Raw genomic sequence first — 123,624 nt, forward strand, 5'->3', positions numbered from 1 at the left:
TTTTTTTTTTCACGTTTCACTACATTTAACTGGTTTCCATGTATCTTCCTGTGATGTGAAAATCAACTTGCATTTTTTTTTTTTTTAAGTTTTGTTGATACATTTTATGAATACAAACTGAGAGTGTGAGACAAACCGTGTCTGTGGGGTTTGGTTTTTAAAAACTCTTGAGGTGAATTTTGCCTGTGTGAATGCACCTAGCTTGACTCCAAAGGTCACAATGACCAAGTCTGAACTTTTTTGTTGAAGTCGCATTGTCCTTGTTGTAGTGACATTGTTATAAGTACAGACTGGACAGAAAAGTATGTGTTGTATTCACCACAGTGCAACCTTTGGCAAAACAAAGAGTGGCTTGGTGTTCAGTGTGGTAGATGACTTATCTCCTGCGCAAATTATAGTTATAGTTTATTTCCATAGTTTTATGGAAATAAATGAAAGCTGCTCCCTGCATGTAATTCCAGGAAGACAAAGTAGATCATAAATTACACCTTTGGAAATGAGGAGAAATGAGGAGTACAATATTTGGGATTTTAAAAAAATAGAAATAACTTTATTAATAGAATAAAAGTAAATGCTAATTACATGTGGATGTGTTAAATCACTGAAATAGTTTTCTGATGCTTTGTAAGCTCTAAGCAGCCACTTGAACATGCTCAGTCAGGGATAAAACTATTTTAATGAATAATGTATTAGTAAACTGAGGCATGTGATGCAGGAGTCCACCATAGTCCTAGGTAGTTACACTTTAGTGTTTCGACCTTAAAAGGTCTTTGAAAACCACACAGCCATGTGATAACTATTAATAAGGTTTCTGGATCATTATGTTCCAGCAGCAGGTTTCTCCAGCAGCCATTTATAACACTCCCCTTACTGATATTCCCTGTTTCCACAGTTTCCCTATTAGGCTGTTTCGGCCCTGTTTTGTGGGAGGGGCTGGGTTTCGTCGTTCACGCGCACAGTGACGTCAGAAAAGTTCTTAACATTATGTTGAGAGGAAGGAGAAGACGCATGAACACACCGGCCTGAAGGACGAGAATAAAGAGATTTAAGAGCGGCAGCAGTTGTTTAACGGAGGAACATTCCTGTAGTTTGATTGAAGTCTTTATTTATTTGTTTCTAGTTAGAGTATTTATTATATTTCTTGAAGAGATGAACGGAGTGACGAGAAGTCTGTGCACGTTTGAGGACATTAGAAGTCAAGAATATGGGGTAAGTTACTTGAAATTATTCACATCTTTTTCTGATTTCTTACTTTTGTCTACTTGAGAAAATAATTAGCGTCTACGTGTGTTTACTTCCTGTTCATATGCATTGTGGGATAAATAAAGGCATTATTTTCACACGGTTAATTTCTGGATTTGGTGGTTTAATATGTTTCAGTTGTATTCCTTTGAACAGGACTGCTGAGTTATGTGTACCTGCTTGTGTGATTGTTTGGAATCATCTTCTCTTAGTGGTGTATTTACTACTCAAATCTTTGGTCTTATATCAATGAAAGTAGCCTCTGAGGCAAAGTCCCACCACACAGATAATACCGACAGCAGCTGAGAAGTTGTCCAAACAACATCTGTGCCTGTCACAGGTGCTTCTGCCAGCATCATTTAAGGGCTTACTGTTGCAACTGTGACAGGCAGTGAATGCAGCTCACGATGCAAACCTGTTGAAGCTCCTCTTGTGTATTATGTGCACCACCTGTGCATGTAAATGTTTGTTAAACGGGATTAGACATCCGACTTCCTTGATATGCAGCTCATCCCCTGTTAGATACTGAATAATAAGAAGAGCTCCTTTCTCCGTCTGCAGCAGCTAAGGGTTTAATCATTTACTCTGCCTGAAAAAGCAAACTGTTAACCTGCTCTGAGGTTTTATGAGGTTGCAGAGCAACATGGCACTTTCCCCTTATCAGTGGCCTCCTGCTGAGTTCAACAGCACAGGTACATTAAGCTCATATCAGATTATAATGCTAAAGAAGGACAGTGAACAGCCTCATGTATGATTATTTATGTAAAGTACATCTTATATTAAGTAGATCGTATTCTAAATGATCAGGGGAGAATTTAAAAGAAGGCTTTACTTTTGTGTCAATAGTCTAGACTCAGATTGATATCAGTTACTGTTATGTAACTGTAGCTCCAAGTGCCACACAGGTCAAGGTTTAGAAAGGGCAGCTCCACACACAAACAGATTATTTGTGCTCAGGAAGGTGCCATTAAACAATATTTGACACTCCAAGTTTGTCTCTGTTTAACTTATCGTTAACATTTAACATTACATTTAAACATGGCACATTGCATCAGCTGCATACAGAGAGCCAATTCATCTTCATTCAATTGTCAAATAGTCACCCAGCTACAGGATTTACATAATGATGCTGTTAATCAAGATCAGAAAAAAAAACAGAAGAGATGTTTCTCCTTCACATGTAACATTTGGTTATGACTCTACAAAATATGACACCCTTTACTGTTAATCAGGGAAATGTTTACAGTGTAAGATACGGGAGGAGAGGGAATGTGACCGATGTAGCAGAGAAAGGCCTTCAGAGTTGTTTCATATTTTCTTGATAAGTGTAATTCCTGGAACTGAAATGATATGATCTGAACTGCAGGAACTTCAAGGCCTGACCATGAAACAGTTTTTTAAAAATCTGCTATTATTTGAATAGTCTTGAAACGTTTTGTCACAAGATCTCCTCCCATAAAACTCAGTGGATTGAGAGTATTTTGTGTGTGTTTCCATCAGGGCTCATTTTGAATAATGCTTCAATTATCCCTCAAGTCGTTTATTTTCCCTGGTTTCTGCGACTGAGCACATTCCCTCCGTCTGTCCTCATCCTCAGTCAGCGTCTCAGTCAGGAGTGTCTGACGTTACTCACTGGGAATGTGCCAAATAAGACCCATAGATGTAGGCTATGTGTTTAGAGTCACAACTGAAATATGAGACAGCACGCCTGATTTGCACGCAACACAGATAAGGAAAAACAAACCTATTTTTATGACAGACAGTGAAATGTTTTTAGTGTTCTCTATCACTGTTGGTTCTGTCCTGATGTTAGTTTTCATGTCATGAGTCAGATCCGTGTTTCCTGGTCTGATCTGTTTACCTGCAGTGTTAACCTGCTAATTTTCTCACATGATGGTAACGCACACCCAAATCCTTTACCCAAACATCACACCTCAGCTCGTTTCTTCTCGTTAAAGATTAATTGCATTAAACTTAACCTAAAGGGAAAGTCCCCCGCTGTGAGGAGCATATGTGAACGGCTCGTTCGGGAGAATCTCCGGAGAAGTCCTCCTGTAAATATCTAGATATTATCCGGAGTGCATATGTGAAAACGGCTTTATTGTTTAAGCTGTACAAAAACTGTAGTAAAAGAATGACTGACTGAAAGGTTAAGCCTGAGAGTCATAACCCAGGGATTACAATTTAGATACTAAGGATATAACCTCAAGACACATTACAGTATACGTCAAACTAGTACTGCGACAGTTACTAATCTGCTAATGTCCCAAATTACCCAGAATCCAAAGTGAATTCTTTCCTCAATAAAAGTATGGCCTGTATGTAATAAAACCAAGTCTTTTATGTATTAAAGGACGCTAGAAAATCCTAACACTGAGAGAGAGGGTGACATGTAAATAAACCCCAACCCTCTATTTAGTTGCTTGTACACATTCTGTGTCACTTTGTAGTCATTCTGCGTGTCTTTGTAGTCCTTGGTGTCTCTTTAACCAGTATAAAACTTTAAGAGGGAACCCATACAATCGAAATGAGACCTCCATAAATTTTTTTAATTTAACTACACGTGCAAGAATAAAAATCAAACCTCCATACGATTAAAGTCATTGATTAAAATAAAGACTTGAAAAAATAGAGGAAACCTGTGTCGCAGCATTTATCTGTCAAGGTGCTGCAGGGTCTGTATGGAGGTCGTGCAGATTTAACATGATGAGCCTGTGCAGACTTTATGCTGATGTAATATTCAGTCAAATAACAATTAAGTGTCCAAAACAAAACGCTGTTTCTTTGAAAGAACTGTACAATTGTTGTTTTTTGCCTCAGATTATGTCCATTTGGTTATATGGGTCTCCCTGTGTAGTTATTAGTCCTATTTTTGTTTGTAGTCATTTTGTTCTCTCTATTGTAGTTTGGACTGTTTGTTGGGGTTGTTTATCTTTTTAGTAGTTTTGAATCCTTTTCATCTGATTACTTGTTGAGCAGTGGCCAAAATGTCTCTGTAGAATTAAGAGCCATAACAGATAAGTATCAAAGTTGGTGTTGGATGTCTTTGTTTATTCTTCCGGATCTTAGTCTAAACTTTGGAGACAAGACTGTGTTTTATTTGAGCAAAGTTCAGCTACGGCTGTGTACTGTATGTCAATGCAACTTATTGACCATTGAAGCTGGTTATTTTAATGAAGAAAAGCTTATTAAAAAAAACAACAATCATCTTGACCATGTTTTTCCTTACATGAGTGCAGACTCAAAGTACTGAAACAGAGGTAGAGTACTGAGAGAATTCCTTTGGCTTTATCAGCCACCACCTGTTGCCTGAGAGGCTGAGGTTTTTAAAGCAGCTGGACACCAGTCAAAAGTGACATCTGTGCTGCAGGTAATGGAGAAAGCAGAGCATAAGAGGGTTAGAGTGATTTAATGAAACAGACGTGGCACGTGCACGTGGCGTGCAGGTAATACACCTGGAGGCATAAGCGCATGTTTTACTATTTAATCAATGCTGCTACCTGAGATTAAAAACATCCTAACTATTTCTTGGGAACATTTCTTGTGTCACAGAGCTCTAAGTAACATTTTACCCCCCCTCCTCCTCCCTAAAATCAACTTGTTTATCAACAACATTGCCAGCTTGCTGGTCACTTCCTGGCTAATTTAAGCCAAATGATGTACAGACCTCCTGATGCCAGAGCCCAAAACAAAAGCGTCTTCATTCCCTAAAAGCCTTTTAGCTTGGCAATATACCAGCGTGATCTTTTGTCAGAGCAGCCAGCAGTGTGACCGCTGTGTGTGTGTGTGTGTGAGCTTATAGTTTCAGGTTTCTGCTCTGTTAGAAAGGTAGTGTGTGCCTTTGGAAACTGTGTGTATCCATGTGTGTTTTGTCCAGCGTGTGAAAGGCTGCGTACATGTGCAGGTAGACGTCACCGTCCGTGATCACATCCAAATGGTCCCTTTGTCCGTGTTCTCGGGAAGTCTAGTATTACAGGTTATTGTGTGTGTGTGTGTGTGTGTGTGTGGATATAGAGAAAGCAGGTAGAGGGACATGTGTGTAAATAGTCAACTGGAGAGTGAGGATTAGCTGAGTCTTTGTTTGGTTGTCCTTAAAGGGCTGGAAAAGTTGTATAATGATGAATTCCTTCTTCACATACTCCCTCTGTTACCCTTTTTTCTCTCCTCCTCCTCCTCCTCCTCCTCACTTTTCCTCCCCCTATCCCTATTAGAGCTTTCAGTTGTAATATGAGTAGAAAGCATGTTAACCAAGAGGGGAATTTTTTGCTTTCATTTCCCTGAGTTTTAATTTGACATAGTTGGACCACCACCACAGCTTTTAAGATATTTCCTCTGACTTTACCATTGTTCTCGTTGCCCTCTGTCCCTCTGTCCCTCTCTAATAGTCCCTCTGCTGCTTTACTACCTGAACAGATACTAAGCTGACTATACAGACTTTCTGTTCTCTGTAGGAAATACCTTTTATAACCTCTCAGCTCTTTATCAGGACATTACACAGCACAAACCGGTTCATATCCCCTATCTGGCTAACATCAAAGCCGGATCGTTCTGCATATCAGCAACACAGGGAGATAACATTAATAGTCCCCTTTTTTTGTCACTTTGATTGCCACTCTGTAAACTGCAAACACATAGTGAAATTGGGATGCAAGTGTTTTCATTATCCATGAATCTGTTCATTAAAACAAGTTGTTCTTGAGCCAAACATTCTTTAAGGTTCTTAAGCTAATTTTTTCCCTTTCAACAGTCAACTTCAAGCCCACTGTCCACAAAGCTGTTTGTGTCCTGTACACGTGTGAGACCTGTTTTCTTCAAATCTCATCCTGCTTTATTTAAACAGTTAAATGTATCACTCATTGAGAATCTTGGATTCGGTACAGGTTGTTTAATGGTTAGTGCGCGCGCCCCATGTATGGAGGCTGTCGTCTCAAGCGGGCGGCCCGGGTTCACGTCCCACCTGTGGCCTCTTTCCTGCATGTAGTTCCCCACGCTCTCTCTCCCTGATTTCCGACTCTATCCACTGTCCTATCTCTCCATTAAAGGCACAAAAAGCCCAAAAATAAATCTTTAACAAAAAAAAAAAAAAAGTATTCTGAGAAAGAATAAACAAAGAAATCCAACGGCAAATGTGATACTTATCTGTTATGGCTCTTAATTCTACAGAAACATTTCGGCCACTGCTCAACAAGTAATCAGATGAAAGGAAACAGATTCAAAACAACAAAAAAAGATCAACAACAACACCACAAACAGTCCAAACTACAACAGAGAGAACAAAATGACTACAAACAAACCCAGCAGAACTACAAAGACACATTACTGACCAAAATAGGACTAATAACTATATAGAGATCCTTATTACTCTCTGCTGGTTTCTGACTCCCAAAGTAAATGCTATAGTAAGTTTAAAACAAACAAAACGATTTAAAGCCACTGCACATCGTACAGTCATGTTTTTAATCATTTTGGCTGATTAGACCAACACAGGTTGTAAAAAAAAAGTGGATCTACGGTGAGAATTTATTATGTAATAAATTCCAAACACTAACACGTATGATAAGAGGTCATCAAGTCCTTCTTCCCAAACGGTCTGTTTTCATGACCACCTAAAAATGACTCACCAGAGCTTTAAAGATGAAAAATTAAGACTCAAGAAAAAGCAAATCTGCACAAATTTATACTCAAATTTGGTGTATTTTTTGCATGACCAAAACTCCCTTTTCAATGATATTACGTGATTGTAGAGGCTCAAACTAGCTATTTTTTTTCCAAGCACTTGATGTCATATTTGTCCATAATTGAATTTATGTTTTTGCAATAACCGGTTGTTTTTTCTCAACAACCGGTGAACTTTATCTGCAATCAAAAATCATATGATGTGCACAAAAGCTTCATCAGAGCTACTTAATAGACCTTGACATGAAGTTGTTTGGTCAGCTGTCTCTACATTGCCTTTGATAGTCCTAACAGGACATACAAGGTAATATAGAGCAGCAGAGCCTTTTGTGCTGAAGGTTATGTATCAAGAAATAACAGGAGGAGGAAAATATGGAGGCCTAATAGGGATAAGCCCTCCACCACTTCGCTTACATACAGAGACACACACACAGTTAAGATTGCTTGCCAAATTCCACAGTGCAATCTGTTACTGTTTAACCTGTTATATCAATATTATAAATGAGCAATAAATTAAATAATGCGGGTGTGTTTGCATTCTTTGTAATTGCTTGCATGTGTTTGTGTTTATACTTTTTAACCGCAGTAGTGCATCGCAGACATTGTTTCGATGCATGTTGTGTCTCAGGGTTGACATGAGTTGAGACGCAGAGAGGACTCACTGGAAATTACACAGAAACAAGATGTTGTATAATGTCTCTGACCTCCTCCCTCACATCCGCATACTTGAACACACACAAACACACAGACTGGAAGGGGATCACTTATAAGGGGGTTTCCCTATGGCGGGCGGCACACACCCACACAGTCACTTCCCACTCCAGACGTTTCCTGTTAAAGTGACTTCTCCCCTTAGAATACAAGAAAAAACTGGGGAGTTTCTCTTTGTGTCTCGTTTTAAAGAGTTTTAGTCGAGTGTTGCGTCTGCGTGTGTCTTGTGTTTTTTTCTTCTGACATGCTCCTCACTTTCGAGTGCCAGATTGTCTATGGCTACTGTGAGCTTTTGTTTCCATGGTGATGTTCTGTCTTGTTTGACATTACATTATCTGTCCGTTTTCCCAGAAATCCAGGCACCTCTTCCCATTGGCTGTGAGCGCCTGGAGTGTTTCCACCTAAAGTCCCTCTGACGTCCACAGCACACAATTTAAATCAAACAATCTGTCTCTGAGCAGCTGTGAAAAACTTGAAACTTTCTCTCTGACGCTCGTACCCCACTGTCTTACTGGATACCCCTCCACACCTCCCTCTTCTCTCCCTCCTGCTCTGTTTCATTTAGTGAGCATGACTCAGTCTCTCCTCCTCTTTTTTTCCCCACTCCTCCTCAAAATAGTTCTCGATCTTCCACTCCATCACATAACGGTCTCTTTGTGGGATTCACTTCATCGTCTCATTTCTTGGTTGCCTTTTTTCCAGGACGGCTGCAGGCGACTGAGGCTCACACTTCACAACCAGGGCCCAGCAGAGAGGAGCACAGGCCAGCACAGGGACAAGGTAAGAAGAACTTCCTGCACCTGATAACTTGGGGAGTGATTTGGAGTGTAACACAAGTGCTGGTCCTAGGAATCAGAATCTTTAAAAAGAGAATCTGTGGAAAGTCGCTTGAAATAATATTCATGATTAAATATGTAGTTTGGAGTCTTGAGAGTGGATATTATGTAATCAGATTCAGGACGACTTTTCAGCTTTAATGGGTTGGATTTGTATAAGACATGAGGATGAAGAGCTTACTTGGAGGGGGGGAATTAAATAAAGAAAAAAAGGGCAGGTCCTCATCATCTGGCCATAAATAGATCTGAAAGTTTGGAAAGTAAATCTCCTTAATCTACCTGAGTTATTGGCTCATATCAAGTGGACTCACGCAACATGCAGTGCCACATTCCTACACACGGAACTGTACAGAAATAAAATTTGCTTGTAAACATGCCATAGCTGCCATCAGTTTTTCATTCGTACCCACGCAAAGCCACTCAGATTGTCTCAAGACAGCCATTGTTCAAGCAAAACCAGCGCCGAAGTTACAGGAAAAAAAGAGACCACCAGAGCTGCAGAGTTACATAACATCTCCCCGCCTTCTTATTTATGTGTGTGTCTCTCTCTCTTTCTCCTTTTGCTTTTCACCAAGTCTGACTACCACTTCCAAAGTAGCACCAGATGTTTACTGGTCAGTCTCCATGGTGATTACAGCCAAATGTTTCTGCCTGGTCATTATAGAGACTTGCAGTCAGTCACACGCTCACAGCAATAATTTGATCAGGAATAGACTTGAGAAGAAAAAAAGAGTATACTGCATATACAAGAGAGTTAAACTGCATCATTCATATCAGACGTTCCTGATGTTTTCCAGATGTTTCATAATAATAATTAGAGGAAGTGCTCCGGGTTGTCTTTCCAAAAGTTGTGCAATCTTCATCAGAAACGTGCTGCAACTCTTCCTCTAGTGCCAGCAAAACACAGTGACTTCACTCAATTGCGTATGCGGTTCGGAAATGTAACACACCCATCCACCCATATTCACACAAAATAAAACACTGACAGACTCCTCTTTCTCTTTTATCTCCAGCCTGTCGGACGAGCATTTGCACTGGTGCAGCCGGCCGTCGACAGGACCTCTCTGATCCCCGAACCCGTCAAATCTACAGAGGAGCAGGTGGAGGTAATCAAGGTGGGTGTGGCACTTCCACTGTAATTTGAGAAGGAACGAAATGGCGAATATTTGCTTTGTGATTAGGTATGTTTGTGTTTAACATCCGTGTCTCTGCCTTTGCCAGGTTTATTTAGAGGCACGCAATCAGGAGCAACAGAAGCACCAGCAGAGCCTGAAGATGCTGTCAGATGAAGTTTCACAGATCCAAGAGGTCAGCACTAAAAACACACAGCAGGCTCTGGATTATGTAACATTTTGCATGTTAGCATCATGTAAATTTGCCTGTGCCTCTTCCACACTTGTATCTTTCAACATTCTCTGATACATTTCATACAAAAAGTATCTCACGACATGTGTGCATTTCAAACAGGTGAGGTACTGCCTGAAGACGCTGAGGGAGCAGATGGCAGCCAAAAGCAAGGTAGGTCTATTTTCAGATGCTCTGCTAATATCACATCCTGTGTGCTCAATGGCATTTTCTCCATGTATCTACACCTGCATCTTTCACTGCTTCCTTTCTCACTTCCTCCTTTTCTCTTCCCAGCCGCACACAAACGGCTGGAAAGTTGGCATTCCCTTCAAGAAGAGCGGCTTTTCTACCTCCAAGGGTGGAGCTAAAGCTGATGGACAGGTGAGCAGACTCTCTTTTGAAAGTTGTATTAAACTGTCTGTAATCTGAAACTCTTAAAAAAGCTGACGTGCAGAAGTTAGACGCGTGTTTACATGCAGAGCGGTCACCACCCAAGGGCAGACAAAGAGTAAGAGAAGTTAAAGAGGGAAATGTGATAAAGCAGAAAAAGAATGGATTAAAATGAGTAAATATGCTTACAGCACCCCCCGGGTGTATGAAAATGTGTGTGAAAGCTGTTCCAGCACATGCTGTTCCTCTCCTCAAATGTGTTGTTGTATTCAGGCCCTTCTTATTGTTGCCAGCATTCCACAGATGGCTCTCCTTTATTCGCTGTATCGCTGAGCACCTTTAGCAACCTCTACTACTGTCTACATGTCACTCATGTTTGTGTATAAACAAAACGCGCCTGGCACCACTTTTTTTGTTGTTTTAATTGGTCAAATTATTTGTATTATTATTATTATAATTTGTATGGCTTGCTCATACGGAGGATTTGCAAACTGATCCAGTGACGCACACACTCACACGCCTGTTTCACAGCCAAAACCACTGAGCTCATTCGAAACTTAAACAAGACGACAAATTACATCAGCGTAAAACCATTTATCCATGTATTTAACCACCATTCACTATAGAATAGTTGTTTCTTAGTAAACCTGTGTACAATATAATTTAATAAATCTTGGAGTTTTATTGTTTTAAACAGTAAATCAAGGTGGGTGAAGCTTTTTGACACTGATTAACGGCTGTCAGGGTTTCGTTCCAAATTGACAAAAAACTGATTTCTACGAATTGATAACAATTCATTACAAATATATAATTGTTTTCACCCATTCATGCAAGGAGTATGGACACTTTGGCGACAGTTAAAGCCATGACTGTCATATTTTGACATCTGGACAAGCTGGAGAACGAGTGAACTCCCCTTTTTGTTCAGTTTAACATTCCCAATGGGATTCAGATCTGGACACTTAATCTGACTCTCCAGGATATTGCAGTATTCATTTGCTGATCCAACCCTTCATATTCTCTTTGTTAGGAAGCAGATGACGAAGCAGAGAGAGCCAAGCTAAGGGAAGTCAGTAAGCGCATGTATGCACAGCTCCAGGAGGCGGAGAAGAAGCACCACGAGGAGAAAGAGAGGCTTCAGGTAACATACAGAGACACTTGCTTTTTTCACTTTCTCTTTGCATCACAACAAGTGGTGTTACACTGCGTTAAAGCCACAAAGTAAATACATTTCACCCTGTTTCCTAAAGGTTGAAAGCAGCAGGCTGAAAGAGCACCTGAGCAGCCAGGAGCAGAAGTTAAAGACAACAGAAGAAGCATGCATAAGGAAAGACCTGCGCATAGATGAGCTGCAGAGACTGCTGGGAGGAATGGAGCAGGAGAGCTCCACCCTGCGAGAGGCCATCCGCAACCGTGAGGAGGAACTGCGCGAGCTGCACAAGATCAGAGAGGAAGGCCAGAAAGGAGACCTAAGGTTAGTTTATACACTTAAACATACAAACAAAAACACACAGCAATAAATCATCTGTCAACAATCTACTCAGGATTAGTGTGTTCTAACTCTCTGTGTGTATTTTTAGGGCTGAGCAGCTGGAGAGGGAGGTGGCCATTCTTAAAGAAAAGATCCACCATCTGGATGACATGTTGAAAAGCCAGCAGAGGAAAGTCAGACACATGATTGAGCAGGTGAGACGCACATGTGTGGGACTGAGTAAAGCAAACACCTCGTCTCAGCGTTCATATTTGCAGAGGAGTTAGCTCACTGCCTGACTGTGTTTGTTCTGTCTTTAGCTCCAGAACTCTCGCATGGTGATTCAGGAAAGGGACCGTGTGATCAAAGAGCTGGAGGAGAAAGTGGCTTTCTTGGAGGCTGAGGTGAGAGATGCTTTTTTTTTTTTTTTTGTTCTTTTTTTACTTCTCCTGTGAAATTATTATATATTTTTTTATGTTATCTGTGGAATGAAGAATGAAGGGTGAATTTAAAAGGGAGAAAGATACTCTGCAGTATGACCTATTCAGGGAGAGAAGAGACATGTACAGAAAAGAGATGCAACCCTTTTCTTCTGGTAGCCATATTAGCTTTTTTTAAATGGTTATCATGAGAACTGACTCCTGACCTCCTGTGTGTGCAGAACCGAGAGATGCATGACCAGATGGACTACTTCCTCGGAGGACAACGGTCAAATTCCTACCTATCATCAGAGCGCAACCCCCAGATCGTCTATAGGTAACTTATTATGCTCACCCTCTTCACATTTCTTGCATCTGCAAACTTAGCAAACTCTTGACAGAGTCATGTCCTGCAGGGTCTTTTCTTGCTCATGCATGAGTCACAATTATTGCATTTATTACAGTGGTTAGTGTTTTAAAATAAACAGAAGAGCAAATATAAATGAAATGATGTTGAGAATCTCAGCCTGCATTTAGTAATTTTGGTAAAACAAACACAGAAACACATATTAGCGTATGAAAGAAACCTAATTCTCTTCTTCTCCTCTCCTCAGCAAACCGCTCAAGCCGTCCTCCTCGTCCAACAAACCGCTCCCTTTCATCAAAGTCATCGAGATAAAGTCATGAAGTGAATGAGAAGAAGAAACACGAAGAAAATGTACAGAAGGGTTCAGAACCACCAAACATTTTTTTTAGTACAGACTGAAACCAAACAGCACCACATCTTATCACATGAATGTTTGGGACTTCAGAGCTGAAACTTCCTGGATTGCAAGAATCATCAACGCTTATACTAAACCACAAACACTCCTGAAGGAAACTGTACGGTGTTTGCATTTATGTCAGCTTTAGAGTAAATTCAGAGTGTACCGATTCAGCTGATGTATGAAGTTTTACATGTGATACTGGGTTCTGCATGACTTGCCCCCTATTTTGATCGCTTTTATAACCTTTGAGTTTACGACATTGACGTTGTATCGCGACTAAAATAAGGGGCATAGTGCAGACGCTTTGTTTTGCCAAAGTGGGTTAGGACATTGTCAGTCAGGAATGTAGCAAACAAAACTAACTAAGCTAAAGCTCCATGTAAAAAAAAAAAATCATTAATAAGTCGACCTACTTCCTGCATCTTTGTACTCATTAGTCATTCACCCATGACTCCATTCACTTTGTTGAGTGAATGGTAAATTGCTTTAAGCATGTAAATACTGACTGTAGCCTATAGAAAGTAGAAAACGTGCACTGAAAAGAGCTGTTTTTACATTCAAGCCCTTAACATTATGGCACCTTGTGAAACTGTGAGGAAGCAGAAAGAAGTGTCAGCAATAATGAAGAAATTTCAACTTATCTGCTTCAAGTGTCATTTTTGTTCTTAATATTTCTTGTAAAACATATCAGCTCAGTGCCGTTGTGTATAGAGTCATTTTGTTTTGTATATATTAATGTATGCTTGATGTTTTAACTACTCCCTAACAACTTTCTCCTTTGTATTTATTTATACAAACAAACTAGACAGATGTGTGACATTTTTTTTAAGTGTGTAATCTGTATTTGTGGCTCTCAGAATAAATGATTTAAAACGAAATGAAGGCCTTCTGTCTTCTTACAGGCTGAATTTACACGTTTTAAATTGGATTTTGAAGAGAACATCGCCCTCTGCTGGACACTGAAACCTAGAAATTACTCCATTACAATGACCACATAGAAGAAAACTGCGCAATATTTGGACTGGATTCATTTATTTTAAAAGCTACTTACAATTAATGGCACATACAATTAAAACACCAAGGCCCAATAATACCTCCAAATGAAATGAACAGTTCACACATTTCAACACCAGTCACAAAGAAAGTCTTCCCCCTCACATACAGATAAATTAATGCACAATTACAGTATGAGCACTGTTGAATCACATTGCACTGAGAGAACTGATAAAATCAGAAAAGCACCTAATCATCAAAATCATTTAATCAAGTACAGTATGGCTTCTGTAAAAAAACAAACATTTAAGGCTAAGAACGGGCTGTCATGTTGTAGAGAATGAACAGCAGAGGCACTAAGAGACGTAAACATAAGTGACATTAACAGTGCAGGGCAACCAATAAAAATACTTACTTTTTTTTTAAACATAATCTTTTTCAATACAGTTGGTTAATAGTAACAATTGTGCATAGGTGTGTAATAAATACTGATTGTCTTATCATTGCATAGCTCTATAGCTCTGGTTTGGTCAAATCAACCTTTCATATTATAGACTATTCTTCTAAAGCACTCACACATGCATTTATACAGAGTTCATTCGCAAAGGCTACACTTAGGTAAGAGGGTTATACCAGTAGTCTGATGTGCACTTTATTGTCTATCAGGCAGTTTGTGTTTGTATTTAAAGGCAGTGTTTATGTCGCCTCACTCTAAACTAAATGGCCAAAGTGACAGTTAATACAGTAGGCACTTTCATTCCTGGCAGCACTTCCTTGTCTTTGACCTGTCTTAAGGACGGGCTTCATAGATTTTTTATTTATTGATTTTTTTTAGAACGAGCTGTCCAGAGTGTTGTAGTTGTCTTTAAAGTTCTTCAGCTCCAGGAAGTGTCTGGGCCGCTTGCTGCGCTGCTGCACTGAGGATGTGAGGTAGGTGGTTTGTGTTGGGGAGGAGGAGCGTGTAAGCTCCGCGCTGCTGGTCAAGTCTTTGGCTGCAGACTGGTGGTGTCGGCTTGGAGAACTGCCGCTGTTGCTGTGAGACTTGACACTAAAAAAAACAACAAGAGGGAAACAGAATGTTCCTGGTACATAATTAACATTCCATCAAAGGATTAGGGATAAAAGGAAAATCTGTGAGGGAGCACTGTGAGGAGAGGTTGTGTTTATACTCACGCAGAGGCCAGTTCAGATAGAGCTTCCTGGTATTTTAAAAACTCTGCTTCACCAAAAGTCTAAAATAGAAATAACAATATAATAATAATAATAAGTTAAACATCAGTGCATACAGTATGTCAGCTTTTAAAGATACAGTGCACAGATGGATGGGCTGTATGATGAAGACTTTACTGATCATAAGGATACTATCAGTCATAACATTTTAATCATGAGCCTAGCAGTGTAGCATAGGTCCCCCTTGTTCCACCAAAACAGCTCTGACCCATCACAGAGGGACTTGACCAGACCTCTGAAGCTTTCCTATGGTATCTTGTGTCTATCAATATAAACCAGTTTCCATAATAACACATTACAGGCCACATACATATAGTCGATATTACATCTGCTAATAAAACACACTTAATGTCCTTAAATGATTTTATTAATACCTCTAAACTCAATGTTTTTGATATCTTACACAAAGATGTATCGTATTAAGTATGATAAGACACCTCCTCACTGGCTAACTAACACACACAGAGACACTGACCTCTGCCCCATGACGTGCTTTATTGTACCCGTCCAGCACTGTGTCGATGAGGTTTTCTCTGAACATGCAGTGTGAATTTCTCAGCTGTAGAAGCCAGGTTCGTAGTCTTTGACCCGTCACAGCGGTGGACGTCCCACCAAGCTCACGGAAAGGGAGATCTAATGACATGACAGTACATGTGACAATCATCCGTCAACGCTACCACCATGTTAACAAAAAAAAACAAAAACAAGTAAGGATCTGTAGTGGAAAAAAAAGTTCACCAGTGTCTCTGATGGCATCCAGTGCTCTCATCCTGTACAGATAGTCGTAGGAACCTGCAACACACACAGATTCTTATGTGCTCTCAAATTGTAAGTTCTCACCTGGATATTTTAGGACTGGTGTGTATAAGTTCCTTTGTGTTTCCTTTTTACCTGACTGTCCACAGTGCTTCAGCCGGTCATCATCTGGAGAAATAAGACGAGGCTCAAAGTGGATTTTCTGAACTTGGCTCAGTTTGGCTTCAATTTTTTGCCTCAACTCCTACAGGACACACACAAGACCACCATGTGTGATGAATCAGCAGGACACGAAACAGCATCACACTCCTCATTATGTTGGATGTGTATTACCTTAGGAGCGTTGTGGCCGAGGGGAACATGTGGTCCTCTGCGGGACTTCATGGCAAAACGCATAATTTGTCTTTTGACAAAGATGAACAGCAAAACAAACACCTAGAGGACAGCCAAGAGTTGAGAGCTTCTTTTAGGAGTAGTAACCAGGCAATGATGAACATAACTAAATAATAAAATAAGTATGTAGATTAAACTTACTACTAACAATAACAATAACAAAAGGGGGACCGGAGGGTGTGCTCCAATTATCGGGGTATCAAGCTTCTCAGCCTTCCGGGGGAAAGCTTACTCTAGAGTGCTGGAAAGGAGGCTCCGGCCGATTGTCGAAACCTCGGATACAGGAGGAACAATGTGGATTCCGTCCCGGCCGTGGGACAGTGGACCAGCGGACCAGCTCTTTACCCTCGCAGGGCTTCTTGGGGGAGCATGGGAATTTGCCCATCCAGTCTACATGTGTTTTGTGGATTTGGAGAAAGCTTTTGACTGGGTCCCTCAGGGGATCTTGTGGGGGGCACTGCGGGAATATGGAGCCCCGGGGCCGTTGGCACGAGCCATCCGGTCCCTGTATGACCAAAGTGGGATGGTGTGTCCGCATCCTCGGCACAAAGTCAGACACATTCCCAGTGCGTCACTGTTTGTGATTTTCATGGACAGGATCTCAAGGAGCAGCCGGGGGGGGAGGAGGGTTTCCAGTTTGGGGGGCCTCAAAATTTCATCTCTGCTTTTTGCAGATGTGGTTTTGTTGGCCTCCTCATGCTGGGACCTCCAGCAGGCATTGGGGCGGTTTGCAGCTGAGTGCGAAGCGGCTGGGATGAGGGTTAGCACCTCCAAGTCGGAGGCCGAGAACCATCTCTGCCGGAAAAAGGTGGATTGCCCTCGGCGTCAGCAGTAATGCAGGCCTTGTGCCGGACCGTTGTGACGAAGAGGGAGCTGAGCCTGAAGGCAAAGCTCTCGATTTACCGGTCGATCTTCGTTCCAACCCTCACCTATGGTCATGAGCTATGGGTAGTGACCGAAAGAATAAGATTGCAGATACAAGCGGCCGAAATGAGTTTCCCCCGGAGGGTGGCTGGGCTCAGCCTTAGAGAGAGGGTGAGGAGCTCAGACATTCGGGCGGAGCTCGGAGTAGAGCCGCTGCTCCTCGGCATCGAAAGGAACCAGTTGAGGTGGTTTGGGCATCTGTTAAGAATGCCTCCTGGACGCCTCCCTTTAGAGGTTTTCCAGGCACGGCCAACTGGGAGGAGACCCCGGGGCAGACCCAGAATGCGCTGGAGGGATTATATATCACGTCTAGCCTGGGAACTCCTCGGAATCCCCCAGGAGGAGCTGCAAAACGTTGCTGGGGAGAGGGAAGTCTGGGTTGACTTACTGCGCCTGCTACTACCGCGACCCGACCTCGGATAAGCGGAAAAGAAAATGGATGGATGGATGCACTAACAATAACCTATTCAAATGATTGCATTATTTAAAGTAAACATTTTGATGCATATTTCTGGGTGTAAAACAGGGCTCATTGTATTACATTTGTAATCAAGAAGGGGGATTTTTAAACGTGTTTTTACTCCTATCTCTGTAATCTTTTCCAAGAAGGTTTTTGTTGTTGTTGGGGTGCTGTTAGTCTTTTCTCCTACACAAGATCACAGACAAATAACGACCTGTTTGCAGAACATTTGGTAGAAGGATGAAGCGTGGATAAGGGATAAACGCTTGAACTTATTCCATTTGGAGCAGGTTAAATCCAATTAACAAACAGGCCAACATTTCTTCCTTGGTTATATAAAGTCTTTTGTAACAACTTTTTGGGGAACAAGGTGCGATGTTGTGATGGGATTCTAGACTAAGCATCTGGTACTTAAACATTTTCTAAACGTTTTTCCCCAACTTTTAGAAATATAAATTAAGATATCAAGGCATATAGTAGGGCTCGGAATCTTTGGGTGTCTCAAGATTCGATTCGATTTCGATTCTTGGGGTCACGATTTCGATTCAGAATCTATTTTCGATTCAAAACTATTCGGGATCCATGGATTCAAAGTCTATTTTTGAATTAGTGTCATCTGTGAGACTGGCTGAACTTCTTGCTGCTCCATTTTTGGAAGTTATGAATTGATTTAAAATCTCAGAAGATAAGAATTTTTACATAAAACAGGGTTCGTACAGCTTTTTAAGAGTAAAATTTCAAGATAAAATGTCAACTCTTTCAAGGAAGCTGAAGCTTTAAACATAATTTTTTTTAAATTTACAGAATACAATTTTTTTTATTTGTTAAATTACAACACTGGTCAATATAGAGTAAATCCAGCATTTTCCAGCACAGTGTTCAAATTTCAAGCACATTTCAAACCTTGAGAACACTATATTTAAAATCAAGCATTTTCCAGACTTTCAAGGCTCTGTACGAACCCTGATAAAAAAAAAAATCTGTGCAGTTCAAGTTTATTCTAGGAAATGTTATTGACATGAGATAACAAAACAATTGAAAAAAAAGCAGCTTCCCAAACCTCCAAAACATTCTTTAAAAAAAAAAAAAAAAAAAGTGTTATTTTAATAAACACACAGATGTGGCCTGCTGTCTGACTTCACTAAACTGTCTATCTAACATTGAAAGAAGGTAAATAATAATTGTTACTGTTCTATATAAAGAAAATGTGTTGTGTTTATATCTAAGACCACGCACAAATTGAACTATGGGTATTATTTGTTGGTTGATGTGTGATGTTCTGCTATGCTCCAGTCAGATTATTTAAATATTAGGCTATATCGAGAAATGTTTGTAAACCTATTGAGAGATGAGATGAGATTCAACTTTATTGTCATTACACATATACAAGTATAGAGTAACGAAATGAGGTTTGGCATCTCACCAGAAGTGCAAATAAGCAGAAAGTGCAAGAGTCTGTGCTATGTACAGTAATTACAAAATTTACAGATGTAGACTAAAAAAAGTGAATTATTAGGTATATATGGCTGGATTAATGGGATGCTATAAATATAAATAAATGCTATAAATATAAGTGTATTCTTAGGATTATAATATACAGATTAAGGTGCAGTGAGCATGCTATACTAGATATACTGCATATTCTGATCATAATGAACCTATGAAGGTTCATGATCATAATGCAGGCTTGTAATAAGCATAACACGCTTATGGGGGGTGGGTTGTATGACTGAGAAGATGATTTATTTTTCTGCACTTTGTGCTTCCGTGACTCTGAATTGAGACTTTTTCTCTAAAAAAAAAAATATTTTGGAAAAAAAAAAATTAATTCAGGTGTAAGCTATGAGTGTAACATACTGTGACGGTATCTCTGTTTATTCCAGAGTAGAGTGACGTGTTGATTGTTTTCAATTGTGACTGGACTTAGACATACCAATAACATCAAAACTGACTCACCAGACTCCCGAAGGCCATCACAAGCACCACGTTTATACTTGACAGAAGAGAATCGTTCCGCATTTTGAAACTGTGCGTTCATTAACCTCACTGACGTTAACGTAAACTACACGACACTTCAGAGTACGCCCGACAACTTTTAAAGCCACGCAGTTTCATTCAAGACTCCGTTTTTTAAAACACATTAACTTAAGTTAGACGACAGACAGACAGACTACAGAGAGCTGAAGAAAAGTTAAGGCGCTCTTGGATGTTACATTTCGCTGGCTTGTTGTCTTCCGCATTAGTCACATGACTGGGGCTGGGCTACGTCGGCTCTGACGTTATTTTGGCCTCTGCTGCCTTCTGCCGTTCAATGACGTCTTCACGACGCTACACCCAACAAACAAACATAACAAACAAATCAACAAATAATGAAGACAGGTTTCATTTGAATATGATAAAGACCTGTGAACACAATTAAACAGGTGAAACACATTCACTTGTTAGCCTACATATTGATTAAGAATAATATGAGGAGGGTCACTGACATCATCATTTTGGGGCTAAAAGTGAGACTGACACCCAGGGCCCCAGTGGAGGTAGGGGGCCCTGGTTTGTAGGCCTTTTTTATTTTAAGATGGAAAACAAATGTTAATATGAGTGTAAAATGTAAGGTGATTGTAAATAATAAATATGGCTATAGATTACAAATGCTTTTATAAATTCCAACCTAAACAGCCCCTTTAAAGGAGCAGATGACAAACTGCCCTATTTGAAAGTCAACTTTCAGACTTTGGTTAGATTCAAACCTGTGCCAGGACATCAGTCAAATCACCTGCTTGATTTTTTTCATTATCATGCCACTTTACAGGATTATGGTCAGAAGTGGGACACTGGTGCACCCCCCTGGAGAATGTTGTTTTCTGTGGGAGGGCTGTAACGTATGCAGCTGATATCTATGGTTGTTGATTCTATAATAAACTCTGACAGGGTCCAGTAGTTGTAAGTAGTAAAAAACTAAACTAAAACTGTGCTGTTCTGCATCCCACAAATTCCCCAAATCCAACAGCTGGTAACTTTTTCTTTCATAGCATAATGTGGTGGACATACATGAATTTCAACAAGTAAGCAATGCATTACTTCTTCTTCTTTTTCTTTTTCTACTTCTTCTTTTTTCTTCTCTTCTTCTTCTTCTCTTTCTTCTTCTTATTATTACAAACTTCCAGTAAAAGTGAATTTGCACTCCTTTTTTCTAGTTAGCTATACTTTTCTGAGTGAGTAACAGACATGTCTCGTCTATTGATTCTATTGAAACTTAATATATTGAACCTCTCTTTACCAAACTATGATGCTGTGTAAAATGTCTGATGTTCATAAAAATAATTAGAATAGACCACAGTGATATCCTTTCATTGGGCCCAGAATTCCTGGTAACACCCCTGGTTGACTATTTATATTAACTGGGACATACTGATTGATTAAATACCATGAATTTCCCTTTCTCACATAGTTCCTTAAGTCCTACAACCCAAAAAATGTATTAAAAAGAACCAGTGTGTCTGTGAGCACAACATGGATTTGCATCTATCCTGCGGAGACACTGAGTGCCATTATTCTGTCAGGAACAAGGGTGGGTGTCTGTTGAGTCATACTGCTGCTATTTACTCTTACAAACAGACTTATCACTGTCCTGAGAAGACAATGTAACCTACCCGACCTCTGCCATTTATTGGATCACAAGACATGGCCTAGCATCAGTATTTGTAACTAAGCATGTTTATACCCTTGACAGGCACAGAAATATGTTGAGACATCCTCTTATTTAGTGTTGCAGCACACCACAGTTTCCTCTGTCTCAGCGGAAGACAATAACAGGTGCATGCAAAAGAGCAACAGTGAGAGCATGAGCAGATTACCATCAAACAGTAAGTACAATCATTTTCTTTTTCTTTATATGTCTGATGCTAGTCTGCCTTATTCTTGTGTTTCAAAGGCAACTTGTTCCCATCCCACAGCAGAATCCAGCTTACAAACAATAGTTCTTCTTCTGTTTAAAACCTATCAGCAATTTCAGATACTTTACCCCCCCCGCTCCCACCCCAGTCTGCATTACAGTCCCACAGATTTTTAACAAATATGTTTCCAATTGAGCCTGTTAGGTTGAAAATGTGTCATACGAGAGGTGTACTTTCAACAATATTTATCCCTTGGTATTTCTCTGTCTGCATGAGCTCTTTGTTGTCTCTGGTCCCAATTAAAGGTGCACTGTTATTATGTATTTTGACACCAGCTAACCCAGATAATTAGACTCAGGTTTGCCTTAGGTGGGGTGATGATAATAAAAGACTGTGTTGCGAAATGTCATTCTTGTTCCGTTTCACACAACGATACAAGCTGTGACTCTTCTCCCTGGAGCTATATGAAATGCTTATGTGAGACAGAGTTTGAATTTTTTTTAGGGTGTGTAAGTTAGCATGTGACATGTATATGTGTGTGTACACTCTCGGCTGAGCTGTTAAGTGGGTGACACATTGAACTGTAGTCAGGAATGCTACCCTGTGAGAAGAGGAAGAGAGGGAGAAAACAACAATGAGAGGGGGAGGAGAGAGAGAGAGACAGACAGAGAGAGAGAGAGAGGGAGTACAGGAGGATAAACCAGTGTGGCAGGTTTGCGTCACTGCACAGTCCATCATGCAAAGCTGATGTAAAGAGAGGAATACAGAGAGAGAAGAGTTAGGAGTTGATGTCATTACAGAGAAAGCTGCCTTCAGTATGAAGCTGTGTCAACACCGTGGTCTGAGACATGTAAGAGGTCCCTCTTAGAAAAGGTGAGAGGCATTTCTTTGTGAAAATATTATTAAAATAAAAAGCTAATTTGTTAACATAAATGTGGGGTTAGAGATAATAACTTTGTCTGATTTATGGGTACATTTCTGTCTTTCTCGCTGTTTAATCAGTGTTTGAAGCAAACTGTGCAGTGTTGCCCTGGCAACCCAGATGGGAGGCTTTGTGTTTGTTAGCAGAACAGGTGTTTCTGTAAACCGACACTGAGCCTCACCTGTGTTGTAAAGGTCCACAGAGACTGTTTCCTCAAAGTCACACACTTGACTTTGTAAAATGCTACTTTATAAATGAGCCATGTTTATCTAATTTCCTTGTCATGTTATACTTGTACAGTAAATACGGGATTTATATTAATTGAGTTAAATATCAACAGTGATGATCGGATTCTAATTCTGACCTAAATAATGATCAAAGATAGTTCACCGACAATGCCTTGTTTGTATGTGTGTAACCTCAGAGTGTCTGTCGTCAATGATGAGCTGTTGTCCATCAGTGGCACGATCTGTCACTTAGTATTCAGTTTCTAAATCAAGTAACTTTAATCTCTTTGTAATCTGATTATTTTCAATGAATCCGCTGTTATAAGGAAAAAAATTCCATTGTTATCGTCCTGTCACTGTATGAGACGTTACAGGTTGCACAAAGACTGATTGTGACTCTTTAATGCATTGTTTTTCGCTGACTGGATTGCTGTTAGGTAGGTTCTTCCAGTTTTTGGTTCAGGTTTAGCTGACGTTGACAGGTAGTCATGAGTATGTTGCTTGTGTAAACAGTAGTTATGATATGTGTGTGTACAACAGGGCGCATTAGCTCAATCTCAATGTTCTGTGAATGGGCTATTGAGTAAGTGTGAGGGGGATTGTCAGGACGACAGGGGTGTGTTTCAAAGTGACACAGCTGACAGGAGTTTAAAGTGTGGCATACTCTGGTTTTTTTGGTTATTTGACTCTTGTTCTCTGTCTTTATTATATTGATTTTTTGTTCTTAGCATTTCTTATCCTTCGCGATCACATTCCTTTTTATACTTTTTCTGTAATATGTTGTGCCAACTGACCTCAACCACTACATGATTGTGTTTGACACTTTTGACGAGCCAATGCAAACCACAATCCCTGTTATGACTGTAACTTTTTTTCTACTTGGCAGGTAATGGGAGCTGTTTGCTGAACTTGTGTTTGGGGATGAACACTCCAAAAGACAATACGGCATCAGCAAAACAAAAAGATAAGCCAAAAAGAATAATCTCTTCTAGACCACAAGGCAGAGAAACATCAGGAGCTTCCCTAAAATATTAAACTCTGTTTCTGTGAAAAACAAAAACAAATGAGGGGACGGTAATTGTTTCAATGTTTCTTGCACACTGAAAATGGCAGAGTTCAGAAAAACTGCTTTCGGAGTGCAGTCATAAAGATAGTTACTTGGAATCTCTTAAATATCAAGTTCACTCTTCCGCTCTCTTTTTGGGATTTGGCACTTCACAGGTGGTCATTAACTTTGTTTACCCTGGGACAATGGACTTGTCTCTGCTCCCTTCTCCAGCGAGTGTGTACAACAGGCAGGGGACGGAGGCGCTCTTCACTGTTCGCTCAGCTAACTCTCCTTCATACAGTCTCACTCGCAGGCCTGGTGTTAGGAAACCAAGAGGTTTTTCAGAGGAAGAGAGAAAGAGCGCTGAGGAAGTGGCAGAAGCAAAGAGTTCACAATCTGGCGCAAACGGAACCGTTGAGGAGGTGGATGACAAAGCTTCTTGTTATCAAGCCAGGAGTGGGAATAGCAGCAGAGTTATAAGTCAGTATGAGGACAAGGACCCCAAGATGTCAACCATGCTAAGCCACACTGGAAGAGTGGGAAATACAATCACAGCGTTTCGGATTGACCGAGGCAAAAACATTGCACCTGAAAGCCGTGGCAGGACAGAGTTTAGGAGGAACAACCTGGCAACTAGAAGCAAGAGTTTGGAATGGCAGACGGGGGAAAGATGCCCAGATCGGGGTCAAAGGGCCGACATGTTCATTTGGTTAACTAAGCGAACAGGGGACATCATTCAACCTGATGGAGGCTTGGATGAAAGTGCAGGAGTTCAAGGCACCAAGGAGGGGGTGAGGTCTTCAATACAGGCCTACTATAACTGTGCAGGTACAAGTAATGTTGTTCAAGAGAAGAGCCCCGTGAGTCACATGAGTCAGACTTTAGATAGGACCAGTAAGGGACGCTCTCTCCCCTCCAGGTTAAGGTCCCAGTCCGGACCATGCTCTAATGTCAGACCAACATCTGCTTCATCTGGTTCCAAAGGTGGTCAAAGTATTCTTGAGCGGATAGAGAAACTCTATGGCTCAGCTGGTTTTGGTAAAACTGAGGAATCCAACCCTTTCATGTCCAATCCCAAAGACACAACTAAGGATTTCCTTATTCCAGCACAGCCGAGGTCATACGACTGGACATCAGGGGGAACCTTTCCAAGGTGTTTCTCATCAGGACAGACAAGCAGCTTCATTCCAGTTCAGAGCAGGAATTCATTCACGTGTACACAATCAGATACAGTAGGTTCTGAGACTATTTCTCTGACCAGGATCAGGGAGAGATCGTCAGGGGGGCAGTGGCCAGGACAGATCCAGGGTGTCAAATTGGGTAGAGGCTTAAAGGAAACTGGCACAATGTCTCTGGATAGAGCAAGGAGCAGGAACACTCTAGCAGATCAAATAAGAGCTACAAGAGATGCTGGAGAAATAGCACCTTTGCAGTCAAACACCTCCAAAGATCAGTTGAGATCAGGTTCTTTGAGGGATTGGTCTGGATCGAGAGAAAGAAGATTAAGTGGAAGTACTGAATGTAGAAGGGTGAACCATAGAGAGGAAAAAGGCAGCAGTAATTTAATGTATGGGGTACATAAAGAAAAACCTAAATTAAAGAGTGTTAGCATCGATGAAGATGTGTTTGAATCAAACCCATCAAAAATTACAATAAAAACAATAGAGAGGAACAAATTACCAGAGGGGTTGTCAGTCAAATCTGCAGCTAGCGTGAGGAATAAGATCAACCAGTTTGAGGCTCTAACACAGAGATCTCAAGGTCCGGTTATGGGACAGATCCTGATGCCGAGACGGGCCTTCTCAGTGCCAACACAAATTAGTGGGGCTCATGATGGAGTGAAAAAGAGCGGGTCAGATAAAGCGATAAGCGGATTAAGAGACAAAAGGGAGGAATTGAAAGTTGGAGGGGAGAAAACTGAGGAGAAAATGAAAGTAGCACGAAAGAAGTGCGGGTCAGAAAGGTCTTTATCAGTGGATGAGTCTGGACTTGGATTACGGAGGAAAGAGAGAGATGAAAGATATTTAGTTCAGAGTGAGGGAAAAGAAGCAGACAAGGCTGACACTTCTGAAAATTCAAAGAAGTATGCCAGACTTAAGAGCAGCCTTGAAATCCCAATAAATAAAGGAGATCAAAGACAGCGTAATAACTTCTATATAGATGAGTCCGATTTCTCCAAGCTTTCGAGTCCTGAGGAGGCAAGTGACAGGCCAACTTCTTTACCTCTGTTCAACTCCAGTGACACTCCCGATGGTCTGCCAAAAATATTATCCTCCATAGTTACTTCACCTGTCAGTGATGAAGACAGGACTCCAACCAACACTCCAAACCACTCACCTCTTCTCTCGCCCACAACTCAAACAGAAAACTCCACTCCCATTGCAGAAAATGAAAGACTGTCTGATCTCGTACAAGAGTCCAAAACACCTGAAGCAGATGCCCTTCATCTCCATCACCACCTTGGCTCTTCATCCCACAGCAACCATCCTGGTCTTGTCTCCTCAGATAGCAATGAAACATTTCCAAAGGGAAAGAAACAAGTGTTGGACCTGGATGCTTGGGTAGCTGGATTGAGCCCGACGATTAAGGTCTGGAATGACGATGAAGAGGATTTCGAGGATGATGATGAAAGTACACAGAAGGATGAGGATTCAAACTATGATTCAGACTCTGGAGAGTCGTCAGTGACCATTACAAGTAATATGAGCCAATCAGATCGTCGGAGCTTCTGTGTCAGGTGGGTAGAGTTTATATCAACAAAATTCAAGGTATACATTTTTACCATCATAACTCAATTTCCTCTCTGTAGTCTTTCAGACTTGTGTAACTTTGCTGGAGTGGACTATGAGTCAGAGAATGACAGCGATGAGTGGCAATCTGTAGGTCGGCGAACAGCCTCGCTAAGCTCAGACATGTCGGCTTTTTCCTATGTGTCTGTGATGCCAGCTGATGAGCTCGACAAGCTGCTGGAGGATGTCAGGAGCCTTGGTGACAGCACTCTGCAGGTACAAACAGCTTGGTGTTTCAATGTTCTGCTGTGATTTTAAAATGTAGGTATTGTAACAGCAGACCGGTCTTTGGCTCAAATTTGGTCACTTACCCCAATGTACAGCATTCACCATATGCACACAGCAGCCATTTCTTTCTGTCGTCACTACCAGGGTGGAAAGTTTAAATGTTGTCATATTGTATTGCTGTGTTGTGAAAATGCCCAAAATCATTACAATTAGACTCCTTCAACAATCAGAAACTAAAAGGACAATGCATTGTGGTAATCAAATGCAAAATGAAGGCCATATTCCAAGGTAACACAACTTGTTTTATCACCTGTTAGTTACCATTGCACAACAGATAATGTTTGCATTTAACCATTTCCTGTTCATTACTGTTTGTAGTGTTACACAGTACAATTGGAAAGGCTTGAATTCCCATTAGCTCCTTAAGTGTTAGCTTGCTAAGGGAGTGTTATGGTAACAAGGAAGTATGCCAAAAGTTAGATCACTGTAGAGGCATAAATTCCAAGATAACAGTATCATTAGTGTCACAAAACTATCGAATAAAACAGGAAGCAAGTAAGTAGCTGAAATGTATCATAAGCATAGACAGTAAGATCATAAGCTGTTGTCCAACCGTTAGTTATACTCCAAATGTGGCCTGATGTCCTTTCAAATTTTCCATTAATTTGGAAGAAGTAAAATATGAATGATTTGTCTGATTCTCTCCGGTAATATCATTCACAATCCTAGAGTACAGCAGTACAGCAATGGCCCCTTCTTGGGTTGTAATTAACCTGCAACTTGATATGATTACACAGGACACCTGCATATTTATAGCATCCTTTGGAACCTTTGTGCATGTGATATCATATTTTTTTTTTCTCTTTCGCATATTTCCTTCTTAACTTAGTTTTATCTTAAAATGTTTATTATAATAACATCATTGGTTTGTCCAACCTTTCTGTTTTGGCATGCAGGACTATAACGATGTGCAAGTGGTTGTTCTCCATAAGGACGTGGGAGTGGGACTGGGCTTCAGTTTGGCTGGAGGCATTGACCAGAACAAGCCAGTCACTGTGAGGAAAAACTTGTTTTCCCCTGAAAAATATCCAAAGGCAATGTCGCCCATTTCTTCATGTCCTTTCTTTGTATTCCTCTCAGGTTCACAAGGTGTTCCACTTAGGGGTAGCAGCAAAGGAAGGCTCAATATGTGAAGGGGACCAGGTATTGTCAATTAATGGCACAGCACTGAGCAGTTACGCCCACTGGGAGGCCCTGAGGGTCCTGAGAAGAGCAAAAACTCGGGATTTGGGGGTGGTGGTCCTGAGGAAGGGAGGGATGAGCAATGTTAGTAAAGAGGGAGCGCAGACAAAAAGTCAAGAGCCAACAGCAACTCAGACCACAGAGACAGGTGAGAGGTCATACATTACCAGCGTTTATCAAGATAATGATCTGTGACAGTTTGAAATTAAAAGCTCTTTCTGTTTTTTGCTTTTGCTGCCCTCTCAGGTCAGCTTATGTGTGTGCGCTTGGAGAAGAACAACAGGGATCTGGGCTTCAGCCTGGAGGGAGGAGTGGGCTCCAGTCAGGTGGACAGACCACTGACTGTACAGAAGATCTTCCAGGGTGAGGAATTTTTTATTTTTTTATTGGTGATAAGGTGAACAAAATGAAACAAGAACATATAGACATGACATAGACATGACAACTAAAGCAAGAACAAACAAACAAAGACAAAAAAATACAATAAAAATAGATACAAAAAAGCAAAACATAAGAAAAGATACAGAGCGACAACACAGACAAAATACATTTAAATGAGATGAGAGTCAAGCAATGATTTTTATGCTCAGGTAGTGTGTTAGAAAGGTGTGAAATGTGTTCCTGGCAGCTTAATGCATTAAAGTGCGGAATTTAGTGGGGAGTAGCGAGAAAACAACCAAAAATATGAATAAATGAAAAGTGAATGAAAAATTAGTTAGAGAAAGAAAAAAAGTATATATACATGTAAACAGTAATAGAAAGAAGATAAAATTATATGAATGTAATAATATGACCATCATAAAAAGAGAGATGATGGTAATAAAAAAATATATATATATAATAATAAATATACAAATATACATACACATACACACATACGTACACATGTACATCCATAGGTGTACACATACATGTGTATCAAGATCATAGAGATGTCATAAAGAAGAAGAGCAGAGAAGAACAGAGAAGTGGGGGCCACAGGGTCCCCGCGGAATCAGGCAAGAGGCCCCACCCCCGCACATAAAGCCCCACAGCGGCACCAGCGAAAACTCCCAAGATGGATGGGACGGGCTGGATAAGAGACCCCCCCTCCCCCCCGTTTTTTTTTTGTTTTTGTTTTTTTTATTAATAAACAGGGTGAGGGATTTGAACATTATTATCAAACAGCACAACATGAAATAGAAAATTTGGCCAAAAGTATATAAACCCAATTTGATTATGAAACCTGAACCTTATACTGATAATTGAATATAACTTATTCAATAAAAGCTGTAACTTCTCATTAAGGTGTGAGTGGTTAAGTCTTAGCTGAATTCAGAGACAGAAAGTATAGTAGTCATTTTGCACATATAGATCATGTGCTGTACTCTTTTTGAATTTGACCACTCTTTTTAAACAGACTTGTTCATTAAAGTCATGAATTGAACATTCCCTTTGCACACTGTCCCCTCCAGGAGGCCCTGTTGACAAGGTGTGTCCTGGTGATGAAGTCGTAGAGATTGAGGGTGTCAGCATGGGGGGGATGAGACGTCTGGAGGTGTGGACTCTGATAAGAAGACTGCCCCCTGGGCCTGTGGATGTGGTTCTGCGTCGCCCTCTGAAGCATCTGGAAACATGAGGATATTGAGTTTAGGGACTGAATTCAAACTAGAAACTAAAAGCCATCCGTGAGAGAGACACTGTTGAACCTGACGTGTATTAAGCTTTGTATTAAACTATTTGGGGTTAATGCCAATAAAACATTTAAGCTATTCGTTTTTAAAGACATTTAAACAAAGCCCCAAAGGGAATATAGTCTCAGAGACCGGGTCAAAAGTGTGTATTTTTCTCACTTTAGCTACCTCATGCCTGGGATTTTCTGTACCAGCCAAAATGAAAGTGCACTGATGGCTAATACATTATAAAACCTACCTTTTGATACTTATTGTTTTGGTTAGTTGAAAGCTATTTAAAATGTTACACCTGTAAATAAAAACACATGTATTATAATGTAAATAGAAGTGATCTGCATTTATATTGCTTTTTTAATAAACCCTAACTTAAAGTGATACTTTTTATTTATCATCCAGCAGAGGGAGATAACATGACATGATATTTATTTCAATCATATTGCATTAATGGCTTTGTGGTCAAAAGTCTGAAGTAGGCTAAAATACGGTAGCCCTGAAGTGCAAAGCACAACGACAAATCAGAAAACACACAAGAAAAAAGAAAACACAACAACATTAACTTCTAACGGAAAAGATAGGTACCTGCAGTCAACAAGGATCGTCGCTGATCAGACGAACGCAATGTCCGTTTTTTTAACAGGAAGTAAATGCATCATACTCCTTTGGCGCAAGGCAGAGAAAAGTTAACAAATGAAGCAGAGCAGGAGGAATCGAAAATATTATGATGTATTGCCCAAATTGTGTCAAACTATATCAGTCTAGAGACTGAGACTATATCTGAATCATCGGTTGCACTCATGTTTTGAAATCAACACGTGAAAGCAGCATATCCTTCCGGTTAAAAAGACAGACAGTGTGTTTGTCCAGTCAGCGACAATCCCTATCGACCGCAGGTACCTATCTTTTCCACTAGAAGTTAACGACATTGTGTTTGCCTATATGTGTTGTGTTTTGTGATTTGTCGTTGTGCTTCCTTATTAGTCGTTGAGTTTTCTTATTTGTTGTTGTGTTTTCTGATTTGTCTTTGTGCTTTGCACTTCAGGGCCGCCGTATTAAAGTTATCTGTCCTTTAACAAATAATCAGACACAGATAACCTGCATAGATGTGATAAGCCTAAATATCACTGCCTGTCAGCATTATTTTTATGATCTCAACATAACATGTAAAGGTTCTGGTTGTGGAGAGATAATCTCCAGTCACTTTTACTTGTCTTATCTTGTGTCAACATGTCCTTTGGGCCAAAGGCATGTGTCTTTCTGAAAATGATCGACATATAATCATAACTGCTGCATGTCCATTATTTAGGTTATGTAATCCATTAGGAGTCCAGAGTTTACTGAGAGTGGGTCACAGTGACATGTCCTTCTGCAATGATAACAGAGATTTATCTGAAACCCATCTTAATTATAAAACTTGTACAATTGTTTTTGTACTACTTAAATATTTGCCCCTCAAAATCCCCGATGGATTGTTTAATGTTTCCCCTGTTAGAATAAGCCTGTAGAAGTATTTGAATTGAAAAGTTACCAGCAGGATTTTTGACAGAATAACAGGTAAAAAAAAAAATCTGTGTTTGTGTAGTTAAGTTTACAATTATTTATCATGTAGTTTGGAGTTAACCTGCAGCTTTCTCTCACTCTGATTTGAGACAGATTGATGACTTTTAAAGAAGTAAAATAAAGATAAACTAACTGGTTTCTTAAGGTTCGGTTTGAGTTGTATTAATATTCTGTTCATGCTTTCAACTCATAATCAGCCTGTTTATGGCCTCTGTTCATAAAACTCTAACAGCTAAGGAACATAACGCTCTCTGCTTCAGCCAATACTAAAGCTGCCACAGCCCAATAAATGAGTAACAGTGTTTGACCAGCTGTAGGGAAAGAAGAGGGATACAGTGGACAGGTCCTCAGATGCTCTAGTGGAAGTAGTGACAGAAAAGCTTTCTTTTCTTGCCACAAACTAACCAACTTTTTATTAACACTACATAAACACCTTGACAAAGAAACAGACAGACCACCAGCTGGTCTGTACAACAAAGACGGAGTTCATTGTGAGGTGTGAAAAAGGATAAAACTCCAGTAATGTTGAAGAAACCTACCCTGAGATTGAAGAATGCCATGGTGAGAGAGTGCATGGCTGAGTTCTTGGGAACTTTTGTCTTACTGGTAAGTAACACATGATTTACACTGCTCTTTGCATTTTGATTTCCTTTGAATCCAATCAAAAATATAAAACAATATAAATATAAAGGGGAAACAATTTTTAAACTACCGTATTGGACTTTTTCCCCCAACAGTTTGCCTTTGTTAAATTTGTTAAATGTTATTTTCTGTATTATTGTAAAAATGAATTGTATGTTTTCCCATTTGAATAATCCCCCCAGCTTTACTTACGATTTATTTTTTTAAATTTTGAGCTATCATTTTCAGGATGATTATTATAGCCTTATATGTTTTTTAATTATTATTATTATTTAAAGCTCCCGTGAGTTGGTTAAGCAATCGACTGAATTAAATGTGAAAGACTCTTTATGAGCTACAAAAGCATAACAAAACCATCAGAATACACCATTATTTTTATGGCTTATTTCTATGCAATAATTGAACTGAACTGAAAGATTCAGGAACTAAAAAATGACGTGTGGAAAAATTAGTATCAGTTCAACTTAAGCTTTACTTTCTATGTTAATTTTTTTTTTTTTATATAAATAAAATACAATTCAACAATTGTGTTTATTTACACAAGCTTATGTATTGCACATATATTACACGAAACCCACTTGTGTAGTTTCATCTTTAGTTTTATTCAATAAAGAAGTACAGAAGAGTGCTGAGGATACTTTCACACTTTTATTTTTTGTTTCATTGAGGAGAGTCAGGTTTATAATTATAATAAACAATCACTAAAGATGGATATCTATAGATGAATGTTATCCTTATCATTGTTATCATTACTAAGTCGAAGCTCATGAGGGGAGGGATTCAATTACATTTACAACCTAACATGCCTGTGTTAACTGATTTAGTGTTACTATAACTGGTGCATCCATTACTTAGAAGGCAATAAATGGAAGTGCATGTGTACTTTTGCCTGAAACTGTTTGAAGTAGCCTTCTGTGTTGCATGTGAATAATATAAGCCACTCAGTCGCTCCGAAGTTTACAATATTTCTCCTGACGTCTCATACCTTATTGGTGTTTCTCTTTGTCCTCTTCATGTGCTGTGAAGCTGTTTGGCTGTTCTGCTGCAGCTCAAGTGAAGACAAGCAGAGACACTAAAGGTCAGTTCCTGTCAGTCAACATGGCCTTCTCTGTGGGTGTGATGTCGGCTATGTACCTCACCAAGGGCATCTCAGGTAAGATCATTAAAGTCATTACAATATCACACTTTTAAGGGACATCCTTAAAGGATTAAAATACAGTAAATCACAACAGCAATATTTAATATGCTGCCTATTATGACTCTTCCATTACTGCAGTCATCCACTGATCTGAGCATGCTCGATTTATGACACTAATATCCGCCACTCTCTAGTCCAGCTCTTCAAGGCCTTTACTATTTACCTTTACTTAGTTGACACACTATGGCTACAAATAATCTGAGATTTCATTACCATCCATTCTCTCTCTCACTGTAATTCACTTCTGTTTTATTCCATCCTGCTTTCCTTTCACACCATCTCCTTTATTTCTCATAAGGTGCTCATCTGAACCCAGCAGTGACTATGAGTTTCTGTGTGTTGGGCCGGGTGCCCTGGGGCCGGCTGGTGCCCTACAGCCTCTCCCAGCTGCTGGGGGCTTATATGGCATCAGGCCTCGTCTACCTGGTGTACTATGGTTTGTCTTTTTGGCAACTCGAACACTTTATCAATTCACATACAGATGGGTGTTTGACTTGTGGGTTTTTGTTTGCTATAGATTATTTGTGTTTCTGTGTCAGATGCCATAATGGAGTTTAGTGGAGGAGTATTGACTGTTTATGGTCAAAATGAGACAGCTTCCATATTCGCCACATATCCATCTGAGTACATCACTTTGGGCAGAAGTTTCCTTGACCAGGTCAGTAGCAGTATAAGTGCTAACTTTTCATCTGTCTTTCATATGACTAATTAATTATGCGTTTTACTCTTTGATTAGGTAGTGGGTACAAGCATGCTCATGTTGTGCATCCTGGCTTTGGACGAAAAGAGGAATACACCTGCTCCCTCAGAGCTGATTCCCCCAATAGTAGCTGTGATCGTCCTGGGGATCTCCATGTCAATGTCTGCTAACTGTGGTGCTGCAATCAATCCAGCTCGAGACCTAGGGCCGCGACTCTTTACGCTGACTGCAGGCTGGGGAACTGAGGTCTTCACGTATGTATCTTATCTTACATTAACAGCACAAATGCCCAGCAGTAAACACATAAAACTTTACGAGCTGATAATGCATTTATTATAATATTTCACATTTAAGGATTTTTGATAAAGCAACACAATTCATTCAAACCATTAAACTCAAATTCAAAGAAAGAAAGGATTTTGTCTTGGTTATTACTTTTCTTAGACCTTGTATTTCTTTAGAAAATCCTGTATGTCAGCGGTTATCAGACTCAAGGGTTGTTTTCGGCAGGATCAAAGGAACATGAATTGTCAGCTTGTTACAAAACACCTGATTATGATCCATGATGCAAACTGTTGCTTAATATAATCTGATAATCGGATGGCTTCTATTTGGTCCCACTAAGGTTGAACACTTATTCAGCCGATTTGTTTAAATCTGCTTGATTTGATAAATGCCCACTAGAGGGCAGAGTAACTCCTGACTGGGCTGTCATTGCACAGAGCTCTGATAATAAACAGAAAGGGAACATTTGTTTGTTAATTTAATATTTATTTAAATAAGGACAAGTATGAAGCAAGTAAATCAATGCCACACACCACAGCACTCATTTGCAACATCTGTCCCTTTGAAATATATAAACATCAACAACAAGTGCACAAGTGACAGAACAAATCAACCTCAACATGGGACAGACACCATACAGACCAATAAGATACAAAATATAATGCAATAAAACATGATGAATCATTATAACTCCACTGCTTCTCGCTTCATTGAGAGCTGTGAAAAACAGTGATAGCGAGTAGTGAAAAGCCAATGGGTGAAATAACACATTTGATATCCCATACTGTTAGATAACAGGTAAGCATTCATCCACTTCCTTGCTTACATTAGCTGTTAGATAAAGTTAAATGCAATTGTGGAAATCTATATTTAAAGCTGAAAGTAATCCACAAAAACTGTTCTGAAACATCTGACAACCAAAACTGAATACCTTTCTGTCTGCTCTCCAGGTGTTACAACTACTGGTTCTGGGTACCGCTGGTGGCCCCACCTATTGGAGGTGTCTTAGGATCTTTGATGTATTTGGTCTTTATCGACTGGCACCTCCCTGAACCAGACCCTCCTGAGAGTCTCTCCACTCTTTCCACCATCAGTGATAAAATTCAGCAGCCAAGAATCACATGGGACAATGGAGAAGAGTTAAAGGCTGCATATTTCTAAGTGTTGCTGTAAATATTTCCTACATGACAGCGCTGCTTTTTTAGCTGTCGAGACGCACAAAAACATCCTATGATGTACTGTAAATAACAGGAATTTCTTATTTATACACTAAATACTCTACATCAGACTTCTTTGACACAGCCAGACAGAGGCAGTGGAGGAGATATTGATTGTGATAAAGCTGCTTACATTGATGTCAGTATTATTGAAAATCTGGATATTTTTTTCTGTTAAATTCTATAACTAAGTTGTATTTACTTCCATTAAGCTTGAGCATATGTTGAGCTGATGTCATTTATTTTTTTATTTAAAAAAACAACAAAACAATTATACACTGTGTCTCTTGTAATAATTGGTTTGAGTGGTTATTAATGTATTATTACACTGTACTCATGATGCAGGTTGTAGGTTGCAGGTTGTACTCTGGTGAAAGAGGCTGATTACTGAGTCAATGATGTGATTGCTCCTTTAAGGCATGTTCAGAAAAGTCAAAGGCTGTAATGAATTGGTGGCCATTGAAAACGTCGCTCAATGTGACATCTGTTCCGTAATAATGGGAAAATAGTGCAGAAAAGGGCCATGATGATTATGGTCTTTGATTAATTCTTTTTTAAGACATTCTCCAAAGATTAGACATTCTCACAAGCTCCACTCTGTTGTTATGTCACTTGCCATATAGTCAGTGTCAAGTATAGTATAAGAGGGCCAATAGTGCAGCAGAGGAAAATGTATTTAATTAAAACCAAAAGGCAAAAGTAAAAGTACAAAGTCCAACTTATAGTTCCAAAAGAAGAAACAATAACAGCCACAACAAAACACTGGGAGGTAAATCATAAGAACTGACAAGAGGGAAGCTACACGGGAGCTAATGAAAACAGAATAATTAATGTGGAGAGCCTCATCCTCATTCAATTTGCTATGCTGGCTCTATACAGATACAGGCTCAATATTTTGTTTGTCCTCTACATGTTTATCCCTGCAGAGCATGGCCATGCGGAACATATAAGCTAAGATACATCATGGTGACATATTTCTACAATTTATGTTTTTTTTTTTATCTACAGATGTAGTAGGCTACAGGTTCCCATATTAATATTAACGTATAGCCTAAATAAATGTATGCTACACTATACAGTGTGTTTTTTGAATGCAGACGTTGCAGCCTTCAACAGTAATCTACATGTATGTTTGAGCAGATCATTCTGACAGAGCAGTAGAGGGAGGTATGACACACACCCCAAAAGATACATGGTTATTGATCAGATGAAGTGTAAATATGTTCAGGCTACAAACCTGGATTATCAAGTGTAGGTCTACTCAAAATAAACGTGGGGGAAAAGACCAGAACATTCAATGATACGTCTGCAACAATACAATGATATTTGACAGCTCCAAACAAAAAGCACAACGAATAAAAAAACACCACCACTGATGCAAAGAAAATGTATGTGTTTTTTTTATTGAATCAACGTTGTGAAAGGTCCTCAGTGCTGGAGGTGAACATGGAGGTGGGGCAGGTGAGCGAGGTGCAGCCCCTCTTCCTACTACTACCCCTCCTCCCTCTCCTCTCTCTCCTCCCTCCACTCTCCCCCCTGGCCGGAGCCGAACCCTCACTTCACCTCGACACGGTGCCTCCAGCACTTCATCCCCACGGTCCCTGCTTCACCCTCCAAGCTCGGGCACCGCCCCCTCATGCCGGGACTGTTCCACCAAGTGAAGCCCGAAACCTCATCATGACCCCGGCGAGAGGAGCAGTGAACATGCCTCCACCAGGAACAGATTTACAGCGCTAATTTGAAAAGGTAGGTGTGTGTGTTTCCTGGACTGTTGTGTAGTGATGGTTAGCAGAAACCCCCCCCACCCCCCACCCATGCTAGTATACAGTCTGACTTTTTATCAGCTGAAAGTATTGATGTGTGTCTCAGTTTTCATTGTGAAGCGTTCAGCTCTTATTACTCAGCCCGACTATACAGTGAAGCTGCTCTCTTCGTACAGTACACGTATACATTTCTTGGTTTCAGGGGGATTTTGGAGTTATTGTAGCCTCAAATAAGTCAATACATTTTCACAGTCAAAGTGAAACCAGTCATGCCACTGTGCATCCTGTCATTGTGCTTCCCCCAGTGAATGTCCAAAATATTTTGCATTGACTTCACAAGTTAAAATTGATCAACCTGCCTTAAGTTAAATCACATCAACTTTGTTCTCATCTTTTTTTGTTTAAGTTGTTTGCTCAGTGCTTCCGTATGAAAGTAGCTGACCTTTAACACTCTTGGATGCAGAAACCACAGCACTACTTCAGTATTTATTAATAGACCAGAGAAGAGTGAGACAGGTTTCATAAACTTTAAAGGCAGATGGAGATTTTAAGACAGATAAAGTGTTTATTGTTTAGAAAAAACCAAGCTGAGCACAGCAGACATTAAAATGATATACATCCTATATATAAAAGTAAACAATAAAAAGTCAAATTACGCCAATCCAATGTATTTCCCCCAATAAATACACGTCCTCTAAGCAGGTCACACAGCGCTTTAACTTTGTTAAGAGTTGTTCTTGTCTTTTGTTGTTTTCTGCTTGCTAAAGTTACCAGAGCAAACTTGTTGTTCAATCTGACATAGCAGCATGCAGATAGCACACAAAACTAAATTAGGATCTATTATAGCAGAAAATCAGAGGGGATTAAAACTCTGTGATTGAATTACGTCCACCATAAAAACATAACCTGCCCTCCGAGCAGAACAAGCGAGTTTTAACTTTGTTAGTGTCGTTGTTGTCCGTTGTGTTCCAGTTTGGCTTCCTTGTTATTCTGCAGTTACAGTCGTGCTCTAAGCCATAGTTTCATTCTTACACAATGTTGTGCATGTATCAAATCAACCATATTAGGATTTATTAAAGAGAACATGTCACACATGTTTACAATGTACTCTGTAAACCTTGACCTTTATACATTTGTGAAGATATGAACACTTCTTATGAACACTGTGTTGTAAAGTGACACAGGGATGACATCATTAAACATAAGTATTCCAACAATGACAATTCATATATAATACATGTTAGACACAATTAAACCTGCAGTGGAATCTATACATCATATATATACGTATAGCTACGTCACAAGAAATAATCAACACACACCTCAGACCAAGGCCAAAGACACGATGACATCACTTTTACTTTAGATTTATTCTGATTCAGTATGCTGTCATGTTCTGCCTTAAGAAAGAAAGTACATCCCGCTGCTGAAATCGTGTTCTTTATTTGAACAGAAGAATATTTGTTTTAATATAGCAGTAAAGGACATAAACAAACCTGCAGATACCCTTAGGCTACCAACAGCAATCTTTTTATTACTGGAAGACAGAGACTGTACAGTATAGCATAAGCGGAGCCAATCACAGCAGATACAGCAAATGAAAGTTGCCTTACGACCATCACTTACCCCTTCCCATAAATCTGTTTTTTTTTTGTTGTTGTGTGAACAACCTTCAGAGGAGGGAAAGTACAAAATGCGATGACTTTTTCAGAGTTTATCTGACACAAATTATCTTTGAACTGCAGGTATTGTAAAATTACAGAAAGTCAATTCAGCACATGCATCTTTGTTTTTGTGTAATCATTCAAATGTTATGCGTGCAAAGCCATACGTTTCAGTAAGACTTTTTTGCTTTTTTGAAATTCTCTAACACTTCAGCCGGACTCTAGTGAGAGACACAAAAGGAATTCTTTCTGGATTCTAAGAAAGGCGCTCAGATATTCAGTGTGTTCAGTTGTGTTTCTAGCTGCCATGGGCTGAATGCTTTGTTTCATAAAGCTGATGCAGGTCTATAAGGTTATACAAGACACAGATGGGAGAGTGAGAGGGAGGGAGGAAAGTGACAACTGAGAGACTGAGGAGAAGAGAGGTGAGAGAACATGGCAAACATCCCTCATGCTCTGTCTGTAGTCTCTTTCGGGCTGAGAAAGGTTGTGTGCACAGAGCAGAAAGTAGAGTAGATGGCATGCCATAAAAGAGAAGAGTGTATGACAGGACGAGACAGCGCTGGTAACTATAGCTGAAAGCTGATCAGCCAAACTCAAACGGAGAGCTGCTCTGTCTCAGGAGTATTGATCGGGGGCTCACTGCCCTGAGCCCGTCTGCCATGCTGTTTGTCCTTTCTAGTATACAAGACAAAAATGTATAACGGCTCGCCTCTGCAACCTCATCTCACATCTATTACAGCCTCTCTGCACCGTTACTTAGCCTAGACAAAACACAGAGGGTGAAGGCAGTGAGGTGTGTGATATTAACAGGTCAGCACAAATGGAAAGAGGAGACGAGAGTATAGGGGAAAGAGAGGGGAGGATTAAAAACACCATTACATTTTCCCATTTGCTGTGGGAGGACTGACAGTGGATCTGCTTGAGACGCCTAGTCCCCTCAGACACATTGTGCCACAGAGAGTGCTCTGCTAAATGTCATTTCCTCATTATGGCTCGAACAGACCAAAGAGGGTCCTGTTGCGTAGCGGATTTAGTGTCTGATTGATTTTAACTTGCTCTCTGTGTATGTAGAGATGACCATGAAATCAGGAAGACAGAAGACAAAAGACAGGGCCTTTTCTCTGTGACACTTTGTACCAGAGGAAAATATAAATGTTTGTATGTTCCTTACCTCACCTGGTCTTTAATAACCACTTCTACCTTCCTCTCTCCTATGTCCCCTTATCAGCCCAAAGGTTCCTCGTCTTTTCCTCTACAGACAATCTCATGGGCCAAAGCAGCAAGAGGACACCAGCAGAGTGGAGATGTTCAGAAAGAGGCCTCCTCCAGGTCAGTGTCTGACACTAAACTCACTCATAGTAAACAAGTAACACAATAAACAACTTCCAAGGTGTCATTGGCGCCAAGGCCTCGGTTCTAATTAAATAAGTCAAGTCAATTTATTTATTTATTTCAATATCAAATCAGAAATGTTATCCTAAAAATTCCTATATTGAGTAGGTTAAAAGGTACTTTTATGAATGTTATTTACAGAAAAGCAAGGACTTGGCGAGTAAGGTGGGTTAGGCAGTAGAACGAGGGCCGACTGGCCTTTTAGACAAACTGGACAATGACTGAAAAAGCCAGGACAGCTGTCGGCCGCCAAGCTTGCAATATCGTTTAAATTCTTATGCCCTGATGGGTGACAGGCCAGTCCTCTCAAAGATATTTGATTCTCTCTCTCTCTCTTGCTCCCGAGGGGTGGGGAGTATGGTACGGATAAATATTAATACAATATAATATAATATTCTTTGGTTACACTGGGACACTGCTATGATAAAAACTTAGTGAGTGTGTGATTAAAAAGTTTGACCTGCAGTGAGATGAATCACTTGGCAGAAACTATTATAGGTAAATGCATATTGATAATTAAAGGTTATAAAGCAAGATTACCCAGGTGAGAAAGAGAGAAGCAGACAGGTAAGAGACTGAAAGCAAAAGCCGAATGAAATAGTCACTGATCTCCGTTATTTGTCGGGAAATGCATAAATTCTTTCAGGAGTCTGGGAGAATGCAGAGGAAGAGATTGAAGCAGTAAACGTTTATGTTTCTTGAATTTGTTGAATTCATATGAGTTACATTAAACAATTTAAGGGATGAAGAGAGTGTTAATAATGGATCTGTTCATAAATCTTTGTAGAATGTGAATTTAATGCAGAAAATGTTATTCATATTGACGACTACTCACTGTTGCATACATTGTTGTTTAACTTGGGCAGGTTAAAATAATGTCGGTATTTTCAAGCCTTAATGATCAAGAGCCTGAGTGAGTGTTCTGGTTTTCAACCTACTCAAAACAGCACATGTCACTTTGCTGTTCATCTTCCTGCACTGGCTCCTATAGGTACTGCTCGGATCATATTGTGTCTCATATTTAACACCATGCTACTCAAAAACCACTCCTCTTTACCCAAAGTCTCTCATCCAGGTCTACAGTCCCTCCTGCCCTCTAAGCTCTGCCAATGTTACACAATTCACTTAACAGACGCTTTTATCCAAAGCGACGTACATCAGAGAGTAAGTACAACACTAATCCATTCCGCCACCGAAGCAGCGGGAGCAATGCGGGGTTAAGTGTCTTGCCCAAGGACACATGTTGCTCAGCTGGGGATCGAACGACTCTACCAATTGAGCCACAGCCGTCCCCCTTGAATGCCAATGAATGGTTTCGGATCTAACCTTCACAACAGGGCCCTAAGTCTCTAGCTAGCTAAAATCTTCACCTATGTCGCCCCCTGCTGGTGGAATATATTACCAAACTCCATTTGATCTGCATAGTCCCTTTGCACCTTTAAGAAAAATCTAAAGTCCCAGCTCTTTCATGAACACCTACACACTAAATGATATTGATGAGGCTGATGTTGATGTTGATATTGATCATGATATTGATGATGGCTATATTTAGAATGGTTTTGATGCTGTATCACCTTTACTTTTTTTAAAAAGTGCTTTGCCTCTGTGTACGTCCTGTCAGCACCTGTGTCGATCAGACTCTGTGCAAAGCTGTTCGGTTACTGACGTTGTTTCTCTAGATCCTTGCTTTATGAATTGTAGAATTAAGTGAATTGAATTGTGTTTACTGCGTGCAAGATTCGTTCTCCCAGGATGCCGTAAATTAGTTACTCTATAATACGAATTAGTCTAAACAATACTGTACACTTGTAAATGTCAACCCTGTTTCACATGCATCAGATGGCATGAAAGAAACTTGAAAAACAAGAATATGTTGAAGTAGGGTAAACTTTAAAACCTAAATCAGATCCCGGTAAGGATGCCTTGCATACAGAAAACAAGCCTTATTTTAAAATAACAGGGGACATACACCTATTGTTTGAATATAGTGTTTAAGTAGTGTGTTTGATGTAATGTGATGTTCTGTGCTGTCTTCATTGCTTAAAAAAAACCTTTTTTTTTACTTGACTGTGTTGGGCTGGTCCACACACACTTTAGTGTGTTGTGGCATTGATTTGTGTTGTTTTTTCGCACTTGAGGACTAGTGTTACTTTCATATTTACATAAGTCTACCTCAGGTAGCCTATGTTAATTAAAACACCAATTCCAGACACTGTCAATAGTCTTAACGTGATTAAGTACAACCAATTAAAGTAGCCTAATTCATTTGAGGTTTTAGATAGGCTATAGGGTTGTAGCCTAGTTTAGTTGCAGTGAATGTGTTCATCCATACCTGTCAGGGTGCTCATGCAAGGTGCTAATCACCAGCAGTGCATTTTGTCGGCTTTATGTTCTTAAATTCCATGATAAGAGAATGAATTAGCAAACGTGTGCATGTGTTTGTAGGTTAAAGTGTGCGGTCAGCAATCTATAATGTACCGGCACGAGGCTGCCGCGCAGCACGTGCTGATGCACCTTCTCCTCTTGCACGCGCAGGATACTGGGCAGCTGCACGGACCAGTCCGGCTTTAAAAACGCTTTGTAGATCCAAAATGGCGCCACAGTTTCCTCACCCACCCTGTCGCTCAGCTGTGGAATCCCTGCAGAGGTGGTTGCCATGACAACCACCATCAACCCTAGAGTCTGTTTGTGGTTACGTCATGCCTGGAGTGGACAGTGTTTATTTTGAGGATGCTGCAGACATTGCACGTGCACGTCACTTGATTGATTGATTATGCTCGAGTGGACGAAGCACGTTCACGCAATATTAACAATAAGTCTGCTCTTTATGTGGCAATTTATATAATATGAAGCAGTCCGAGTATGTCTCTATCGACAGACTTACTGTGCAGTTGTTGACTGACCTTATGATAAAGAATGACCTCAGTGTTTCTGCAGCAAAAGAGAGAGAAAAGGAGGGGGGGGGCGCCGAGTCTGTGTGAGTGCGCATGTGTGTGTGTGTGTGTGTGTGTGTGTTTTGGAAGGCAAGAAAAGCAGCAACATAGCGGCAGGAATGGGACAGGACGAGCTCACTCCAACTTCAGTGTGAAGTTGAGACTGTAGCATCATTGACGCGGAAATGCGGCGATCATCTGTCATTGAAAACAGCGAACATTTAACCAGAGCTCAGACGGTGACTGTTTGAAAAGTCAAGATGACAGTACCGAAAGACATCCCGGAGAAATGGTTCTCACTCTTTCTCCCCCTGCAAAGCAAGAAAAAGAAAGGACTGGTTGCCAAAGCGAAAAAGAGCCGGACAGGTACGAGTCTGTGTGATCAGTGAGGCTAAAGAGTAAAATCCGTCATCAGGAGGTTGTTGATGAGACAATCAGCATCGCAGTTGTTATTTCGAAAAAGAAAATCATTTTCATCCCCATCCAGACTGAGTTGCAAGTTTCATTCCTCATCCTGCATCCCCATTTGATACTTTCTCATATCCTGCTTAAACTATGCCACTACATGTAGCCTATGTACACCACATCAATACGACTTAATTGGCTCTTTTTGTTCTGCATCTTTTTTATCTGCAAATCTATTCATCATTAAGTGTTTCTGTTTATTAGTCACCATTATCCAACATCTGCTAAGTATTTTAGATTTAATAACAAGAAAATAACAATATTATTGTCATTCTTCATACTTCATTTATCTGTTAAGTTTGCATTAGGATATAATATTACTTATGTGACTCAAAGTCATTGGATGAATCTCTGTCTAAGACTGGGAAAGATTAGTTTGTCTGAATCAGAATTTAGATTTTGTGTAAACAAGTAGGATGATGTCCTTGTCACTGCAGTTAGAGACACTGATCAATCTTGCAGGCGCCTCCGCTGCCACTGCACTGCCTCATCTGAATCCTTATTCCTTAACTACCTCCAATCACTCTGCATGCACACCTTCATTTGACCTCCAGCCTGCCGGTCTGTCACTGTGTCACTCACTCATCCTTTTTCAACAAATTAGAACATTTAGTGAAAATTGTGTGTGTGTGTGTGTGTGTGTGTGTGTGTGTGTGTGTGTGTGTGTGTGTGTGTGCAAGCGCATGACGACGAGCCCATCATCGTTTAATTAAGTCAGCTGCAGTGGGTGATCATGACTTAGCTGTAGTCATGGCAGGAATAAAAGCAGTTCCCATAATTAAGTCTTTCTATTCTCTTTGGTCATTTTTGTTATGACTTCAGTCTGTGTTCACCGTGTTTCTAGAGAGTGCGTCACTTGTGAAGAAACAAGGGGGCAGTGGCACGTGCACTCACATGTCAATTTGGGGGGGGGGGGGGGGGGGGGGGTTAGAGGGGATGTTAGACAGGGGTTGGATAAAAGAAAGTTCTTTAGTAGTCTTTTTTCGTTATATAGCATCATACTAAGTGCTTTAATTTGAATCGATATTTTATGTCTCAGTTGTTTGTGTAAATCTTTTAAAATCTGCAGCAAAGTAAGCTCACACCTGAAAGTCTTTCAGTAATGGAGCTTATATAGATTTATGCAGTCTTGCTGTGCAGCATCTAGTCTGCGTCAGGGCTTCTAATGCCCTTGAAGCTGTCAGGCACATTAAACACTTAATGGGCAGTTTGTTAAAGATGCTCATGCATTCAGGATGGTCAACGTGCATAGAAGCAGCAGGGACAGACACCACCGGCTCCTGACACCAGATGCTTGGAAGCCTCAGCGTCTTTGCGCTTAGCTGGCACAGGCATCTCTTCACGGAGGGTTTGCAGATTTGGCACAGCCTGTCAGACCGATCTCACTGCTCCAGGAAGCAAAATAACGACCTTCAGGTAGATGGGATAAGTGCCAGTGGGAAAATGAGTGAAGGGGGGACAAGACTACAAGAGCTTCAACTGGATGGAGGATGACGTGTACCTACATAATCTGATATTGTCTGAGCAAACAGAGATCAGAAGAGAGGAGATATCAAATGAAATCAAAAGAGCTCGACTCTTAAATGATGCAAATCTGACGACGACTGTAACATGCCCTAATTTAATCCCCTAAAGAAATAGGAAATTCTATTTGCATGCAAAGGGACAAATTTGGCCTAAAAAACAATTACAGATATTGTTACAATAACATTTAAATAAAAACTCAATGGAAACTACAGTAAAAGGCTGGCATATTAACGTTGCTGTCTTTATAGATAAGATAGCATGTGGTAGCTGGAACAAATATTCTTCTTCTTTAGAAATGTTTCTTTTGTACAGGGAAATCAGTAACTGCCCTCGTAAAAAAAACCAGGAACTTCTGTTTTAGCCTGGGACAGTTACTGTTTTTATGATCTTGCCACTGAAACTGCCTTATACATGTGTTCTGCACTTATAGTTATTTGAAGCCTGTAATTGAACAATTTAATTACTTTGGAAAGCATGATCTGGAGCGGCTGTGGCTCAGTAGTAGAGTCGGTCATCTCTCAAAGCAGAAGGTCGAGGGTTCAATCCCCAGCTCCTGCAGAAACATGTTGATGTGGCAAGACTCATAAGCCCAAGTTGCTCCTGCTGTTGCGTGTGAATGTGTATGAATGGGATTAGTTAATACTGATGGACTCTTTACACTGCAGCCTCTGCCATCAGCATGTGAATGGGGCCAGTGTGACCTGCGGTGGAAAAAGCGCTTTGAGAAGTCAGAAGACTAGAAAAGTGCTTTACAAGCTGAAGTGCATTCATCATTCACTTTTGACATATAGGGGCTTTTAATCACAGACAGTTTACTCTGTTTACAATGCATTGACTGAGGTTACAGTTAAAAAACACAGGTAGGGGATAAATCAGCTGTTAAAGTACTTTTAGACAGTACTGCTGTGATCAGACGTTTTTAGTCAGTTCGACATATTTTGGATGATAACTGGTACATGGGCTGGGGTGATATATATATACAAGACAAATTTCATTCATTTTTGTCACATACAGTAGGCGCTGTCTGTTTAGTATGGTTTATTTATATAGGAATTTCCTTGTATCAGTAAGCTGCCTTAGGCTAATATTGTTTTCTTAATGATTTCTATATCTGGATCTGGCTTATCACATGAATAATTATAAACCTATCTTGATCTAACTACATCATATTTGTCTGAAATGACAGAATACATTATATTCATTGATAGACGATGTTGCCAAATAATGTTAATTCTATTACATATATGGTTACTCTCTTAAGCTTTCAGCATCATTTAGCAACTTACAATGGAGAACAAAGGTAGAGATTGTAAACATTATACCTTTTCTAAATACTAAATCCTCTTTTGACATCAGCCAAGCTCATCTGTAACTCATCTGGAGCTCATCTGCTGCACTAAATCTGTCTTATTACTTGACAACAAAGCAGAGCTCTTGTGGGATCTCTTAAAGGGCACTGTGATCATTTGGTGGAGCTGAACACAGCAGAGAGAAACATGTCCTGTAAGATAGAGATGAAAAAGTGAAGACGGGGCTTCACAGCAGTGCAGAAACACAGGAAACCACAGATCTTTGTTTATGTGCGTGCGTGTGATAATAATGGCAATGGCCTCTGTTGTGTGATGTCCGATCCTGTGGCGCCTCGTTGCCTCATCGTTCGAAAGTATGTGAGGGACTCAAATGGTGTCAGAGCTGCACAGAGCAGCTCTCTGCAGAAAAGATGCTTTGGGCCTGAATCTTATGTCCGTGGGTGTGTGCGTGCATGTGAACTATGTACGGACGAGTGCAAAACAGGCCAGTCATTTCATTTAAAGAGCCGTCTCATCAATATTAGAGGAGACAGGAGAAGAGGAGGAGGTAGAGGAGGAGGAGGAGGAGGAGGGGAACTCCCAATCTACTCTGCATCAGCATGAACAGAAACCTAAAAAACAGAGAGGAGGATAAAGAGCAGGGTCAGAAGGCGCTCATTTCCTGTTATTCTCTATAGATTGAGTGTAAATCTGTAACTGCCTCGTCTTGTGTCCGCTTGATTCATACACACACTCACTTGAGGACACACGTGTGAAAACAGAAGTTAGCGCGCACAATGTCCTTTAAAGTTTCATAATCAGGGTAGAGTAGATCAAAGCAGATTCATTGTTGTCCATTGTTGATCTGTACGCTGCTGCTCTACATAGGTTATAAAACATTGAAAGACATTGAGTGTGCTGACTTTTCTGTTTTCTCGTCTTTTAACGGTCATGCACCTGAAGATTTGTTTCTGTTTGAGTGTGCTCCTTTTTTTTGCTGTTAGACATAATATGTTGTGTGCCTGGCCCAGAATGCACATCCATTAAGAGGCATCCGCTGATTGAAGGTCAGATGATAGTGGTTCTCTTATTAGTTCCTGTGTGTACGTATTTGAGACAGATAGTTGTGTCACACTCTGACTTCACTGATAATACTCTAACAACCTCCAGCAGACATCCTCAATTCATTGATTTATGAATAAATGCTCAAATCATGGACTCTCTTCTGTCTGCCTCCCTTCACTCTTTATCTCTGTCCCTGAAATCCACTCTGATCACAAATAACTGATCTTCTTCACATGTAGTGATCTGTGTGCTTTCTGTAGCTTTGTTGTGCCATCGTAACCAAATGATACATTTGATCTTTTGTGTTATTCTGCAGAGGAGGAGCGAAGGGTCAGAGCCAACGACAGAGAGTACAACGACAAATTTCAATATGCAGTAAGCATTCTGTAAATGTTCACATGGACTGCGTCGAATATGAAGGAACAAATCTTTTCAATTATTGTGAGTTTGTATAGTTTAACATCTCCTTCCTTCTTCCTTATCCAGAGTAACTGCATCATGACATCTAAGTACAACATCATCACCTTTCTGCCCGTCAACTTGTTCGAGCAGTTCCAGGAAGTAGCCAACACCTACTTTCTTTTCCTGCTCATACTGCAGGTAAGATGAACAAGGGATTCAAATATGGAACGAAGGTGGAGAGAGGAAATCTGTGCGCCTTCGTGTGTGTTTGTGAAACAAGAAGAAGAGCTGGTTTACATCTCTAAACAACCGAGCTGTAGTGATTGTGTGATTTTACAATTGAGTCCTTATTGTGCTCATTGGTTTTCTTTGTATGTAGTGTCAGATGTAGCCGTCTCATCCCGCAATGACACACTGCCCTTGTGCCCCACTTGAAATTAACCTTGAAATTACTTTCTGGCTGTTTCTTTCTAGTTAATACCTCAGATCTCCTCCCTCTCCTGGTTCACTACCATTGTGCCTTTAGCTCTGGTGCTGAGCATCACCGCAGTAAAGGATGCCACAGACGACTATGTGAGTATGTTTTTTTACACACCACACTCTGTACAGTACTCTCTTGAAAATAACAAAGCGGTCTCTTGAATATGGTCGACTTGACTCACCTTGCAAAGTTCACAGTCATCTTTGTCTCTTGCAGTTTCGCCATAACAGCGACAACCAAGTGAACAACCGCCAGTCTCAGGTCCTCATCCGTGGCTCGTGAGTCTTTTGATTACAACTAGGGGGAAGCTAACTAAACTAAGTGGTCTAATTGCTAACAATGACCATCATTTTTTTTGTCAGTTTTCCTAACAAGATTCCTTAAATCTACACTTCTTCCACCCTTGCCTCTCTTGACCTTTATCTGTCAGGCTTCAGAACGAAAAGTGGATGAACGTTCGAGTGGGCGATATCATAAAACTGGAAAACAACCAGTTTGTTGCAGTAAGTGTTTGACAACGTTAACGTCTCCACACAATCACATACAGACACACACGTAAACTTACACTGTTCTGGTTCAGCCTGCAACTTAAGATTTTCCACCAGCATGGCGACTAAATGCTAAAATGCTAATTGGATAGCAGTTCTTATTAAGAAACACTTACTGCCGTCGTTGATTACTGCACCACTCTGATACTTAAATCCTCATCATGTAGGCCTTACTAATTCTGCCCCTGTGCCACCTTTGCTATACTTACATCTGCATTTTGTATCTATTTTCAGGCTGACCTGCTCCTCTTGTCCAGCTCTGAACCTCACGGGCTCTGTTACATCGAGACAGCCGAGCTTGACGGGTCAGAAAACACACCGCACCTTTCCATCAAGTCAGAGTGCCTCCTCATCTGCAGAAGCAACAGGACACTTGGGTCTAAACTGCTGTGTGTTTTATTATCTTGCAGAGAGACTAATATGAAGGTGCGGCAGTCTGTCTCAGTGACATCTGAACTCGGAGACCAGAACAACCTGGCTTCCTTTAATGGTGAGATTTGCAAAACGGTTCTACCCTTGATTCCTTGTTTGACTGTTCATGTTCAGAATAATATAAAGACAACTCATTCAACCTTCACACCCTTGCATATGAACCCATTCCACACACTAAGCATGCCCACACACAAACACACATTTCTGCCCTCTCCTGCCGGCATTGAATGACAACCTTTTATCACCCGCCCACTTGTACACACAAAGAAAGACCTCTGTGTCAGCACAGTGCACCCACACACAGACACACACAGACACACACGGACACACACCTCACCTGCTCTGAAAAATGCTTCACTGCAGCAAATCAACTCACACGTTGCCACATATCAACTTACAAAAGGTGTGTGTTTCTGTCTTTGGGTTTGTGTTAAAGTGTGCAATAACGGCATGATGTCAAAGGGATGATTCATTTTACTCTTCAAAATCAAGGGCATAAAATCCAATATGTGTCATTATGTGTGTTTGTGTGTGTGTGAAGGTGAGGTAGTGTGTGAACCCCCCAACAACAAGCTGGATCGTTTCTGTGGGACTTTGTACTGGAGGGACAAGAAATACACTCTGACCAACCAGAACATGCTGCTCCGAGGATGTGTCCTCCGCAACACAGAGGCCTGCTACGGCCTGGTCATCTTTGCAGGTCTGTGTGTCTGCGTACATTTTATGTATAAGAGTGTGTTTGTGATGAGTATATTAGACACTTATCTTCTTCTTTTTTGCTTTAGGCCCTGATACCAAGCTCATGCAGAACAGCGGCCGCACCAAGTTTAAGCGCACCAGTATCGATCGTCTGATGAACACTCTGGTCCTCTGGGTAGGAAACCCCAAACCTCTCACTTTCATGGCTCATACAGTCACTATTTCAGGACATGATCTCAGCCCCTTCATTCTCATATTTCTCCTTTGATAACACATTCCTTCCAAATGTGGCTTCCTCAACTGACCAAAGATCCAAGTGTACGATGTATCTGACTAAACATACAGTTTTTCCGTCTATGATGATTCTTAATCTGTATGTTTGTGACAGATCTTTGGATTCCTGGTGTGTATGGGTGTGATCCTGGCTGTTGGGAACGCAGTGTGGGAGAGAGAGGTGGGCTCTCTCTTTCAGAGCTATCTGCCCTGGGACCCCCCTGTGGACAACTTCCTGTTCTCTGCCTTCCTCTCCTTCTGGTCCTACGTCATCATTCTGAACACTGTGGTGCCCATCTCTCTGTATGTCAGGTGAGCAAATGTCTAAGACTAACAGACAGACACAAAAAACCCAATCATGAACAAAAACTGATGAACTGATGTGTGAGGTCCTCAGGTCATCAGGTAACTGTTCTACAGACAGAGGCCATAGTCTTACAGACTTTCTGCACAAATAAAAGACTACTTCCTTCTACCTGAGGGCTCTACTGGGATCATAATATAAAATTCAATCAGAGACCATTAAGAGGTTTAAAAATCAAAGAATCTTCAAATCGATTCTTAAACATACAGGTAGCCAATGCAGAGACTTTAAAAGCAATGTGATGTGTGCTCTCTTCCTGGTCTATGTCAGCATATTCCATAGTTTTTAGATACGATCTGGAGACACAGTGAATGTTAAAGTTCCCTTTCTACTCTCATTATTCTCTGACAAACACATGGGTGTGTGACTAATAGCTCTGTGTGTAACATAAGCTTAACCTGAAGAACTAGCTGATGAGAACCGTCTGTTTGCTGAGGTCTGTCTTTTGTAAAGAAAACATTTATCCGTACTAATTTAGATGGGTTTAACTCCACTGTTACTGTAACCATGTCCCTGTTTCATCTGTCTGTGTATCAGTGTGGAGGTGATCAGGCTGGGTCACAGCTACTTCATCAACTGGGACCAGCAGATGTTCTGCTCACAGTGCAACACAGCAGCTGAGGCCAGGACCACCACTCTGAACGAGGAGCTTGGTCAGGTGGGCATCCACACTTAGAATACAAACATCTGTTTCTGAGGCTTCTGATGATCAGCCAAGCTATCTTAAAATTCCTTCACAAATGCATTTCTAGTATTTTAATGCATGAAAGTGAAGTACGGTACGTAAAATACCTGCAGACTGCAAGTAATTTAAATGAGGCACAAATAAATAAGTGTTCCTAAAGGTCATAAGGCAAATATCCTTTTTCTCTTATTAGGGAAGGAATCATTTTTAGAAGGAATAGTTTTTCTTATTTCTTAAAGAAAATACGCTCATCAACATGTTTGATTAATTATAGTTTCACATGCATCCCATTATCTGCGTCATTTCAGATTTCGTTTACATTTTCAATTGTTTCTCAGGTTGAATACATCTTCAGTGATAAGACCGGTACTCTAACTCAGAACATCATGAGCTTCAATAAGTGCTCCATCAACAGACAGACTTACGGTAAGTGCACATACAAACTGTGCAGTTTTTTGTTGTTGTTGTTTTTTTTACATAGTGAAGGTAATATTTAAATAAGGTGTTGCACTGTACTGCACTATTTCTTAGCAGTATTATTTCTTTTTAATACGTTTTGATAAGCATACATTTTACACATCTGTTTGTGTTAGGTGAAGTGACAGACCCATTGAGACCTCAACCAAAGGTAAGTAGTATTTATTTATTTATTTGTGGAAAACACATTTACTTGTGCTTCAATGTGAAATATATTACTCTTAGTTAATGGAGCCCCCCCTGACTCTGTCTTTAGAGATTGGACTTTACTCCCTTCAACCCCCTGGCGGACCCTGATTTCTGTTTCTATGACGACACCCTGCTGGAATCAGTGAAAGTGGGAGACTCGCACACTCACGAGTTTTTCCGCCTGCTCTCTCTCTGTCACACCGTCATGAGCGAGGAGAAGAGCGAGGGTAAGAACAAGGAGGGAAGAGGGCAATCTGGGAGGGTGAAAAGCAGCCAAACACTGACACTAACACACCACTTGTCACTCATTGTTTTTGTTTACACAAAGGCCCAACTGGGGACACGAGTTGGAAATTAGCAATAGCTATATACTCTTTATGCAGCACATCAGTTTCATGCGTTGTATTGAAACTATGTTAAACTGCATTGTCCCTATTAAATAAATACATTCAAATTCAAATTATTGTTGGATATTTCAACATTTTTGTATCCGTTTACTCAGGAGAGCTGATTTATAAGGCTCAGTCTCCAGATGAGGGCGCTCTAGTGACAGCAGCTCGAAACTTTGGCTTCGTGTTCCGCTCCAGAACGCCTGGGACAATAACCACCACAGAAATGGGACGACCTGTCACCTACACGCTGCTCGCCATTCTGGACTTCAACAACATTCGCAAGAGGATGTCTGTTATAGGTGTGCAAGGATTATTGTTTTTATTTTACTGGTTTCATTTACAGAGAGGATAAATTCAGCTCTTTTGTGTTAATGTTAAATCAGAAGAAAACGGCTTACCAACTAGGTAAAACTACATTATTATAGTTTTGGCTGCAGTAATAAGAAGCTTGTTGCAGCAGAGAACAGCATCACTGAAAGCAAATATATTCTTGTAAAATGAACCATACTCCAACAAACTGACAGGAATAAATGATCCTTTATGGATTGCACTAAATTACTCGGTGGTGTTTCACTACGTGTTCCTGTGATGGGTTCTCTTGTAAGGTGTTGGAAGTCTTCCCAGAAATTCATGTTCATAAAACACTGCTGCTCAAGCAACAACCTGGGTCTAGAGTGCAACAGAGCAGCCAGACTAAGAGGCACCGAGCTCACATTCATGCAGCCTGTGAGACCCACTGTGTGTAGAGGTGATATTTGTAGAAGCTGAGAACGAGGATTCCTGATATTTGAAGATATTGAAAGAGTTGTGTGAATCCATTTGAGTGTTTTCTCTTCATTACACTCTGTTATGACTTTTCAGTGCGTAACCCAGAGGGCAGGATCCGTCTGTACTGTAAAGGAGCTGACACGGTGCTGCTGGAGAGACTCAACCCCTGTAACCAGGAGCTGATGAACATCACCTCAGACCACCTCAATGTGAGTCAACAAACACAAGCACTAACTCCTGGATGCATGGATGAAGCTGTGCTGCCATCTAGTGTCTGCATACGTACAAAAAAACAGTTGTGAAACGTACTGATAAGCCCTTACTCAGCATATACAGCATGTTCCTCATCAGATCATGTGTACTAATTTTCTTGACATGGGGCAGACACTAACACATGATCCAGTCAATCTAATGTCTGACCCAATGACTGTGGATATATGAAGACTATTTAACCTGTTGGACATCTCCTCATGTGTATCCTCATGTTTTTGTATGAAATAAATAAGTGTGTTTTCTTACAGGAATATGCATCGGATGGATTGCGGACCCTGGCTCTGGCATACAGAGATCTGTCAGAGGACGACTGGGAGATGTGGTCAGAGAGCCACCGCTGTGCTGACAAGGCCACCAACTGCAGAGAGGACAGACTGGCTGCCACTTATGAAGCGATAGAACAAGACATGATGGTCAGTGACACTGTGCAACTGTGTGTCTGTGTTTGTATCGACCAGGTGTGCTTTCAGTGTCTGATTTTTATAATCTTTGTTCTGCCTTTGAAGCCGTATGTTTGACATACAGTTTATGGAGGCTCTGTACCTGAAATAGAAATAGAAACTTGAATTTTAAGATTTAAAGTTTAATTAGATGCCTCAGCTTCTAAAAGCTTGAATTTAGTGTAATGTGGCCTACTGTAATAACTGGGATTAATGTAAATTAATCCAAAATAAAGTAATGTAATTTACTTATTGTAAGGTAATGACTTAATGTTCTTTATACTAAGTTTGAGTTCATAAAATAACTTTAATCTTAAATGTAATGTTATCTTATCTAATGAATATTTATATTATTATTTATCTTATTTAATATGTAATTGCTTTAAACTAATATAATCTAGTTTGATGTGATAAAAACCTCATTTGATGTCATGTCATGAATGTAATTGAGTACAATGTAGTATGTCTATATTAATTGGAAAACATTTCATTGTACTTGAATATAATGTGTGAATACTATCAAATGTATTATAACAGTATATTCCATCCATTTGATTCTATTCAATTTAATCAAATTAAAATAATGTAATCTAAGTAGTAGGGCCTGACTGATATGGAATTGTGTGCCCATTCTAAGATATTGATATTAGGAAGAGAAAATATCTGACCTATCGGGCCGATTTTTTTTTTAAATCTATGTTCGATCTGTAGAGATAGAAATACACATTTAATATGTTGATCCCTCAAATGCAGTTATCATACACTTGTGAAAAAGATATATGATAATGACAATATGGTCACTAAACTGCGCATTGTTTGTGCCTCACTGCTTGACACTTTGAAGAGTGATAAAGCTTGTTGTAATCCAGATAGCACACTCTGCTGGTGACAGCCAGAAAGAGAACTGGCAGTGTAATACAGTGAAACCAAAATGAAATGATTTTTGACTGGTGAATAAATCTAGTAATTTCGGCGCATATCTACGATAAAAATGGCCAATACAGATAGTCATTTGATATGCTGATGTCGGCCGATATTATCGGTTAAAATAAATTTAAATATATTGTAGTCTAATATAATGTCATGACTTTCATGCATTATAAATGTATACAATGCAGTCAAATGTAATCAAACAGTATCCTAATAAAGTGATACAATTTAATAACTTTAGTATAATTTTAAAGACATCAAACTGCCACACAGATTTTTTTTCTGACTTTATGACATGTGAGTCAATTATAAAGGTCCTACAAAAGGTCAGACGGTGCAACAGATCCCACTTTTGTTTTTCTTTAAGCCTGTGTTTTTAATGGTGCAGACTCTAATTGAAAAGGTAAGGGGGCTGTTGACAAATAACAAAATCAGATCTTCATAGTGCTGGATGTTCATTGATGGTTTATTAGATAAGGGATTCGTGGTTAGTTTTTCTTTTAAAACACGCTTTAGTGCCCTTCTTTGATTTCAAGCTTTTTTTAAATCATTTTATTTGTGTGTGTGTGTGTGTGTGTGTGTGTGTGTGTGTGTGTGTGTGTGTGTGTGTGTGTGTGTGTGTGTGTGTATTTCTGTTTCTCTCTGTCTCATTGTGTGTCAAGCTCCTGGGTGCAACAGCTATAGAGGACAAGCTGCAGGAGGGCGTCCCAGAGACCATCGCTGTTCTCTCTCTGGCTAATATTAAAATCTGGGTACTCACTGGAGACAAGCAAGGTCAGAGACACTCTTTTACACACTCTATTTCTACACAGCTGTTTGTACATTGAAGTGTTCTGTGGCCATGTATGCACAGTTCAGAACATTTGTGTCTACTGTATATACAGTACAATTTACTGTCACTTGAGAGGCCAACAACACCAGGCAGACAGCAAATTTTCGATTTATGTTGTCCTCAGTGGATCTTCTTACTTAAACCATTGAGTAGCCAAAAAGAGTCAATTATTGTAGTTATATTCCTTTATCTAGTTATCACACTTACATCTAAAGTAGCCAATCATCAACAAGTCAAGTTTGCCACCGGCAGCTTTGTTACTGTGAAAGTGTGTTGGCACGTTAGAGCCTTTAAAACTTAAAACATGCAGGCAGTTTAACAACGCTGGCCTTCATGAGGGTCATGTGAAATCTGTATTTCCAATAAGTTAATCAAAAATGTTGAACTCCACTCGAGTACTCCAGTAACCCTCCGTCTTTCTGTCTCATAGAGACGGCTGTCAACATTGGTTACTCCTGCAAGATGCTGACAGATGATATGACAGAGGTTTTTATCATCAGCGGACACACAGTCCAGAGCGTACGGCAGGAGCTCAGGTCAGTCCATCTTCCTCTCCAGCTGTCAGGTGTCTCCAACTATGGGGCAGTAGCTCAGTCTGTAGGGACATGGGTTTCGAACCAGGAACCGGAAAGTTGCTGGTTCAAGTGCCGGTGAGGACAAATGTATGGAAATTAGACTGGTTGCTGGAGAGGTGCCAGTTTACTTTCTGAGTGCTGCAGAGGCGTCCTTGAGCAAGACACCCTGTGTGCAGCCCCCACACTCTGCTACCTCTCATTTAGAAGAAGAAGATAGACTTTATTAATCCAATTTCATACTTTTACAATTTCAGACATGCCACACACACATGCACAAACATGTCCCTATGGACATGCACTAATGGAGAGATGTCAGAGTGAAGGGGCTCCTGAGCTGGTACTGCTGTACTCAGAAGTATCTAAATGCGCTTCCCTACAAATGTCAAGTCTCCTCCAAAATTGTCACTTTATAACTGTTTTTCACTGACTCTTAAACTTTATAATTTCTTTACAGGAGTATAGAGTTACCATCTCTAGACTAAACCAGCATATGTCAAGCCTTGTGTTGAGATTTAACAAATTCAACATTCTGCATAATCCTTTCTTTGATAAAGACTGATACATCACAAAGTATATCCTTAAGCATGTCTCTTCAAATCTTTCATGTCTTAAAGATGGCATAATACACTTTCTGCAACTTGTGCTAATTGCAAAAGAGTGTATAGCTGAGTGAGTTGGGTTTTTCCATGACAACAAAGGCTTTCTCAAACTGATCTTGAGCTCATAGTGTTACAAAAAGGACACCACACACCACAGCACACTCATGATATTTCAAAAGGATTGAAGCATTTCTTTTTAAAGTTTAATTTTAAGGTTATTATTCCTTAATTGATAGGACAGTGGATAGAGTCGGAAACAGGAATGAGAGAGTGGGAATGACATGTGAGAAAGGAGCCACAGGTCAGAGTGTAACCGGGACCGCCTGCTCAGAGGACGATAACTTCCACAAAAAACTAAAAGTAAAGAAGACATCAAGATAAAAAATAAAATGTGCCTCATAGTAACAAAGGTTTATCATTCAGCTGTCAGAAGCCTAAACATATCCAGTGTAAAAACCAAAGCATTGCCCTGTTGCCAAATTTTGAAGCCATTGATATCTTTTTTTTTTTTTAATGATTTTTTGGGGTACTTGGAGGTAAGACATATTAAATATCTGTAAAACCATCAGAGTCTGAGCACAACTCACTTTCCTTCCTTATTGTTCCAACATTTTCCGCTTTTTTTTTTCCAGTTTCCCTACCCATTCTTTTCTTTTGTTTGATTTGTTTTCTAGGTTGTGTCCTTTTTCCGTCCACGTGATTCCTCTTTGTCTCTCCCCTTCACATCTTTATATTCATGTTGTGTTTTGATTCTGTCTTTGGGCAGTAGAAAAACCCAGCTGATGTCGAGTTTGTTTGTCTTTCTCTGAAGGAGAGCCAGGGAACGGATGATCCAGCTGTCGAGAACCAGAGATGGAGGGAAAGAGGAGGGGGTGGAGGGATGGGGAGAGGCTTGTTGCACAGGTAACGGGTTCAGAGAAGGACAAGAAGGAGACGGTATGGGAAGAGAAGAAGGAGTTAAGCAGCTGCAGTGCCCTACTCCTCCTCCTCCTGCTCCTCCACCTCCCTCAGACCTCATGGACAGCATCTCTGGAGAGTTTGCCATCGTGATCAACGGCCACAGCCTGGTATAAATAACACACTCTGTACACATTTATAAAACTAGCAAGGGCTGTCAAGAATTAAACTGCCAACTGTCAGGAAATAATGAGCTGCCAGGTGTGTTAGATGGAATCAACAAAACAAACTCCTTTTCTCAAAGTATGTCACTTCCACATTGCAACACTAATCCATTTGCGTTGAGCCTTAAACTTATTGATTCTTTCTCCCGTTCTCTGATAGGCCCATGCTCTAGAAGCAGACATGGAGACAGAGTTTGTGTTGACGGCGTGTGCGTGCAAAGCGGTAATCTGCTGCAGGGTCACCCCGCTGCAAAAAGCTCAGGTGGTGGAGCTCATCAAGAAGCACAAGAAGGCCGTCACCCTGGCCATCGGAGATGGAGCTAACGATGTTAGCATGATAAAAAGTGAGTCGTGCAGGCAGCCTGTACATGGCGGATGGTGCCGGAGAGAAGGAGGAAGTGTAACTGGATCATGGTTAAGTAGGAAAGGATAACAGTGGTTTTAGTAAGGTTGGTTCCTGTGTCCACCAACCAGAATTAGATTCTCAGCAGAAGTGTCGTGGTGGAAGTTGTTATTATATACATGGTGTTATTGGTAGTGATGAAAGCTGTGAGGAAATGTGTTTTTGCAGAAAAGAGATGTCTTAATATAGTAGGGAACTGGTTTCCTCTATTTGGCGTGTACTCCACTGGCCACTCAGTTAACTTCATCATGCTGTGCAGAGACATCTTGTTCAAACCACAAAAGTTTATTTTTTCTTCTGGGGGATGTTCCAAAGTTTAAGAACAAAAAAGCTGTGACTGGCTACACAATACAGGTTTTGGGAAATACACCAACATGCTTACTTACTTACTTAGAACTGTAGGAAGATAGATGTTGTTCTTATCTGTATGGTAATCAACAAACAGCTAAAGTTAGCTGTTTGTTGATTAATCTAATTATCTGTTAAAAATAGATTTTTAGACACTTTCTATAGGAACCATTTCACAATACGGTACTATTCCTTCTACGAGTTTAAAATGCTTTCTCCATTGTGCAGAGACAATTTCAGGAGTCAGATTCCATTACTGACTTTTTGTCTCTCTTCTGTCTTCCGTCCTCTTTTTAAACCTCTTCCAGGTGCTCATATAGGAGTTGGTATCTCAGGTCAGGAGGGGATCCAGGCTGTGCTGGCCAGTGACTACTCCTTCTCCCAGTTTCGCTTCCTACAGCGCCTCCTGCTGGTACATGGACGCTGGTCCTACCTGCGTATGTGCCGTTTCCTCTGCTACTTCTTCTACAAGAACTTTGCCTTCACCATGGTGCACTTCTGGTTTGGCTTCTTCTGTGGCTTTTCTGCACAGGTCAGACAGTAGAGCTCACAAGGACCTTTTTGCATTACCAGTCAGGAGAAAAAGTGTAATCATGATTTTCACATTGTCTGTGTTTTTTCTTTTAGACAGTGTATGATCAATACTTCATCACCCTCTACAACATTGTCTACACCTCCCTCCCTGTGCTGGCCATGGGGATATTTGACCAGGTCTGTTTAGTTTATAACTATGTATAGCGCTCACATTGAATGCTTTGTTCTCTCAATACATTTGATTAACCTCTTGAATTTATCAAAAACTTGTTGTGTTATTTATGATCATTTAAAACAACTGATGATGGCTTAGCTGTCCATCTGCATCATTATAATGATTTGCAAGTAACTACCTACAGACCAATGGCTTTGGCACCAGTCTTCGCTGTACTTTATGCTAATCACCAACAGTAGCATGCTCACATGCTAACTAAAAAGGAAAATAATATTCCTGCCCAACATCAACTTTTGGCAGTGTTTTTGTCATAGAATTAGCTTTCTGTTAACATTAGCATAGTTATCATTCAGCACCATGGAGTTCCCGCACAGCCGCACACAGTTAGCTAAGCAGCGGCTCCGAGCTAGGTACCCTGGAAATGAAAAGTACAGAGGACTGGTATTATCCTGAGAAAGAAAGTTCAGAGATATTCTCTGAATGCAAGGTTTAATGTTTATTAAAATGCTATTTTTTGTTGTGACTTAAAAAAACAAAAAACATTGTTTTGGGATATTTTATAGCTTTTAATACTTTGTCTTTCTTTTTTATTTAGAAATGTAATGTGTTTGCTTTTAAATTTCACTATTTTTGAAAAAAAAAAAAAGCAATTAAGCTACTTTTGAGGGGGAATTTTTGTTTTAGACTTTATCAATTATCCAAGGCCTAAGCTTTCAAAATAAAATCTAAGATTACAGTTAACTAGCTAAGCAACAAAAAGCAACAACAAATAAAATATATAACACACATCAATTAGTAGACAACAGACATTTTTGTGTAACTTTATCAATTCTGGGTGACTGTTACCCTACCTAGATGACTATAAGGAAAATGTGTTATTTCTTTAGTTAAGAACACAATATAATTGTGTGTTTTTATTAGAGTAGTTGCAGCTCCTCACTTTCTTTCTTGCTGCAGGATGTTCCTGACCAGAGGAGTCTGGAGTATCCAAAGCTGTATGAGCCTGGTCAGCTTAACCTCCTTTTCAACAAGAGAGAGTTCTTCATATGCATCGCCCAGGGCATCTACACATCAGTGGTACTGTTTTTTGTTCCCTGTGCTGTTCTGTCTGATGCCACTCAGAGTACTGGAGTTCCCCTTGCTGACTACCAGACGTTTGCAGTTACTACGGCAACAGCTCTGGTCATTGTGGTCAGTGTACAAGTGAGTGATGGCTGAATTGTGTTTGCTATGCTCACAGCTAGGATCCTTTATAATTAATTGATTCTTGTGTCAACATCATGTATTAACTGTGCACCTCTGCTGTTTTTTTGAACGTGTATCTGTGTGTGATCGTGAAGATCGCTCTTGACACAGGCTTCTGGACGGTTATTAACCACGTGTTTGTGTGGGGCTCTCTGGGCTGCTACTTCGCCATCATGATCGCTCTGCACAGTCAGACCCTCTTCAGGATCTTTCCCAACCAGTTCCACTTTGTAGGTCGGTCGCCTGCCTTCTCTGTGTTTGTCTTGCCACACACACACACACACACACACACACACTGACGCACACACACAGACAGACACACACACTCTCTCAAGCTATACTGCTGTTGCAATTTTGTAGCTGACATTTCAGGGTAGAAGAAAATCTGAAAAATACCTATTTTCTAGCTCTACATGTGCTACAAGATTAGACGACAACTTTATCTGAAGAAATGAATGTTGTTGGAGATTGCTGAAAGATTACAAATGACATAAGAGTCAAAACAGTAATAAGTTTAAACTGTAAAAGGGGAAACACTGACAGAAGTGCCCAAAAGAATAACAAAGAAAGTAATAAAATAAGTGAAATAATACAGGTCAGGTTTTGATGAAAAGTTATATTATTTTCTTTGTTTCAAAAGCATAAGAAGAGTGATATTGCATATTGTATTGATAATGCGTTAAAAAATAAAAAAATAACATCATTTAATTAAAAAAAACATTAATTACTTTCTTACCATTAAAGTAGGCATAATAAAAATATATTAAGGTTCAATCAAGGATATTTATGTTTGATACCCATGAAAAGGCCAGCATAAAAACATGACATGACTGCTCTCCAGTAAAAAATGTGTATGCCATAAATTAAATGTTGCCAATAATTGCTCATAAACATGTTTAGACACATTTGTCAACAAGTGGCTTGCACATTCTCTTAAATCAGGAAACTGGTTAGCGTAAATCACATTTTTTTTATTGTCGTCCCCAGCTTTCAAAAGTCTGTGTTCCCTGAAATACTACAGGTTCCTCAAACACATTTGCTCATGTTATGTATGTGTCATGTATGTTTGTGTTGACAGGTAGTGCCCAGAGCACGTTATTGCAACCGGTCGTGTGGTTAACTATTGCACTGGCAACAGCAATATGCATAGTTCCAGTATTGGCATTCCGCTTTCTCAAGGTGGACCTCAAACCTCAGCTTTCAGACACGGTGAGAAAAGTCACACAAACACAATGTTTGTTAGACGTATGTGTCCATCTCCTTCATTGCAACATGTGTCAGTGTTGTTTCTTCTTGAAACAAAACAAAAACCTAAGTCTTAGGAAGTGTATTTGTAAAAAATATGCCAACACACTTATTTTAAGGCACATTCACATGACAAGTCAGGATAAACATCTTATTTCAAGATGGCAATATATTGATTTGAAAAATCGAATATATTACAGATTTGCTTATAAAATGTTAAAATATCTACCGAGGCAGCAAGCACAAGTTACTTTTTAAGTGTCTTGAAAGTAGATATACCAACTAATTTTTAATTGAAAGAACATCTGACAGCTTATTTTACTTCTTACAAGCAATTCAGGCCATCATTTTTGTTTTTTACATCTTCAAATAGATGTTAATCTGAACATGTCTGTTGAATGCGACAATAATAAGTGTAGTAAGATTTTTTTGACTAGAAGTCAGACAAATACACTTGCAGAGATTTTCGTTTTTGCTGTGCGTGTCAGACTGAAAGTCCCAGTTAATGATTAACTGCATGGATACACACTGGTCATTTGAGTGTGTGAGGGTGGGCTCATGCTTAATGTAACTGGTCTGAAGCCCTTCAAATGCTCTGCAAATATTGATTTTATGAGTGTTCCCAAATGACTAAGGTTGCTTTTAGTAAATGGGTGTAAGCTCAGTGAGTGGCCATAGTAGTCAGTTTGTCACAAGCTAGCTGCATCCAACCAAAGCTGCAGTCAGAGTGATGTGAGAGAGCGCCTCTTCAGTTATTTGGTACTATCTGGGTTCAATTTTGAGCAAAACAGAAAATGAAATAATTTAGCTACATTGAAGCATCCACATGTAGGACAGCTCAATTGCTTAGCTCAACACAAACACTTAAGGACTGAAATAATAAAAAGAAGTTACTTCTTTCAGTTTGTTTGCAGTTGTTCTACTATCTCTATTACCACTGTTACTGGATTATGCTGAGGAAAAGTTGAAACACCAGTAGCTAAACAGTAAAACAGAAAGTAAAATACGTTAGCAACCCAAAAGGATTGAAGCTCATCAGTTTAGTTTAGCATTAGGCTAATTAGCTAATTATGGAACAGCTGAAATGAAGAAATAAAAACATTATGCGAGAAGAATAATGTATTTAACTGTTATAGAATTGTGAATCCGAGATTAAAATGAAATATTTTCAGATGTAAAGTCTGCTGTCTACTAATTGAAGTGTGTTATATATTTTATTTGTTGCTGCTTTTTGTTGCTTAGCTAGTTAACTGTATTTTATTTTGAAAGCTTAGGCCTTGGATAATTGATAAAGTCTAAAATAAAAATGTGGCAGGACTAGATATGTTTTATTTATACATCCTGAAGCCTTTTCCAACATGGACTAGTTAAATAATTTTGGCATGTTCAAGATAAATTACTGAGCCAGTTATGATGAGAGCAGAAACTGTTACCTATACCATAAGTGTAAACCTACATATTACCAAAAATAAACTCACCATTAAAGCTGGAGCAGTAATTTGTTAGACAGTATCAAAGTACATTTAATGGAACAGTTCGCCTGATTGTTGGAAAAAATTTCCGGAAGGCTTTAACAATCAGCCGAGTTCAACATGTTCAGGAAGAGATCAGCAAAGAGGTAAATTAATTCCCAAAGGTGGTGCCAAAATCAAAACAACCCAAAAGTTCCTCAGAGGAGCTTTATTATGATTAGCTTTTGTTCGACAACACTTAAAGAGGGTTAAGTGCTTTACTGCTTGTCAAGTTGCAATAACCTCGTTGAGGCTGGACCCAAATATATCAACCTCCATAAGTGTGTGACCCTGTGCTTAAATGAGAGGCACATGGTCGTGCACTTTTCCTGTCAAGTTTAAAGGGTGGTCTTTACCATTTACCATTGTCTTTTCTTTTGTCAAGTGAAACTATCTGCTCAGTTCATTTCCAAGCTCCCTTAAAAATATCAACAACATGTAACTGATTCTTTCTCCCTCTCCCTGTTCACCTTCCAGGTACGCTACACTCAGCTGGTGCATCAGAAGAAGAGAAAGCCTGTGGGTCGTGGCGTGGGAGGAACTTGGCGTGGGGTGGGCAGTGTGTCAGAGGGCCGTCTGGGCGCTCGTGGTGGTTCAAGGAGGTCAGGTTACGCGTTTGCCCACCAGGAAGGATTTGGAGAGCTGATCACCTCGGGGAAGAACATGAGGCTCTCGTCTCTGGCCCTAGCTAACTTTGCATCCAGACACAGCTCTAACTGGATCGACACGCTCCGCAGGAAGAAACATAATCACACTCACACTCCGCCGAACGCCTCCGGTGAGTGCAGCCCGGCTCCTAGTTGTATCTCGGGGTCAGTTCCGCCGCTCTCAAACTCTTCCTCTGGCTCTCAAGACACACCCATGGAGGAGGAAAAGGGCCCTGCACCAGGCCAAAATACACAAACTGTTCTCCGTCCATCCACACAAACCACAGCAGCTTTAGCGTCTGACACAGAAGCAGCTGCACCTCAGGGCTCCTGTGCTGGCGTCCTCCCCCCAACAGCAGTGAGGTCCCATGGTGGAGACTCACTTGGAGGCTGGACAATTACTCTGGGGACTGTGCAGGTGAATTGTTTTACAATATATACATGCATGTATACTATTAACACATTTAAAATACATAAACTAACAGTTACACTTACAGTTGAGTCTTCCTCTCTCCAACAGGAAGCTCTGTTTAGTTGGAAGGCTCGTGCCACTGCATCCAACAGCCCCGGTCCTGCCTCTGATTCCAAGGAAAACAGCCAGATTGAGTGAAATATTCAACACAAATACAGGATGCGCCATGTGCTCACCTGAAGCAAGACGAAGAGCTCGCAGACTGTTCATTAAAAACCTACGTCACTGTGCTCTTTTCTCTCTTCCAAATTGAAACTTCTATAATCAATCATTTAAAATCCAATTCATCAAAAAGAAGCGGTACATGGATCTTAGACTTGGATTTAATGGTGATGTACAGTATATGTTTGAAAAACATATGATAAGGGTTGTCATTACTATGATTTGCAATGCATAACTGAGGAAAAGCAGCAAGTTATACAAATGTCAAGGTTACTTCTTATTTATGATCTAAAAGATTGTTTCAACCTGTCATTTCAAGTTGTGCCTCCTCTGTCAAAATGAATGGATGAACAAGCAGAATCATGAGACTTTTAACCAGTGAAGTGCAGGCAGCATTATCTGTAAAAGTTTTTGTTTCTATCCTAGAGCCTCTGTGTTATAGTTCTCAGTGAGAACGTTACTTCAAGTTACAAAACACTGCAAGACTGTCGCAAGACTTTGTCCTTTTTCTCTTACTGATTTGTTTTCTGACTTGTTATACCTCAACTTCAGCTGTTTTCTTTTCTATTTTGCATCATATTGATGTGATTTATATTGGCCTAATTGAGTTGCACCTTATTGTAAGCTCTTAGTGCTTTCCTTTTTTTTGGTCTGACCAAGGGCCATGAGATGTAACTTCTCATGCCATCACAGAATTAAAAACTGTATGAAAAGACAAAACTGCCACTGGCTTAGACCTGGGCAACACGTAATGAAACTCTGTGATAATAAAAAAAAAATGAGGAGAAATTGACTTACAAACTCTGAGTCATACAGTACATGTCATTTTGTGTGAAAAATGTTCTTATTCATATTGTGCACACACCAGACATTCAGTTAAGTACTTTACATTTTGTATTTGTCCATGTATAAAGGTTGAAGGTGTTTGGGGATATTCATGCCTTAACAATGCAAAAATTGTGGCTCTTTCTTGTTAATGATGCATCACTCAAGATCTGCATCTTTCCTGTGTTGACTATGCTATTGTCAACACTGACCCCCCCTCCCAGAATGAGGTGGGAGAACATGTTTGTTTACCCAGAGGACTGATGTTGCCACAGTATTTAACAAAGTAGAGGATAGACTGAAAAAAACACTGCAAAATGCTGATCGATGAACAAGGCTTGGAAAAATGTTGTCAAAGCTTAGGTAAGCTCTTCTAGTGGAATACAGAGCAGCTGAGCCTTGGTTAGAAAATACTTCCAACAGTGTCAAAGGTCAAAAGAAACCAAAGTGTTCTTATGAATACACTGAGGAACAGAACAAGCTTTAAAAACAAGGAAGCTTGCTATTATTATTTACAATGCAAATTTAAGTACGGAAACAGAAATATGGAAGTCATTTTTGGGGGGCAGAAGTAACTTTTAGATCTGGTTTATTTATCAAACTTTGTTTTGTCTTTGGTGTAGATGAGTTACTTTAAGTTTTGTCTGAGGGATAATATACAAATGCAACCATTATAAACAACTTCACACTGTCACACCATTTAAAAGTTAAACACACATCCATGCAATTTAGTTTGAAGTCAAGGAAGATCTTTATGTAGGCCTAAACGTTTAGAAAGTACATGACAGGCTATGTAAAAATAAAATAATTGAAATGTACTTCCTGAATATGACATTCAAAAATAACTGTTGTATAAAAAAAAACAGGTCCATGTTCGACTATCATGGTGGGGGGGGGGGAGTGTTAATGACGCTGAGGAGGATTTCCTCTGTTTAACGGGCTGAACAAGGGGAAGAGAGCTGGGATTTCACAATAACGGGTCTTACGGTCAGCAACCAGAGGAAGCCGGTCTTGGCTAAAAACCTTGCCTGTCTGTCAGTCCGTCTAGAGAAGAAGAACTTTGTTTGCGTGAAAAATGTCAAATGGTGATAACAACAATCTCCAACTGATGCTTATTTGCGCGAAAGTAATGACAGTATGAGGACTCAGTGAAGGGAGATTCATGCGCCAAAATGCAGATTTTTCCCATTTTGATGTTTGTTTTGTGTGCCGAACCAGTCTGCTGTATTTTTGAAGGAACCTGCCCAAGAAAAGGTAAGATCCACGGAGAAGTTTGTCTGACACGTAAGCCTGTAACAGAAAACGACAAGGTAATAAGAACAAGTAGATTAACGTTTTAATCTGTGTGAAAAGTGAATGAACTCCATGACTTACTGTCAATGTTTGACATGAATCTGATCGATTTCACATTCACACACGAGGCTTGAGTCTGGGAGCTCCCCAACCTTACAAACTCTAATTTCATTTACAACACATCAAGTCAGGATAACGCACAAAAACTTGCATGCAAAACAAAACACATCAAATACACATATTCTGCCCTATGATGGCTGGGTTATTGTTGTCATTTATCACAAACAAAAGTTAAGATTCTTTTATCTTTTGACTGGACTATAAGACAAAATAAATCTCAGCAAATGTAACTAACTCAGCCTGCTTTGTTTGCAGTTTAAGCACAGAGCAAATCATAAGTTTGATAATACAAGATAATACATCACATTTCACATCATATTGACAGAAAGAATTGATCACAATATATTTTCCAATTAATATTTAATTTAGTATGATATTTTTATTTCAAAAGAAAAAAACAATGTCTGAAAGTATCTTTTTTTGTTGTATTTGTATAGGTTACTTTAATTCTAGAAAAGCTGTTGAGTTAAGCTTTGTTAAAGCTCAGAAATGTTTTTATATTATGTCTGCAAACATATTTAACACTTGAAGTTTTTTCTATGATAAAGTCTGAAAGTGAATAAGAATAATTATGATTAATGCCTTCTGCGACACTCAATGTTAGCTCACATTCCAAAAAAGTAAAACGTATAAACAATATAAAGTAAATCCAATAAATAATAAAACAGGCCATCAACCAAAGAGCAAAGTTAAATTCAATATAGTCGTAGTATAAGGTATAGTTCTTGGATTTAGGGTAAATAAGCAAGGGGTTTAAAAGCAGTTTGAAATACTGTTGTGTTTTGGTATGTGGGGAATAGTTCCGTTCGGATTTAGCTTTGGAGAAAGACTGCTGAAACATACAAAGATGTTCGTCTGAAGGAGATCTATGAGGTAAGCTGGAGAAAGGTTATAAAGATCTCTAAATATGAATTGTAAGATTTTAAAGTTATATTCCTTGCTGTAAATTTCTGGTGAGTTGAAGTTCAGAAATACATTTGTTGTGAATATATATATATATATATATATATATATATATATATTATATTTTATATTTTATCCATCGTCGTTTTTTAAATGTTGATTGTTGTACAGTGTCCTTGTGTGTCCAGAAAGGCGCTTATAAAATAAAATGTATTATTATTATTAAGATTGCCTTGTAGTTGTCAGTGGTGAGTGCACTAGATGTTAGCTGGCTTTGAAGACACAGAAAGCTTTTTATCATCATTGAAAGTTTGTAACACACAATTTGGAGATTTTACCAAGAGAAAATAGGTAAAAAGTCAACAGGAGTGGCCCAAACACTGAACCTTGAGGCACTCTGTGCATGGGAACAGAGTGTTCTGACAGGTTGCACTGATTGGGTCCTTCCTAGTATTAAGTTTTTGTTATTTTTATTTTTTCCCTTATTTTCGTCACATATCCAGAAATTCAGACTTTTTAATTCAGGCTTTGGCCTATTGATGCTTTTACATGTAACTACTGTTGTTTTTTTTTTTTTTGGACATGCTGCCATCTCTTCATCATCCAATCAGATTCTACGTTAAATGTGTCTTTGTCCTTGGTTTCGTTTATTGTACTTGGCACAGTCAGAGGGAGTTTTTAAACATTGACATGTCAGAGAGAAAGCGTGTTTGGACTCAAAAAAGGCATTGGACTTTTGACATTAAGCCAGTCAAGACCACACACAAAAAGAGCTACAGCATGTATATTTGAAGGTGTGAGTTTTGAGCAAACTTCAGAATAAAAAAATCATATTCATTAGGAAAGGTCAGAAATGTTAATCAGCGAGAGATGACTGAAAGTGGGAAATGGTTTAGGACAGAGAAAGAAACTGAAAAGAAAAGAGACATATTAAAAGAGGAAGTTGAAAAGGAGTTGATAATTCTTGTTATGCAACGTTGAGTCCAATGTGTGCTCTGCATAGTCAACTGCAACCAAATCTCAGAGCCAAAGAACTTGTGAGCAAAACAATTGATCTAAAATACAGATAACTTTTGATAAAGGTTAAACTGTGTTTCTGTTGTTTGTTTTCCTGTGCAGAGCCTCCACCTGGTGTGCTGGTTTTGTCCCCAGGCAGTAAGCTGGTTCTAACCTGCAGTGGTCATGTGAAGGTGGACGGTGTAAAGGTCAGCATGTCCAGAAACAGCTCAAACATCACCAGAAGATCAAATTCTTCACATGAAAACCCAATCATTGTAAACATATCAAATGACACTGGAGTTTTCATGAAAAGTGAGAAGCAGACAACAAAGAATGCTGTAAGTGAAGGGGACCTCTCTAACCCCACTGAGGCAGAAGAAAACAAAGTCATCACACACGCCAACACAGGATACACAGTTTCTCCCACCACTCACAATGTTCAGAAAAGCAGAGTGAGCTGGCTCTTAAAGAGTGAACTGAACTTGGATGCTGAAGAGGTGGAAGACAGGGGGGGGTTTGAGGAAGAGGAGGACGAGGAAGGGAGCAGGGTGACAAGGGGCATTAAACGAATGCATCATTGGAAGTGGAACGGGAAGACAGTGGGGAAAGGAGACAGAGACTGGAGAGAAGTGACATTGGATGGGAGAGGGGAGACGCTGTCTCTGTCCTCAGTAAGAGTGACAGACTCCGGAAAGTATGCTTGTTATTACAAAAGCACACAGATGTTCTCCGTAAGAGTCACCGTCGCAGGTGAGTAAAGACAAAGGAGCAGTGACAGATGTGCTTTATAAATGATTATTTCTATGAGCTTGTGTATTTGTATTTCTTCAGAATACCCTTAATAAAGCTGATAAAAAGACAGACTGGATGAAGATCAATGAGGGACTTTCAAGAAGGCCTTAATATTTTATAATTGAATCCCATCAATGAAAAATATAGCGGTTTTATAGTACAGTATAGGATGATGATATTGTTTAACCTGTTTGGTTTTCAGCTTTTTCTCTATTTCATAGACTCATAACTGCTGACTGAGTAATATATTTGAAAATGTCATGCATGTCACCTTTATAATGATTTAAAGTAAAATAAAAAAAATACTGATTGACTGAATCTATAAATTATGATTGTATAATTGTGTCAGCATACATTTGTTTTTCTATGTGTTAGATCCTCCAGAGACTCCCAGCCTGTCCTGCTACAAAAGGTCACCCAGCAGTAAGATTCGCTGTGAGTGGACTCCTCAGAAGGTCATCACTGTAACACCTGACTGCTATCTGTTTCTAAGTAAAAAGTAAGGAGAGACTGTACTGTAACTCCCCAATGATTCATTTATACATGGTTTACATATTTAAATAAAGAAAAGAAAGATAGAATATATCTTTAAGCTTTATTTTTTTTACCTTGTTAATATCCATCAGCCAGTACAACTGGAGGGTTGAAACCTTCAATCTGCAGCATTCAGCACTGATGTAAACAAACCTTTTTTCAACATTACAGACTACAATCTAGATGTTGATTATTTTTAGTCTCTGTATAATCTGCCTTGTCAACCACATTAAGTGAATTAATGGGTCCCAAGAGCCCTTTGAGCCCCTTTCACATAGGATGTACAAAAATACTTTTCAAGGGGTGGTTAGTGCGCGCATCCCATGTATGGAGGCTGTAGTCCTCAATGCGGGAAACCCAGGTTCAAATCCAGCCTGTGGCTCCCCTCCCACATGCCAATCCCCACTCTCTCTCCCTGATTTCCACCTCTATCCACTGTCCTATCGCTTCATTAAAGGCACAAAAGCCCAAAAATAAATCTTAAAAAAAAAAAAAGTGAGTTTGTCCCGAAAGAACGCAAGGCCATTTGTTGATTTTTTTGTTGTAGTAAAAATATATCATGTTAACTAGAAAAGGTTGATGTGTGGTCAAGGCTGACAAGGCTTGAAACATCGAAAATGGTAGTATGAAAGTATAGAGAGAACTATATTGTCCTAATAAGGTGGAAGTATAATGTAAACTCCTTGAGTGAAATATTCTGTTTTTTACATATATTTAATTAGATAACCAACAGTGGAGCCATGAAAAGGTATAAAGGGAGTCAGGACTCTCAGAATAATAATTTCATGTTAAATGTTTTTTTACATGGACGGGTAAACAGTGTTAACACTACATCTAAATAAGGTAAGAGTTGTTATTGGACTGTTTTCTATGCATCCAACCCATATCTGTGTGTGTGACAGTTTTAATTTCTCTCTCTTTCAGATTAGGCAGAAATTCAGAGCCTTTTCATCGTTTACAGTGCTCATACTCACTTCGACTCTCGCGCTGTTGGTGCGCTCTGGACTTCAACGAAGACCAGCCGAGAACCCTTCATAGGGCCTACCTGTGTGTTACAAGCATTGCAGGCAACGCCACCAGCAGCCTCCAGCACTTCAGACCTCTGAGCATCCGTATGTGGGAGTGTCAGAGGGGTTGTCCACCTTGCATGTGTGTTTGGCCACATGTAAAAAAAAGATGCACTGACTTTATATTCATTCCTTTATTTCAGTGAAGCCTGACCCTCCATCGCATTTGTCGGTACGACAGGAAGTGGGAAAGGAGACATGGTTGAAGGTCACATGGAGTTACCCGAGGTCCTGGAAGTCTCAAGACAACTTTTATGAACTCATCTATGAGATCAAATACAGACCTCGCCAGTCTTCATTTCAGAATGAGCAGGTGTGTGAAAAAATGTGCATGCTTCTTGTATTCTTGTTTACTTCAACCAGTTCAGTACATCCATCCACTTCTGCTTTTAGGGAAAACACTTGCTGTTTCTGGTGACAGCAGTGTGATGTGTTACTTGGCTGAATGTTTCTGTACAGGTACATGTAATTAAAGAAGATCGTTTCTACACCATCACTGATGCAATGCCTGGTGTTGAGTACCTGATACAGCTCCGAACTACCGAGGAATTTGATGGTCTGTGGAGTGACTGGAGTACACCTGTCAATGCCAGCAGTTGGACAGGTAAATGCATGTGCATACAAACATTTTAAAATGGACCAAATCAAGCTATTTCATAATAAAATCAGCATTTCATAATAGCTTCAAGTATGTATATCAAAGAGGTATGTTTTATGGACTAAAATAGATATAAATTAAGAGGACTAGTACAGTTTAACAGTTTAACTTAATCTGCCCATTATGCATCAACCATGAACACCAACAAAAGTATAGTCAGGAACACTACAGGAGGCAGGTGTCCTGTTGCCTAGGTTCTAAAAGAAGCTGTGTATTAAGACGATCTCTCATTCATGAATTGTTCTACTCTCTGAATACCTTAATTTATTGTTCAGAGAACACATCCAGTATACATCTCCAATAATTTATAATCAAAACGTTACTTAAGGAATGGATTTAACTCCTGATTGTCTGAGATAAATGAAAGTTGAAAATTAAAATTCAGCATTTTTCACCATTTTACTATATGGATGTGCCTGGAAAACCTCCAAAAAGAGGCATCCAGACCTTTTCATTATCAGATGCCCAAAACCACCTCAACTGATTTCATTTGAAGGACCAGCAGCTCTACAGCTTCAAGCTGTTATTTGTTATGACCAATCCATGACTTCCACTACCATAACAGAAGACCGCTCAGGTTCAGATCAGGGAGGCCGCTCCTCCCAATCACTCCCCTCCAGGTTTCTCTATCATTACCAACGTGGGCTTTGAAATCCCCCTGAAGAACTATAGAGTTCCTAGGCAGAACCCCTTACAGGACCCCATCCAGGAACTCCAAGAAGGTTTCAAACTGCTGTTTAGTGAATTAGCACAGATGTTCACTTGGGATAACCCCAACACTGGGGACTCAGCTGGGGGCTTGTGAGTTTCCCCACAAGAGCCCTCTCAACCCGGGTAATTCCAGAAAAGAAGAGAGTCCAGCACCTCTTTTCAGGAGTTCGGTCCCCTGCTACCCAGTCTGTACAGCATCCGACCCTCGTGCCCGTCCCTGCAGTGGTTGGACTTAAAATAGGTTTTTCCATTTATTTGTCCTTGAAATCCTTGGTGGCCTTCCCAAGCCCCAAAGTGACACACGGATCTATAAAGCACCGTCTAAACACACATTTTTTGATATATGTTCAGTACCACAAGTTTTCTGAGTCAAAGTTTTTAATAATGTGTAATCGTTCTTTCTCCTTCAGCACCGTCAGTGCCACCTCTCACTAGTACAATGGTAAGAGTCCAACAGTTGTACTTCATACAGTATTACTCGCTGCCCTCAATCAATTATCACACTTCATTCTTGTTTTATGTCTTCAACTTTCAGTTTCCACTGTACTCAGAAGGCTCTGGTGACGAAGAAGAGACGATATATGGTGAGAAAGCAAGAAGACAGTCAAATATTTCAGTTAAATTGGTGTGTATTTGTGTTGAAAGAGAACAGGGGGGGGAAACACAGGAGAGCTTACTCTTGAATTTTGTTAGTGCTAAAAATCCCCTTTGGTCCTCTGGGTCTTAACAGGAAGCCATGTCACCCTAAAGACAGAGGCTTAACAACGAAACAAGCCACAGGAAACATGGCTCAACACACTTATTACACACACATTAAGTCACTCCCAAATTTGTACTTTCATGCATGATAGGTGGTTTTGGTTTCCTAAAGTTTCCCCATCTCTTCCAGTCATTGAGCCTGTGTTCACTGGATCAGAGCTGTCCAGTTCCATCTTGTGGATCTCTGGTTCGTTTGCTCTGTTAGCAATCGTTTTGGCTGCCTACATATTCAGGTAGTAAGATGTGTGTTTCGTGTTGTTCTTGTTTGTCTGTATTTCCTGCTGTACAAAAATAAATGAATACATTTTGTTGTTGCTTTGCCAGGGAATATGGAATTTGGGGAGCTGTGGGGGATTTACATTTTTTAAAGCATGTGCAAATCATTGTTTATGCAACAGGTACTTACAAGTTAGTAACACAGAAAACTGAGATTACTTATCCTGTGAAAATGATTAGCATGTTGTTTACTAAATGTACATCAGAAGCATGATTCAGTATGGGGGGTGGGGGGTGGGGGGTGCACCAGGAGAGGCCAGGAAGCATGCTAGTAATACAGAGGAGGAGAATAGGGTTAGAAATTAAATAATTAATAGTACAAATAAAAAAACAGAGAAATAAAGGGGGGGGGGGGGGGGTAGCATTAACAGTTATTTTGTAACATCATGGTGTACGTTGATGGTATGTTATGTACTAATATTAGTAACAATTAATGTTAACTAATAATTAGTGTCATGAATTAATAAAGATGATAATGACAACGATAACTATAGAATAATTTTACAATTATTATTACAATGCTTTTTTCAACAGTGTCAACATGTTTTCATCATCATGACATACTTTGCAGGAGTGCAGGTTGACTGTAGCAGTGAATTAAATAGGCAAATAATTCAAAATGAGTATATCACAGATTTTGGTTATACATACACCAAAGCCATATGACAATACACGGTCCAGTGTATTTCATATGTTAGGCCAGGCACTGACTGAGAGTTAAGAGTCAAAAAGATACAAGAAGTCCTTAGCCAGAGGTTTAGATCACAACTTACATGAATATTAAAGTGGTAGCTCACTTTGAGTGTTGCTCGATTACAATATTGATGCAGCTCGTTTTGAATTTACAAGTCTTATTTTTTGTTTCAGATACAAGGACAGATTTGTGTCTAAACTGCAGAGCGTTGTTACAAAATGTGGTGACTCACCTCAGCCTCAGCACTCCGTCCAATCTGCTCCAGAAGTAAAGGCTCTGGTGACCTTTGCCCCTCCGGTTTATAAAGAACCCCAATCAAGTGAAATGGGTGAAGACGAAGACGATGAGGAAGAGGAAGAAGAGCAGGTGAAAGAGCGGATAGAAAGCCTGCACTTCAACAACACAAGTTACTTCTTTCTCCAGACGTAGTAATGATTAGACAGAAAAGACAACACTGCCGTGTTTTTAATTCATAACCAGTTGATCAGATGACTAAAAAGAATATCTACTTTTTTTTCTGCTGGACGCAAACTCAAGACTATTTTTTCTCCTGTCTATCTCTCTGTACCTTATGCTATATATAGGTTTCTGTTGTTGTGAAGTACTTGTCTTTTAGTAAATATATTATGTCTGTGCCAGTGAGAAGTGTATTGATACTTTAGGCTAGATGTAGGCCAAATTATAGGTCTACATCTAAATACCACCTCATGTTCTGTTTGTATATACTGTAACTTTGTAAAGTTTTATCAAATATGTGAGTCACACCCTGCTGTTTACTTATTCGTTTAAGGTCCGAAAATAATTTTGCTGTTACAATCACTGACATCATTGACTGTGTATCTGTTTTCCTTCCTTTGAGACTGATCAAAATGGATCCATTGTCCTGATTATTTGTGGTTGTGAGAAAGGCTGAGATTTTGTAAAGTTGTTTGGTTTAGATCAGCAGAAGCTTCAGACTTAGACATACTCAGGACACACACCTCAACAGGTTTATACCGGAAAGCAAGCAGTCATAAATAAGTCAAGTTGAAAAAGTAGTGTGAGTAATCATCGTGTTTGTTAGTGTGATCTGAAGGCAAAAAACAAGAGTGTTTATTTCAATGAATAACAATTGTAAATCAACACAAAGACAATAAGCCATACTAGGTCATCTTAGTTCCAATAAGGAGTGATCACAAATCCATCGAAATTCAGCAAAAATAAATAAAACATTTTGGATAACACACGTACTATTAGGGGAGGTTTATTCCGAACTGGAAGGGTTTGGAAGGCTGGTTTCTGGGGCCTGGCCACGTTTGCCTCCAGACGCAGCTTTAGCTGGATGGACACACTGGCTGAGACTCATCGAGAGGCTTGGCAGATACTCTGGGGACTGTACAGGTTATCTGTTGTTTCCCATTCCTGTTACAACACATTTCAAGCCTTAAACATCAACAATCACATAACAAGAACAGAACTGATTGCAAAGAAACTTCACACACAAAAAAATTGTGATAATAAGAAATATGATGAAACTGGGTTTGGCAAAAATTTATTTTATGTGCAATTTGAGTTTATTATTATTTATAAGTTGTTAGTTTGACCCATGTCCAATCTGTTAACATAGAGGAGGGGATGTTTATGACCTAGGGGCTATTGCAGCCAGTAAGCATATTTTTTCTTCACTCCCAGGCAGCTGCTACTGCTCTGTCCATTTTACTAGTTTATGGATCACCATGTATAATAATCTATCATCTAATACAGTAAAAGGCAGGTCATTATCTGAGAGGTTGATTGATGGTTGTGTGAAACAAGTACGAATGTTTGTGTGAAAGAAGTACAGTGGTAATTAAAACAATATCATTGATAGTTATTTGCGTGGTGTGAGGACTCTGTAAAGGGAGATTCATGCGGCAAAATACAGATTTTCTCCCTTTGATGTTTGTTATGCCAAACCAGTACAGTAATAGAAGCAATAGAGCCCCAACCATAAACAAAACAAAAGTCTAAACAATAAAACATGCATTCAACAAAAGAGCTAAATTACAATCATTATTGTGATATCATTTGTTGCATTTCTTGTTTGTTTGTTTTAAAAACTGGAAGTGAGAGAGAGACAGTATACATCTGAACAAAAAAAAGAATTGCAATTAGTCATATTTTGTATGTGGTGACGGTATATGTGAAGCAGACCATATAACCCAAACTTCCTCACTCTGAGACCAGCTTCATATCATCAACTTTTCTATTTCCTCTTGTTTCCTATAAACTCTTCTGTATGTAGCTTGAATAAAGACATTGAATAATTTTCTCAAAAACCAGAACCAAAGTGGCCTGTCACTCAGGATATTTATAAACCTCTGGTTTCAATTCTTTTGTTATATTTGTTCTGTCAGTCCCTGGTGGGCTTCCCAAACCCCCATATGGGAAACACTGATCTATAACGCATTTGTTTTTCATTTTCACAATTTTGTAGATATGTGTTCTGTGCTAAAAAATTGGATACTATTTTTCTCCTCAGCACCCTCAGTGTCACCTCTTACTACTACAACAGTCCAACATCACACCTGATTTTTGTAGTCTGTATCCTGGGATACATTTACGCATTAACGTAGTCAGAGAGTTGTGATTGGGCAAGCTGTTGGGGTTCTTTATAGCAGGGGCATTTTTATTTATTGAAATCATAGACTGTTAATATGAATGTGATATTGAAATTCAATTATCCTGTAACGATTTGTCAGAAGGCCTAAAACGTGACTCAGCTCCAGGTCTCAGTAGACTGAAAGTTAGGCTGAGACAGGATTTCCAGCATGGCAGCTGCTGCTGATGAGCCTTCAGAGCCTCAGTCAACCTTTGGGCAGCACTCTGCTGAAAGTGAAGAAGATGAGGAAGAAGAGTGGGTGAATGACAGGAGACATAACTTACTTCTTGTAAGTTGATTTGATGATCAGGCGGAAAGGAGAGCGCTACAATCTTCTTTAATTCAAAATCAGAGTAACAGATGACAAATGACTTTGACATTTTCTTCTGCTGGAAGCAAAATCAGAAAATGCTATGTTGTTTGTCTCTCTTATGCTGTAAATAGCTTACCTAGAGTAGTAGCCTAGTATTTTAGCAAAACTCTTATATCTGTGCCAGTTTGAAGTGTAATGATACTGTAGGCAAAATTATATCCCGACACTTTTATCACCACGTTATCTTCTGTTTGTGGCCTATATAAGATTCAAGATTCAAGAATTGTATTTGTCACATGCTCATACAGATGTGCAGTGAAATGTAAAGACTGTTCCGCAAGGCCATGCAATAACACTCAAATTACTAATACACACACACATATATATATATATATACAGTAAAATAGAATATAATGTAAAATTTAAAAAATAATTATTTGATATGATATGATAATATTGTAAACTTGTATTTGCTTCTATGCATTTCTTATTTGAAATTGTGATTACCACTTGAAAACAAGGACTGTATTCCAACAAGAAAAGAAACATGGAAACACTGTAAACAGAATACAGATAGACGAGGCAAATTCTAAAGTCCCACAGTAGGCCCTTTTCATTTTTGTCTGGGTCCCTCAAGCAGCTTGATTAAAAGAAGGCTGTTTTTACACCTTTTAAGATTAGTCTTACTGTTTGTCACCTAACCAGAGAAGATACTGGGGTTTTCTTCCAAAGGTATTTTTATTGAAAGATAATAACAGGAAATAGCTTTTACTGTACAGGGAAATATTTTTATTTTCTTCACCCCACCCACCCTTAACAAAAACACTCATACATGTTGCAAAACATCCAAACATGAGAGAAGCCTAATCCAGACGACAAACAACCACAGCTGTACCTAGAAGTCACATTCTGAATAATAAAACATCAAGGTCAACAATAAACACATCTGTACAGATAAGGGCAGTCCTTCCTGCGAACTCTAAAGGAAGCTGAGTTGCATTTAAGAGTTATGTTGGTATATAGGATGCAGTAACACACCCCAAACTACCCCCCCCCCCCCCCCCCCACACACACACACACACACCCAACAAAATACTTGGACGAGAAAGAAAATAAATAATAATAATAAAATAAAATAAAATAAAGAACTTTACAAAAATAAATAAATCATACCAAGAAAAATAAGGAAAGAAAAAAAAGAACACAGTAATAGGCTACTCAGATATGACAGTAGTGGGTCTGATACTGGGGTTTTTAATGGCTCTAAAATCACCTGAACATTATGTTAAATCCCCAAATAGAGTTAGAAAAGAAAAAAACACTTGTTTTCCTGTCCTCTGCTGCCACCTCCTGGACGCAGGGGTTGGTTGCCGGAGGTCGTTTCCATAGTAACAGAAGCTGTGTCAGTAACAGGTGACCTGTTTCGTGCTTTTGATACGGCTTCAATCGTCCAAATTGCCAGCTTTTCTACACAGTGAGGTGAGCAGTATGTTTACAAATTACTGACCTGCTTGAATCATGGCTGGACGAGGTGGTGTGACGAAACTCGACGTCGATGTTTTAAGTACCGAGCAGCAAGAGAAACTCCGAGCGTTCAAGGTAAAGAGCTACATTAGCTGTTCACACCTGCCTGGTGCCGCAGTGAATTACGCCGCTGATGAGGAGCCTGAAATTACATTTCCTTTTTTTTTATTCTCAGGTGAAAACGAGAATCGACAACGAGAGCTATTTGAGGTCACACCCGGAAGTAGAGGTTTTAATCGGAAACTTTCTCAGGTTGGTGGGTCTTTTTGTTTGCTAAATTTACACAATGGTGTCTGATGGCTTCCTCTGTTTATGGATAGATAGATAGATACGCTATCTCAACATTTCAGATACCAAATTAAATATGGCACAATCAAAAACGTGCTTCCAAAATGTTAAATTTAAAGCCTACTTAAGAAAAGGTTGTGCAAACATGTATAAAAAGCTATTCAAACAGATTTTAATTGCAAATATCTTCAGGCTTATCTCTCCAGAGTGCTATTTAACACTGCTGTTTTCTATTATTATAATAAGCTCTGTGATTGGCTGGCAACCTTACGCCTGTATTAAGACCATGATGTAATTCCTGGATTTGTTTGGGAGCCAACTCTTTAATTTTGAGAGAGGGTGTTGAACTTTCTCAACCTAACATGTTGCATACACATCTGACGGCTTTTTCTGTTAGGTGGAGCCAAAGATCTTAAAAACACAATGTTTTGATGTTAGGCTATTTAAAACAATTTGATGCTAAATTAAATCAAATCTATGCGCATGTGAACTATCACAACTAAGTTATTCCTTTAAAAAGGCCTGAGCTTTTAAAAATATTAATGGGTCCTGAAGCGTCCATTCAGGTTCCTGTTGAATCCTAAAGTGTGAAGAATACCTTCAGCTGACCAACTTTTAATGTGCGTTACTTTTTGAACGCTTAAAGGGCGTGGAATGCTCGATACAAGTTAAGCGCTGATAAAGTTACTATTTGCATATCTTGTCATCCTATCACAGAGACATTCTTCTCAAAAGACCTTCTGACATCCATGAGTTTGCTGCAGGTGAGCACACAACACACACACAACACACACACACACACACACACACACACACACACACAAACAAGTATATGGTCAATTGTTTATTGTAATGTTTTAGATAGCACATTATTATAATGACATTTTCTTTGTCTGAGGTGAGAAGGTGTAGGTGATATAGTATTAAAAAAAGAACAGTGCTTGTGATATTTTATACAACTAATGAGTATAATGTAGGTAGTCTGGATTTTTTTTCTCCTTGTTTTTTCTTTCTACTTCATCTGTTGACTGAAATCAATCAAACACAGATTAAGAAATAACTGATGTTATATCAAAGTTTATCAAGTGTGTTGAAAATAGTCAAATAAAATAAAATCAGAATGCACTTTTAACTCCAGTTTGGGTAAAGAATGCTGAAACCTAAAGTGCCAAAACTTTGCAGTGAAAACTAAATGGGTCTTTCAACATTAAGAAAAAAATGTGAACCATTTCTTAAAGTCAATATTATCCTTAAAGCAAACCCTAAATGAGAAGCTGTGAATGTGTAAAATGAAGATGCAAATTAATACAACTCTTCACACACACACAAGCATATCCTTGCCTACAAACACGTGTTTGTGGTGTTTTTCAGATCACTTCACCAACCCTGACCTTCAGGTGGTTACTGGCTCAAAAATGGAAGGAAAAAATGACGAGGACTGAAACACGTCCATCCACTTTCACGCTACTTATCCTTTGTGTCTGCACAGAGTAAAACATTCATGGACTTAATCTCACAAATGTGCTTTTCCACCCTCTGTCAGTCTACAAATTGTCCAGCTAACAGCATTATGTGCAGATTGCCATCATACATATTGCGGAAGCCACCTAAAGGGACAGATGATAACAGTCGTTCCTAATGAGTGTAATTAGAGGTTCATTGAACGCTTTGCTGTTTGTCTCATCATCACCATGATTGTGAAGAAACAACTGAGTGCTGGAGATTTTGTCTATTGCCACCTATTCCACCAAAACGTTCAGCTTTCTTTCACCTTTGCCTTCTTGATGGCCTTAACAGTAAAATGTTCTATACTTGATCCCTGACTGTCTGCTAATATTGTACAAAAATGTGGACCACTATCTGGCATACAGGTGAGTCAGGTAAAGAATAGCAAACAGACTGAGTTACCCTTCCTTTTAAGAGGACACATACTGCAACCATTCAACCGACCATTCAGCCATCGTGGCTGTTTTTTCCAAGAGCTTGTGCTTCATGTTTGCTTATTTCCTCAATGGAGAGAGTCAATAGAGCTTTTAAAATTTGTTTAACTTCCTTTGTATGTGGCTGTGGTGTTTGGATGTGACTTTAATACCCAGCCCGGCTTGTTCTGCTGGGATTTGTTTCGATAAAACATCGAAGGGGTAAAATAAATGTTCTGTTATGAAACCTCAGAAAATAAATGAACTTCCGCTCCTTTAGTCGTGACTCCTTCCTTTATTATTCAGCGTGAAACTTTGCAATGTGTCAGGGTTTGAAGTCTTTCAGAGTTATATGAAATGATTGGGTTAAACATGATTATCTTACATTTTTCTAATTGTGTTTACTCATTGTGGAATTATAGAAGGCATCCCAACCTCTCTCTCTCTCTCTCTCTCTCTCTCTCTCTCTCTCTCTCTCTCTCCTCTCTCTCTCTCTCTCTCTCTCTCTCTCTCTCTCTCTCACACCCACACACACACACAAGCAGTGACGTTGTAACACAATGCACCTGCTTTGAGTAAAGGTAACCACATAATTAGCTCATCTCAGATGTGAGAGAGCGAGGCAGAGGAACAACATACACTTTGTCTACATCTTGATTTTACATCCTGCGTTGTGTCTGGAGTCTACCGAGAAGCAGGCTGAGATTCTGTAAGTAAATGATTTGAATGTAAATCAATAATGTTTTTATTTTCTTTCTGCTGTGTTGATAGTTTCAGGTTTGTAATTCAGTTAAAGTAGTAACTTTTAAGCATATACAAGTATGAAACGTGACTTTACGTTAAAATTGTCTTATTTATTATCTTCAGTATCATATTATTTCTTATATTTTACTTTATTTAAGTTCTTGCTATTTTGCTTTATTTCCCTTGTTAACATTTTTTGCAACAATACACCTAAACATATTTCTTGTATGTGTAAATGTACTTGGCAATAAAAACGATTCTGATTCTGCTATCTGGAAAATGTATATCTATTTTGACTTAACTGACTTTCCAAAAGACTGAAAAAGGAATTGGAAAAATGTGTTATTAAAGAGCTGCTATGTATTCTATTATTATTGGGTTATTGTTTTTTTAAATGATTTTAGGTAAACACAAGGCATATCCAAATGAGAAGTCAAATGAACTGATAGTTTACAGTCAAATTTAAGATAGGTAAATACTCAATGCAAATCCTTAAGTATGAACTCCAATAAGAAAGACGCTTTGATTAAGTCTAATCCGTTTGGAGAAGCTGAAATAAAAGTTCCTCACGGCACATCATGTACATTATCAACCTGTTTATCACAGCATGTTATCCCCCACAGTCCATAGAGCCTCCCACAGGAAGAGTTATAAGGATGGTAACTATAGTGAAGTTTGATCACAAAACCACAGAGGAAGAAGTTAGTTAGAAAGCTGGAGGTGTCTCTCATGGAGATTTATTCCATAACAAACCTCTGATGAAAAATAATCACATGTTTCCATTTCTGTCTCCAACATAGAAGCACCCTCTTCTTCTCAACATGGCTCCAAAAGGAGGGACATTTTTCTTCCTGCTCATGGTTGCCTGTGCAGTTTCATGTAAGTCTTCACAGTGTTTCCTCTTGTACGTAAATATTGTTTAATTTGAACCTGACTGTGGGTCTTCAGGTGATAATTGTTGTTTGTTTGTTTTTTTCTGTTCAGCTTTGAAACCTGATGATATGCCCAGAGATGTGCAGGCCTTCAAACACATGGCCAGAAGACTGGTATGTAATTTCTCGAGTGTGCTTTGTAGAATATGGAAGTAGTTTGCAAAACAACCATGTTTGATACATTTACATTTTCTACTCCCAAACAGTCTAGTTTTCTTTTTGCTAGAGTTTTCAAACACCCTTCTATAACACTCTTCTACACAGACGTACTTTGTATTAGGATGCCATCACAAATGGAGCTTAGATTTTGTCCATTTCAAGTATTTGCATTGGAAATCACATCCGTCCTCTCTTTTACGATGCAAAAAGGTTTTGAACTACACAGCACATGGTTTCTGTGTTGAGTCTATTTTTATTAAGATAGCTTATTTTGTTCTCATTTTACCAAAAGTTATTTAAATGCAAAAATATTCTCAATAATAATTTCTACTCTTATCTCTGAAACATTTAAAGTGATCAATTGTCAAGTTCAAAAATAAAATATTTCATTGTCTATTATTCCCATTCTATCCACAATAATATATTGCGTTATTTACTGTTATATCACATTACCTTAGTTCTAATAATCCAAAACTCTTTGGTTTGTTTATATCAGTTTGTTTTTTCTGTTAACATGAAGGCAAAAATAATAAGAAAAAAAAATCTTCCTTCAGCAAAGTGCTTTTAAAAAGTTAAATATTGTGTCAATAATGCTGTGTTCTCTTTTTATCAGATGAAGAAGTGCAAGAAAAATGGTAAGACTGAGTGATTCACTCTTCATCACAAACGTAGTCCTTCTTATGTTTGTGTTATTTGAGTACATTATGAGCATCCTCTGTTACATGAGCCACACAGTAAACATTTTTTTTTTAAACTCTAAGACCAGTCCTCATGTGTTTGAACTGTTCAATAATGAATATGACGCTTCTTGTGTAACAGGATCCCCGATGCCTGAGATGACGCTGCTGAACACTGTGTTTGTTGACAGGTCATTTTGCACGTCTCTTATTGTGAAAATCGCTGTCGCGTGTCTCTGTTGTTTGTTGTGTTTTATTGCCATACTGTTCAGGTTGTATGAACATGAAGTCATGTGTTGCAAAAAAATATGAAAATGGGCTCAACTGAATTTCATTTTTACTTGAAATGAAATAAATACACAATGAAATACAACACCTAATATGTAAGCCTTTTCTCTGTCAGTGAGCTGCCTTTAAAGGAAACAAATGAGGACCGATCCAATAGCTTCCTACCTACTTTCCTGAGTGTCTTGCTGTCAGTGTCTCCTGTCAAAAACCCACCGGGCAGAGTCCGTTTAGACGACATGGATAAAATGGTGTGAATGAATACGCAGACAAGCACCTTCACCACATAAGAAATATCATACAGACGATGTTTTATCATGTTTCCTTTGTGTGTTTAAAACCACTCCTGATCTGCAGATAATGGCATTCTCTCGCTCTCTCTTTTCCTTTTTAGACAAACGACATGTTGAACTGCAGGAATCTCCTAAACATGATCAATCGGATGAAGACCTCCCCTGTCAGTACTCTGCGCTAGTGTCAAGATCTTAAGTAGAGAAAACGTAACATATCCAATCAGTTCTCTTCTTATTCCTGCCATTTCTCATTTCCCTTAGGAATCATCGGCTACATGCTACATGAAAGCATTCATGGCCCCTATGTCCTGGGTAACTTTGAAGAAAAAGTGTGTGAACAACATCAGCTCAGACGACTACGACACACTTTTGTCGGCTGCAAAACCTGTGGTGCTGGACATGCCTTCTTCAAGAGTGAACCTCCCTGATGTAGCAGTGGGCCCAAATTTGATGAAGTGGTGAGGCTGAGTTGGTGCACTTACTTTCTTCAGTATCACTCAGAAGTTTCCTCAGAAATGTAAAATGTGTTTTTTGGCTGCAGGATGGGGATGCTGCGGTCGGTGTATGGTGTCATGTCTGCAGGACAAAGGACTCGGGTGTTGAAATGGGCAAAAGAACAGATCCTCCAGAACGACTTCAACTGTACAACAAACCAATCACCTGACTCAAAATCAAGTAAGAGAATATGGAAGCACTTCAATTCAGACAACACTTTGGACATTAAGAGATCCGGTCATGTATTCCCATCAATTGAGAGATAACATTTATTTTAAAATTAGATTCTTAATGCTATAGCAGAAGAGGAAAACAAAGGCAGAGAAGCTTGAACAGACAAAAAGTACACTAAATGAGAGTGAAGAAGAGGAAAAGTCCCTGAACATCTTTTGAAGTAGATGTTTATCAGAGAATGTTGAAGCTTCAGAGAAGGGAAACACAAAGATAACGATAAAGTAGAATCCATAAAGCAAACAGGAAGAAAACAACAGAGACCAGATGGAGGGGAACAGGAACTAGATCTGCAAATGGCAGCTTCTCTTATGCAAATGTTTTCAATTGTGTTTGTTTGGATCTTTAAATAAGATTAGATTTAAGGAAGCCAAATCAAAGCACATGCCACGTTCTACAGACAAGTGCTAGTGTTCAGCACTGATTATGAGGCAGGGTTGGACATCACAATTCCCTATAACTGTGCTAGTCAGTATACAGTAAAACATATCCTTGCATGTGAATGTACATCTGCTTTTATGTTACTTCCTCTCCATGCAGTATGAATGTGATATGTAACAGCTGTATTTATTTTGCAGCCCAGATGAAGCCCTGCAAGCCTTCACTGAAATGGATGAGCTCTGGAGTGTTGGATGCATTGGGACCTTTCATCTCTGGTTTAAAAAAAAAAGATGTTGACTCTTCTACCCGAGAAAAGGTAAGGGGGTAGAGAAAGGGGGAGTCTTGCAAGAACGGATAAAAAATAATGAAAGTATAAATAAAGAGAAAATAAAAGATTTGATGTTGATTTGTTTCCTTCACTTTCTCTTTTAGCTGTGTGAATTCTTCTTCTCAGTACACAATAATGACACCGGGTCGGGCAAAAAGCCAAGTGTGGCTAAGGACATTCTGCAAGGACCTCAAGAGTGCCCCAACTGTGCAGACTCTGTGAACAAGTGTGTATTCATGAATGAATGTGTGTATATGAGTGAACATCTCAGCTCTGTGTGGCGGCTTGGGGGTTTTATGAGGAGGAAAAGTCTTAACAGATAAGAGAGAGGGCATAGTTAAATTAAGGACAGGGGAAAAAACACCTTTCAAAAATCTGCAGATGAATAAATGCGCCAGATGTTATGGATAGCGGATTCAATGAACCTGTTGCAATAATTCAATCTTTACCTTATAGTCTCCTCAGACTCAGCCCACTGGCTTGTTTTTGTCCAGCCCATCAAAACATGACAGCTGACCTCAGCAGGAAACTCCTCCCTCAGCTTGATCACTGTGATGTCAACAATTTCCAAGTCAAAAAGGTATTACTTCTTTTACCCATTTCCCCCTCAGCCAGGACACACGTAATCAATTCAATGAATCTCTGTATCATCCATTTACTCTTTGTCTTTAACTCAAGCTAAAGAAGAACCTTGTTAAGTCTTTGATGTCAAACTCCAACACTTCTCAAGCACTTCAGGACCTGGGCAGTAGTGTTAACTTGTTGTCTCCCAAACAACTGTCCAAGTTTGCTTGCAATGATATCAAAGAATTGGTATCCAATGTTGAATGGACTCGTGGCCAGCTGCGCACACTGGTCAAGAAATGCCTGGGAGATAAGAAGGTGAGCCTGAGGAGCGGCTAAGGCTTTCCTCCTGCATGTTCCCCTCTTGCTCTATAATAACCTCATTCTGATTCCCCTCAGTGTAAAGAGGTGTCGGTTAAGGAGCTGATGGACCTTGGCTCAATCGCAGTAGGTTTGCCAGGATGTGTCCTGAAGCATGTCAGAGCCAAGGAGATCCTGAATGATATAGAGGGTCTGAAGAAAATCTCCAAAAGGATGAGGAAGGGCCAGCTGAAGGCCATGCTGCAGGGGGTGGTAAGGAGAGAGACGCAAGGATGCTAATTTGATTAAGACCATCTGTGAATCTCATGACAATTGTCTTTTAAGGAGTAAAAAAAAATTGCATAAAAATCCAGAGAATATAACAGACAAATATCATATTTCAAAATTACAGTTTTCATCCATTTTAAATATTGTTTAAGAAAGTAAAAAATGTTTCCCTGCAGATGAGTGAGAATGTGGACATATCAGAGCTGGTTCAGAAGCTGCCAGACTCCATGATTCCCAGCGTTTCTCTCAAACTCCTGGAGAAAGCAAGCATTAGCTCCTTGGACCAACTGAAGAATAAAACATTGACTCCAGCACAGGTAATCTCTAAATCGATGCTAATTATGAAGGATTTTGATGCACTCAGCATAAATGTATATGGATTTCAGAAACTTTCATTTATGTTTCAGTTACCTCTTCACTAAGTTATTGAGTTTAAAAGTTTGTTGTTTCAAATTTAGGCAGCTTTCCTGGCAAAGAAGATGTTCAAGCAAAAGAAGCCTTTGTTCAGGTGAGTACCTGTAGCTCTGAAGTAAAATGATGGAAACCCTGCTCTGGATAATGGCAATAAAAAGTCCTGCTGTAAAGACATCTGACAAGGCTCAAATGTTTTTATCATGACTTACAGTTGTTTATTCCAATAAGTTCAACTCATGATAACACATACAAACAACTAAAGAGCTCCTATTATTCATTGTTATAACTAATTATTGATCCCAAGAATATTTCCAGAACTCCATAAATATGTTTTCATTACTTATAACAAAGCAAAAAAAATCAAGCTTCAATAAATTCCCATGTAACACAGGACTATTGTATACATTAAAGATGTATCTTTTGGCTTTTTTATGACTTTATTTAGAGGCAGGACAGTGAATAGAGTCAGAAATCGGAGAGAGTGAGGAATGACGTGTTAAAGAAGGCTAGCGGTGGCCTGTTGTATATATTTAGTTGTGTTTATTACTGAGTCTGTTCTTGTTACTGTATGTTCATGTCTGTCATTCACATGCTTACATTTCAACATTACTGCCCAAACCAGGAAGCTCCGTTCAGTGCTTCAGGGAATAACCTGCAAGATGATTGATGAAATAGGAGACAGTGAAGTTCAAAACATGGTGCAGGACATAGAAGAGACTCCACAGTGGCTGCCCAAAGTAGCGGTATGTATTTACTTTTACATTCATTATGTATGCATGTAAATACAAATATAGAGAGTATGCTTGTTGATAACAAATTTCCATTTCCATTTTTTCAGGCAGGGTGTGCTGCACGAAAGCTTTTCGGTCGCTTGGAAAAAACAAGAGTTGATTATTTCAAAACCATCACTGATGATGAGATGGATGAAATTCCCCCAATCTTAATCCTTCAGCTGCCGTAAACAATGATTATTTTCTCTTCTACACTTAAGTGAGATAACTGTTGTGATATCTGCCTGCTCTTACTCTCTGTATCATGTTAAACTACCACAGGCCCGGGAAGCTGAAGGATCTGCCTGACTCTGTGTGCCCTGTCTTCCTGGATAAAATGAAAGTAGCCAACCTGAGCTCATTACCGCTCCGTTCCCCATCCCGCCCTGAAATCATCAAGAGAGCTCTGCTTTGCATTGCAAATGTACAAACAAGGAAATTATATGTCCTGCTTAACATTGATTATAAACATTTAGAGCGTGCAACTTCCTGAGATATTAACTGCAAATTTTGCAGGGGAAGAACTTCTCTGTGATAACAACTGAGGATGTCGCCACGATCCAACCGCTCTTGTGTGAGCTTTCACCTTCTCAACTGCGCCTCATGGCCCCCTATGTCCGCAACACCAGCCTGGAGGCAATGGCCTCCTGCCAGCAAATTCCTCAAAGACACATTGCAGATCTCATGAAGCTGATCATCGAGACTTATGGGTATGGCTTGACACCTTCCATTGATGCAAAAGTTGTTACAGAGAGAGAAAGCGAATGCATTTTTTGTTGTTGCAGGAGTTCCTCTGATTGGTCAGCTGAGACTCTGGACAAACTCGGTTGTCTCCTATTTTTGGATGACAAAGCCCTAGCTGCTCTGCCATGTAAGGTGTGTATCCTTTGTTTCTCAAACATGCTTGCCCACAATTTTTCTTAGTTTATATCTGGTCTAGATCTATCAAGACTTACTCAAAACACAATACTACTAATACAATTTACTCCCTACTGCCATGCACAACCCCATTGAAACAATCTTGGATTTGCGCCTCTCAATCTGCTGCCAGATACCCCACAATATTTTTTTTATATTTTTATAAACGCCGCCTTTGTTCAGTTACTTTTTATTTAAAAAAAACAGTTGTTGTCATTTATTGTTCATTCTGAACAATATTAGACTTAAACTTCCTTACATTTATGTCAATTATCTATTATTTCTCTATGGGTAAGTATATATAACAGGTCCAGTATCCCTTGAGCCAGATAATCTGTTGCCTTTGTTGGATATCAGGAACACAACATGACTACAGCAACCTACTTCCCCATTAAATAATGAAAAAAAAAAACCTTATTTTTTAACAAAGAAATATTAAATAAAGTATCCACCCTTGATTTAGATTTTCAGTTGTAAATATGCAGCAGCCAGATTTGTAATCACTCCACAGGCAACAAGTGAAGTTCAGGATTGTTTTTAGTGATCTTTTATTCAGTAAATGAAGGTGACTTAGCTCCTGCTTAACATTTTAACTAAACCACTCAGCAGCCTTTTGGAATTCAAATTAAAAACTGCTTGTTATAAAGTGAGCCAAACTCTGACTCAAACTGTTTTTGTGTTACCTGCCTTTAAAAAGGTCCTGCAGAAATTAAGTTAATTAACTTACATACCTACTTATTCCCCTCTCTCTGTCTCTGTTAGCCATGGGTTAAGGATGCTCTTTATTCCCTGATGTCCTCCTGCACAATCCGCGCTCTGGGAAAAAAACTCTTTGAATGTACCACCAACACCGCATCGAATGCTGCACGCAGAAAGAGAACCGGTAAGAAGGGATGCTATGTGTGTTGTTGTTGATTCTTGGTCACTGATAATGTGCATGATATTGTTGATGATGTATTATTGCATTGAACTTGTGGATTTTTTATTGCTATGTCTCTTTTTCCCGTCTCTCTCAGTGAGAAACACCATGGATGCTAAAGTACCAACTGCAGAGATGATTGAAGAACTTCAATCTCACAATGTCTTCTGGACACATGCAGATCTGGAGAAGATCTCCGAGGAAACCTTCGTTACCACTGTGGAAACACTTGGGGATGTCCTTGACTACAGCCAAGACCAACTGGATGTCCTCAGTGATAAAGCAACTGAGGTGCAGTGGAGACATTGATTGAGCTTCTGATTCTTCCTCATAATCACAATTCATTTGGATAATAGTTACTAATGTGTATTTCTACAGACCTTTGGCCCGGTGTCTCAGATGAATGAGAGTGTGGTGATGCAGCTGGGATGTATAATTCAGGGTTTTTTGGCCAAAGACCTGTCCACTCTTCCCTTCTCACTGGACTCTCTGGAGGACATTTCCCACTGTGGCTGGACAGAGTCACAGGTAACATATAAGAACAGCCTCACATGTACATGACTATTATACTGATATATCATGTCACTTACTTACTCATCTCACGTAGTTGGAGCTGGTGTGGATGGCAGTTGCTGGACATGACAACATAACAGTGCAGCAGCTAGAAGCTGCAGACTTGGTCTCACTGAACCAGTTCATCTGTGGCCTCAGCTCCAATGAGATCAATCAGATCAACGTCGACACCTTCAAGTTTGTGCTCCGTACAGAATTCTCCTAGGATTTATTCATGACACCCTGATGACATATAAAAATATGATGACATATGAAACCAATTTTTTTGATAGGTCCACAGATAATGCACTCTACAGAGCATAATACAATATTTTGATTATTTACAAAGAGTACAACGAAACGATGGTCCAATGCTTTATGTAACATATATATATATATATATATATATATATATATATATATATATATATATATATATATATATATATATATATATATGTGTGTGTGTGTGTGTGTGTGTTTGTCACAGGGAGGCTGTTGGCTCAATAAATGATATTCAGTGCTCCTCTAAGATTGCACAGCAGTTGAAAAATATTGCTGTGTCTGCGTTTGGAAATCCCAGTACCTGGACTGAAGCTGAAGTGTCTGACCTGGGCAACATCATTGGTTAGATGTTAACCTCTTCTCTGTGTTTTCTGCAGGATACTAAACCCTGTTGTATTCATCCACTAAAGTTCTATAAGCTTTTTTCTTGCACAGAGGCTTCTTTTAGTCCTTGTGTTGTGGGCTCACAAAATACTGATACTTTCTCTCTCTCTCTCTCCCCACCCCCAGCTGGACTGAATGCAACTGACTTGGCCTCTATAAATCCACCAGTCTTCTCATTTCTCAGATCATCCAGCATCCCGCTCATTACACCAAACAACTTCGCTGTAAGCAACTTTCTCTTAACCTTGGGGTTTTTTCATCTTGACGTGAAAAGTTCAGTTACTTATGGACAGGTATTTGTACTTACCGTAATTTGAGTATTTCAACTGCAACCTCAGTTTAAATATTTGTTTTCAGATCAAAGGTGTCTGAAATCAACTTTTTGATATTATTTGACTGAACTAAATTTTACTGCAGACTGGAATGGTTTAAGGACTCAAATGTAGAAATGGTTGACACGAACTGCTCAACACTTAAGCTGATCAAATTGACCTCCTTCTCAGTCAGTTACAACAAAAATTATGCTATATGATGTTATAAGTCACTGTGTCAAGTGTTTACATGTGTGTACATTTTTTTCAGATTTTTTTGCTCGGGTAAGATTTTGAATGCATGACTTTTGTAGTAGCAATATTTGATCATTGCTACACACAAAACAGGACTCAAACTGTTTCCACCCATCTGACTTGCTGTCTCCCCTCCAGGCACTCACTGATGATCATCTGAGAGCTCTTGGACCTGACAATGCTGCCATGGTAACCAGTGAACAGCAGGCTGCCCTTACAGAAAAGCAACGTTCTGCTCTTGAAAGTGCCTTGACAGGTGACACCAGTTCAACACCAGAACCACTTCCGTCCAGTCAGTCAGGTAAACAGAACCATCTGCACTTTTTTAAATTCATACAGTCAATCGATATATATTTTCTGTACATAGAAGCTTAAATTAGATCTGATTTCAAGCATAAAAAAACATCAAGGCTTCATCATGGATGAAGATACCAAACATAGATACCAAAATCTAGCTTCTTGTTTTACAACCCTAAACATCTAAAAATGAACAAGTTAGTCGTAGTCACTGATGAACTACAGTACTTACTAAACTCAAGTCAATACTCCAATACTTTAGTAGATGTACTTGTGTAAAAAAAGGTGCCCAAGCCTTTGCAGAAAAATGGGTTATATACTCAAAAAATCTAACCTTTATTGAAAAGTCTTTGCATTCAGTCTTCATGCCTCTCTTATTCAGGAGCTCCGTCACTGGCCGTGGAGGGAATCTTGTCCTTCATGAAGCCCCTCCTGTTCCTCGTCATGAGCTTACTACTGCTGTGAGAACAGAGTCAGCACACACTACTGCAAAACAAACACACGGAAGTTGAAGAAAGAAGAGAGTCGAATGTTCATTCTGTTTGAGCAGTTTGTGGATTTTAACATCAACATAACAATATAATCAAATGACCTAGGATAAGAAGTCTTTTATTTTTATCAAGCTTTAGATTCTCAGCCTCTTTTTATATATATATATATATATATATAAGAAAGTATATTTTAATAGAATGATGTAGAATATTTAATGTTGGATCTACGGATTTCCTCTGTATAGGATGTATTATGTTATTATGTATGTCTGATGTACTCAGAAAATAGAAATTGAAAATCTCAATAAAGAATATTAAAATAACTTCTTAACGACACAAAAAGGACAAAAAACATTAATAAAACGAGACAAAAAAATTCCAGTTTTTATGTCTTTTAATTTTTTTTTCCCTTTTTAACATGGAATTTTTTTTTACAAACATTTGGTTAGAAATCGTCTCGTCAATGCAGAAACAGACAGTTAAATATAACAGTGTGTCTTAAAACATTGGATGATCTCCTAAGTAGTAAACACAAGCACAAACATGTCAGACACTGAAGGGGTAGTAACTCTTTCTAAAACAAACTCACACGAGTGCTCAGATTATGTGCGTCCTTTATGGATCCTGGGGCCGCAGATGTTTTAGACAAGCATCAGCTTGCACAAAGTCATAGAAAATAATAAAACAAACAGCACTGAAACCATTCATGTCTTTGTATAAAAAAATCTATTCTGACATTGTGATTTGACATCCCTGTGTTGATGTGGCCTGTCAATCACTAAAGCCTGATCTGTGCCTGTCACTCCATGAGCAGCAATAGACGATTGATTACCAGAAATGAAGTCCGTTAAGCTGAAGCATGATAATTCTATTTTTAAGCAATATCGAAGATGATTAAAAAAAAAAAACCTAAGATCACATGCATACTAATGATCAGTTTACAGTAATCCAAAAAAATATGATTTACAAATCAAAAGTCAAAACACACAATATTATTTCCATTTCAAGCACACTGAGAATACGCCACATTTCTTAAAGAAGCATTAAAGTCCTTGTAAATGATCAGAAATCTAAACATTACAATGTGTAATAATCAATGGCTGCGTTTAAAGTAACTCGATCTCAGTTGAGTTCATGCAGTGATTGCAAATTCAGATTGTACATGTGTGGATCTCACTTTTTAAAAAATGAACAAAACGGTGAACTTGCAGACATTTTTTTCAATGTCCTCATCTTATTATCACATTTGCAACTATTTTTGGGGATTTGTTAGAATTTGTTATATTTGAATGTCAACTTCTGGATCTTTTTTGGTCTGTTGTGCCACAGAAAAAAATGAATTTACCAGGTCAGACCAATCACTGCTGACATCAATTACTTCTCCCAGTTATAGCGACTGGAAGCTTATTTCTTAACAGAATATTTAAGGGCTTTCATTAATGGGCCTAACGTTCAATCCCCATAATGCTAACTCATTGGCTAAAAGATAGTAGTAGGTAGTAACAAACATTTATTAAACTGAAAATGTCAAAGATTGTAACTTTAAAGATATAATTCAATCTAAAAACGTTAATTTATCTTTTTGAAAATAGATGGCAATACGTATCAAGTTTACAGTAAACAGTGACTAAGCAAACGTGTTCTTAACCAGCAAATTTTCGAAGATATAAAAAATAAAGGGCTTTGCAGAGAAACTATAAAGCACCTTAAAAACTCCTTTATAGGATGACAACATTGAAATCACAACAGACACATTCCATTGCCTAGCAACATTCAATTAAATGTATCACATTAAGGATTGGTTCCTGCATTCACAGTCCAGACATAATTCTGTGAATACAGTCAGAACAGAGAAGTAGTCAGACTGCCTGCTCACAGACCAGAGAGAAGCTCTGATTTCATTATGATGAGCACAGAAATGCAGCATGATGCCCTGAGAGTCACAAGCAGAAGGTTAGTTATACTGAGCAGTCAAAATCAAACTACTCTATATATTCAAACAAATATTTGGATAAATTAGTGCATAGGTGTTAAACCAACACTTTGATGAGAAGTCGATGACAAATAAGGCACTTGAAAATATTTTGTCATCACCTAACCGCACTACTTTAGCCCACCAATGGCATCTCAGGTAGTTTTTCCTGCATTTCTTGCAATAATAAACGCCATACCATGAGTTCTGAAGTGTGTGTTTAGATCTGAAGACTTTTCAAACTGCTTCCCGCACACCTTACATGTAAGTGAGCCCTCTTCTTCAAGCCCTGGAGCTATGGAGGACGGCGACGCTGGCGCAGAACCGTCCAGAGAAGTCTTATCATCGTGGTTCCTGCCGTTATTGTGAGATGGTGCTGAGTGCACGCTGACTGACTGCTGCTGGTTTTCATTCAATGCATTTCTGATTTTGTGAGAGATGAAGCGATGGCGTGACAGGGCGGAGGTGGACGTGAAGCAGGCGCCGCACTGTTGACACTGCTGACCGCCACCCTCCGTCCCTCCTCGCTGGTGCTGGCTGATGTGCTCCAGGAACAAGGCCTGGTCCTCTGTGGTGAAGCCACAGGGGGCGCAGCGGAACCCAGACTCAGGAGGGTAGTAAGAGGGAGGAGCAGAGGAGGAGGAGGCAGACTGCAGCTTCTTCACTGGACTCACCCCATCTGCTGAATCCTCATCCTGCTCCTTCTTTACAGCTCCTCTGCGTCTCCGGGAGGCCCCCAAACTGCTGTCCTGCTCTGAGGAACTGTCTGCCTCATCTCCAGCTCCCTGGGACCAGAGGAAATCTGCTGTTAAAACCATCTGGGTGAAAAGTGTTGGGACTTCTTCATAAAGCAACAGAGTGGCTCACCATCAGTGTGTCAAAGCTTTCAGTGTCCATTCTGTGTCTCAGCTGAATGTGCCTCTCCAGCAACGCTCTGCTGCTGAATGTTTTCTTACCCTTATTACAAAACCTACACAAACAAAAACACAAACACACTTGTAATCACAACTGTGTGTCAGGAGTTAACAACAGGAAATGAATTGAACTTGGCACTGTCTGAGTTGAATGTTTCCATTTCAATTATTGCCACATCTGCAAAACACTGATTTTTTTAAATAACTTAATTACAGACTTTTTGATTGTCAGTTCAGACAACCTGTGTTTTAATGAGGATTAAAGGGATACTTCACCCACTGAAACATGAATCTGTATTGACATTGGGTCATATATTTAGTAGAAATGTGAAATAAGCCTTCTTGGCCCAGAAAAGGCAGAAAGTGTCATGTGGATGAAAGTCACCAAATCCCAGATGCACAGCACTGCAGGCCACTCCCACTAAGGTCAGGTTTATAGACATATTTACTTCAACACATAAGGCCGTTTCCTCAACTGACTCCGAGATTTCTTCCAGAAGGAATTGGCATCTTGGACATTCCTGGCAGAAAACAGACTCTATGTCTGTGTCCAAACAGTGAAAGCACCGACACTACCAGTCCGCCCCAGCTCGAGCCGGCCCCGGCTCCTCGTTCTCACTGTCGCCGACAGGCAAGGCCTTATGTCTCGACTGCTGAGCTGGCAGCGGCCGGCGGCGGACAGCAATATAGCCGCGCGACGGTTGCTGCCGACAGGCCAGTCTTGTTTCTCGGCTGCTGCGGCCTGCGCCGGCCAAGACACAAGACCGGCAGCCGTCTCACCACTATACTATATTTTTTCTCCATAGAGCCTGTTAGCATAGCTTCCAAGCAATATGGCAGATGTTAAGTTTCCATTCTGGGAGTGAGTTCCCACCCACTGATCTGTGATTGGTCTGTAGCTTCAGTGGTCAAAAATATGAGGAACTAGTGATGTAGTTTCACCCCGCTAACCACAACAGCTTCCGATGACGCAAAATGACGATTTTTACGTCATCAGAAGCTCCTTTTCAGACTTAGAAATATAAAGATTTCCCGTCTCCGGGGGAAATGAGGGTGGGATGCACGACCATTCAAAAATACTACCAGGTTTCTAATGATACAAAGCTTAATGCAAATGGGTGAAGTATCCCTTTAAGGAGGAGGAGTGTGGAAAACTCACTGGCAGCGAAAGCCTCGACTGGTGACTTTGTGCTTGTCTCTGATGTGACGTCTCATACTGGAGGTGGTGGTGAAGGAGCTTTCACACTTGTTACAAGGAAACTTCTTCAAAGTCTGCACAACACAAACATCAAAACAATCATGATTACATCTATATGATATTAAAACAACAGACAAAAAAAGAAAAGAAAATAGAAACAAACAGTCAAAATGGAGTCCCAGACCTTGCCATGTTGTTTGGCCATGTGGGCAATGTAGTCCTCTCGGTCTGTATACTGCGCATGGCAAGGTGCACACTTCCACCCAGAGGGGGCCTTAATCCTCTCTGGCTTAACTTTCTCTTCTTTCTCTTCATCCATCCAGTCGTCGCCATCTGAGCTCTCTGACTTTAGAGAAGGCCGTGATCGAGAGGAAGCAGCTGGAGAAGGCAGCTCCTGCTTTAACATCGGAGTCTTATGAGTCTGAGAAAATAGAGAACATGGTTAAATACAGCAGGGAAAACAGGGAAATGTATGAAATAATGCATAAGTATGTGTTTACCTTGTAATGATCAAGTAGAGAATTCCTCTGAGAAAACAGTTTGGTACACCCAGGGCATTTAAACACTTGCACCTTCTGATTGGTCAAATGAGTGTCAAAGTGGACGTACAGCAGGGGCTTGTTTGTAAAAACTGTGTCACACATCACACACTTAAAGATCAACCTGAAAAAAGAATGAAAAAGTGAGTCAGTTGATAAAAAAGAAAAGAAAGAACATTTATCATGATGAGATGTTTGTGTCCGTTTGTGTACATTGTCTGTGCGTCGGTTAACAGCGGATGGTTGCTGTTGATGTGGGTCTGTATGCTGGGAGCAGATTTGAAAGCCATTGGACAGCTGGGGCACTTGTGGAACATGTCACAATGAGCCTGCTGGATGTGAGACTTCACTGAGTTTAGTCCTCCAAACACCACCAGGCAACTGGAACATCTGCTCAGAAAACAAAGAATTGTAGAAAAAGAATAATAAGATATAGTTGCGGAGTCTCTCCTTTCTCTTCATCAGTCTCCAACTGAATGATTCTACCATGGATTCCCTTTAAGTATGTGGCATTTGATAGCCTGTGCACTTTCCTTGCAACAGCCAGAAAAAAACAGGTGCATTAGGGGTAGAGCAAGGGGAGATTCAAACAAATACATTCTGATGGTATATTTATCTTGGACGGATATAAAATAAATATGAACCAAAGAGGGCTGAGTTATCCCCTTCTTATGAAAATGACAGGTGTAAGGTTATGTTAAACTTGACCACCGAAATCTCATCAGCTCATCCTCGAGCCCATCCGTTTGTGACAAATTTGAAGGGGCGTGCCTAGAAACCTTTAAACAGTCTGGAAACATAATACGTGTGAAGCACCTTTCACTAGTATTGACAGAAAAAAAACACAGAAAATGTCTGCAGTAGTACAAGAGCACAGTAGACTTTGGTTTGACTGAATGACATGGAACGATAGCCCACCTGTATCCAATGCGACGTGCAAAATGCAAGCAGGTGTGTTCCAGGTGTGTTTGAAACCGAGGCTGCTTGGTGGTGCCTCCGCACTCTGGGCAGACGTGTGGAGAGCAGCCTTGGTGAATGCGCTGATGAGCTGTCGCACTGCAGCTGTTGGGCAGGAGCATGGGGGGAGAACACTCGGTGCACGGCTGAAGAACAAAACGGGAAGACAGAAATGAAGTTGGAGTTCATGTCAACATCATTTAAAAAAATGTTCTTGTTTTGTCCTGAAGAAAAAAAAAAGACTCACTGTGGTTTGTGCTGGTCGGATTTCTTGAAAATGCTCAGCCACCTCCTCTTTGCTGCTGAACTGAGCCTGACACTCAAGACATTTATTACTAATGTACTGCACTGCCTCCGATTTCTTGTTGGACACTGCTTTATGTGCAGAGGGTGTTGGACTTGAGATGGCTGTGCCTGTAGAAGGTGCCGACACTCCTGAATAGGTGGACAAAGGACAATGAGACATCCCTCTTGAGGAATCAAACGCAAATAAACCTTTATCTAATTCCACTCCAGAATTATTAAAGAACAAAAACTATTTTCACTTACCTACAGCTGTGGATTCCTGCTGGCTAATCATCTGCTCCACAGGTACAGGTTTCATGACCAGGTGTGAACACTGCATGATCAGGCCTTTCTCCTTGTGCTCTCTGGCATGTAAAAGCAGGCTGCACTTGTTAAAGAAGGCCAAGCGCTTGGCACAGTGATTACAGGTCACCTCAATCCTCAGCGAGCGCCTAGCATAATGCCGCACTAAACTCTGCTCCAGGGCGAAGGCATCACCGCACTCCAAACAGCGGTAACCCTGCAGGGGAACAAACATGGTACATATAAATGACTGTGTATGAGTAATAAAATAATGATAAACTAATACATATTATGTCAGTGTGAACATTGTGAGCCATGAGACAATGTATTATGTAATATCAGATGAGTTACGCTGCACACATCCACTTCATGCTTTACATCTTCACTCTCTAGTTAGGCTGATATCTTTATCAGATAAAACGTTTCATGCTGAACAAAACAACCAGATCAGCTTCATCATGTACTCCTGTGTGGTCAGAGCCCCTTGTTCCTGTTTGAATGATTGGGGGTCTATCAGGCTGGCACATCTTGACTTTGCCCACTCTTCTTTAAAAAAGCGCTCCAAATCAGTCAGATTGATGCACATTTCCTGTGCACAGCCATCTTCGGTTCAGATTTTCAATAGGTAAGTCCTACTTTAAAAGCTGAACTTGATTTGGGGTATATTAGTCACTTTAACTGATGGCAGTTGTGTTCTGACTACTTTTTAACAAGAATTTGAATATGATTGTTTAATTCAGAACACAGTCATACACCCAAATGTGCACACAGTAATGCAACCATATTATTATTAATCTGAATGGATTTATTTTTGTCTCAAATGTTTACATCACATTTAGACTCTATATTCAGTGTATTTTAGAGGAAGGGCAGGTCAACGATCACAGGCAGAACAGACTGAAAACCATCAGAATTGTTTTGATATTGATCCAAGGTAAGACTTTCAGTACTTTCCAGTATTTCCCAATCAAAAATCAAGAACAGCCTACCTGTGCAGGAAGAGGGAGGCCCCACTCTGCAGGAAGAGGAGAGCTCAGATCTGGTTTGTAGCTTGGTAGCAGGTTCTTGTTGTTAAGGATCTTGTTGAAAGCTTCCACCAGGTTGGTCTGACTCTTTGATATGATCGCCCCTGTACTGTTAACTATGGAGGCAGGTCTGCTGCTGCCTTGAGAGTGGAGCAGGGGTGATGGTGCTGGGAGTGTCATCCCACCCTGCAGACTTTTTGAAGTCAGGCTGCGAGCGTTGATCCCACCTGGGGTGACTTTAGGAAAGGAAACAGAGATGGAAGGCAGGGCTGCAGTTTTAGTGATGCTAACAGCTGTGGGGGAAACTTTAGACTTAGTGTCTGTGTCTGCAGCAGGTTTGTATTTGGCATTGAGGAGGGTCTGGGATTGCTGTGCTAATTCCCTCTTGGATCTTGTGTTATGACGCTCCGGTGAAGGTTCTGAAGCATCCGCACCCTTGACAGTGGCTTTTCCACCTCTTTTAGGTGTTACCCCAGTCACCGTCCTTGTGACGCTGCCTGTAGACATTTTTATTTTAACTTTGAGGGGACGCAATGGAGTGTCTGTAGCATCAGCAGGCATATGATTCTTAGAATCAGAACCACAGCTCTCGGTTAAGTTTTCTCCATCTCCAATCCTATCTTTACTCGGTTCCTTAGCTTCTCCCAACAGTTTTACTTCTCTGGGCTCCGTTTCCATGGGCTCATCTTGAGGTTGAAAGTCCTTGTGGTTTGCTGCTAGGCCTGACGTTTGAGCAGAATCAGGGCCGCTTCTTCTCTTGGAGACTAAAAGACCTGTCTCACTGGGTGGTGGGCTCTCAGGTGAGTCCCTCTCATCAATCACATGTTCAGGGTATTTCTCCTCTTGGGCTGATCTAGAGGTCGTGCTGACAGAGGGGAGGTTGTCCGGGGGGCTTTGTGGCAGAGTAGCTGTGGAGGGAAGACTGAAGGAGGAAGATGGTGTCTTTTCCTCAAATGTGGATTTAGGATTTGCAGGTTGCAGAAAAGGAAGATTAGGAGGATTAGAGTCAAGATTGGTACTTGACATGGGAGACTGAAGGAGCTTGGTCTGTACTCTTGCTCTGTGTTTGAATTTTGGAGGGGAAGACATTTCAGATTCTGGGCTCTCCTGGATCACCAGTGGACTTCCTAAATCTAGGTCTGAGTCGTCTTCATCTGAGTCCATTACACGCTTTATTCCAGCCGGAACAGACCTGTTTTTCTGGAGAGGGGAGGGAGATAGATTACTGAGGAGACAAGGTTCCTCCTCTTTAGGGGAGCACGGAGGGTGAGGACTGATGGAGTGTAGGGATGGAGGTGATGATGAGTTGGGGTTGACACAAGCAGAAGACTGGAGGTGGAGGATAGGCTTCAAGTTGTTCACTTCATCCGTAGTGTTCTGGACCGACCCAACCTCAGCGCCATTATCACTTTGACCCTCATTAGCAAGCTGTGTCGATTGCAAGGGTGAAGAGTGAGGCCACTGCTTTGTGTTGGATAGTCCTGAATCCCTTGGGGCAGACTCCTCAAACCCATTCGCAATCTGAAGCTCCTGAACAGACTCAGCAGACATTTTAGGAGAAAGCCGCAATGTCTGGTCACTAAACTTGACTTTAACCTGAGGGTTCAAACCGATGCTTGAGGAATTGTCGGTTTTATTCTCCACGGACGACGTCTCCTCCTCTTCGTAAGACTCAGACGGCGCCTTGTTCTTCACAATGACACTGACCACGGGGGGCTTGCTCTGTGAGGTCGAAGAGGAGGCGAAGCATGAAGGAGACCCAATCGCTCGCTCATCTCCATCGGCGCCACCTTCATCCTGTTGCTCCTCTGGACTTGACTGAATGGCCTCTTTGGCATCGATGTCTGGGATGTCAAAAGCTGCCAGCAAGTCATCAAAGTCTGGGGTCTTCATGTCCCCCATTGCCAGCAAGGAGGCTCACACCTAATAAGCAAATCAAGAGTTACACCTCATCCTTCATGTGGTATGTGGCAGTTGTTTTTATGTCATTACCAAAAGCTAAAGACATTGATCAGGTAACACAGAGTAATGTTAATCTAATCATCACACCAAAGATTAAATCAGATCAAAAATGTGACAGCTGGATTTACATGTGCGTCGACAGATACAACATGAAGAGACGAGTTGTTATTCTCTGTCTACGTTGTGATTATAATAATAAACAAAGAAAGCATTTAGAGTTTGACACATTTTTTTCGTTTAAGCAAGTGAAACTTGACAAACTCTAAACTAGCTGCAACAAGTGGCTACCAGCTAGCTTAATGTTAGCATTGTCTGCTAGCTGGGCTTGCTACCGTCAAAAACTCACATTAATGTAACACTTAGCTAACGCGGCTCTACGTAAACTTTGCATGTTACACGTTATGTTCACCCTTTTCTGAATCTAAACTAACATGCTTTTATTAATCTTATTTACCTGGTTGCTTCGCGAAGTTGGTTCCTGACTTTTCTCTGTGTCGCACAAATGTCTCGTCACCAAGCAGCGACGACGGGGGTGACTTCCCAGGAGCTTCCCAGGTGTTTACATGTCTCATGCACAAGAGGAAATAAATGTAGTGCGACAACAAAATCACATGCTGCCTTAAAGACAAAAACCTTACCAACAGGAACTGTCCACTGTGATTTTTAACAAACCCAACTCTGTTTAGGTAGGATACTTATCTTTATCTTTACAAAACTAAAGATTGAACTACTTGTAATCCAAACTCTTTTCTGTAGATTTCATGCAGATTCATATCCTTATCTAACTTAAAACAGAACCCCAACATGCCCATCTGCTTTTTAGAAATGACATGAAGCTCAAACTGAAACCTCTCATGATCATAATTGGACAAATAAATAGTCTTTTCATTTGTTTTTGTTTTTTAATAACAATATTTATCTTTACTAACGAAGATCAAGTGTCTTCCCTTCTTGATCAAAAATAAGTAATATTGAAATTCCCATCCTAATATGCATACATAATTGAAGAATTGAATGACACCTGTTTGTTTCACCAGTAAAAGCACTTACATTTCATCTTAAAACTTTAGCTTTAGTAGTAAACAAAACAGTATGTAAATTGAAGTCTCAGATTAAGTACCACATTGTAATCTGTAAATTTATTAAGGATACCTGCACATATAACTGATTACAAAAGATTCAAAGTAAGCATATCTGCTTGACACACAAAACAATTGATGTAGAACAGGCCCTTTAACTTTACAGTCAAAAAGAGCAAAGTTGTTTAATTTGGCTACATAAACAAGTCAATGGAAAAATGTTTCCTTTTAAGGATAGTGATAACCTTACTGTGAATAAACACATGCAGTGCAATTCTCAGGTCTTTTTATTTATCATATATAAAGTTCATCTGTTAAGATGTTCATTTCTTTTTCTCCTCATCCTTCTTGCTGTCAGGTTTGGAGCTGGTCTGAGAAGCCAGAGAGCCCATGGCGTTACGGATGGCCTCGTTGTTGGGGTCGACCCCGGGAAGGTTTTCCAGGACGCTCTGAAGGAACTCTGGATCCTGCATGACATCGTAGTCCTCTTCATCCTGGGCACAAAATAGATTCATTCTTATTGTAATTCAGCTCTTTTCTTTAATCCAATTAAAATGTTAAATAGGAACTGAGAAAGGCTTGTGTGTACCTTAGCTTTACTGGAGTCCATGTCAGCTCCCGTGTCCATATCCTCAGCACCGAACTCTGTATGAAAAATTGACAGATATGTGGCAATAAAAACTACTAGTATTGCAGATTGATGCCTGTTATTTATGTAATACATCACTTGTAGTCTGGTTGTACTATATTTGAGGCTAATAGAATACTTTGTAAATATAGACCATACCCCTATAAAAAAACAATTCTTGACAACAGTTTTGTAGTTAATCACACAAGAGATATTTAGGAATACATTTTGGCTTCCCAGTCTCCTACTCCTACTGGGACAAGCAAGTATAATACACTATGAATGGTACTTATACCAAGAATTACTGATCACATCAACATCAGCATATCCATTTATCTTTATCCCAACTAGCAGCTGGATTGAAACAGTTAAAGTTGCCCACAGTAATGATACAGTAATAAAGTAATGCAGGACTTTCTGTGAAGCTGATTTGCTTGCAACCCGTACTCACATGCTGCTGCTTTCTGCCTGTTTTAGTTGTTTGGGGTCTAAGACAAATTTCCCCAAGGGGATAATAAAGTGTATCATATAGTATTGTACCGTACAAGGCAGATACTTTTTACTCTGGTATTTGTCTGTGGCTTATTACAGGTTCAAGAATATCAATAATGCAAGTAAAACACACACATCACGTCTACATTGAAGCCACAAAAATGGATTCTCCTGCCTTCTTTAATATGTCTTGAGCCCCAAGTCAAAAGGCAATAATGTAGTGTGGGGATGATTAGTGTAACATGAGCTGTTAGAATCACATATATGTCAAAACAACTCTTATCAGCTTCAAAGCATTTCATGAGACTAAAGAAAAAGTGGAAGTTAAAGAATCTCACTTGTGAAAACTGAAACTAACCATTATGACCACAGACTGACTACGGAGTTGACAAATGCATGATGTACAGTTACCGTACATAAATGAGAGTGAAGAGCTTAATGTTAAAGATTCTGATATGCCTTTTAAATGTACTGATGTGATTAAATACAAGTGTTCAACCTGCTCCTGGTCCCTGCATAGACATCTGCAGAGCATAGGCGATCTGTTCATCCTCTGTCATGCGACTGAAGTCTGGTAGAGCAGGTGTGGATGAGTCTGTTTGTGGAACAGACATCTTCAACAGAGCTTCATCCGACTCTGCAACAGAAAAAGTGATAAAGCGATGTGGTGGGGACACACTCAGGTTGACAGCTACTAAACCTCTACTGAAGACGTGCAGAAATTTGCTTCTGTGATAGTATATTAAGTGGGAGGTTTCTTTTTCTCACCATCTGCGGCTGGGGAGGAAACGCCAGCATCTGCAGCTGATGCAACAGCCACTCTGCGAGCTTCATCTTCCTGTCGTTGTCTCTGCTCCTCCATGGACACCCTGAGAGCCTAGAAGGGACAGGAAGAATTCAGTAAGAAGGCATAACAACAGAGCTGCATTACTCTAAATATTAAAAAAACAGCAGGTAGCAGCAGTAGAAGAAAAATATATGATGACTAAAAACAACAGTGAACAGAAAATGAGGTGTAGAAGGTAATTGTGACAAATAAAACCAATGTGGGTGGAGTATTCTGTTTTTTTTTTTTTAGAAAAGTAGTGATTTAAATTTACAATAAAACCCACACATAAGCCAGTGAACTATTGAGGACTCTTTCTTCCTCTCTCTTACCAAAGCCAGCTCTGGGTCAGCACTTGGATCCACTCCAAACTCAAAGTCACTGGCACCTAGACCCAACACTGCACCTCCTTCTCCAGCGAGGATTGGCGAGGACAGCAGGGCGTCAGCCAGACTGGGGCCTGGAGGCACAGTGACCAGGTGGGAGCCTGCACCCTCTTTGCCATTCATTGTGTTAATGAAGGCTGTGAGCTTCTCTGTGTTCATCTCCTGCAGGAGTGAGGAAGATTAAAGTTCAGTGAGCAGACCAGAAAAACACACTGGAAAGTCAAGAAAGTGTGTATATCTTTGATATATATATATTCACCTCCTCTCCAAAGTTAATGATATCCACATTGACCTTTTCCTTCTTTAGACGCTTAGCCATTTTGACCAGCTGCAAGAAAATACATTCAGCAGACACATAAACAAAATGTATTGTCAAGGACATAAACATCTTTGATGAAAACAAAAATGAAAAACATGTCTGAATAATTCCATGACAGATGGCTCATTTCATTTCATTTTTGATTCATTTGCTCATTTCAGTGTATGGTTTCAACACAATAATACATAACAAAAAATATTTTCTCATAATTCTGAAACACTGTTCATGAGCAAACAGGAGCAGGAAGAAGAAAACTTATAATACCTGCCCCTTTCCTAATAACAAAAGATACTGAGATAAGATAGCTAACCTGTTGTTTTCTCTTTCTTTCACAAAACAAAAAATAGATCAACAATATAGAAACAATCAAATACAATCAGTTAGATCAACTCAATACATTCATAATTTCCCAGAACCATTTCTTTTTACATTCTTTTAAATTGAATGATACTTGAGCAGCATTTTAAATGATTATTGAGAGAATTCCATAATTTAACTCCATTTACTGAGATACACATTTGTTTTAATGTAGTGCATGCAAATGGACTTTTAAAATTAAATCTCCGTCTATGATCCTCCTCATTAGCTGTAAACACAAACAACTTCTGTACATTTTTGGGTAATGATTATTTCTAGCTTTAGACATGACTAATAATGTTTTCAAGTGAACTAGATCCTGAAATTTCAACACGTGAGCTTATAAACAGTCTGTTAGTATGTTCTCTCACGTTCACTTTGTTTATAAGTCTGATCGCTCCTTTCTGTGACACAAACAAAGGTTTAGTGTTGGTCACATACCTCATTGCAATAAGTGAAATATGGAAGAAAAGCGAACAGTACAACATATGGAGAGAAGCAGAATCCAAACTTTCCTTTGCTCTGTACAAAACACCAATACATTGACACAATTTTCTCTTTACATATTCTGTGAGGTTTCCACGTCAGTTTCTCATCACTTATGACTCCCAAAAATGTTGCTTCAGAAACTCTTTTAATGAGAACACCGTTTACAGACATGCTGATGTGTTCCTCCTTTTTTCTATTTCCAAAAATCATAAATTTAGTTTTAATCCAGTTAAACGATAATTTATTTTCACCAAACCACAATTTCAGTTCATCCATTTCACACACTATAGTCTCTGTAACTGACTAGACAAGAAAATTCACTAAGTATGCTGAATAGTACTGCTGATTCAGCTTGTTTTTAATCAGTCCATTTCTCAAACCTGTAGATTTCCTCAATTTCACTAGATAATCCACATAATCTATATATCGAGAAAAGAGACTTGTTTTTACATCTATATTGCAGTCATGCATTTCTTTAAATAGATATAGTTAAGAATGTGCTGAACAAAAAGCTTCATCAGGGTGCAAACAATCAATTCAACAGATTCTTTGTATCTGATATCATTCTAGGTCTACTCTATGAATCTCAATGAATCTCTATGAATATCAAGTAATTGTCTGGAAACAAAATAACCACAAATATAATGCAGAACAGACAGACTTATCCCACAATTTAACTCACTTCTTTTTCATTGTCCTCCACTGGGCTGCCAACAAATGCAATAATGCGCAATTTGTGGTTCTTGCCCTGTCTGTGCTTCAGCGCCAACTACAGTGAGAAACACAAGAAAGAAAGAAAAATTAGCAAATTAAGTGCCAATACATTTCTGTGACAAATAGAAAAATAGATATTTTCTAAACAGATATTTAGTAATATCACCAGTTTCTCTTTTTATCACAAGTTTAAATATCTGTTGTAAAAACCTCCCTATAGTTTATATTATGCTTGCCCTGAGTTTATCCTTAATATTTAGAGGTGCACTCAGAGTTAAGATAATCTAAATGTTGGACCTTTTTAAGTAAAGGCTATTTATCTTTGATTTTAATTTACACTCCATGCCCCCCATGTCTCAAAATGTGCCTTTCCACACCAATTTGTTCCCTGTTATAAAAGCTGAGAGGACCAACTATGTAAGAGTCACATACTCACATGTGCTACCCTGATGCCGGTGCAGAAGCTGATGTTTCCTCGAGGTTGCACAGCATGCAGCTTCGACAGTATCCTGCCCGTGTCTGGAGTCAGTGTTGTCAGCACTTCACAGTTGCTTCATCGAGACACAAGACAAGTGTTGTTATTTTTATACACAACAAATAGTTAGTTAATTTAACAGAGCATACCGTCTCTTACTTTGCCATGGTGATGAGGCCCACATTGTTTTCAGGGTTGCTGCGTGTCTTGGAGTGACAAACAATATTAACTGCGTCCTGCTGAGCCTGCAGCCTGGTGGGCAGAAAGTCTCCATTGCGCATGTATTCACTGTTGTCCACACTTCAAGACAGAAGAGCAGTTTTGGTTATGATCACTCATTTGGGCTGACAGATTACATTACTGTGATAGGTCAACATCAACAATAGGAAAATATGTATGGGTGTGCCTATGTATGTTACACATTCATGTAATGTATTAATGTGTGTAAACCTTTACATAATCAAAAGGGGTTGACAGCGACACTGAAGCAATTAATAAGTCAAAGAAAGACTGATCACAGTTTTGGTAAATGATGAATCTCAAGAGAACTTTATCATCTCAAAAGAGAGGATTGGATTTGATATTAAACAACATAAACACGTCAGTTTTTGGTAAATTAACAAAAGATAAATTAAATAAGCAAAATATTACAACGTTTTACACGTGATCTTGTTTAAACTGGTTTAATGAGTTTCATGTTTCAGATACAGAAGTAGGTTTGGTTTTGTTGGCTAGCTAATGCTAACGCGTCAATAAAAAGCCAATTTTAGTCCTCTTGGAGCAAAGTCTAGACTTTACTTTGAATAACGTATGGTCGTGATTTTACATCCATTATTGTTAATAAACATTTTACAAGATTAAAGGACATAATATGACCAAAAGTATCGTTGTTATGTGCAGGAAGCGCTGGCTTGCTAACTGCAGCTAGGTTGTGGAGTGACTCAGGGAATAGCGAGAGCATCTTAACCATTAAACAAAGAAATGATACTTTGACAAATGTTACAGCCAGCCAAATCAAAACATGGGCATTTCGCTAATTGAATTGTAGCTTATTTTGAATAAAATAAAGTCTCTACGTTCTTAACTTAAAACAAATTTCTAATTCCTTACCAGACCATAGTACTTTCAAGCACCATCTTGACGTCTGAGGTTCACTACGTCACCGTGAGGACTTATGGGTAATGTTGTTTGTTACATATTACATACACATTGCTGCTTTAAGGAACAAGAAAATAAATGATTTTTTTTACCACCTATGGTTACTACTGGTGGAATACAATCCGCTCCAATCGTAATGTTAAAACCAAACTAATGCAAAAATACGATATTATCATTTAATGTTACCTTGCTTGCTTTCATTTAAATATGTTTTTATAAAAAGAAGCTTGGGTAGAAGCAGTGTCTTAGTGGGTCAGCCACCCCATCGACTGTACTGGGGTGCGTTGCATGCCAAGATTTCACGGTGAAATAATAGGACACGTTGAATGGGGCACTACCAAGTATGGAAAAACAAAAACATTTAATACAGTACCATCAAAAAGTTGTCTATTTCTAGTAGGGCAAAAAAAAAAAAAAAATAGTCATGCACGTTGATCGTCTGGAAATGTTTGCCATTTATACCCAAATAGATCCCCCTGCTACATCACGTGTTCTACTAATCAATTATTTTGATAATATAGTTGGGAAATAGTCCATAATCCAATGTGATGACAGCAAATCAATATAATGTCTCTGAAATAAAAGCAGTCCAGACAACCTGAAACCTGAGTAGGCCTGTATTCCTCCCAACAAGCCGACAGCCAAGTTACAAGGTAAACAAAATTCTGTTAATCTAGAATTTGTTATATTTGAATATTTGCACCAGATCTCTTTTAATGTTATTTTTGTCATTTTGTGTAAATGTACCTTTTGGAATAAACAAGGAATTTTAAAAGCCTGTACATATACTGTACATTTATAAATGATATCTTCAAAAGTTATCTATCCCCTAATATTTATATTAATTATGCTTACACAAGACACTTTGGACTTTCCTGGTTTTGCACTTCAGGTTATATGCTTGATAAGATTTTCGTCATCTTAGTATTTGAAATGTGTGTAATGAAAATGAAGATAAATCTGATTTTGTTTGTTTGTTTGTAGGAATTCTTTTTCTTATCTGCATTGGAAAAACAAAAAAAAGACATTTGTTTGTCCTTTGTAAGAGTAATGTAAAAAAATGTCACAAAACTGCTTGTGATGCAAAAAAAAAAAACCAAGCAGAAAAGATGATACTATTTCACTTTGAATCACTCCATCTTCTTTTTTAAAACAATCTCAGATGAAGACAGTCGTACTGCTGATGGTGATGTTTGCAACATGTTTTGCAACACCCCAAGGTATTTCAAACTTAATACACCAGATTGTGTTAACATTGTAACATTAAAAAGATAAGGATGCATTGCTTCTGTTTGTTTTTAATAACAGGATTTTATATCTTGTAGTCAGTTTTTTGCTCACTGTTCTCTTGTAAAAACTATGCTGATTTAGTTTCTCTTGTGCAGATCTATCAGGCAAAGTTCTCGTGTTCCCGAGAGAGACTAGCACAGATCACGTGAAACTTTTGACCTCAAAAACCAAGTTTGACTCTGTGACTGTCTGTTTCAGGTAACTAACTGGCAGTGCCATCAGATGGCCTTTTTTATGATTGGAAATATTGCTTATCCCAGTTTCTAACAGCTGACACATCTGTTCAGATTCATCACCGATCTCTCCAGGAACTACGGTCTCTTCTCCTTGGCCACACCATCGTTCAGCAATGACTTTGTCCTCTTTAAGATCAATTCAAAAGGCGACATCAGAATGCATGCTCTGGACGGAGGCACGGACTTCCTGTCTCTGTCATTCCCGCCAAACACCTGGCACTCTATATGCTCCACCTGGCGCTCTGACAACGGCCTGGCTCAGCTGTGGGTGGACGGAAAGCAAACCATCAAGAGGTTCATCAAAACCGGGCCAATCACTGGAGCTCCCATCACCATCCTTGGGCAAGAGCAAGACTCCTACGGCGGAGGTTTTGATGCAAGTCAGTCTTTCCTTGGTATGATTACTAAACTCCATATGTGGGACTATGTACTGTCCAATGCTGAGATCAAACGCTATGTGGCGGATGCACAGTTCACCCCAGGAAATGTGTTCAATTGGAGATCCCTGGAGTTGGAAATATCAGGGGATATTTTTGTGGAAGAAGAAAGGGAAGTTATGTAACACAGTTATTGAATCACAAATCATTTGTTGCAGGTTGCACTATCAAGCACTTGATATGTTTTCTACAGATGATTACAATGTCTTCACACCCTTGAGTATTCACTTCTGTGAAAATACACCATTACAAACAATGAACATAAAACACATAAAGAAGCCAAAACTACGATTTAGAAAATATGTTTAATCCTTTAAAATAAGACATGAAAACATCACCACCACATAACTGAAACATGGCAGGAGGGACAGGCAGCACATATTGCATGAGAAGGCATTTCCGTGACTCCTATGTACATATACACATTTTATACACCGTAAAAATATAGTAATTGGAGCATATAGGATAACCAGCAATGTTGGCTTGTAAGCCGTGTGAAACATTCATGTAGAAAAAAGCGTGGGAGATTAACAACCCAGAATCGTCATGGAGAAAATCTACTGTATCATATCACAATCTAAACATGAAATATAAAATGCGAAGTTGTCAAATAGTCCCCCTTCATGGGCAACTCGCGCTATAAAGTTTCAGACATCCTTCTGTCAGTATACAGATTGTGTACTATCAGCTATAGTAAATAATACGACTTGTATTATTTCAGTCTGCAGCAATCAACAATGTTAATAAATATCTTTCTAAGAGCTCAAAGGTTGCAGATTGTGGTTCATATTGCATTACTTCAAATACATTGTAGTGTCTACACGGAGTGTGTCGCCCTTTAAAGCACCGTAGGATGATGATGTTTTTCTTGTGCCATGGTGTAGTACAAAACAACTGCGACAGAACTGGTTTGCATCCAGCAATTACACAGCACCACCCATTCAAAGAAAATGATCGTAATCACACCAAAATCCAGGTGTTACAAATATAATCTTATAGTCGAGAGCATGTTTCTCTGAATGTTTTCTTTGGTGGCTGTTTCACACTCAACCATCAAATGTGTTCAAATAGTCAGTATTTTACATTTCAGCATATACAAGAAATAATTAATATCAAGTTTATACCAAGTTGGTCAATAGTGGGTTCTAAGAGTTTCAATGTTTGTAGTAAATTTTACTTGAATTTCACAGGAATGTGGAGTTTTCATCTTGAAATGTCTCAGGCCACAGTGTAAACCAATTCTCTGATGATGATTCATTAATATTGACCGGGACTAGGTTGATGTCAGACAGCTTATCAGACATGAAATTATTAAAAGGGGGGAAAAAGAAACACAGGACATCCCAGTGTTATTACCATACACAACAATACATGTCAAAGCAGGCGTCCTGGAGTGTCTCATTTCATTGTCACTTGGATCCTGAACTTTTGCAGGAACTTTCTACTTTTCTCTTTGGTGCCACGACTGGCTTCGAATACAAAAAAGGCTCGGTCCTAAATCCTCAACTGTGCATGGATGAACATGAGTGGTTTTCATTCTTTTAAAATTCACAGCTCACATTTCCCCTTCTCCCTCTCTGCTGCACGGACCACATGCGCCTTACAAACATAAACGGCGGTACATTGCACAGTATGAGTTGATGTCTAAGACGTGTAGTTCTGCTACAGTATTTAAAAAATTACTGTATCAAAATCTCAGACGTTAAATTAAAAAAAGAAGCTTTCTGACAGCCACCTCAGTAACTTGTTTAGTGCCTTTAACAATAAAGATTCACATGCAACAAAAGAAGGCATTTTTTATGAACAGAGGAATAAAAGCTGTTTAAGACTACATCAAAGACAAAGGAAAAATAGTTGTACACACTTGTCAAAAGCGTAACCTTCAGCTTGTTGGTCCTGGAGTGGATGGTGGCAACTGTCATTTCTGTAGCCAGCAGAAATCCTTTATACGGGACAAAGAATAGTCTAGATTTTTTATGTCAGGGTAGCTGAGCTCTCAAACCACAGAGACTCAATCCATCATCCATACAAAGTCAAATTGTATGTCATACAAATGATCCTTAGTGTCATCTTTAAGTTACATGTATTTTACTCTGAAGTTCAAAAATGGCAGGTCGAGTGTGATAAATTAAGGATTTTTTTTGGACTATTTATCAAAAGAAAAATAGATTATTTTACAAATAAATGTTTGTAAAAGCTCTGAAAATGAAATTATTACCAAGTTGAAAAAGATAAACCTGATTGAATCTAATGGGCCTCTGATATTGGCTCATATGGATCACAAAGTTGAGTACTGTGTTAAATCTTATGGAAATAGCAATGTGACTTTGTGATATCAAAGAGTTTTTTGTACAAAACTTAATATAATACCGCATCATTATGGAACTTATGGTTTACACCTCTTGTGTTTGCATACAATCTGAAATGATTTGAAAAGTCTGACCCCTGGATGGTTGTTCCAGATGTGGCACCCTGGGTATTTTAGTAGCTCAGACTATGCCTGTGATTATTGGTTATCAGTTATATTATTACATTGGTGCCCCCCACTATTATTTTTCTGGTTAAATGTCATTAAGATGATTTGTGTGACTAGGAGGGATTCACCTGCTTAGGCTGTAATACCTGCAGGACAATATTCATTGTGGCCAGCAGGTGTCAGTAGCAGCATTGAATGTCAACAACTGGCACTGTTCCCTGTGTATTGCAGGAAGTAAGTACAGTTGTATCGCATCAGACAGTCTGCAAAGCAGCACTATATGCCGATTCTCATACAAGACTGTCTTTCTGTTGTGTTTGTAGTTACGAATGCTGTAAATAAAAACACCTTTCTTATGGAAGCCACATTGTCATAATTCAGTGTGTGTAACATAATTTGGCGAGCCACCCATGAGAAGGAAAAATGGAGAAACTCCAGGATGAGATTAATGTAGCACTGTGGACACTTGAGAAACCAGAGGTCATCAAGGTATGCCAGCATCTAAAGTGCAGTGAACCGTCAGGGACGGAATTTGAAGGACAATCCTGTCGTGACCTGATTCGGCTAGCAGAGAGCACTATGGATGAAATAGAAAAGAGTGAGGAATCCAACAGGTTTCAGCAGTTCATTAACAATCTTCAGTTGTCCATAAAATCATTACAAGGATATGACGAAGCAAAAAAACAAACTGAGCAAAGTGAAATTAAAAGACTTGAACAAGAGTATGCTCAGCTTCAGCAAGCTCAGGCAGAGGCACGTCATGCTCTTGAGGAAAAGATTGAGGCTTTAGAGATCCAGTTCAGCAGCAGTACAGTGAAAAGGGGAACCGTTCAGCCTCCGACCCTTACAGCACAAGAAGTGACATTGTGAAAAGACTTTCGGATCTGGGGCCAGATAGGAGAAGCTGGACAAAAGAAAAAATTGCCCTTTACAAGCCTGACCAATCAAATTGAGTCTGGGCTTAAGAAGGGTTACTCAGAGACTGATATTATTGAAGCTGTGATTAAAGCAGCGAGTCCAGGCCTTCACCTCCGTGACCTGCTAGAAGTTAAGCGAGACCTAACACTCCCCACACTAAGAACCATACTGAGAGGACATTACAAAGTACCTTCTCCACAGACTCATGAACATTTGTCAAGACCACAAAGAGCCTGCTCAAGGATTTTTGTTCAGCTTAGAGAGAAACTGCTGTGGAAGTCAGGTGAGGAGGAAGGAGAGCATTTCAGCCCACACCTGATTCAACTTAAGTTCCTTCACTCATTAGAGACTGGTTGGCTCAGTGAGGCAGTGAAATTTCAGCTCAAACCTCATCTTAGCAACTCTCAAGTTACAGATGAGGTTCTCATAGAAAAGATAAATGAGGCTGCCAGTCTTGAGTCAGAGCGACAAAACAAACTAAGAAGGAACAGTACAGCTAAACCACCCAGGGTCATGAGATTCATGCTGAGCTGCAAGTTGACCACAGTCAATTATCTTTCAACAGTGAAACCGACAAAAAACATGAAACACAGATGGCAGAGAGTGGGAGTGTCGCCATTAAAAAAAAAACAAAGTCAAAGTAAAGTGCCAGATACAGAGACTGTGAAGCTGATTGAGGGTCTCAAAGCTGATGTTCTTGAAGTAAAAAAGCTGTTCAATGAGACGTTAGAGGCAACAAAGTCAAAACCCAACCCTGTCAACCCGCCATCACCAGCAGCGAGATGGACAAGAGGATGCCAGACATGTAGAGAAGCTCAGGTTAACGACACATGCAGACACTGTTATCGCTGTGGGCATGATGGCCATCTTTCTCGTGGCTGCAGACAGAACAGAACCATGTCGGGAAACGGGAGGGGGCTTCTGAGAAGGGACCAACAGTAGCCTATCCACTCTCCAGGTCCCAAGTAAATAATATTTCCCTGCAAAATATATCTCTATAAAATAGCTCTTCAGCTTCAACAAAGCCACAAAGTGTTCACATAGAAAGCTTCTCTGCCATCCCACCGCAGGACAACACTAGACCTGCATGTGAGACAACTACCGGGTACATGCCCTCACAACGCCAATCAAAGCTTATTGGTCTGATAGGGAGAAGATGCGCAGTCCAGTGTCACCTAGACAATGTTCTAGTTCAGGCTCTGTGGGACACTGGAGCTCAGGCAAGTCTTATTAACAATGAGTGGCAGAAACAACATCTCCCACACAGCACCGTCAGGCCACTTGCTGAGATTCTGGGGACAGAACCACTGGCTGCAGTAGCTGCAAATGGGAGTGAGATCCCATATGATGGCTGGATAGAGACAGAGTTGTTTTTGGACAGTGACACACATGCAGAAAAGACACTCCATGTTCCAATGCTTGTATCCAGTGACCCCAACGTTGCAGAGCAGCCTATTATTGGATACAACGTGATTGAAGAACTGATTGCTAAGTGGGGGATGCAAAAGTCGAAATCACAGAGCATTCAGAACATCAGCAGAATTTTCTCTGTGTCAGTGAACACAGCTAAATCCATGCTTAAGCTACTACAGTTGTCAGACCCAAGCCAAAGTGTGGGGACAGTACAGACAGGGAAGAGAGGCATACGCCTGGCTGCTGAACAGATAACTACCACTTATGTCCGTGCACATGTTGGAGCCAGATTTGCAGGACATAACCTGTTGTTTGTTCCCAATGTTTCATCACAACTGCCTGAAGGTCTGGTCATTCAAGAAGGACTGGTAACGGTGAGTGAAGAAAGGTCAGTGTACATACCTGTCTCAATAGCTAACACCAGTTAGCTCAATGTCACCGTAACTCCTCGCACTATTCTGGGGCATATGAAGGAAATAAAAGCAGTGTATCCTATCACAGTGGAGTCCTCTGACAACCCAACAGAGACATCGAAACAAAAAACATCACAGCATCCCATTCAGCTAAACGAGGTGTCTAACAACCCACAACATAGTCACAAGCCGTCACAGTGGGATCCCCCCAGTCAAAGTAGACCATCTCAACAATGAACAACACCAAGAAGTGAAAGAGTACCTCCAAGATCTGCTGAATTGAGGGTGGATTACTGAGTCAAGGGCACCCTACTCCTCCTCAACAAAAAGTCTGTACCATATAGGCATCCCATTCCAAGTATCCAGGATATGCTAGACTCCCTATCTGGCAGCTCTTGGTTTTCCGTCCTTGATCAGGGAAAAGCGTATCACCAGGGGTTCCTGGACCCTGAAAGCCGCCCTCTGACAGCCTTCATCACACCCTGGGGCTTGTACCAGTGGAACCGCATCCCATTTGCTCTCAGCTCAGCTCCAGCAGAGTTCCAGAGAAGTATGGAGGACTGCCTGAGGGGCCTTCGTGATGTCACCTGTCAGCTTTATCTGGACGACAACCTTGTTCACGCCCCCTCATTTGACAACCATGTGGACCACATCAGAGATGTCTTGCAGAGATATCAGAAACATGGTGTCAAACTCAGTCCTCAAAAATGTGATGTCTTCAAGCGCAAAGTTCGTTTTCTGGGACGGATGGTTTCAGAGGAGGGATATTCAATGGATCCAGCTGAGATAGCTCCTGTCCAGGCACTCAGAGACAAGCCACCTTCAACAGTAGGGGAGCTGAGTAGAGTCCTTGGCTTCCTATCTTACTACAGAGCCTACATTCCAAACTTCTCTAAGGTGGCAAAACCGCTGTACCAGCTTCTGACCTTACCATCAGACGGAACTCCACCACCTGCATCAAGAGCAAAAGCAAATAAGGTTAGTGCAAAACAACAAACCAGGCCACCACCCAGCACACCTATTTCATGGACTCAGAGTCATCAAGAAGCTTTAAATAGACTGATTGACAACCTAACAGAGCCGCCTATTTTAGGCTATCCTGATTTTGCAGAACCATTCACACTCCACTGTGATGCTTCACAAGATGGTCTAGGAGCTGTGTTATACCAGAAAAAAAAAAGGCATGATGAAAGTGATCGCATATGGCTCACGAACACTAACACCCCCTGAGAAAAACTATTATATGCATTCAGGAAAGCTTGAATTTCTTGCTTTAAAGTGGGCTATCTGTGAACGCTTCAGAGACTATCTTTATTATGCCCCACATTTTGTTGTATACACAGACAATAACCCACTAACATATGTCCTCACAACAGCCAAACTGAATGCAACAGACCATAGATGGGTGGGTGAATTGGCTGACTTCAACTTTACAATCAGATACAGACCAGGAAAACGAAACGCGGATGCGGACGGTCTCTCCCGGTTACCCTTTGATATCAACCAGTACATGGCACAGTGCACAGCAGAACTAAAACAGGATGTCATCAGAGCTGCTGTAGAAAGTGCAGTACTACTAAGGGAGAGCTCCTTCTTTGAAAACACTGTTGCCAGCCAGAATGCTATCAGCTTAGTGCAGGACATCACACATCTCTCACAAGAGATTAGAACAAGTCAGGAAAAAGAACCTGTGATAGGTCGCTTCCTGGATTTTAAAGCCAACAACTATCTGCCAAAGGGCCGCACTCTGTAAGCAGAATCACCTGATGTCCGAATCCTGTTACGACAGTGGAACAAGTTGCATGAAAATGAGGATGGAGTTCTGTACAGGAGAGCTAATGGCAGGGATCAGCTCCTTCTTCCCAAAGAACACCATGAGGCTGTATTCAAAGAACTGCACAAAGAAATGGGACATTTGGGGGCAGAAAGGACTTTGGGTTTAATAAGAGACAGGTTCTACTGGCCCCGGATGCAAAGCACTGTGGAGCACTTTGTAACGCAAGTCTGTGAATGCCTGAAGAGGAAACGACCAAGCAAGGTAACAAGAGCTCCAATGACCTCAATCACCACTACTTACCCCTTTGAGCTTGTATCCATAGACTTTTTACATCTTGAGACCTGCAAGCATGGCTATGAGTATATTTTAGTGGTAGTGGACCACTTCACATGCTTTGCACAAGCATATGCAACAAAAAACAAGTCAGCAAAAACAGTGGTCGACAAAGTCTTCAATCACTTTGCCCTCAACTTTGGTTTTCCAGCAAGAATCCATCACAGGGGCGCGCTGGTGGCGCAATGGTTAGGGCGCACGTCCCACACCAGCATGAACAAAGAAACTCATTAAAGTTCATATTCAGAGCGTTTTACTGAAATCTATGATCAGTTTTAATAAAGATTAAAAGATTGTCAACTTTAGTGATGTTAGTTTGTCCTAATGATGATGACAGATGAGAAATCAGAGTCTGTGAGCATAAATGATTTAGTTTTGGTCCGAAAATATGTCTCATTATGTAAAATTCTATATTTTATAAGTATTCGTTATTTGTAAATGTTTTGTGAAAATACACTCAGTATAATATTGAGTTATCACTAAAATTAATGCTGTTATTTACCGTTGTTATTGATCCTCAGCCGTTGTTAAGCTGTGCGTTTCAGTTGCGCGACAACAATGACGTCACTGTCAGCGGCCGGTGAGTAGTGTCCGAAATGTTTTTTAATCTTGCTGAGTGAGTGCACTATATAGTCCACTGCATTAAACTCACTATATAGTGAATAGGGAGTAGGGAATGAGTGAGTGATTTCGGACACAGCCTCTGTCTGCCAGTCAAGACTGGCGTAATGTAATATTGCTTCTGGGGACAGCGCGAGGGGCGTGTCCCATAGTGACATTATTGTTAAACATTTTACTAGATTAAAGGACATAATATGACCAAAAATATCATTGTATCAGCGCTGCCTTGCTAACTGTAGCTAGGTTATGGAGTGACTCAGGGAATAGCGCGTGTCATGTATAGCAGGAATGTTTCAATTCATTTTAATTCTGTTTCCCCCTGCTGGTCATTTGAGATAATTTAATTGTTGCTCTTTATTTTTCACTGTATTTTCTGATTGGTCATTTTAAGTCATGTGACTCAGTTATGAGACTCTAGTTAGGAGGGGCTTCATTTTACTTTCCATGTGGTCGGCCTGCAGCACAAGCCAGCTTTTTCTTTCCTTCCTGCCTGTGTGCCTTAGAAAGCATCCTTTGTAAGTTAATTCGCAAGAACAGATCTTTATATTTATACATACAAACTATTTGATATATTTGATGCATTTTGTATAGTTTAAAGACAGATAATTTACAAACTGAAAATGCTAATGTTTAAGATAGCATCCTTTAATTTGCGCTTGTTTTATTTTGTATTTTTCAGTTTTACAATGAAAGAAGCTTCATGAATATGAGGACAACAGTAAAGCATTTGAATTTACTCCAGCCCCGCGTTTCTCTCGAAGTCTGTAAGCTATCTGTCAATTTGTGTACAGACACACACATTGAGGACACAATAGCGTGAGCATCTTAACCATTAAACAAAGCAATGATACATTGACAAATGTTACAGCCAGTGAAATCAAAATATGGGCATTTCGCTAATCGAATTGTAGCTTATTTTGAATAAAATAAAGTCTTTACATTCTTAACTTTAAACAAATTTCTAATTCCTTACCAGACCATAGTACTTTCAAGCACCATCTTGACGTCTGAGGTTCACTACGTCACCGTGAGGACTTATAGTAGAGGAACTTGGGCCCCTAAAAGTTGAGATACCCCTACCTGAGGTAGAACAAAGCACAACCATATTTTTTCATAACTTCAACATGTCTAGTTTATGAAACGGATGGTTGTATAAAAATATTTTACTGCAAAATAACTTTTTTTGGATGTTTTATGCATCAAATATAGGTCAAATTAGGGCTTCTCTGAAAGGGACAGCTCTAGCCTCATCACATGTATCTCTGGGAATCAGAATCTGAATGTCACCCAATTTGGACAGGATGTTCACAGATAATTATTAGTTACAATTAAGCAACGTTTTTATCAATACCATTTTCAATTTTTGAAATTTTCACACTTAAACACACATGCTGGTGACAGAGAAGAGGACGCTGTGCTTTTATGTCATGCAGTGAATATGTGAAGTTCTGATCGGAGTTCATTTAAAGTATAAATGTTTGTTATTTGACATTCCTGGTGTTCATCTTATTATCCATGGGTTTATATCTGGAGGAAGCATCTTTTGTTGTCACATGATTTCAGAGAAACGTTTATTAGATTCGAAGAAACAGAAAGTAAGAAAGAGAGGAGAGTTCACTTTGATAAGTTAATCAGTTATTGCTTTGATAAAACATTTACAACACAGGTCAGACAAACTGTCATCATCACTTTATAGCACTTTCTGAAGAGAAGCTGCGGCCATTGGTTCCAATCTGACCTCGACCTACTGACCCTCTCCTGCGCGTCGTCCTCCACCCTCTCCTCCCAACACTTCCTGTTTCTCTCCTGCTGTCCGATCTTATAAAGACAAAAAGGCCAAAAAATATAACTTCAAACAAACAAACAAAAGACGTGGTAAAGAGAAGAATTGTTGATAACCTCGGCTGTTTCAGCGCCACATATTGGTCAAAGGAATACAAACTTGTTCCCTCAGAAATCTCATCCACACATGTCCACGCTTCAGGCTCCAATAACTCCAAGTATGAAGAGAATACGATTGGGCGCATTAAAGCGTAAGGAGCAAGAGCAAAGGAAGAATCTTGTGGCCTCATGTGTCTCGCTCACAAACTTTTTCTCATTGACAACTCAACCCGGCAAGTCTCCTCCTGTTACTAACTCCAATAACGTAAACGCTACTAGCCAAGCAAATGTTAGCCGGGAGCACCCAGCTAACTCCTGTGCTGGAAATTTCTGTTAACAATGCAAAAGAAAGGATCATGATTCAATCAATGTCTTTGTTTAGTTTAATTCTTCTTGCAAGTAGAACGAACAAAGCTTCAGAGTGTCAATACAGTCTGAAGGAAAGCTCGAAGTAATCACAATATGCTTGGGGTTATATACACATGCATCACAGAAAAACCTTCATGCCTATATAAGGATTGCAGATAAGAGTGCAGTCAAATATCAAATACATTTTGTCATACGTTTCAACACGTCGCACAACAGTAATGTCAAGGAAACTTCAAGTCTGAGTATCTTTGATATTTAGCTATTTGTGAGAAACCTTCATCCTCGGGTAAAGACAAAACAAGAATATTACGTATTAACTTGTTGTAGCATTTCTCAAGCGAGCTGTAAGTAAAATGTGTCCTCAACAGTAAACAGAATTTTTCCATTACACTCCGTGAAGGAAAGTAACAGTGCCAATGACGATGGTGAGGTTGAGAATGAGATCAATGAAGACACAGCTGGTGATGGAAGTGGAAACTGTGATGATGATGATATTGATAATGTTGATGACGACGACGACGATGATGACGGTGATAGGCCTATGGAAAATGCTCCTGCGGTAAAACTTTGTGCCCAGGGGATGCTTAGTGTGACACAAAGGTTTTTAGTTGCAGTGTTAGGCTCTCAGGTTCACAGTTATTTGACTGCTGACTACACTCTTCTCTTCTGTCGCCCCCCGGTAATGGAACAAACTTCCAAACTCCATTCGACCTTGAAGAAACTCCATTCGACATTGAAGAAAAAGCTAAAGACCCAGCTCTTTCATGAACACCTACGACCTTTATGATGACGATGGTTTTGATATTATTGATGATGACAATGGTTTTGTTGATAACCATGATTTTAAGATGGTTTCTATACTGATTAGAGCTCCCAAGAACAGCTGTCAATGTTGTGCTTTGCCTCTGTGCAATGCCTGTCAGCATTAGTGTCCGATCAGACTTAAAGCTGTTCATTTGCACTTACTGACATTGTTTTCCTTCGCTCTAGATCCTCGCTTGTGTTTTACTTACTCTCTAATGTACGTTGCTTTGGATAAAAGTGTCTGCTAAATAAATTGTAGAATTGTAGAACATAAATGCAGCAAAATAAAGACAAGGCAACAAAAAGTAGAAAATACTCACAGCATAACCACATGCAGCCAATACAACAAAATGCAAAGAAAAGGCATTATCATCTACAGGCAATCCAGCCACAGACAATAGAACATGGCTAAATGTATATTTAAACAAAAAAGTTGTGTGATTGGTTATTTGTTGTCATTTGTCTTAGAATAGATTGTTGCATAACAAGAGGATTTTCTGGCACAAACTTCACCAACTGACAAGGTGCACGAAGAGTGAAAGGCTTAGAAGAGGTCAGAATGCTCCAGCAACAATTTAGACCGACGCCGCGTTTCGGCTCGTGGCCTTCATCAGGGTCATCAAGAAACAGATTAACGAACATCATTTAAATAGGGTGGGAACACAATTGAAGGAAAAAAAAAATCTAAAACGTAGGGACAACCAATCAGATGCCTCCACATATGTGTTTATCAGCCAATAGGGCACATGCAAGGTGGGCTGGTGTGTTTCTACTTTGGAAAGGACCTAAATCCACTCTTTTTTAATTTTTACAGTTTTTAAATGGCAATTTTGCAGGTCTTAAATTCACACTTAACTACAGCCTTGAAGAAATCAATTTCCTTGACACAAATGTAACTAAAAAAGATAATGTCCTCTCCTTGTCTCTGTACACCAAACCTACAGACCGTAACACACTTCTCCATGCGGCAGGTTTTCATCCAATTCCTCTTTAAAAAAGTCTACCAGTAAGCCAACTTGTTAGACTGAAAAGAATCTGTGCTGTCCCTGACCAATATGAAAATAGCAAAGCAGAGATGTTGACCAAATTTAGGGAAAGAAATTACCAAGAACATTGGCTTGTAAATGCAGAGAACAAGGTGGATTCAAAGAGCAGAGAGGCATATATGCCCACTAACAAATCTTTTAAATCCAAGCCACACCTTGTCTACTGCACTACATTTACACCTAAAACCAACAACATCAAAGATATCATTTTAAAACACTGGCACGTTCTTCAAAATGATCCACAATTACAAAGTGTTTTTAACGACCCACCTATGGTGACCTTTAAAAGAGGCAGAAATATAAGGGACAAAATAGTCTGGGCATTTGAACACTCTGAAAACCGTAATGATAAACTTCTGTTAAGTCCCCTCCAAGGTAATTTTAAATGTGGTACCTGCATTAACTGCCAATATACCAAAAACCTCAAATATTTTAATCACCCTACCAATGGAAAAACTATTAATATTAAGGATTTTATTACATGCAAGTCAAAAAATGTGGTGTATATGATTCAATGTCCTTGTGATAAGATATATGTAGGTGAAACTTCCCACTGTCTAAAAGAACGGATCACTGAACACAGGAGTGCTAAAACACCCCATCTCCTCTCTTTTTTTCCAAGGCATAGAAGCCATCAAAGTTAACCCAAGAGGTGGTAATATTAATTTTATCAGGAAAAAAAGAGAAGCATTTTTGATTTTTGATTTTAAAAGTTTATTTCCAGGTGGGATGAATGAAGATTTTTCAATCAATGAGTTCTTATAATGTTTTTATGGTTTTATGCTCTTCCAATATTTTGCATTATTTAGTATATACATTTTTAAACATATTGTAAGAGTCTTTTAATTTATTTTTAAATCCCTTGTTGTATTTGTTTTGTGTCAAAAGCCTCCTTAGTGTTCTTCACCTTTTCTTACTTGTGCAGGCTTTTAACCACCCCCCTTAACCATCCCCTTGATCCCTACCTGTTCACTAGTTGTGATGTCAGCCTTGTTAGACACGCCCTTCACCTCCATGTTACCTGGCCAACAAACCAGCCCACCTTGCATGTGCCCTATGTGCATGTGCTGATAAACACATATGTGGAGGCATCTGATTGGTTGTCCCTACGTTTTTGATTTTTTTTACCTTTCCTTCAATTGTGTACTCACCCTATTTAAATGATGTTTGTTAATCTGTTTCTTGATGACCCTGATGAAGGCCACAAGCCAAAACGCGTCAGTCTAAATTGTTAATAAAGTTGATCTTCTTCAAGTTGATCAGACGCTAAATGCTCATCAGACTAAAACCAGTAAGTGAACAATTAATTGTGATGCCTGCGTAAGTTTTTGCCTTGTGCAATCTATTCTATTGTATATATTTGGTTGTGTTTTCTACATTTGGCTGTGTACCATTTACAGTACAA

At 39.7% G+C, this 123,624-nt stretch overlaps 11 protein-coding genes across 17 annotated transcripts; 8 read left to right on the top strand and 3 right to left on the bottom strand.

The window, feature by feature from the left end:
* The first annotated feature begins 981 nt into the window (after positions 1–981).
* tuft1a (tuftelin 1a) lies at positions 982–13,737 on the top strand. Its single transcript, XM_020641922.3, has 12 exons — positions 982–1,209; positions 8,332–8,409; positions 9,479–9,580; positions 9,687–9,773; positions 9,933–9,983; positions 10,107–10,193; positions 11,233–11,343; positions 11,453–11,676; positions 11,783–11,888; positions 11,994–12,077; positions 12,335–12,429; positions 12,707–13,737. Exons 1-12 carry the CDS (start codon positions 1,150–1,152, stop codon positions 12,777–12,779), a joined length of 1,158 nt encoding a protein of 385 aa, XP_020497578.1. The 5' UTR covers positions 982–1,149; the 3' UTR covers positions 12,780–13,737.
* A 137-nt stretch (positions 13,738–13,874) lies between these two features.
* Positions 13,875–19,858, bottom strand: c8h1orf43 (chromosome 8 C1orf43 homolog). 2 transcript variants are annotated; one of them, XM_065958180.1, is made up of 8 exons: positions 19,572–19,858; positions 16,373–17,569; positions 16,172–16,273; positions 15,974–16,082; positions 15,821–15,874; positions 15,558–15,715; positions 15,026–15,084; positions 13,875–14,900 (listed from the first exon to the last, which is right to left on the bottom strand). In XM_065958180.1, exons 3-8 carry the CDS (start codon positions 16,232–16,234, stop codon positions 14,684–14,686), a joined length of 660 nt encoding a protein of 219 aa, XP_065814252.1. In that variant the 5' UTR covers positions 16,235–16,273; positions 16,373–17,569; positions 19,572–19,858; the 3' UTR covers positions 13,875–14,683. The 2 variants fall into 2 exon arrangements, with proteins under 2 accessions (XP_065814252.1, XP_020497583.1); XM_020641927.3 differs by lacking the exon at positions 16,373–17,569.
* A 1,453-nt stretch (positions 19,859–21,311) lies between these two features.
* On the top strand, positions 21,312–30,012 carry si:dkey-92i15.4 (uncharacterized). Of its 2 annotated transcripts, none has more exons than XM_029278901.2 (7): positions 21,312–21,478; positions 23,544–26,442; positions 26,515–26,710; positions 27,679–27,777; positions 27,863–28,112; positions 28,211–28,327; positions 29,419–30,012. In XM_029278901.2, the coding sequence occupies exons 2-7, from the start codon at positions 23,909–23,911 to the stop codon at positions 29,580–29,582; spliced, it is 3,360 nt and encodes a 1,119-aa protein (XP_029134734.2). In that variant the 5' UTR covers positions 21,312–21,478; positions 23,544–23,908; the 3' UTR covers positions 29,583–30,012. The 2 variants fall into 2 exon arrangements, with proteins under 2 accessions (XP_029134734.2, XP_020497605.2); XM_020641949.3 differs by lacking the exon at positions 21,312–21,478 and adding an exon at positions 22,159–22,381.
* Positions 30,013–31,472: 1,460 nt separating this feature from the next.
* aqp10a (aquaporin 10a) lies at positions 31,473–35,512 on the top strand. Its single transcript, XM_020641950.3, has 6 exons — positions 31,473–31,800; positions 32,863–32,989; positions 33,333–33,470; positions 33,574–33,692; positions 33,771–33,988; positions 34,970–35,512. The coding sequence occupies exons 1-6, from the start codon at positions 31,717–31,719 to the stop codon at positions 35,178–35,180; spliced, it is 897 nt and encodes a 298-aa protein (XP_020497606.2). The 5' UTR covers positions 31,473–31,716; the 3' UTR covers positions 35,181–35,512.
* Positions 35,513–36,798: 1,286 nt separating this feature from the next.
* Positions 36,799–65,352, top strand: atp8b2 (ATPase phospholipid transporting 8B2). 4 transcript variants are annotated; one of them, XM_065957974.1, is made up of 30 exons: positions 36,799–36,982; positions 39,895–39,995; positions 47,654–47,712; positions 47,824–47,937; positions 48,214–48,312; positions 48,437–48,498; positions 48,651–48,723; positions 49,003–49,073; positions 49,179–49,258; positions 49,742–49,900; positions 49,986–50,074; positions 50,288–50,484; positions 51,074–51,194; positions 51,560–51,647; positions 51,815–51,849; positions 51,955–52,114; positions 52,390–52,578; positions 53,141–53,256; positions 53,569–53,733; positions 55,353–55,464; positions 55,953–56,058; positions 57,508–57,763; positions 57,978–58,161; positions 58,877–59,100; positions 59,196–59,279; positions 60,235–60,480; positions 60,618–60,756; positions 61,601–61,731; positions 63,756–64,343; positions 64,446–65,352. In XM_065957974.1, exons 2-30 carry the CDS (start codon positions 39,971–39,973, stop codon positions 64,533–64,535), a joined length of 4,062 nt encoding a protein of 1,353 aa, XP_065814046.1. In that variant the 5' UTR covers positions 36,799–36,982; positions 39,895–39,970; the 3' UTR covers positions 64,536–65,352. The 4 variants fall into 4 exon arrangements, 3 of the variants coding, with proteins under 3 accessions (XP_065814046.1, XP_065814047.1, XP_020497648.2); XM_065957975.1 differs by having other exon boundaries at positions 39,925–39,995; XM_020641992.3 differs by lacking the exons at positions 36,799–36,982; positions 39,895–39,995 and adding an exon at positions 43,056–43,357.
* A 984-nt stretch (positions 65,353–66,336) lies between these two features.
* il6r (interleukin 6 receptor) lies at positions 66,337–75,013 on the top strand. 2 transcript variants are annotated; one of them, XM_020641930.3, is made up of 10 exons: positions 66,338–66,638; positions 68,820–69,449; positions 69,867–69,990; positions 70,950–71,137; positions 71,236–71,405; positions 71,552–71,696; positions 72,872–72,903; positions 72,997–73,045; positions 73,351–73,453; positions 74,364–75,013. In XM_020641930.3, exons 1-10 carry the CDS (start codon positions 66,557–66,559, stop codon positions 74,617–74,619), a joined length of 1,779 nt encoding a protein of 592 aa, XP_020497586.1. In that variant the 5' UTR covers positions 66,338–66,556; the 3' UTR covers positions 74,620–75,013. The 2 variants fall into 2 exon arrangements, with proteins under 2 accessions (XP_029134745.1, XP_020497586.1); XM_029278912.2 differs by lacking the exons at positions 73,351–73,453; positions 74,364–75,013 and adding an exon at positions 73,192–73,336 and having other exon boundaries at positions 66,337–66,638.
* A 3,492-nt stretch (positions 75,014–78,505) lies between these two features.
* On the top strand, positions 78,506–81,133 carry LOC109990034 (regulatory subunit of type II PKA R-subunit domain containing 1). The gene is made up of 4 exons (XM_020641986.2): positions 78,506–78,722; positions 78,823–78,899; positions 79,653–79,699; positions 80,307–81,133. The coding sequence occupies exons 1-4, from the start codon at positions 78,642–78,644 to the stop codon at positions 80,375–80,377; spliced, it is 276 nt and encodes a 91-aa protein (XP_020497642.1). The 5' UTR covers positions 78,506–78,641; the 3' UTR covers positions 80,378–81,133.
* A 231-nt stretch (positions 81,134–81,364) lies between these two features.
* Positions 81,365–92,305, top strand: otoa (otoancorin). The gene is made up of 29 exons (XM_020641941.3): positions 81,365–81,563; positions 82,399–82,477; positions 82,583–82,644; positions 83,303–83,324; positions 83,509–83,557; positions 83,770–83,902; positions 84,046–84,108; positions 84,206–84,402; positions 84,486–84,619; positions 85,249–85,367; positions 85,484–85,605; positions 85,836–85,959; positions 86,058–86,261; positions 86,343–86,516; positions 86,708–86,848; positions 86,990–87,039; positions 87,568–87,688; positions 87,784–87,902; positions 87,998–88,139; positions 88,232–88,425; positions 88,501–88,591; positions 89,396–89,516; positions 89,650–89,843; positions 89,931–90,080; positions 90,160–90,302; positions 90,595–90,731; positions 90,900–90,997; positions 91,478–91,640; positions 92,019–92,305. The coding sequence occupies exons 2-29, from the start codon at positions 82,420–82,422 to the stop codon at positions 92,099–92,101; spliced, it is 3,408 nt and encodes a 1,135-aa protein (XP_020497597.1). The 5' UTR covers positions 81,365–81,563; positions 82,399–82,419; the 3' UTR covers positions 92,102–92,305.
* Positions 92,306–92,503: 198 nt separating this feature from the next.
* On the bottom strand, positions 92,504–101,844 carry znf687a (zinc finger protein 687a). Its single transcript, XM_020641943.3, has 11 exons — positions 101,737–101,844; positions 99,285–101,243; positions 98,257–98,512; positions 97,955–98,142; positions 97,669–97,853; positions 96,964–97,140; positions 96,712–96,874; positions 96,396–96,632; positions 96,173–96,285; positions 94,967–95,069; positions 92,504–94,884 (listed from the first exon to the last, which is right to left on the bottom strand). Exons 2-11 carry the CDS (start codon positions 101,220–101,222, stop codon positions 94,255–94,257), a joined length of 3,990 nt encoding a protein of 1,329 aa, XP_020497599.1. The 5' UTR covers positions 101,223–101,243; positions 101,737–101,844; the 3' UTR covers positions 92,504–94,254.
* Positions 101,845–102,402: 558 nt separating this feature from the next.
* On the bottom strand, positions 102,403–108,303 carry LOC109990045 (26S proteasome non-ATPase regulatory subunit 4). The gene is made up of 10 exons (XM_020642007.2): positions 108,158–108,303; positions 107,207–107,347; positions 107,009–107,123; positions 106,541–106,627; positions 104,953–105,021; positions 104,640–104,855; positions 104,250–104,358; positions 103,981–104,118; positions 102,951–103,006; positions 102,403–102,855 (listed from the first exon to the last, which is right to left on the bottom strand). Exons 1-10 carry the CDS (start codon positions 108,181–108,183, stop codon positions 102,685–102,687), a joined length of 1,128 nt encoding a protein of 375 aa, XP_020497663.1. The 5' UTR covers positions 108,184–108,303; the 3' UTR covers positions 102,403–102,684.
* A 461-nt stretch (positions 108,304–108,764) lies between these two features.
* On the top strand, positions 108,765–110,602 carry LOC136179843 (serum amyloid P-component-like). The gene is made up of 4 exons (XM_065958054.1): positions 108,765–108,858; positions 109,368–109,425; positions 109,591–109,693; positions 109,783–110,602. Exons 2-4 carry the CDS (start codon positions 109,368–109,370, stop codon positions 110,291–110,293), a joined length of 672 nt encoding a protein of 223 aa, XP_065814126.1. The 5' UTR covers positions 108,765–108,858; the 3' UTR covers positions 110,294–110,602.
* Positions 110,603–123,624: the final 13,022 nt, after the last annotated feature.

This window comes from Labrus bergylta, chromosome 8 (assembly GCF_963930695.1).
Source record: "Labrus bergylta chromosome 8, fLabBer1.1, whole genome shotgun sequence".
In the NCBI taxonomy this organism is placed as follows: domain Eukaryota; kingdom Metazoa; phylum Chordata; class Actinopteri; order Labriformes; family Labridae; genus Labrus; species Labrus bergylta.

What these genes read in the sequence shown, in the direction of transcription:
- tuft1a (XM_020641922.3), top strand. Translation starts at nt 1,150, where the DNA reads ATGAACGGAGTGACGAGAAGTCTGTGCACGTTTGAGGACATTAGAAGT. An exon ending in AGCAGGTGGAGGTAATCAAG is followed by an intron (nt 9,581 to 9,686) that starts GTGGGTGTGGCA and finishes TGCCTTTGCCAG; the next exon opens with GTTTATTTAGAGGCACGCAA. An exon ending in TCAGACACATGATTGAGCAG is followed by an intron (nt 11,889 to 11,993) that starts GTGAGACGCACA and finishes TTCTGTCTTTAG; the next exon opens with CTCCAGAACTCTCGCATGGT.
- c8h1orf43 (XM_020641927.3), bottom strand. Translation starts at nt 19,634, where the DNA reads ATGCGGAACGATTCTCTTCTGTCAAGTATAAACGTGGTGCTTGTGATG. An exon ending in GGATGCCATCAGAGACACTG is followed by an intron (nt 15,716 to 15,820) that starts GTGAACTTTTTT and finishes TCATGTCATTAG; the next exon opens with ATCTCCCTTTCCGTGAGCTT. An exon ending in CTATCTGAACTGGCCTCTGC is followed by an intron (nt 14,901 to 15,025) that starts GTGAGTATAAAC and finishes TGTTTTTTTTAG; the next exon opens with TGTCAAGTCTCACAGCAACA.
- si:dkey-92i15.4 (XM_029278901.2), top strand. Translation starts at nt 23,909, where the DNA reads ATGGACTTGTCTCTGCTCCCTTCTCCAGCGAGTGTGTACAACAGGCAG. An exon ending in ACCAGAACAAGCCAGTCACT is followed by an intron (nt 27,778 to 27,862) that starts GTGAGGAAAAAC and finishes TATTCCTCTCAG; the next exon opens with GTTCACAAGGTGTTCCACTT. An exon ending in TGTACAGAAGATCTTCCAGG is followed by an intron (nt 28,328 to 29,418) that starts GTGAGGAATTTT and finishes TGTCCCCTCCAG; the next exon opens with GAGGCCCTGTTGACAAGGTG.
- aqp10a (XM_020641950.3), top strand. Translation starts at nt 31,717, where the DNA reads ATGTTGAAGAAACCTACCCTGAGATTGAAGAATGCCATGGTGAGAGAG. An exon ending in TGGGAACTTTTGTCTTACTG is followed by an intron (nt 31,801 to 32,862) that starts GTAAGTAACACA and finishes TGTGCTGTGAAG; the next exon opens with CTGTTTGGCTGTTCTGCTGC. An exon ending in CCTCACCAAGGGCATCTCAG is followed by an intron (nt 32,990 to 33,332) that starts GTAAGATCATTA and finishes ATTTCTCATAAG; the next exon opens with GTGCTCATCTGAACCCAGCA.
- atp8b2 (XM_020641992.3), top strand. Translation starts at nt 43,252, where the DNA reads ATGACAGTACCGAAAGACATCCCGGAGAAATGGTTCTCACTCTTTCTC. An exon ending in AAAACAACCAGTTTGTTGCA is followed by an intron (nt 48,724 to 49,002) that starts GTAAGTGTTTGA and finishes ATCTATTTTCAG; the next exon opens with GCTGACCTGCTCCTCTTGTC. An exon ending in CAAGAGGATGTCTGTTATAG is followed by an intron (nt 52,579 to 53,140) that starts GTGTGCAAGGAT and finishes ATGACTTTTCAG; the next exon opens with TGCGTAACCCAGAGGGCAGG.
- il6r (XM_020641930.3), top strand. Translation starts at nt 66,557, where the DNA reads ATGCAGATTTTTCCCATTTTGATGTTTGTTTTGTGTGCCGAACCAGTC. An exon ending in CTTCATTTCAGAATGAGCAG is followed by an intron (nt 71,406 to 71,551) that starts GTGTGTGAAAAA and finishes GTTTCTGTACAG; the next exon opens with GTACATGTAATTAAAGAAGA. An exon ending in CACCTCTCACTAGTACAATG is followed by an intron (nt 72,904 to 72,996) that starts GTAAGAGTCCAA and finishes TTCAACTTTCAG; the next exon opens with TTTCCACTGTACTCAGAAGG.
- LOC109990034 (XM_020641986.2), top strand. Translation starts at nt 78,642, where the DNA reads ATGGCTGGACGAGGTGGTGTGACGAAACTCGACGTCGATGTTTTAAGT. An exon ending in TTAATCGGAAACTTTCTCAG is followed by an intron (nt 78,900 to 79,652) that starts GTTGGTGGGTCT and finishes ATCCTATCACAG; the next exon opens with AGACATTCTTCTCAAAAGAC. An exon ending in CATCCATGAGTTTGCTGCAG is followed by an intron (nt 79,700 to 80,306) that starts GTGAGCACACAA and finishes GGTGTTTTTCAG; the next exon opens with ATCACTTCACCAACCCTGAC.
- otoa (XM_020641941.3), top strand. Translation starts at nt 82,420, where the DNA reads ATGGCTCCAAAAGGAGGGACATTTTTCTTCCTGCTCATGGTTGCCTGT. An exon ending in AACACATGGCCAGAAGACTG is followed by an intron (nt 82,645 to 83,302) that starts GTATGTAATTTC and finishes TCTTTTTATCAG; the next exon opens with ATGAAGAAGTGCAAGAAAAA. An exon ending in ATCACCTGACTCAAAATCAA is followed by an intron (nt 84,620 to 85,248) that starts GTAAGAGAATAT and finishes TTTATTTTGCAG; the next exon opens with CCCAGATGAAGCCCTGCAAG.
- znf687a (XM_020641943.3), bottom strand. Translation starts at nt 101,222, where the DNA reads ATGGGGGACATGAAGACCCCAGACTTTGATGACTTGCTGGCAGCTTTT. An exon ending in GCACGTCGCATTGGATACAG is followed by an intron (nt 97,141 to 97,668) that starts GTGGGCTATCGT and finishes TTTTCTGAGCAG; the next exon opens with ATGTTCCAGTTGCCTGGTGG. An exon ending in TGGCCAAACAACATGGCAAG is followed by an intron (nt 96,286 to 96,395) that starts GTCTGGGACTCC and finishes TGTGTTGTGCAG; the next exon opens with ACTTTGAAGAAGTTTCCTTG.
- LOC109990045 (XM_020642007.2), bottom strand. Translation starts at nt 108,183, where the DNA reads ATGGTGCTTGAAAGTACTATGGTCTG. An exon ending in CTTGAAAGTACTATGGTCTG is followed by an intron (nt 107,348 to 108,157) that starts GTAAGGAATTAG and finishes TCTGTCTTGAAG; the next exon opens with TGTGGACAACAGTGAATACA. An exon ending in GGCCTCATCACCATGGCAAA is followed by an intron (nt 107,124 to 107,206) that starts GTAAGAGACGGT and finishes GTCTCGATGAAG; the next exon opens with CAACTGTGAAGTGCTGACAA.
- LOC136179843 (XM_065958054.1), top strand. Translation starts at nt 109,368, where the DNA reads ATGAAGACAGTCGTACTGCTGATGGTGATGTTTGCAACATGTTTTGCA. An exon ending in ATGTTTTGCAACACCCCAAG is followed by an intron (nt 109,426 to 109,590) that starts GTATTTCAAACT and finishes TCTCTTGTGCAG; the next exon opens with ATCTATCAGGCAAAGTTCTC. An exon ending in TCTGTGACTGTCTGTTTCAG is followed by an intron (nt 109,694 to 109,782) that starts GTAACTAACTGG and finishes ACATCTGTTCAG; the next exon opens with ATTCATCACCGATCTCTCCA.